This window comes from Neofelis nebulosa, chromosome 7 (assembly GCF_028018385.1).
Source record: "Neofelis nebulosa isolate mNeoNeb1 chromosome 7, mNeoNeb1.pri, whole genome shotgun sequence".
NCBI classification, from domain to species: Eukaryota; Metazoa; Chordata; class Mammalia; order Carnivora; family Felidae; genus Neofelis; species Neofelis nebulosa.
The window spans coordinates 79,502,081-79,646,259 of record NC_080788.1 but is presented as its reverse complement, the minus strand read 5'-3'; the positions used below and the strand labels follow the sequence as shown (position 1 = coordinate 79,646,259).

General features: G+C 38.0%; 1 protein-coding gene, 2 long non-coding RNA genes and 1 pseudogene across 3 annotated transcripts; 2 read left to right on the top strand and 2 right to left on the bottom strand.

The window, feature by feature from the left end:
- Positions 1-29,926: 29,926 nt before the first annotated feature.
- Positions 29,927-34,530, bottom strand: FOXG1 (forkhead box G1). The gene is made up of 2 exons (XM_058738709.1): positions 33,657-34,530; positions 29,927-32,510 (listed from the first exon to the last, which is right to left on the bottom strand). The coding sequence occupies exon 2, from the start codon at positions 32,341-32,343 to the stop codon at positions 30,871-30,873; it is 1,473 nt and encodes a 490-aa protein (XP_058594692.1). The 5' UTR covers positions 32,344-32,510; positions 33,657-34,530; the 3' UTR covers positions 29,927-30,870.
- LOC131517044 (uncharacterized) lies at positions 33,726-61,489 on the top strand. The gene is made up of 4 exons (XR_009264355.1): positions 33,726-33,847; positions 37,182-37,296; positions 49,463-49,587; positions 61,422-61,489. It is a non-coding gene; the product is annotated as an uncharacterized LOC131517044 (long non-coding RNA).
- An 11,691-nt stretch (positions 61,490-73,180) lies between these two features.
- Positions 73,181-77,248, bottom strand: LOC131517966 (peroxiredoxin-1-like; annotated as a pseudogene).
- An 85-nt stretch (positions 77,249-77,333) lies between these two features.
- On the top strand, positions 77,334-141,966 carry LOC131517042 (uncharacterized). Its single transcript, XR_009264354.1, has 3 exons — positions 77,334-77,396; positions 84,281-84,410; positions 141,821-141,966. It is a non-coding gene; the product is annotated as an uncharacterized LOC131517042 (long non-coding RNA).
- The last annotated feature ends 2,213 nt before the right edge of the window (positions 141,967-144,179 follow it).

Sequence of the window (144,179 nt, the reverse complement as noted above, 5' to 3'; positions counted from 1 at the left end):
GTATGGACAAGGCAAACAGGTGAGGCATTGTTTAGGTGGCTAAGGTAGATCAATATCTATTCTTGCAAGCCAGGAATCCTGCCTGCTTTCCTCTGGCGCTCTGCAGATCATCTTACGGCTTGCAGACAGACTGTCGCCTAAATCCAACTGACAGACAACCTATTTCACCCCTGTAAAAATCATACCCATCTTCTTTCTTTGTGGTTCACCGAGGAGAGAAAAAAACATAACTGCCAACATAAAATAGTACCAGATTGGTTTTACCACATGTTAACATCCCTTTTTGTTCATTGTAAAAGACTGGTTCCTAATTTCTCTTTCATATACAATTTTAATCCATTCAATAAAATTTAAATATATTGTGGGCATAACAATGTGTGTGTGTGTGTGTGTGTGTGTGTGTGTATGGAGAGATGACTAAATGTATCTAAATAGTAAACATATGTAAAGTGTCTTGTACATAATAATCACTCAATAAATATTGGTTAATATCAATATTCCTATCATAATAATTCTAAAAACCTAACAGAAGGATGTAGAGATTCAATTAGAAAATGAAGAAATGTCTGTTTATATTTACCTTGAATTCATAAAATAAAGAGACAATATTTCAGTAATTTTGAAAATGTAGTTAAAAAGTTCATGATAACTGAACTTTGAATAAAGAACAGAAAATCAGATTGTTTATGTTTTGTAACAGTACTATCAATTTTCCTTGTTCTGATGACCTACATATTCATTCATAACTATTAGCAATATTTTAGTTTTCCCATATGTTTTCATTTCAATGAGAAAATAAAAACCAGAAATATTTTCTCAAAAACAGTCATTATACTCTAGTTATACAAAAGATAACCAAAATATGAAACCTGTCCTCTAGTTCATAAGGCTTGACAAAATTATCCAAATTTCTTTGCAAATTAAGCATTATATAAAATTTTTACTTTGCATACATAATTTTTATTGACTTTTTTTCATTTCATAAGTTTAAAAGTTAGGAGGATGCCTTTTACTATAGTGAAAGCAATGGTAATTGCTATAACAACAAACATTCTAGGCAAAGGAGAAATTACAACAAAGGCTACTTAACAAAATATAAATTGTAAAAAATGTAAACAATTCTTCCCAGCCTGCTTTGGCAAATGGTAGACATTGTGAATGTTTTCACTTGAGATGGCATTGATTGAGGCTTCTCATTCTTCATATGTGTCCAATAATTCATGGATTTCATTTTATCCAGAGTTTCCCATCTAAATCCATCCGCTATTTTTTTGCCTTTTGAGTTGGCTAATAAAAGGAATGACAATTTTAATATAACATTTAAAATGTTAAAAGTATTTGAATAAATTTGTAATATTTTAAATAGTAAAAGCTGAGGTTTTGTTTTAATCTTGAAGTTTGGAAAAGCTCCTATTTTGTAGACTGCATATCATATCTCTGAGTAATAAGAATATGTCTTTTCATCACTGCTATGGTTTTCTGCTTACCTATTTATGGTGGAAGAAATGTAATTTACTTGTCAGATTGAAATGTTTGATAGAAGTCCTTATCCTATCTTTTGAACTAGCATTTCTGAAACACTACAGTGTAAACAAATGACATGTTTAATTAAACAACTACTTTACTACTACCTGAACAAGAGAGTATGATTATATTAATTCAAAATTGATCGGAATATAAACAAAATATTTTAATTTCCTGTCCTAGGAATATCAAAATAGGTCTTTTTAAGAGTTAAAATGAATATAATTTAGAACATATTAGCTTACATTAAAATTTCTTCTTGAACTTAATAATGTACATACAAAGCTAAATTTAAAAGTCAAGTAACAGCTTACTATGATGCTAAAAACTTATTTTAAATGTAAACAATCGTGATTTTCTGAGGGATTCATTTTCCTTTTGTGTGTGACTGATTTTTCACAGCCACAGGTTTGCAACTCTGAAATATATTAGCTCTATTCTAATAAGAGTGAAAGTATGGTGAGGTAAATTTAGCTGAATAATTAGGCATACTATAATGTACATGATTATATATGTGCGTATGCATGTGTTTATGTGTATAGGTATATAAATATGTATATTTAAGTATATTATATATATGTGTGTGTATATATATATATGATGGTTGAAAGCCAAGAATTAATTTTACTGTCAAATTTCAAAATATGGAATAATAGATTTGCTGTAATCCTTCAAAAGCACTCATTGTTGAAGGTCAATCCATTTTGACTCACATGTGGGAACAAAGAAAAATTTAAAAAATCACTGGGTTCTGACCTAATCAAAGCCATAAGTTGTTTTTCAAAACATGCTTTGTTAGGATCTTAATTATCTTATTTGTGTTTGTTTAGATAGATAAACAGATGAGACATTTCTGATCCAGATGTGACAATCTCAGCGCTGTCACTTACCTTTCAAGGATCATAGAATTTTTGCTTTTAACACATTCCCTCGAGTACCTACATGTTTTCATTATAAACCAGTAGTTGAGAAAACATGTCAGATGCTAAATTCAAAATCCGCCATCCAGGAAACAGGGGAAATGTAACAACTGTTTTGGAAAAAAATGTCTTGAAGTCCATGTACATAAAAATCTTAAATGGTTTGGCAATAAACTATAATTAGCATTTATGTTACCACTGCAAATGCTGAACAATTTTGCTTAACTACTATAGGACTAAAGTTATTTTTGTCAAATATGCATAAAACCTTAAGCTCAAATGTCTGTGGTCTACAATGTAAAAGTTTGGTGATGCAAATGTAGAATTTTTAAATAACAGTTCAAGTTTTGAAACAAAAGGAACAAAATAGTTTAAAGTCTAGAGCACTTAAACCTTTTCAATCCTTAATATATTATATGAAATCTCATAAAGAATATGCAGCATTCAAGGTGATAATTTCTTAATATTCAATAACTTCTATGTCCAAGTACACTGAAACTTAGAAACTTGTCTAGAGGTTCATATTTACTAGAGTAAATGAAATTAAAGTTTTAGAATGCTTGTATAAAGGTTAAAATAACTGAAATTATTTTCTCAGTAAATGCTTCCTCATCTTCAACAATCAGTATTTTAAAATATAAAGAAAATTATTTATATAATACAAGCAATATAATTAATAAAAGGCTGTATTCAATTATGCATAATGCAAGACAACTGAATTTATAATGCATAACATCTAAAATATTTAATCATAGTTCTTATAGAACTCCACACTTAATAACTCATTTCTACTGAATAAAATAAGAAAAATGTCATTTTCTTCTTTTTTAATGTATATCTTCAAACATTTTCTCTCACAGAATTGTTCAATTAAAAAATATGCTTTTCCAGAGAACTAATGTAGTTATGGGTATTAGTTTTTCTACATTTATTTCTTTAATAAAGGCTAAAGTTGCTTAGGCTATCATAGAAACAAAAATTATGATGTTATTTTCAATTCTACAACCTCTTAATTTGCCAACAGGTAATTATATGAAAAATTAAAGAATGCATTAAAAAAGCAATTCAAAAACAATAAATATTTCATGTAAGAATTACTAATTAATGTAATAACCATTAAAAACAGAAGTTTGTGCAAAAATATATAATCATCCAAAGAATGTCAGTCTTTGACGTTTGAGTCTTTGACATTATTAAACTCCACTTAATTACTAAAATGGCCATTTAAGGGCACCTGGCTAGCTCAGTCAGTTGAGCATGCCTCTCTTGATCTCAGGGTCTTGAATCTGAGTCCCACATTGGGCATGGAGCCTTCTTAAAAATAAATAAAATAAAATCTTTAAGGGGTGCCTAAGTGGCTCAGTCAGTTAAGCAGCTAACTTCAGCTCAGGTCATGGGCTCCTGGTTCTGAGTTTGAGTCCCACACCAGGCTCTCTGCTGTCAGCACAGAGCCCACTTCAGAGCCTCTGTTTCCCTCTCTCCCCGCCCCTCCTCTGCTCTCACTAGCTCTCAAAAATAAATACACTTAAAAAAATAGTTATTTAAAAAAAATGTTTAAAAAGATAAAAAGAAAGTTTTTTTTAAATAAAATGGCCACTTAAGAATGTACCTAAATGAGTGTCACAAAAAATATCTTTTGATTAAACAAGAATAATAAGGGATAGTTTGATTTCTTTTCTGTAAGTTTTTATTTTGATTTCTAATAAAATATCAAAAATATCAAAACATAAGACCAATTACATATTAATTATGAGAAAGTAATTAAAATATTTATACCTTCAAAATAATATTAATACTTAGTGGCAATGAAATCATTTAATATACACAGCCAGTCTCCAACAGATTATTAGTATTACTAAAATGTGAGTGTTGAGTGCTAGTTGCTGTCATTTGTGATTTGTTGGATAAAGTGTAAAATAAATAGGGAGTTTAGTTTGACTCTCGTTCTTTTGCCATGAAGAATCAGCACCATCAAGAAAACATTAAAAGTCTGTCTTTTGGAGAGTGCCTGGGAATCTGTGTGCTACATAGGTTTTAACATAAGGAGTTCTTTCATCAGTAAAGTGAAACTTTAGAAAAAGTCATATTTTGAAGTATCATAGCAAAGCTTGTACTATGTGTAAAGTTTACTGTCACAGCAACTCTTCATAGAAAAAAAAATTCTTAAATGTAAGGTTGTCAATCTGTACTTTTTGGAGTATTGTAGTCGCTTAGAATTAGCAGTTAACAATGAAAAAGAACTCTTAAAAGCATTGACTTTTACACTTCATTCTAACAAAACAATTTGCTATTTACTTATTTTACAGTTAATCTCCATGCTAAATCTGAAAGTATGCTCTCAATAACAACTATAATAAAAGAATGTTGAGATAATGACACAAGATGATAAAAGCAAGGAAAATGCTCATTTGAGGATATAATCTCTTTCACATATATGAGCTTTAAGTAGAAATGAAGTAGGAGGAATGTTCCACGAGGTTACCCAGAGAATTCCTATAGAACAAAAAACTTAGCAAAAGGTATAGAAAGCCTTCCGAGATTCCAATCCTTGTTGATAAAGCCTTTCTAATAGGAGATATTTTGCTCTATAAAATTATGTGCAAATAAACTTTGTAAGCAAAAGTTCCTTGCCATCTTTAATTAATGAAAAGTTAGAGAAGAATCATAAGACTTAGTTTTGTTGGTGGAAGTGTTTGGATGGTTGGTAAAGCAGAGATAATGCTGAATGTTTAGCAAACCCCTTTATATTCTTCCTTAATGCGCAACTAAATTACATTCCCAAACCTCCCTTTCAATTAGCTTGGGCCATGTGACTGACTTCGGGCCAGTGGATAAGGTATTATTGTTCAAAATCCTCAACAAGCTTTCTTCCTGCCCTATCTAGTACAGCGTGTCCAGTGGAGGACTCCAGGCCTCTGGAAGAAGACGGGAGAGCCACCACTGGGTCCCTGAGTGACTGGATGGAACAAAGACCTACCCCCACTATCTTTCTGACCCACACTAGAATGTGACATAAAGGAGTAATAATTTTTTTTTTTTTTTTAAGCGTGGAGCCCAACATGGAACTTGAACACATAACGCTGAAATCAAGACCCGAGCAGAGATCAACAGTCAGATGCTTAAATGACTGAGGCACCTAGGCGCCCCAAAGGAAAAATAAATCTTTATAGTATTAAGCCACTGCAACTTGGGAAAGGCTAGAAAGTTACTCATTAATTTATCTGTTTCTCATATATTATGAATAATAAGAATTACAGGGGACAAAATAAAATTTGGTACTTTGGAGGAGGGAAAAGATGGCAATTGTATTGGATGTAAATATTAGATTAGGAATAGTTTTTAGAAACTACAGTTCACCCTCGAACACAGATTTGAACTACACAGGTCCACTTATGTGTGTGTGGGTTTTTTTTTTTTTTGATAAATACAGTACAGTGCTATAAATGTATTTTCTCTTCCTTATGATTTTCTTAACATTTTCTTTTCTCTAGCTTACTTACTATAAGAATAGAGTATATATAATACTTATAACATATAAAACATGTGTTAATTGACTGTTTATGTTATCAGTAAGGCATCCACCCCGTCAACAGTAGGGTATTTAGTCAAGTTTTAGGGGAGTCAAAAGTTACACGCAGATTTTCGACTGCACTGGGGTTGGTGCCCGACCCCTGCATTGTTCAAGGGTCAATGTATATGATCTCAAGTACTCTGCAGTCGGTCCCTGCCAAACTCTTACTTCCCCAGTCATATGCTGAATTTATATCAGCTTATTATAATAATATTAGTGATAAATGCTTAAAGCATTAGCTGCCATTCATTTCACACCATACTGAACATAGTGCTTAGCATTTTATGTGAATTATCTCATTTAATTTCAAAGTAACCCTATGAAGGAATTTTGATAATATACTCATTTTATAGAGGCAACTGATGTCTGTGAAAGTTAAGATGATCTCATGGCTAACCACTGGTGAAGCCAGCATTCAAAAGGTCTTTTTGACTCCAGGGCTACCCTATTAACATACAATATTGCATTCAGGGTAATATTTGATTTCAAAAAAACTACTGTTTGAGCAATGATAATTTCCTTCAACTACTTTCCTACCCACAAACAGAATCATATAGTTGTATATTCATTTTGTACATTGCAGAAAAGGCCAAAAGAGTTGACTTTAGCCAAAATATTATAATCCTGGATCTGCCCCTCATAGTGAAAATTTTATACCCTGATTTTATCAACATGCTAAAAAAATCCATCTATTAAAGGTAGAGGCACAGTAATCATTACTGTTTTGACCCATAAATCAAATTATTCATTTATGATGAATAATTTAAATTAAAAAAAAAACTTCACTGAAGGCCTGGGATATAGTAATTACTCACCTAAAGTTAAACTGCCATTATAAATGATACATATGAAATTAATGTGATTAATATATATCCTTGGAGCAGAGATACTTTGGAAGCTAAATAATAATCGTAAGATTGCTTGAAAAACATGGATTCAAGAATGAAAATATTTTTGTGGATAGAATATTTAATAGCATCAAGTATAAATAGCCTGATATTCATTCACAGTATGAATGGCCTGGTCTTTGGGACTGAGGCTCAATGGAATTAAGCACCAGTCCCGCATCTCTGAACCATATTTGGGTAGGCTTTGCCCATATTGCTTCTGACTTCTCTGTTATCTGATTTCATGGCTAAAATTCTTCCTGTGGATATGTCAATACCTTCAATTAGTTTATGGCAAACCCTGCTGCACAGGAATTTATGTGTACTTTTAAGAGAATTTTGCACATCCTTGAACTGATCTATTTTGTGTTGATCTTGAAATGCAACCATCCAAAGGCAACCTCATCTTGCGTCCTTTATTTCAATTTTTTTTTTGCCAATACCTCTCTCATAATTGTCTATAATTTTTTTTTAATGACAAGAATTGAAAGAATTCATTCCAGGATGAGATAATGCACACTGAAAACTCCTTCCTGTTGATGAGAAATTATGAAGATAAGTAATAGCAGCTGTTCTTTTTTTTTTTTTTTTTTTTTTTCCACTTGGTGTAGAAGCAGTGTATCCACAGGATTCAGTTAATCATCTTAACACACATCTTGATTGCTGGGGTAAAGCTCTCCAAACTCCTCCTACAGGAGGCACCATGTTTCTCTTTATGATGGTACCAAACCCCATGCTAAGCTAGAACTGTTATTCTGGAAGGAAGTATGGCCCAGAATTCATCAAAGCTGCCATACAATGGCAGGGAATGGTGGTGCTATGCCAGTTGCTCCCCATCAGTGAAAAACTAAGCTTGTTCAGGCTTCATGCTGCCACCATGCCATGCACTTCAAGAGCAAAGTCTAATGCCACCATCCTGGAATTCTTTTTTCCAAAGAGGCAAATGCCAAGAAGAGCACTTTCCCACAAACAAGTATGTGGGAGATAGTAAAGGCAATAACAAAGTTGATTAACCCACCAGGGTGCTGCAAGACTAGAATGATTCAGTCACACAGAAACGAACAATTTTTATTCCTTTACTGTTGTTTCTTTTTTATCTGTGAGCCAGGGGGTGGGAAAGAGGATCAAGAATTCAGACATGGGAAAGAGCTAAATGGACTTAGGAACTATTCCATTACTTTAGAGTCTGGAGACTCCTGTAGAAAGAGGTATTCCAAAAACAAAAACCAAGAAAAATGCTGAAGCAGCTTTCTCTGGAGATGCCTGGATCCAGCTACTTTTCTTTGAGTTGGAGAACACATATTTGGAAACCTCGGATTGACAACAGCACACGGATGAGTAGATATGCTTTGATGTGTAGGGGGCTATCAGACTGTCAACCTCCATGGTACTGACCAATGAGAAACCTCTGAAAAAAACAACATGAAAAGGACAAGAAAATAAGTGATCAATACAGAAAAGGCAAAACTTCTTCATAATAAGAGATAGACAAATATAAAAATGAAGTTACAAAAGCAAAAACAACTTTAAACGATATTAATACCAGACTTCTAATTAGTATAAGTGTTGTGGAGGTATCGAATGTTGTTACATTTACCAAATTTTATTTTTACTAGAAATAATTGATAATTAAATGAGGGGAATTCCATTAAAGTAAGCATCGTCTGTGGTGTCATCGTAAAAGTTTGGTAAGATCTGAATACTCTAAACTATTTTGGTAAAGTAAAAAAAAAAAAAAGAACATACGAAAACTTGTTGTGTATAATTGAGCATATGCAAAATTACCCTCCCCAAAAATTATGAACAAAGAAATTTAAAGAATTTGAAAGAAAAAAATGCCAAGAATAATTTTTCAAAAAAATGTGGCAGATCCTAAAATTCCAATTATCTTACTCTAATTTTAGCAACTGTAAAAGATAAGACACAGCATAAAAAACTCACCAACTATCATGGTTTCACTTGATTCTTCTTAACAGTTTCCTATAGTCAACAACAAGCTGAACCATATCAGTGGACAGAAATCAGAACATAAAACTGTAAAAGAAAAAAAATATATATATATATACGTATATATGTATATATATGTATATAGATACGTATATATGTATATATATATGTATATAGATACGTATATATGTATATATATATGTATATAGATACGTATATATGTATATATATATGTATATAGATACGTATATAGATACGTATATATGTATATATATACACTCCAAAGAAAAAGCTGAAGAAAATAAAAATCTAATAAAACACCCAAAATAAGAGCTAATTACAGTCTGGCAGAACTAATGAATGAAAAAAAAATGAAAGCTTTATTACATCTCCATTACTACTGAATAGCAGCTTGAGGTACTTGTACAAAAGCTGGGTTTGGGGGAACAATGACTTTAGGTTTGTGTTTCTTTTTCAAATACTATGACTTAATAGTATATGCATAATAAACAATGGACCATGAAGCTTTTCCTAAGACTCTCCACAATTATCTTCAAGAAAGAATCTCAAACTCAATTATAACCATGGAGGAAACTTTCATTTTTTAGAATAATGTGTTAGTCCTATGTAGCTATACTCCAAGGGGCGGGATTTGACTCAAAAGTCATTATCAAGAGGCTCTACTTTAATCAAGTAACTGCAAATCTGATCCATGGTTTCCTTTTCTTTTTTTAAAGTGTATTTATGTATTTTGAATGAAAGAGAGACAGAGAATGCATGTGCTTACAAGTGGGGAGGGGCAGAGAGGGGAAAAGAGAGGATCCTAAGCAGACTCCAAGCATGAATTGTGAGATCATGACCTGGGCCAAGATCAAGGGTCAGACACTTAACCAACTGAACCACCCAGTTGTCTCTCAGGTTCCCTTTTCTAAAAAGGGGATATCAAAAAGAATAAAGAACCAGCCATACAATCTTTTCTTTAAATGTATGGGAAACATGGTACCCACATATATAGTTCACTATCTGATTGGGGCATTAGGTTTTTCTGGTCTACAACAATTAAATGGGGCAATACACAAAAATGAAAGCCCATTCAAACTTTTATATTTTCAATCAGCAAAAGAAGGTGCTCAGATCTCGTGAATTTACCTGTCCTGTTTCATAGGTGGCACCTGTATTGCTGTTACACATCTGTGGAAGCACAATATCAGCCAACTGTTAATCAAGGATCACTTCCCTTCAAAGTGACTGATGATCCACTGTTAAAACAGCTTATAAAAATAACTTCTCCTTCGAAAAGGTGCTTCAGGGTTTTCAGACACATCTCACCATTCCTGCTAGCTTAATGCATGTTTGAAAGTTAATTTCTCATTAATATTTAAAGAAGAAATGGCTTCAGAACAAATTTTAAATGATCTATTATATTTTAGAAATAAAATATTATTGGCATTATTTTCATCTCGATTACAAGGAATAATAATGTCCAAGATTGGCTTTTAAAACTGTTAATGAGCCCTGGCAATGTGAAAAAGATATGGATTAGGTAGATGTAATGAGATATGATTAAAGGGTGCAGGCACTGAAGGGTGTTGGAGAAATTCTTTTCTGAAAGAGTATAATTAGTGTCTGATAAAAGTACTTAGTAGATAAGATTTTTGAAGAAGAAAGGTTACGATAAACACATACTTTATGACAAACCTGCTTAATTTTTCCCCTTTGGTTCCCTTACATACTCAATATTATGTTGAAGTTTCATACATAAATAATGTTTGTCAAATACTTCACGCAATTCTACCAGACAATTAGAGTGTTTTAATTGCCAGACACGGAGAGCAGAAAATGTGTTGAAACATCTTATTCCATTTTCAGTGTACATTTCTTTGTTGATTTATGTAATGTAGCTAATAATATGCAACCTACCCTAGTTTTAAACAAACAAATGAACTTCTAAAAAGCAAGCTTTCCATAAGTTGCTAAGCAACTCCAAGGCACATTTTATCAATAAATAACATTTAGATGACAAATCCTTGAGAAAGATTTCTAACTCTGTTTTATAAAAAGTAAAAAACCCAAGCAGGTACCCTTCTGATTTTCCTATTTCTAAGGCTTCAGGGCTAGACAGAAGCACTGCCATTTTCAGAGGCACATTTGACTCACTAAACAAATAACATATTTTGTCATCTGAAATTGTTATGTAATAGAAGTTAGGTTCTGGGACTCATTGTGTAGCTTTCCAGAGTTAGAGCTCATGCTTCATTCCCATAACGGACGGTTTCTCAACATCAGCCCTACTGACACTTTGGACCAGATAATTCACTGCTGGGTGGGGGGAGGGGGGGTGTCTCCCATGCTTCGTAAGAGGTTTAGCAGTATCTATCCCTGGTTTCTAGTTACCCATGCCAGTAGTGGCCCCCTAGTTGTTAAAACTAAAAATGTCTTCAGACATTGCCAAATGTGCCGGGGGTGGGGTGGGGGGTGTCAAAATCACACCCAATTGAGACAGTCGAGAACCACCACAGATGAATAATGAGTAAATATGCTGTAAGAAAGATATCTTGAGCTTAATTGGTGATGAAGGCACCGTGATATTAGTTGCCATCAGTCAACACCTAATATCTCCTAGTGCCACCAACAATGAAGAATAAAGGGGTAAGAATGATTTCAGGGGTACTGTGGCTCTTGTTCCATTCAAAGCTCATTACTGACTTTGTCATTTCACTGTAATTTCCTTTGTATAAAAATTGGGGAGGATGGGCCTAGCCATAACTCTGTCTCTCTGGTAATATCCCATTCCAGAACTGCATTAAACTCTTTTCTCCTACTCGTTCTCCCTCAATTTTCCCTATACTGGGTTGCTGGCTAGAATCATCGTAAATATAACTCTCAACTTTAATAATGCCACTCTCTGCTCATAGGGCCACAATAGGTCTGTATCACTTCTGTTACCAAATACAAACTCCTCTGCATGGTCTTTAAGGTTTCCTACAAATTACCACCAAACTCCATCTCACCAAATATCTTTCTTATTCTCCATTTATGCCACCTTTACCCCCACAAACGCAAATGGCTTGCATACACCCATCTCCCTATGTGACACAAAAAGGACAAATTCATTTCCGCCATGACTGTTTTCCTAATTAATCCTTCCTTAATTTCTTATCAGTATCATTATCCCTGTTAGAAGAATGACATGACTGCAAGTTAATATGTGAGGCAACTGTTTACTGAATGTCTTCAATATGCCAGACACTGAATATTGCATAGTAGCTATTTCTACCAATTTATGCTCACATTACTTATGCTCAACTAGATTGTAAGTTCCCAGAGGATAAGAACAGGTCTTATTTGTATCCCTCTGAGGACTCTTAATAATGATGCTAATAAATACGCTTTAAATTTGATTAGCAGTTATAACCTTTCAAATTACTTTCATGGTTATTAACTTATTGATTATATATTTTCACTACTTTATAGTCAATGAAAGTGGGACATTACTCTAAGGACTAGTCTATGGGTTACACAACTGGTGCTCACTAGAACATGCATTTAATATATGCTGACTGACTACAGTCTCACAACTTCACAACTATAACATTTCTCTCCTGTTTCTAAAGCTCTTATGGCATTTAAAAACAAATGTTACTGTAAAGAACAACTGCAGTTCAATGATGCAGGAGACACGATGCAGGAGTGAATCAAGGGTTAAACTATGACATAGCAGGAAAGCAAAAGATAAATTACTTAGCTACTGCCTCAAATTGGGTGGAAGAGATTAACTTCAGGGGCACCTGGGAGGCTCAGTTCATGAAGCGACCCCACTCTTGGTTTCGGGCTCAGGTTAGGATCTCCTGGTTCATGAGTTCCGATCCCTCATCAGGCTCTGTGCTGACAGCACGGAGCCTGCTTGGGATTCTCTCTCTCCCCCTCTTTCTCTGCCCCTCCCCTGCTCACGCTCCCTCTCTTGCTCTGTCTCTCTCCAAAATAAATAAATCAACTTAGAAAATAAAGAGATTGACTGTATAAGACCTTGACCTCTCACCGCAGAAAGTAAAACTTTAAAAAGAAAGCAGAATGGAAAGGAAGAGCTGCAGAAGGGTTGAAAATCCCCCCAATTCTAAAAATCACAGCATTTTAACTTCGTACATATGCCTTAGTCCAAGAAAGCATTTTCAACAAGTCCCCATTGATTTCCTCCCTTCCAAAATGTCTGTAAAAACCATTTATCTATCAAGCTCTCAACTGACTTCAACAAAACATCACAAGTCAGAGGTCAGCTGATTTCTGAGGCTACCCACTAACTCTAAGCACCATGTGCCCAAAGAAACAGTGTATTTATTCAGGAATTCTTTCAACATTTATGGCAGGCCTACTAAGTACAAATACTGCCGTAGGCCCTGGCGTGGAAAAAAAAAAAAAAAAAAAGATGCTTAAGTCTTAGTTGCTGATGTGAATTTGTTCAGGGAACTCAGAAAGGGGTAGGTGATCTGAAAAGGCAAAAAACATGGTTAGCTTCAATGGGCCTTTCCTCTCAGCCTCTAGCCCTCCTCTACTGCACTCCCCACCTCCTGCTAGGTTTAAGGAAGCAATGCAATGAAAGGAAGTGCGGAATTTACAGAAACGACGGGAGCAAGTGAGGACCCCAGTAGCTACAGAAATATAGACAGGACAGCCCTCCAAAGATCCCTCAGCCACGTGACTGGGCGGAAGTGCCCGGGTTGCGGAGGTTCAGGGCCCCCAGAGGGGGACCGGAAGTGCAGGCTCTGGTGTGCGCGGGGGCAACTGCCTTGAGCAGGGTTTGACCGTAGAACCGAGGGCGTTCGAGAACGCTCCGGAGTTTCTCTGACCACAAGGTGCCATCCCATCATAGCAGCCTTTCTGCAAAATGGGGATTTTTTTTTTTTTTGAGCTTTTCCGAAGACGTTCCTAAAACGTGGCTGTAACCTTGGCGTGAGTTACGCAGGGAAGGGGCCGCGCTCCCCTCCCCGCGTTTTTCTGGCCGAATCTGCGCCCCGCACCCCCGTACGGGGAGGGGAACGGGCACTCGGCCTCGAGTCACGCGAGCGGCGTGGGGGATGCTGACCTGCCTGGCGCTTGCCGAGCGGCGCCCCCTTCCTGAGAGCGGAAGCCTGGAGTGGGAGGCGGGACGCGGTCCCGGCGGACGGGCGGTTGAAAAGCGGGCACTCTGGGGCACCGGGGCTCCGACGGGGGCCCTGAAGATGCGGGGGAGGGGGGAAGGGGAGGGGCTTCGTTCTCGCCGCCCTCCTTCTCCGAGGCCCGGGCCGGGAGCCGCGGGGCTGGAGGTGACCCGGCCCGAAGCGCTCCGGCTCCGCGGACGTCTGGGCTCGGGCGGCGCCGTGCGGGCGGCTGAGGGAGCCTGGGGCGGGGGGGAGTGGGGAGTGAGTGCCCCACGGGGCTCTTTTCAAATTAAATTGTTAAGAATGACGTTGGCTCCAGGAGTTTTATTCAGAGGGTAGAAAAGAAGGTGGAAATGAGTCTCAGTATGTCACCCCCCACCCACCCACCCGGTCCCCGAATGGATTCTGAAGCTCTCAGCGTGGCCTGCCACTGCGGGAGCCGGAGGAAAGACCGCACCTGTCGTTTCCTCTCTCTCTCTAGCTCTCCCTCTCCCTCTTTCTCTCCCCTTGGACCGAATCGCCCCCGCCCCTACCTGCACCCCACGCGGTTCGTTGAACCATCTCAGAAGTCCCTTATACATTCCACACAACGACCGCAGCGTTCCACTTGACTTCATCTCAGCATTAGGCGACTAACATCAGAATAGGCTGGCCAGGGAGTTTCTTGCTGGTCTTAATATAATTGGAATGCACCAGCACTGTTTGTTCCCAAAGGCCGGAGAGGGAAAATGTTTCGACTTGGCGCTGAAGGTCAACCGATCTTCACAACTTGATTTATAAGATCGCTTTTAAGCTCTCCTCAACCCAGTTTCACTGAGAATTCAGTCGTGAGAGGAAATAGCTTTTGAGATGAATTTTCATCACATTAAACGCACGACTCCTCACTCTCTACTGTCTTTGAACGTCCAAAGGTGGAATGGAAGCTCTTAAGTTAATTTCCAAAGGTCTAGGGGCCCAGGGAAGCCCTAACTCCCCCTCCCCTGCACTTCTTGCACCCTAACATCCTGGAATGGGGAGAAACTCTGGGATCTGTGGCTACAGAACCGAGAGGACCTTAACAAGTTATGGTTGTTGAAAGGGGGAGGAGGGATGGAGGAGAGAAATGGAAAGGAGAAAAAAAAATAACATTTGTGTTCATTTACACATTTCCTGTGCGGAACAAAAAAGTCCCACCATCAGCAAAAGAAGTCTCTTCCTCCAAAATAGCAGCCAAAGAGGGAAAATTAGAATATGCATAAATTCCTTCATTTTCATTCGCACAGAGCATGATTTCCGGCAGATTTGTATTTAAACTGCTCGATTAATCCCAATTTCTGAACAGCATTTTACTTAGCATCTTCCCAAAACTCACCTAAAGAGTACTGCTCTCCTCCCACCACCCCGTTTTGAATCCTCCCTCTTCCTTGTTCTGCAACTGTCAATGAGAATTTCATTGATAAGACTGTACCTTTATTTTTCCTGTCTGTTGTTTTCTTTTCAAAACTGGATTGATGCATTGGACTACACTTTAATACAAACTGGCTGCTGTCTGTGAGCCATAACTGCAGATGAGAACCTAGTGGAAAGGATATGTTTTTGAAGTGTGTACCCGAAAGAGACTAAACGTGATAGGACCAATAGACTTTTGCAGCTTCTCTTAGGGCATGGAATCCTTTCCTGTTCTACACAGGTCATATATCCTTTCACCATTAGCAATAGTCAGGATGCTTGAACGTGTCCTCCCCCAAACCTCCCTCTCTTGTTTCTCTCCATTTATAAGGAGCATGATAGACAATCACAACCCTCTTCAAAGGAATATTACTCTTCATAAATATTCAAAGTGTGTCAGTCCATTAAATCCCCCCACAGCCCATTTCTAAAATATTTGCTTTGCCACTGGTGCAACAGATCTGGCTGTATCTGCCTTGAAAAGTTCTTTGTTGGGAAAAAAAAAACAAAAACCAAAACCTGTTAGCATCATTTGAAACCATTCCTTTCAAAATATCATCAGTTGACTTGGGCTTACCTCTCCTATCTTCGAAACTGTATATATTTCTTTTAATAGTAGGATGTTAATGTTTAAAGGAGGAAATGACTACATCTTGGTTTATTGAAACCCTATATAGATCGTAATTCCATTCATCCCTAAATTCCTTATTCTTGTACACTCCTAGACAGAAAGAAACCTTTATTTGCTTCTTAATACAGTCTAAGCAGAATGCAGTGGTTCTGGCTTTCCTTCATTGTTTACAGATCATAAAAACCCAACTATTGGTGGTCAAGAAGTTATAAATGCTAATAGTTGTTTAGCTCTTAGTTTTTATAAAAAATGAACATACATATTTGAACTACACGCAACATGGTATATATAACGTATATATATAAATGTATATGCATTTAAATATATGGTTTATGTTGGTTAAAGAGTTTTCAAGATATTGGAATATGGAAGCCTATTAATTTTGTTAAGTAAGTGCATAAAGTGAGTGCATGCAAATGTCTGCATGACTTTTACCACTCTGTAAAATAACTGCTTTTATTGTATTTTTACTTTCAGATATTCCCATTTTAAAAGTATTAACTTAGTTTCTTTTAGTTAGGCATGTCTCCAATGACTCAGAGGCTCTCAGTTATATACAAGGAAAACCAGAGTGTTTGAAAATAAATTCTTAAAAGCCATACTTTGGGGATGTATACAACAGGATTGAGGGCCTTTTCCCTGAAATATTGATTTCTTTTAATTTTCTTACTGAAGCAAATAACACTTGTCTCTGAATCACAGGAAAAATTTAAATAAAAATCCCAGTAACTGAGACTATTTTCCTTAAAATATGACTTGAATTAGAATTGGATTTTCTATGGAAAACTCCAGTTTGATTTCCAGTTGCAGAGCTGTACTTCCGGAAGAGTTGGAGTGAACTTAGCAGTTATTGGTTCTGATTAGTGCACGGAGAAAGCCTGGGGTACCACTGAAGAGCAGAGCGATACACAGCCAAAGTCGCCTTACTCCCGTTGCAGAGTAAGCATCACCCCAGTGAATTTATCCCTAGAAATGAAAGCCCCTCCTTCATTGCCGATTTTTAGTGACACGGTATTCTCGTGACCCGGAATATTTTCATACTTTTTAAAATGACAAGACCAGACAGACACGGAAAGGGATTGTTCAGCCTCCCTGCTGTGAAGGGTGAGGAGATAGATGCACAGGGTACTCCCAGCAGGGAAGCCGGCCCTTCTTTGCTGTCCCCTCACTTTCTTCAACTACCGTTCGGTTTAGTTATGAACTGTGCATATACGTCAGGTTGAAGACAGTAACTAAAGAAAAAAAGTTTTCTAGAGGACAAAACTGGCGATTGACAGTTATGCTTTTCTTTTGTAATGTTTTTTTTTTTTTTTTTAACAAGGCATGCAGATCTTGTTCTCTCATACATTTTCAGGGCTACGTTAATTTGCAGGGAAACAGAACAAAGCAAAAACATTGAACCACCACCCCTCCTTGCTCCCAAACTGTTCTTCTGTAACTGAGATCTGTTTCCATTTGGCCTTAGCTGCTGGGCTGCTAAGGAATTTCTCTCTCAGTCTCTGCTTTCCTGTCCTATAACCCACCCTTCATCTCCTAACCAGCTTTCTTTCCCCTCCACGAATGAAGGCAATTATCAAACAACCTGCTTTAACCCCAACATCTGCCTGACAAACACTAAGTCTCATTCCCTCCACACCCGATTTTTTTTTTCCTTTCATTTCCTTTTTCTTGAGGCTGGGGGAGCAACTGGGACTTAGGAGACAGGGAGAACATTTGGCTGAGAGGAGAGTTAGATTCCTGAAGGTACAAACTCACTGGCAGATTCTTTACAGCCTAGACTCGGGAACTGGTGGTAGCTGTTCTTGCCCGTTGAACGGTGAACCTTGGCAGGTTTACAGTTGGCAAAAGCACCTGTACCTACCTCCTCCGTGGGAGACAGGCTTAGTTTGCTAGCCCGATAACCACTGGTTACTAACATCTTCAACCTGGTCTCCTTTCACTTCTACCCCCCTCACTTTATTGTCCCCTTTCTGTCCCTTCAGCCCCAAGGAGTCAAAAGAGTTCATCAGGGGGGACCTAATTCCTAATTTTTGTGTCTTGCCCTTTGGGCTGAGTTCCTCAGGGCCAGTGTTCTCCTTAGACTCACTTTGTCCTTCTCAAACTCCTCAGCTCTGTAAACATGATTCCCCAATATGACAACTTGCCCATTTCTCAGCTTAACTCCAGCCAGGAGGCACCAGGTCTTTCTACCCAAGAATCCCTTCACATGTCTGCCTCTGTTCCCAGTCTCCATCCCCGACTGATTTGCTTGGGAATGGTGTCCAAGGGAGACCTGCCTATAGGAACGAGGAGGAATGGGTACGAAAGTACTTAGAGCTATTAAAAAGACCTACCATATTAGACCAAGGGAGTCTTTATTAGAATACTTGAGTTGGGCCGGAATGGATCGTCCATCTAACCAGTGAAACAAGAAATCAGAGGAATGCCCGACTGCAGCCATGAAACACATTTCAGACTGAAATGGATTCCATCTTCATGCTGTCGACCAGAGAGATTATTTTAAAATTGTTTCTGCTATTATCGTTTGCCTTATTATTATTAACATTTTATTTCTGTCATTATTGCTGCAGTGTATGTTATTTTATTTTTGTTGTTGTTGCAGCTATTATACTATTCAACAGAAGTTTAGAAAGATTAGTCAGATTAATTAGTTTATTGGTAATTTAAAGCTGAAAACTGGTAATTAAGCCAAAAAACTAAAAATGATCAGGGATGATTCATAGCAATGTAGGATTTGGGAGGAAGAGAAGCTAAATTTTGGATATAAAATTTGGCAGCTGTGAAATAAACAGGACTTGGGGATCAGAAATATGATAATTGAAATATTCTTAGTCACTCAACCTCTCCCCCCTCCTCCAAATCCAGCTCAGATCATTCTGTGATTTGCTTGATAGAGGAAAAATACTATATTTGCTTTTGTTGACAGAGAACAAAGACCCCATGCTTATTCTTCATGTGATTTGCATTTGCACGTGGATTTCCTTGCTGAGGACCATCCAAATGCCTAAGCTCACTCCCCTCCAAGTTTGCCTCTCTTTGCTCTTGTTATGCACCTCACTGAAGAGGGTGCATCATATAAGACAGGTATACAATTTCAGCCCTCTCCACAGACAGATTCCATGGAATATAAATTCAATAATGCAATTCTCTCCACAACAAGCTCTCTGCTCTCTTTCAAATATAATTAATGTTTTGATAGTGTAGTTCTTTAACTACATATATACACACAAAAACAGACGCACCCTCTAGCTTCACTGTTTGTGCATTTAAAACAGAAATGGATGTGGCTCTTTCAGTGACTCCTAAAATTCCTCAACTCAGTCAGCCCACAGAGAAGAAATCTGTTTAGGTAATAACTGCACAGTCTGTTGTGTGCCCAGAAATATTTAAAACAATAAAAAATGCAAGCCCCTAGTTTTTGATAGTCATTTTTTGTCAAATTTCCTAGAAAATAAAGGACATTCTGAATTGATTTTTCGGAAACAGACATTCACTAGATAACGGTCAAAATCAACAAAAACACTGTCCTAAACTACTGGCTGTCTTTTCCAAGTTTTGATGATGGAAATACCTTCTATTTTATCCAACTGGTGTGAAATTAACACAGGTATATAAAAACTAGCAACTATAATGGACAAAACTACAATAACTTCTATAGAAATTGCTTACTCCATCCAACACCTCAGGCACATGTTTTAGGTGGATTCTTTCATTTAATTGCCGTCAGTTGTATATTAACATATTCACATGTGAAGTAGGTGGTCAGAAAGAAAGGTATGTAGATGACAACATGACTAGCGGGAGTTAAGTGAGCGGGTGCTGCTGAATTTCCATCCTCAAGCGTACCATATCCCTAATATTTCATTTCTACAAGCCGATTACAATTCTGAGGACACATAACCTTTCAGACTGTAGGACATGATATATTTTCAGTCTTTAATAAGGAAGAATACATACGCTATAATACTTAATCCAATGAAAATACAAACCTTAATCTTCCTATATTGTTACCGAGTTAAAGAAGCTGGTTATTTGGAACTAATACACTGATCTCCAAGCATCTTGGCCATTTTGTTTGACTTCTGGATGTATACCAGGGGCTGTCAGGGGAAGCATTTTACACATTTCTCTTCACAAAATTTTTAGAGAGGATATGTAAAAGGGATTTCTTTCACATCTTTTGTACTCTTCACGTAGTATTGGGGGTTTGGAATTGTGAAAGAAGATAAAAGAATGAACAAGGAAAGGAGAACGTGTGGCTGATTCCAAGTAGTTCTTTTAACTGGATGGGAAAGAAACAAAAATATTTCCCCAGTGCAGTGGTGCAAAGAAAGGGAAGAGTGTGTGATCCCTCAAGAGCTCACTTGTGCTTTTTGTTATTGTTTTAGATGGTGGCCCATCAGGGTTCCTTTCCCATTACTTTCCTCCAAACTGTTTTCCTTGAGAGCATAAATGTGGAAACTACTTATCCCTTCATTCTCTCACAGGCCAATATATAAACAGCAAATATTTTAGTTAAATATTCAATAGAAAAAGTTTTCACAGGTTCAGAGATGCAGTCTTAGTACAGAACCAAATTACCAATCCCACTTGGTTAGATAACAGTTAATTTGAAATATGCCTGTAGTGAGCTATAAAGTTTTTTATATATGTAAGGTTTTTTACAGTATTGATCAGCAATGACATGTGAGCTATCAAAAAGAAATCCTCCCTCAGACTTTTTCTATTTGTTCTGATTTCTTCTTCCTTTCCCCTTTTGGTTTGTTTCTGAAGCAATGACAGGACTGCTTCTCTGACTCTCAAATGAGGTTTCCTTTGGCTCAGATTAATATTAAAGAAGATCACATACACGGTTGGAAAATATTGTTATTTGTCTTTAATGGGGAAAATTGGACTCCCGCGTGTCAGATCTGTGGTTTTCCGAAGGGCAGTGGAAATGGTACTGACATCACTTTGCACTTTAACAATCGGATTTGGTCAGGGTACAAGTTGTTTGTTTAACCCGACAGCTCGGTGCACTCCGTCGCACGCTTTGCACACTCATTAAAACGATTATTCACGACCTGTCGAGTGTTTTCGGGTTCATTCACAGGAAAGGCTTGGAGCAAGCGAGAGCAATTCAAGTCAACACTGTCCACTACCCCGTGCACGTGAGGACGAGCTGGTGCGTGCGTAAAAAGACGGAGGGAGGGGTGGGTGAGCACGCCTTAGCTATAAGTCCTGTTCATCCGATGCTCTGGAATCTCAATCTCGAAAGAATGCCAAGAGTGCTTGGTCTTAAAAAGGCTATGTCGCCGTGTTAACTTCAAGGGCTTGGCACAGGACAGAAACATAAAATAAACCAAATAAACAAACTCAAATCTCTCTTTCCACTCCTCCTTTCAACCTTCTGCAAAGCTTGAGGTCCCCAGGCTCGCCCACCTTCTGCCTGCAGCCGCTGGACTGCCAGGCTCCACCTCTCACATCGCGGAAGCTACAGAAAAGTAGTTTCAGGAAAATTCGCCAGGGTGAAGAGATTAAATCCCTTTCCATCTCCCAAGGCCCTTTCGTTCTCAAGAAAGAACTCGGTTACTTTTACTCTTTATATTCCTCTCAAATACTGGAGGGGGTGGCAGGAGTTGGGGGGGGGCAAGAAACGAATAATATGACTGTTAACCATATTTGGTAGGTGTATTCCAAATTACCAGAAGAAGATTGGTTGTCCAAATTGCAAGCAAAATCCTATAAAGTGAGGAGTAAATAGCCCTGGATAAATAAGGCTACTCCCCCCCCCCCCAATTTCCAAGTCATCTTTCAACATTTTGTGTTGATGAGAATAAGAACAAACACGAATGCATCTCAATCTCCCACAATTGTCTTGTACCTACAAAACACACACCCCACCCGTGATCTTTAGTTGTTGCATTTGCTCAAATGAGACGTGATATATAACAATCACATGTGAGCTATTAGTTCAAGAGAAATGCCTATATTCCTAAGGTATAATCACACATATACACTAAATGATAGAACATATGAGTGTATATATGCATTTAATATATACCGAAGAACTCTGGAATATCATGAGTAAGCCCCTCCAATAACTTAAAGTTAATAGATATTTTTAAACAATACCATTTCTTTATTCAAATCCCGCTGCTCCTTGATTTTTCATCTACATCCTTAGTAAACCCAGCGGCCACCTTATTGTTATGAGAAAAACCGAGTCGTGCCAACAGAAGAAAGACGAGGCTCATTCATCGGTTTCACTCTATCATATCTGACATCATAAAATCATCTGTTTTTCCATTTTACTGAAAGATATCAATACAATATGTGAAGAGGGGAGGAGAATGGACGTGTTCTGGTAGCGTGAGGTTTTAATCAGAAACAGGTTTCTCATCGCTAAAAAGCAAGTACGCATAAGAAATTTTGTAAACTCTTTGGGTTGCCATAATTCACTATGAAGTTTGCTTAAAATCGATCTGTCAAATGTGTTTCCTAGGTAAGCTGTTTCATTAAAACCAACCTGCAAAAGTAATCAAGAGGCAGATGCTGAAATATGTAGGTAAATAACTGAAAATCTCTGCATAAATAAACACAAATCAATGCAGTCATAGACAACACTATCGATGTAGGAATGATCGATTTTAGCCTTCCAACCTGCAACCAGAGCTTGCAACGTATAATTAAAAGTAAAATTCTCAACTCTACTACTCTTACTATTGCTACTACTATTACTACTCCTGGAAAAAAATAAATAAATAAATAAACAAGTCCTGCTGCCAGTTCTATCAGATTCTACTTTATTCCATCTAGAGTACGAGTATTTCTGAAGGTGTGGAAGAAGTACTCCACTTTCTCTAAGAAGGCTCGGTCACACTTTAAAACTACATTATTAATGATAAAAGTATCGAATAATAAAATTACTTCCTTGTTCTTGCTCTGCATTTTTCAACCTTTATAATAGCCTCTTGTTATTCATTCAGCACATTTTAATAGGCAAAACATAGTAGTGCTTATTATTTTAAAAGTGCTTATTTTTCTAACTACTGTGATACTTTTGGGTTTAAAGATTCTTTGGGCCTTTTGTTAAGACAAATAAGAAAAATTTAATTTCCTCAATATACTCTGAGGCTCTCACACCTATGCCTGTATATATAAGCAATCTGAAACAAGAAAGGGGAAAAAGCATCTGCGTTATTCCAAAATTGTTTTATACAATGATTGCAAAACAGTGTCTGACTCAAAGAAATAAATATGCCTTGGATTTCTAGAAATTCACATCTAGAATGGCTCAGATTTTGCTTAACGCTAAATTTCCTTTTTGAGACTATTTATCCTTGGAGGGCAGAATTCATTTAGATTAGCAAGAACCAGTGTATGATGATTTTGAGTATTTAGGTTCTATAGAGTAATGAAAATACGGCGTTCATATTTTTCTCTTAATCAACAAAGATGCTTATTTACATTCATTCTTGAATTAGTGTTGCCCTTCTAGAGCACAGGCCTTTAAAAGAATTTCTTAGTTATGAAATTCAGCTTCTTTGAAAGTGATTTTTCTTACATAATAGCACCAAAATATGGGTGTTGATTATATTACTATGTGATCAAGGATTCTCTGACTCCTCTCCTTCCCATCCAGGGGCAACCAGACCCAAAAGGAAAATATCATCAGTTATTGTTTAGGGCTAATTTAACAGATAATTTAACTTCAAACAACAATGATCAGGTCATTAAATTTCAGAGCAGTGAGAAAATGAAAGGGCTGAGAAACAACTCTCTCTAACTCCACTACAGTTTTTGGTCCTTCTGCCCAATCAATGAAATCAACAACGTCTTGCCATACGGACTGACGGACTGACCGGACGTGGAGTAAGATAGGTTTGCACCTTAAACCTATTCTGATTCAAAGAATGAGACACTACGGGGAGCAGAACGGGGGGCGGGGGCGGGGGGGGGGCGGGAGGAAATAAAACTGAAGAAGACAACCCCAATTCAGGGAGTGCTAGCCGTGTAGGAAAATTCAACCTAAGGCGAAAATGAATACCCAAACACGTCTGGCAACGGAACACTTTCTTTCATTCGGATACAAATCTCCAAATCTCGCACTGTGCAAAGTGCTTTCCTCCCGTGCAGCTTTTCTGCGAGGCCAAAGACCGGGGAGAGGACTGTAGGTGTTAAGCAGCAGACCCCCCAAAGGTCGTGGGACGTTTTAGCTCCCCTCCCACCCCCACAGCCATAATTTTGAGAGTTATTTGATATTATTTTAAATGCCTTTTCTGATCACAATAGTTTCGAGATTTCTGCCTACCTCAAGTTTTGACAGAGGGCCAGGTGAGGATGGCGTTAAAGCACCGAAATTGAGTCTTCTTACGGGTTTGGGGGGCAGTCGCAAGTGAACGAGCTCTATTCTGCCTGTCCTTTTCTTCCCGTCCTCTTTCCAAGGCTGAAGATCACTGCCAGAGAATCTTCCGCACACTTGGGATGCCCTCTGTCCACCCAAACGGCTGCCTCCCTCTCTCCAACCCAGGACCACCCTTAGTGTTACGGGAACTCCTATCCCCAGGCTAGCTCTTTTCCTTTAAGAACCCTTCACCTTGGACCGCAGGCTTGGACAGAAGGGAAAATGGGGTAGAAAGCGAAATAGAAGAGGAGTAGGGAGTGGAGAAGAGAAAAGATGTCTATTACAAAGAAAACAGTTTTATCAACTAGCAGATACGTGCTGAGATCTGAAACCGCACCAGGTAAACAAAAAGAAACAACTTTGAGGGGGAAAGGGGGTGGGGAGGGAGGGACAAGAATAAAGAGAGAAAAGGTGGGGAAGCGCGCCAGCCAAGGCTGTGGAGTCGATTTCCCTGGCACCAGCCTGTGTGAGCTACCAGACTCCCAGCTCTCCTTGTCCTGGGCAAGAGCGCCCTCACCTTGTTGCTCCCCGCTCAGCGTCGGGCTTCCCCTCCGCCGGAATCGCGGCCGCCGCCACTCCCCGAAGCGCCTCTCCTCCCCGGCTACCGACCGCCAGCGCCGCCCGGACTCAGCAGCCTAGAGCGCTTTGCTTCTCGATTCCAAAGCCCGAGACGACCACACCGCTGGGTCCCTGCCGCGACTGCTTGTACTCCCGCCACCGCGCCCTTCTCCGACTTCAGCCGGGGGTCCCGGAGGCGCGGGGAAGACAAGTAGGAAGCCGCGGCCAGGGCCCCGGATTCGCGGCGAAGGAAGCCAACCTGTGTCTGGCGCGCTCGCAGGCACTCTCGGGACAGCCGGGCTCTCGAGCTTACGCGGCCGTCTCCTAAGTGTGCATTAAGAATCAATTATTTGCCTGAGATTCCCAAAGCCGGGAACTGGGATATTCCCAGCAGGGACCAAGTCAAGCCCAGAACGGTGCTCTTTTCCTTCGTCCTTCGAACGGGCGGAGGGGAAGCCTCCCACCCCCGGCCCGCCGCTCAGTACCTGAAGCAGCTCCGCTAAATCCCGCGGGGACCCTCGCCTGACCCAGGCCAAGGAGCTGGGGGCGGAGGGCCAGATCTGGGAGAGCTTGGCAAAGTTAGTGTGAAAATAGGGGGAGGAGGGGCGATCTACCAAAAAAAAAAAAAAAACAAGGGGAAGGGGGTGGAGAAGAAGAAGAAGAAAAGAAAAAAGAACTTTAGAATTAGGCAAGTCCTTGGCTTTGGAGCAAAGAGCTTTGTCTCAAATAGGGAGAACAAATAACCTAGGAGTTTGAACGTTAAGAAAGGTCCGTTAGGGTATTCTCGAAGCTGCGGCAAGACTCAGAAATCCTATCTCCACGATTTGAACTACTCTGCACTTTGGGACAGATTTCAGGCTCCCACTACCCCTCCCCTCCCTATAAATTCGTCTCGTTTTCTCTTCATCCCTCTTTGCCACGTCTTCATCCTCGTTACTTAGGGATCCTTGGTGACTTTCTGCCGACGTGGAAAAACCATGCATTCTCTCAGCTACTTCCGTTGATAGCGCGCCCGCTAAGGAAATTTTTTCCAAGAAAAGAGGAGGAGCACTTTAGCCCCCGACCTCAAAGTCGCGGTTTAAGCGTTAGTCAAAAGCAATCTGGCATAGCTCTCCTCCCTCCGAAAAGCACTTGCACTTACCAGTCTTGGGGTAAGAGCGTCCCAGTCCTTAAATCTTTTTCTTCAGCATCCTTCGGCCAACACCAGGCAGTCTTAGGTTAAGGGGGAAAAAAAAAATAGAAATCGGAAGGGAGAAAAGAGACTCAAACATAGCAATACAACATATATTCCCCGGAGCCACCTTGGCCTACATCCTCAGGACAAGGTCTGGGCGAACTGACCGCTGGAGTGGGGAAAAGGTCGGTTTGGGGGCCAAAAACTAAGAGGTGGATTATTTCAACTGCTGGTGGTTGGGGGGAGGGGAGGCCCTAGAGGGAGGGAAGGGAAAGGGGGATGATTGGAATGAGAACACGCAAAAGAAAAACACGGAACAGAAAATCTAGAATGAAAGCGCCTTTGAACTCTTACAGGTAGGTAGTTCTTAGGAAGAGTGCAGACGTGTGTACGCGCGAAAGGAAAATCTAGATGACCCCTATTCTTTTCATATCTCCAGGATCTGGCCTCAGTTGGCTTCAAGTAGGGGGGAAAAAAAAAAAAGAGGGGAAAATCTTAATTCAAGTTTCACCTACCCTGCTTGGTGGAATGGCTGCGCAGTTTTTCACGCCGGAGAGTTCCATCTGTCTGGCAGAAGCTGCAGTGGTGTTGGGGGCAGGTTATCTGGTGAAGTAGGAATGTACAGGAACCCCGCCCTCCAGGCACAGTTATACAACCCCAGCAACCCGTCTCAGCCAGCTCTAAAACCTCTAATGATCTTCACCTTCACCCTTTGTTAGCCTATTTCTCCAACAGGCATTTACTTCCAAACACAACTAGCCACTTCAGCTCTTTATAAAATTAGTTTCTCAAAAGCAAAATTATTTCAACACAAATTCCTCAACAATGTTGGAGGAAACACAGTTTTTAAAAACCACATTTATATATTTAGAGCTCTAAATATATTTGATATATCCACCTATTTGGGTGAAATATCCACCAACTTAAATATATACAACTATACCAATATGCTACATGACTCATTTTCTTTTTGTCTCTCTACACTTGATTTTATGCAAGTCATATAAACCACACGAAATCTTCCATGGCCATAAAGATACTTGTGCTCAATCTTGCTAGTTCTGGACTTCATGTTCACTTGATTCCCAATTTTGTAACAAGCTGAAGAAACATATTTGGAAGAATTCTCTCCCTGCTCTAGTTTAAATCCTTTTCTCAATGCTTTATATATTAATGATTTGTATTAACTCTATACCAGACAAATTCAAGCAAAATATCTGAAACTTGGAGATAAACTGCAATTTGGGGTTTCGAGTTTTAAGTTATGATCATTTTCAGTTCCAAAATCTCAAAAGGAGCAACCTTCATCTCATTAAAAATAATTATAAGTCTGAAAGAAGAAAATCTTCAAAAAGTTTTGAAGTGTTTTTCTGGCATAAGCCAATTTTAACTGGCAAAGGTTGGTGACAACAAATATCAACACAATATTACAACCAACTTTTTGCAAAAAAAATCTATTAAATGACATGCTAGAATACCGTATGCTTTTGAAAAAGATAAATTGAGAGATGATAGGACAGACGGAGATAAATGAAATGTTCATACTGGGCTTCAGGAGGCCTTCACAAATTTCTCTCTCTGTATATCCCCCTCCCTATCTTGTAAGCGTATTCAACAAGCTATTCTTCTAGTCACATCCATTATATATGTAACTTGGAGATGTATCCGAATAGAACTTCCACTCCAGTCCTTAGCTCCTATGAGTTCAAAGAAGTCAATTTTATGCTTGACCTCAAAATGAAAAGTTTGCCATTGAAATTCTATTTCTCAATCATGCAAATGAACATTTATTTATCACAAAAAAGTATACTTATTTAATATGGCCAGAAAAAAAAAAAAACTCATGGAGGAACTTTTCTATGTCTATGTCCCTTTGCCTCAATAGAAGAATTCAACTTTCTTTTTAACTTTTGATAGGCCAAAGACTATTTCTTCTGTGCCAGTACATTCTCACTTCCACAAATAAAATCCATGGTAAAAGCAAACAATACATCATCACCTTTTTCAGTCTAAACACATGCTTTTCTTCGAGCTGTTTTGGTTCACAAATATGTAAGGGGGATTTCCCTTGCCTAACCTCATTCACTTGGACTCTACTATTTTTAATATCAGCCACAAATTTGGTTTCTAAAACAATTTATTTGTGGAATTTTCTTTCATGCTTCATTCTGAAGAAGTGTTACATTTCAAGAAAGTTGGACCTCTGGTGAAACTGCTCTCATGACTAAGAAAATAAAATCATGTCCAGTCTGCTTTAAGGAGATAATTAAACTAGCTGTCTTGGTCTATTTTAGTCGATTTCCCATTTGTGTATATTTGGTTCCAGCTCTTTTAATTTTCCTGGACTTTAACTTTCTTTCTTAAATAGCATTTCTCTCTTTCTCCTTTCTTTTTGGTAGTGGGAGATGCTCCCGCCCCCACTAAAGATCCTCTTTCCCTTTCTTCTTTTTCTCTTCCTCTGTCTCTCCCTTCCACAACCCACCCATCCCTATACCCTAATATTAACTATTCTGCATTCCTATTTCAATCTATTTGAGTCAGCTTGCTTCTCTCCTAGGCTTTTTTTTTTTTTTTCCTTCTTCTTCTTTTTCCCTGAGCAACTCTCTAAGTGTTTGCCGATAACATCTTGGGGACAGATTATTTTTCATTGGGCCCATTGTAAGAAGTAGCCAGCTTATTGCATTACTGCAGAACACATTTCAGACTATACAATTGTAACAAATGAACAACTTGTCCTCCACAGACTCTCCACAGGATCCAATTAGTTACTAAATCTTTTACTTAGGTTTTCTAATTATTTTCTGGAGTCATAGCAATTGGGATACTGAAACAATTCAAAAAATGTTTTCATTTTTGTTTCAGATTGATATATATGCATATATGCATGCATATGTATATTGTAACTTAAAACAAAATTATGACTGTAAGCAAGAGGAACAAATCTCTAGATTAAATTATACAGACATATTTAAAAGGGAATCAAATAAATACCTCTATGTTGTAAAAATGAAAGAAAAGGAGAGAGAGGCATTTTACGTCTTCTGAACATCTAGAATTTTAAGTTGTTATAATTAAAAATAAAATATAAACATTGATCTGCAAGTCATTACAACAGGTGATCACTTCAGCAAATCTATATTGCAACTTCAGCACATCTTTATTAGAACTCTTTCATTGTGGGTAAACAGCCACAAAAATAAATGCTGACTTAGAAAGTATAAATACAAATATTTAAACAAAAATATTTGCAGCATTCATAGCGCAAATTGTACCTGAACTGAAGGGCTCTGTGTGTCTATATATATATTACATATGTGTGCATTATATTTACTTCTATCTAGCCATATACATATATTTATTTATAATTTGCCAAACGCTATAAACAAGATACCTGAAACAAAATATATAAAAAGTAAGCATTCTATCAACTGATTTGAAAATAAACACAAGGTAAATAGCTATGCACATAAAAGTAAATTATTGGTTGTTTTTTTCTTTTTTTGCTGTATATCTACAGAAACTTGAAGATTATCAGCTGCAAAGCCTATACTTTCTTTAAAGCTAGTGTTTATTAAATAGGCCTGCTCCTTGTAAAATTTGATTCCACAATGGAAAAAAATACTATTTTCATTTTTAAAGTCTCGGTTCAAATGAAAGGAGCAGTTAAATTTTAGTTGGCTGAAAAAGCCTTTTGAATTCCCTAGAACTTTAATGGTCTTTTAAAAATTAGCTCTACTTAATAAAAGAGACAAAAGTATCAAGATATATATGAATTTAGCCTATTTTTTATTTCTGTGTGTTCATAGTAAACATTTTTGTAAGTGACAAACACGGGCATATGACCACAGTATCACAATCAAGAAATTTTAAGACAACATTAACAATCACTCAAATTGATGCGGCATTTGCGCAACACAGGTTACATATTTGCAAGGTTTTACCTATAAGTACAATAGGTATTAACATTTCACTACATTTAGAAAAAATAAAAGTGACCTGTTAGTGACCACATACATCAAAATATACACAACACAAACTGAAGGCAATCATTAATTTTGTCCCCTTCCGATTCATTTGAATGGGCAGTGCTGCCAACTGAAACAACTTTCCTTTTTTTTTGTTTTTTTTGTTTTTTTTTTGTTTTGTTTTTTAATACTTAGCATACCAAGTGCATTTTAGAACCCAATCTTTGGTCTAAAAGTAAACAAAAGAAAAAAAACAGTTTTTTAAAGAAAAGGACAAAACAATAAATGGCCAAAATAATTTCTTGGGCACCTTTACTACGAATGCTTCTTAAATACAAATTACAGTTTAACATTTTAAAACTCTCCCCATAATTTAGGTTGTTCTCAAGGTCTGCGTCCACCATAAAGATCCATGATAACTTATAATACTGCACACATGGAAATCTGGCGGCTCTTAGAGATAGACTTGTCAGGTTTGAATGAAATGGCAAAGCAGTCACTATTTAGATACACATTCTACTATAATTTTGACTTCCAAACCTTATATTCTACAATGTATTCTCCCCACATTGCACCTCGCTGACACTCCACACCTTGTTAGAATAATAAACAATCCTAAAGACTGAACAAACGTACAGAAATGGGGGGGGGGGCTTAATAAAAAATACCTGGACTTATTTTTTAATTATCATTTACAATGCAAATGTGTGTAAAACGTTCACTTACAGTCTGGTCCCAGGGATGTTAATGTATTAAAGGGTTGGAAGAAGACCCCTGATTTTGATGTGTGAAATAATCAGACAGTCCCCCGGACAGTCCCGTCGTGAAACTTGGCAAAGAGGGTCTTAAAGACTCACAGGGCAGGGTCGAGGGGGCCTGCGGAGATGTGGAGGACGACGCGGCCCGGGCGCTCATGGACGTGCTGCTCTGCGAAGTCATTGACGGGTGCGGGACGTGGGGGAAAAAGTAACTGGTCTGGCCCGCGAGCAGGTTGACGGAGCAAGGGTTGAGGGAGTAGGTCCCGGAGCAGGGCACCGACAGGCCGCAGGGCACCGAGGCAGCGAGGGCGGCGGCCGTGAGGTGGTGCGTGGCGTACGGGATCTCCCCGTTGACCAGCCGGTCCACGCTCAGGCCGTTGGCCGTGGAGAACGAGTGGTTGTTGCCCAGCGAGTTCTGAGTCAACACGGAGCTGTAGGGCATGGGGTGGCTGGGGTAGGCCGACGTGGTGCCATTGTAACTCAAAGTGCTGCTGGCGCGGGGGTGGTGCAGGGACAGGAAGGGCGACATGGGCCAGTAGAGGGAGCCGGCGCGGTCCATGAAGGTGAGGCCAGTGGAGGTGAGGCGCGCCCCGCGCTTGAAGGCCAGCTTGGCCCGCGACGTGGTGGAGCGGCGCCGCAGCTTGCCCGTGGTGCCGCCGATGAACACGTCGTCGCTCGACGGGTCCAGCATCCAGTAGTTGCCCTTGCCCGGGTCGTCGTAGTGGCGGGGCACCTTCACGAAGCACTTGTTGAGGGACAGGTTGTGGCGGATGGAGTTCTGCCAGCCCTGTTTGTTCTCGCGGTAGTAGGGGAAGTTCTTCATGATGAACTCGTAGATGCCGTTGAGCGTGAGCCGCTTCTCCGGGCTCTGCCGGATGGCCATCATGATGAGCGCGTTGTAGCTGAACGGCGGCTTCTCGTACTTGCCGTTCTTCTTCTCGCCCTCCTTGCCCCCCTCCCCGTCCTTGCCGCCCTCGCCCGCCCCCTTCTTCTCCTCCCCCCCGGCGCCGGCGCCCTTCTCCTTCTCGTCCGGCCCGACGGGCGCCAGCTCCCCGGGCCCGCCGCCCGGCTCGCCCTTGCCGCCCAGCCCGTCCGCTTTGGCCCCGTCCAGGGCGGCGGCCGGCGGCGGCGGCGGCGGCGGCGGCGGGAGCAGCAGCTGCTGGGGGCCCTTGTCGTCGTCGGCTGCCGGGGCGCCCCGCGCCTGGGGGGGCTGCGGTGCCTGGGGCGGCGGCGGCGGCGGCGGCTGCTGCTGCTGCGGCGGCGGCGGTTGCGGGGCGGGCGGCGGCGGGTGGTGGTGGTGATGGTGGTGATGGTGGTGGTGCTGGGGGTGGTGGCTGTTGTGGTGGCCGTGGCTCGCGTGGTGGTTGTCGTTCTGGACCGCCTCTGGCACCAGGCTGTTGATGCTGAACGAGGACTTGGGGATCATTTTCACCTCTTTCCTATCTCCCATGTCCAGCATCACCCAGTCGTCGGGGGGGAAACGGCGGCGGCGGCGGCGCGGGAGCGGGACAGCGGCGCGGCGGGCGGCTGCGACCGGTGGGTGCCGAGCGGGGCGCGGGCGGCGCGGGCGGCGGCGGTGGCACTGAGCGCTTCGGCAGCAGCGCAGTTGGACCGCAGGCTCCGGCGCTGGCAAGTCATGTAGCAAAAGCAGCAACCACCCCTCAGGAATTAGAAGAAAAAAAAAAAAAAAAAAAAAGGAAAAGAAAAAAAGAAAGAAAGAGGAAAAAAAAAAAAAAAAAAAGAAACAACCACCGCCCCGGGGGTGAAGCTCCCTCGCTCCCAACTCTACTTCTTGGTCTCCCCCCCACCCCCCGCTCCCCCCCCCTTCTGCTGCTTCCTCCTCCTCCTCCTCTCGCAGCAGCAGTCACAGCAGCAGCAGCAGCAGCCCAAAGGGGGGGAGAGCCGGGCGGCGGGCGGGCGCGTCCCGGAGCGGCCGCGGCGAGGCTGGGGAGACAGCGATCGAGGCGGCTATAGCCACAATTAATTTTCCGAGCTACAGGCGCACACTAGGGCTGTAAAAAAATTTTTGGTTTAACCTTTCCTACCGCTGGGCCAATCAGAGCCGGCGGCGTGCGGGAGCGTCTCTCCTGCCGTCGACCAATCGGCGGACCCGGGCCCACCCACCCCCGCCCCGCCCGCAGGCTCCCGCCCCCTCGGCGCTCGCCTCCCCCTCGCCGCGGGCCTGGGCCTCGCGGCCGCGCGAAGCCGCGTAGGGATACGCCGCCGGGAGCACGCTGCGCCGCGGCCCTTGGCGGCGCCCCCTCCACCCGCTCCACCCCGCGGGTCGGCTCAGCCGAAATCCCCCCCGTCTTAGGGCAAATAGCTCCCGTTTCCGGCTGCCTTCTCACTGTATTGGGTCGTTTTCGTTTGAGCGTCAATATGGGTCGTTATTGATTAAAGTTTGTATTCAATGTTATTTTTAAAAGCGGGGGGCGGCGGCGGCAGCGGTGGTGGAGGGAAGAGTGGGAGTGCAGGGAGAGGATGCAGGGAGAGGGCAGGAAATGGAGGAGGAGGAGGAGGCGAGGCGCCACTTTCCCGAGTCGGCCCTGCAGGCCCGGCTCCGGCATTTCTGAGTCCGTAGGAAAACTGTGCCCCTTGTAGGTAACACTGCAGCGAGGCTTGGGATGGCTGGGGAGGGAAGGCCCACCCCTGGCGTGGGGAGGGGGGGTGCCCTACACCTTGGGGGAGGAGGGTCTGGAGGAGGTTTGGGAACGGAGGGCTGAGCAGGAGGAAGTGCGCTGGCGAGCGCGGGGCCAAATAGGGGTTACTTACTCGGTTCCTGCGGCCGGGCGGCGGCGAGCTCGGAGCTCGGGCGCCGCCGGGAAGCCGGGCCTGGGGCTCCTGGCGCTGCGGCGGCGGCGGCGGCGGGCGGGGGCGGCTCAGTGGTGGGCGCCTATGATAGCCTTCCGAAATGAGGGGTGCTCAGAGAGAAAACAATACCAAACAATCTCGAAATAAACCAGGTAACACATGCTATGTCTATGTGCCTCTTCCTTCCCCTTCTCTCCTGCTCCAGATCGTCGCTCACACGCTGGGTGACTCGGTGTCGTTTTCTCCTTGCCGCCGCTCCAGCGTCTCCTCAGCTTCTAATCCGAATTGGAAGCGAGTAGCCGCGAGCGATCACCCTGGAAATGTTTCATTTTGCTTGTTGACATTGGAGGGAAAATAAGGGTGGGCGGCTATTTCTTTCCGTTGTTTCTTTTTTTTTTTTTAAGCCTTCCTGTTTTCACTCCCCTCTTTTCTTTTTTTCTTTCCGTTTCTCAAATGCTTTTGATTTGTGCGGGCCTTAATGCTGAAATAACCGCATGCTGAAGCCAGCCCTTTCCCACCCTGAATGCAGATGGAAGGCAACTAGAAGCCTTGGGTGCGTGGGTCCCACACTCCCAGCTTCTTGGGCTTTAGAACTGGGAAGGTTCGGTTGAGGGCTGAAGTGAGTGGGGAGATTGTGATTCGGGGGCTTTAAAAGGATCCCGTGGCCAGGGGCAGGGCTAAGGCCCAGCATTTCCCAGGGATTGGAATTTGGTGCGGAGCACACTGATCAAAGGCTGTTTCATCCCACATGGGTACGAAACATACCACATTTTACGGAGGATGTAGCCCTACAGAAGAGGGAGGTGGAGGAGAAGCATAAATGAGACGCACTTTTCCCCCTCCTCTGTAAAATAAGTAATCATAAAATATAAACATTTACTCACTTTGATAAACTCTCAAACTGGCAGATTTAGTATTTAAGAAAAGGAAGGAAGAAAAAACGATGCCTACGTGTGTTGTTAAAGTTCAGTTCTAAAACGAAGAATGCAAATGATGAAAACAAGAATGCTCAGGTTAATGTGGAGTTATTCCACTCTCCCCACCCCACTCCCTACCTTGAAATCCCGAGGAAGAGAGAGAGAATAAACTCTGAAGAGAAGAACAGACCATGACAAATAGCTAGTGGTTTTTTAAATATCTATTACGAATACCAAAAAGAAACCTGGAACATTGGATTAACCTCATCTACCCTTCTATATGTATCCCACCCCTATTTCTACATATTTCCTTACTTAAGCTCTATTTACATGTGGGAAAGTTCAAGGGTCCCAGCTATCAACGTTGGTAGTGGCATGGCCCCAAACATTGACTTCTAAGCTCCAATTTCTTAGAGCCGGGTGAGCTAATGGGCTTTGTGGACCGTTTGGAGAGCTCTGTGAGCCTTACTCCTTCTGCCTGCTTTTCTCCTTTCACTCCCCTCCTCAGGCCTGTTATTCCTACTTTTCCTCAACTCACTTTCCTCCCTCCTCCCCTCTTCCTCCCTCCTGCTGCTCGCACCCCCCCTCCTCCATCTATTCCTCTCCCTCACTCCATTCCTCCACCTACTCCTCCCCGTTTCTCCCCCCACAACCCCCCTTCGCATCACCACTTATAATGGCACACAAGGGCTCCCTCTGAGGTGGACGGCCCGGTACGTTTTCGTAGTCGGTCTAGCGTGAAATGATTCGGTGTAACCGGATTCTTGGGAAAGGACAGGTTACGTAAACATTTACTGATGTGGAGTAACTATACTATTTGTACTCTGATATGCAGGAAGGAAAGTGTTGATTAACACAGAAGAAAAAAAAGCGAAATTAGCTGATTGCATGCTCATAAGTGCAAGCTGTCATTGAACTGCTTTTAAAATAGACACAGCTGGGTGTTTGTGTTGAAAAATTTCTTGTGTTTTTGCTAATACTGAAATAAGCATGATTTTGTATACCAAACATTTTCAGATCATTAAAATTTGTAATCTGTGCTGGTTTTAAACACAAAGAAAAGAAACAGAATCATTTCGATGTAAAATTTGCTGATATTATATTAACTCAATCAGGTCTGTACAAATTGTGCATTGTGCCTCCTAAAATCTGTTTGATCAATTTAATACACAAAGTGCCAAACGTGGGTATTGTTTGTTAACATTGGACATTTTATTCAAATCTGAGCTCAGCAGCAAACTGGAGGGGCATTCCTTGAATACAACACCAGCACTGACTGATGAATTTTTAATGTTTTAAGGTGTTTCTTAGGTCAAAGCTGAGTGTGCATTGTTTTGTAATCTTGCATAAAAATTTAGCAGGTGAAAATAAGTTTTTCTTTTGTTTACTTTCAAAAAGCAAAAACTGGGGTCTGCTAATGAGAGCTGTAGTAATCTGGTCTTATGTGCCATGAGCTGATATTGACTGGGAAAATATTGTGCATGCAAATTAAGAATGTGTTATATTATTTTAAGGGTTGCATGGATGCAAGTTTCAAAATAGGATATTTGTGTAGGAATAGATTACAGTTTAATATAATCACTCTAAAGATCTAGTCTCCCTAATGACAGAGGTCATTTGCAATTTGGGGGGAAGTGATTTTATGATTCTTTTAATAATTTTAATTGGACTTTATGGTGAGATAGAGTACTGTATAATATATAGGTGTGGGGGTAGGCTTGTTCAACAAAACATGCAGTATTTACTCAGCAGCCCACATTTGTCTCAGCAATGGCTTCTTTTTAGAAATGCTACTAGATGAAATGGAGGGGGAGGGGGTTCTTGGGCAGAGCATTGTGCAAGTTGAAAGTCCCTGGATGGAGCTTTGTAAATCCTACTGGTCAATTTGGGTGCAAATTGGATTTGAAGGGCTGCCCAAGTCCACCTCGGGACCTCGGTCCTAAACACATGAAGCCCCAATTCTGTATTTCCACCTCAGTCTCTGTGATTACTTTCAGAAGACAGAGGGCATCCAGTGGTCTGAGATCTAAAACAAATTCTGTATCATTCTACTAGTTTCTCATCATTAGCTTAATCTTGATCTCTCACACACAAACATCTATAAATGTGCACTGTTGATGAATCAAAGAGAAGTCAGAGCAAATGTAATTTTCTGGTATATACAGGGGTAAATATCTTTCTTTCTCTGTCTGCAGTCCCTACCCCACCACGTCCCCCGAAAAGAGGACAGGCCTCATAAAGAGTGAGCAGTCCCAACAGAAGACTTGCTTGGGGTATGAACTAGATGATTTCATCTCTACTTTTAATTAATAACCAAGGCACCACAGCCTATTGTATCTGAGTAGGGAGCAGCACATTTAGTTTTTCCATTTGGCGGTGTTACATTAAGTCTTCTTTAAGGGCTTCCCCCCCGCTTTCTGTCGGTTTTTTCACTTCTTTTTTTCCCCTTAGTATCTGCTGGCTAAAGGAGGGAGGGCCATTTTTACCTAAAATCCACTTTGCTTTTGGCTCCCTGGACAGAGTGTCCTTGGAGTGGCACCAAGCTCTGGCTAAAGCTCTCTTCCTGCAGATGCATAGGGAGTCCCTGACCCCGTGACGTTTGGGAACAAGTGGAACTCGTGCAGAGGCATCCAGGTATTTCCAGAGACTGACGAGCGAGGTCTGCAATCGCTTCCTAACAGCAGGTAATGGTGCTAACATTTAGTGATTATAAGTTACTCTTTAGCGTCTTGTATCCTTGTTCTGTGGGTTTTGGTTACAGGTTACACGATTAGGTTTGCGAGAACAGTAGTGAACTAAACTTCTCAGTAAGAGGTCTTCACACCAGGGAAGTGTTACTTTTCTGCAGCAGCCCTGCCTCGTCACTCATTAGGGAGCTGCAGGTTGTCAAGCGGCTGCTGTCAGCACGCACGCGCGCACCCCCAATACCTCCGGGGGCGCGCACATGTGTGCGAGCCTGTGTGTGTGCGTGCGCGCGCACACACATGCGCGCGCACACACACTGCACTAAAACTAAATTAAGAAGCCGATGATTAAGACAAGCGTCTACTAGGCCTGTCATTTCAGCATCCTTCCATCATAACATTGTGGCACAGGCAATTTTGCTTGAGAACCTCGAGAAAAAAAAAAAAAAACTATGGGAGAGCCTCATATTTGAGAGTCGAAATGTTAAACTGGCATAAGCTATCGAAGCTTTGGAAGTGAGAAAGTCCAAGGTAAAGGAAGAAAAAGAAGGCCTGAACAGAGACCCCTGGGACTCCCCAGGCAGGTTTTGTTTTTGTTTTTGTTTTTGTTTTGACTCGTCAGAGGTTTCAGGCTCTCTGAAGGCAAGTGCATATTCATCCAAAGGAACTGCAGGAGATCTGCGACAAAATACACTTCGGGAGTAGCTTCTTCCTAATATTACCCTGTGGAGAGCGAGACACAGAGATCGACAATGCAATAGTCTCACCCTAGGGTCGAAGGACTTTTGGAAAGTCTCTCTGAACCTTTCAAATATTCTACACATTTTTCATAAATATGAAATGCCCACTACCCCTTACTTGTTTCCCATTATTTGCCAGCCTGGTCAAGACCTTCGAGGGTAGACACTTTTCAGGAGTTGAGTCCCTGGTAGTGTGAGGTGAGGGCAAGCATGTTCCATTTCTTGACCTGATCCAATTGGGAGAAATGATCCCACACCTTTTGGGCAAACCCGCTGAGAGGTCCCTTTTCTCCTCTAGTTGCCCTAGGAAATGGCACAGCTCATCCTTCAAAGGGGTCAGGAAATGCTAAAGAGAAAGACAAAGAGTTGGAGGGGGGATGGTAAACGAGTATGATGGAGGTCTTTAGCTTTCACTCTGGAGTCTATCTGAAAAGGGAGGAATTGAGATTGGGCAAAAGTCAGCACACAAGATAATGGATTTTCCATCAATGGGACACCAAAAGAGGGAGAAAAACAAAGATTTCATAAATATATATCAGGCTGAAAGAAGAACTTACAGGCCTCAAAATGCTGAGTTCCTAACTATCCTGTCACTGTTCTCCTTAATTAGTTGGAGCTTCAGTTTGATTTCCCGTAGAAGCCTGAATAATCTACTTTGGGAAGTATTGTAGAGTCTTCCGAGAATGTGGTGCATCCACTCTGCTCTATTTTGAAGCACCCTTCTAAAGGCCCTCCATACTCCAGTCGTTGTGAGGGAAGACGGATGGGTGTTACTCAGTCTCGGGTTTTAGATGGGCAACTCTCAAAGGTACAGGAAGAGCACTGAACAGCCCAAAGTCCGTATTGGAGAGTGAGGAGTGTGTTTGAGAAAACACACTCGTACCTACTAGTAGTCTGTGAAGGAATGAGGGAAGAGGAAAAACTTCAAGCGCTGGGGTGGGCAGGCCAGGAGGCACGCAGAGAGCCCTCCCATCACAAAGTCCCTCTTCTCCTAGGGAAAGTCAAACGGGAGAAAGCAAACTATTTGCTAATCCAATACATCACCTCCCTTTCTAAAACCCCAAATGGACAAACCAATGAGCCCATTTTGACTTCCTGCCTACCTCATACCCACCTGCCTCCTCGCTCTCGAACTGCGGTTCCCGAAGATCTTCCTCCTCCCCCCTCCTAACAGCGGTGGAGAATCTATTGGAGCTGCGTTTCCCAAAAGGTCCGGATCTTCCTCCTCCCCCGCTCACGCCCCTAGAGGCTGTACTACCCTGGCAGTTCCCGGAGAGGATGGTCGCCGAGTCCTGGCTCCCGGGCCCGCGCACCGCACCGCTCCTCCCAGCGCACACCCGCGCGCCTGCCCCGCGCTCCTTTGTCGCTGGAGCCTGCCGAGCGCAGTCAAGCTTAGAGGACCTGCTTTTAGGTTTCATTTCCGGATTTTCCCCCCTTACAGTTACCTTTCCAGACGAGATGTCTCGTGTTTGCACATCATACCGGAAGCACACCCAGAGATCAGTATTTTTGGGCTAAGAGGTCATCTGCTACGGTGAACGCGGAAAAAAAAAAGAGCGAGAGACCAGTTGATGGTTTTAAGCCTATTATTTGTATAAAGCACAGATCCGAGTTAAAAGACTAGGGTTCGTGTAGGCGAAGTTAATTCGCATATTCAGTTACGTGTACGGGATGTTGAACCCAGTCGGGGAGGGCAGTTGTACCCCTATTTGTCTCCTGCCCTTTGGAAGAAGCCGCGCGTAGGGAGGAAAGGAGCGGCCAGGGTAAGCTAGACGCAGAATGGCGTCAGGAGCAAGTTCCCGTTAGCAGGGGGAACAAACGCACCAGACCCCCCGTTTCAGAATCTACAACAAAAGTAGTGCGGGGGGGGGGGGGGCGGTCACTTTTCTTTTAAAAACAATCCTAGATTCTTGTTTACCAATTTCAGTATCTTCCTCCTGGGTTTGTCCTAAGGCACGAAGGAGATCAAGTACTGTTCATGAAAAAAGCCCAGCCGGCAAGTTTGCCTCGTGAGCGTGTGAACTATGAATCGCCACGGCGAAGAGGTTTCTTTCTTTCTTTTCCTTTTTCTTTCTTTTTTTTCCTCTCACTCTTTTCTTTTCTCCTTGGGGCACGAACTTGTTCGATAAGACAGAGGAGGCCACGAAGCAGCGGAAACGCTGCAAAAGCCCCAGCTCCTTTGGAGAGCAGCCTGTGAAGCTTGCAGGCGGCGGCTGCGCGCTGTCTAGGAGCTGAGCGACGCCGCACTCGCCCCGAAGCTGTCCCAACTCCTGCCGCGGTGGCCGCCGGCGACACCCAACGCTGCGCTGGGATCGCTGCCCAAGCGGCCTACCCTTTGGCCTTGGAGTAAACAGCCCAGGAGATGAGAGAAACGGCCCCTAATTGGGCTGAGCGTCTGCTCTCCAGCTCGGAACACTAAACTGGGCCCGCGGGTTTTCCCGGAGGAAGTTGCAAGCCCGACCACAGAGCAAAGGATGGGAGACACTAGATTTTAAACAAGTCCGGAGTCACACACGAAACATTATTTTTCTCATTAATTAGAAGTAGTTCCCTTTGCCTGTTTATATGCACGCGCACGCAATTGATCACACACCGCGATTTACTCGAAGAATGCTTAGGTATCTTTAGCACACACTCTCCATTCTTTGTCTCCTTGAACATTTTCAGCTGATAGTGTGGCTGGTTGGGATCAATTAGCACTGGATTTTGCCCCAAGATTGCTCCCCAGTGCGGACAAATGGAGCCAACTCATCTCCCGCGATGTTTTTCGCCCACGTGCGTATCCACGCCAGGGCTTTAGAAGCAGTTCAAAATCCCCAGCCTTGGTTTCACTTGATTTTGTTGTTGTTGTTGTTATTGATAAATATTGGGTCATACACAAGGCACTTGTCAGAGCCTTTGGCTCATTCTCGCAGCTGCAGCTCCTAGCGGGGCGTTTGAGTCGTGTCCTAGGAACTGGAGGGATTTATTGGGAGAAGAACTGCACATTCTCTGCTCCTTCACTTGCAGAGATGGTCTCTTAAAATCCTATGTCCTGTCTGCCTGCTGTCACGTTTGTTTCTTGGTTTGTTCAGATATGTCAACACTGGGTGGATGCTTGTGTCTTTTAAATGTATTTTTTTTAATTGAAATTGTCTTTAAAAAAAGGAGGAAGAAACTATCGATCCCAGTTCTCTAGGTGTATCTGAAACGAAGGAGAACGTAGGCCAGTAGACAGATAATTGCAATTACGGCTGGGTCGGGGTTGCGGGGGGGGGGGGGGGTGGTTGGGTAGATTGGACATTTGGGGGTTGTGTAATTGGAGTAATGTATACAGTTTATCTTTTGGCTGTGCTGTGCCTCCTCTTTCCCTTGATACATATTCCACATAAACTGAACCCATGGTCGGCTTGTCTTGGCATGTTTAAAGCTCCAGACACCCAACAGTATCATTACAGGAAAGAGACAAAACCCCAAAGACTCCAGGCAGGGAGACGGCTGCCTTTGGGGTGAATGGGGAATTTGCCTTGGCGTTGGACTTTTCGGGTAAGCGAACCCACTGGCTCAGACTGCCTGGCAGCCAGAGTTCAGGTCTTCCCCGCGCTGAAGTGCAGGGAGGGGGTGGGGATAGGGGTGGGGAAAGAAACAGCTGATTTTTGACATTTCAAAGGGACTCTTTCTATTTATCAGTGTTACCGAAGTGTACGTTACTGGAGAAACAACAAAACAAGCATAGAGCTGCAATTTTCAAGAAAATAGGATCCCCAAATATAAAAATAAAAAAGTAGCAGATAAGATGTATAATTCAATCAAATTACACAAAATTGCTTGAAAATCTAGAACAGTAGCGATCCATTATGCCTCTGTTTTATTAGTGACAAGTACAATTACTCTAAAATAAAGAACACTGGTGAATATATAATTGGCTGTAATCATGTTAGTGTTTGAATAAAAATGACGGGAACATTTAACACTTTGACAACAAAATGTTCAGAAATAACTTATTTATTCAAACAGTTTTTATTTTCCACCAAGTGAAGGAGAAACACAGTTTGCCTAGGAAAATCAATGACTTTTCCCTACAATAAATAAATACCCAAAAGGGGGAAAAACAGCCCCACACCTCTATATTATTACTATTATTATTTTTTAAAGCCAGCAAGAAGCTTAATCCTGTGTTTGGAGTCAGCACCCGCCTGTGGTTGCGTACCAACATCCGCCACCTAGAGGAAGAGGTCTGCAGCTCACCCAACGCCAACCCGTTTTCCCGTGGTGACCTCGGGAATCAAACTTAATATTCCTTTGCAAATCGCTCTCCAAACTACCTCCCCCTCCCACACCCCCTCACATCCCCTTCCGCCCTACAACATCGTCACAATATTTTCTTAGTAATTGCTCCGTGCAATTGACAGAAGCGCCAAGTCTCCGGCGGCGCGGTGCTCTCCCAGCAAAGCGCCAGAGCGCGTTGGGAAACAGGTCAGGGAATATTTGGGTCTGGAGCGATAATCCATTTTTTATCCAAAATTCGTCTAGAGCAGCCTGAATTCGGGGCTCCTAAAGCAACGCCTGATGCCGGCACCACCACATGCCAATGCTTTTTTAGGGCTTTCTCGGAGAGACCAGCCCGGATTCCTCTCTCGGCCAGTTGCTTACCGCGGGGTTTTTCCCGACTTTTCCTCAGTCCACGCTCCCCTGCACCCCCAAACACGAAGATCTGAGATCCTGGTTCTCTTTAATCAGTTCTTCGAGCCCAACGGGTCCTTTGATTTTCCAAACGGGTTGCTTGAGGTGCTGAGGTAAAGGCATTAGAGGGGAGACTAGGTTTGGATGGGTGACCCCTGTGGCCTGGGGGGAGCAGCCCGGGAGAAACCCCAGGCCTTGACACCGAGTCCCGGAGTTTCGAGAAACTTCCACAGTGTACGGGGAAATTTGAGGCTGGGCCCGCAGGGACTAGGGGCCTTTCCGCATTTTAGTCTCGGTGGATCCTATCGGCTTCTTGCGCAGAAAAAGCCAACCTCACTCCCGGTCTTTGCCTGGCTGCTTCCGACTCCTGTCTTGGAGAAAGGAGATGCTAAGGGAGGGCGAAGGGGTTAGGGAAAGAAAAGTAACGAGGGTGATCCGTGAGTTCCACGGCTGGTTGATTGAGCAAGCAAACTGTGGACATCCGCGCGCCGGCTTGCAGGCATTTCTAACCCCCAACCCGTCCAAAGTTTTGTTTTGCTTTGTTTTAAGGTATCCAGAACACTGTTCAAGCTGAAAGTTTGCTAGAAAGGCGGGGAAGGAACAAGCAAGGTTAATTCGTTTGGGGGGAGAAAGAAAACTCATAAATAATTGGAATTCAATTGGGTTTAATTTCATCTGTTTCCCCTTCCCTCCTTTTCTTCTCCTTTTTTTTTTCTTCCTCGATTTCTCTCACCTTTGCCTTCCGCCTTCTCCCCGCCCCCCACCCCATCCCTTCTCCCTATCCCTATTCCTGTCGTTATCCCTATCCCGGTCTCTCTGGGTGTCAGAGAAAAGAGGCGGCTCGAAAGGGGTGGAGGTGACCATTTTTATTCAGAGTTTCAGAACCGCCTCGTCTGTTCTCAGTCCCAACGCTGGAGCTTAAAGGAGACATCCCAGGGATGACTCTTCCTTTCCCCTCTTCCAGAGGCGACCTCAGAACCTCGGACTAAGACGCTTTATCATCATTGTTATTATTTTTTAAAGATAGTTGAAATAAGTGTGTGCGTGTGTACACTATATAAAACAACCAGCCTCTAAAACTGGTCACCCAGTACATGCCTGGCCCCAGGGAACGAGGCTCGCCCTAAAACTCACTCCACCCAATCCCCAAGAACTGAAACCTTCAGAAATGTTTCTTTTGGTTTTTGGTGAAAAGTGGCGCTTCCACTCTCAAATGCCAGGTCTAGCGTTGCTCTCCCGCATCATATTAACAGGCGATGTTAGCCTTCCCCTACGTGTTTAGGCTGCTAATGCGGGCCACTTAACGCACAAAAATGCTCATCTGTGGAGATTTTCCCAAGGCTGGTCGCGATGCTGGCTCCTTTTTCTTTTCTTTTCAGGGCACGTCCATTCCTCCCTCCCCCTCTGGGGGCTCAACAAGGGGGTCCAACAAGTTTCAGCGAGAGTGTGAGAGCCCTCTCCTCTATCTCCTGCCTGTCAACCCACCCAAGGGGTTGTACATTTTTGGTTTTCCCTCAGGAACAGGAATAAATGGATGCTTCAGCCACGGCACTGGGTTGCCTCCATCAGTTAACTTGCCTTCATCTTTCCGTTCTGCCTCCTCACTTCAGTCTGTGAAAGCAGCTCAGGACTGCATTCACAGCTGCCTCTGTATCCTTCTTAGCCCTAGCCTTCTGAAGAATACTGGTTTTCTTTTCTGATGGCTGGAAAGCTGGGTTGGAGATGCTCTCTGTATAGGATTGTTTATGTGTCACGGACGTTTGTCTAGTTTTAATAACTTTAGGGAGGAGACTGTCTGAAGGAAGGAATCACCTGAACCTAGATGATGGCTTTTGTCATATTCTCTTACTCTTTTAAAGTCTGGCCTGGGAAAATCATGTGTTCTCATGATTCACATGTATCAAGTTTCCAAGGAGAAGGCCATCGGGGAGAAAATAAAACAAAACTAACTTTATATGTAGTAAGTATTACTCATTGGGTTTTGGTTTAAAAAGATTATTGTCTTCATGGCTCCCATCGGGAACATTTTTGCTTTTTAAAAACCTATATAGACATGAGAGCAGAGTTTTACACCTTAGGCAAGTTACTTCAGCTTTCCGGTTCTTTCTCTCTTCATCTAAGACATAAGTGATCTGCATTCATTAATATATAAAATAGCATCCACTTACCAAAATATCAACAACAATAAAAACAATTCCCAAAACCATAAGATTTTTTTTTTTTCTGGAAAGCTGGAAGAAAATCTGATTCAAACGACAGCAGCGACATCTAGTGACCATAACGCTCAATAGTAGTGATGAAGGTGTGGGATAGTTTACTGAGGAATGGATTTTCACAGGAGAGAGACCTGTGGTTTTTCTGATTAATCTTGATTGTCTGGAAAACACTACTCTCTTGATATCAAAGGATGTTTTACTGAGTTTATATTATGGTAGTAATATATAGAGAGGAAAAGACGTTTACCTCGGGTGTCTGCACACAGGGCAATTGCAAGAAGATTCTTCAAAATGTTTTAAATTCCATGTCAGGAGACGTTCTAAAAAATACTTTTGGGCAGTGTACTTTATTTAACCAATTTTCCAAATTATAATCAAATGTATTAATACATAAATACTTAGTAAAATTGGAAAAGCAAGAAATTCTTGAGATTTCCTTTGGTCTGGACCAACCATTTAGTTGATTCGAGATTGCTGTTTAGTCAATATCAGGAAACATATTAAAGATAACCCCTCCTTTAAGTTACCACATATATTCTCTGCCTATATCATATTTGCTAAAGATGTTTTGAAGTTCGAAGAAATGGGATTCCCATTCCCAGATGGACGCCATCTCCTTAAACGGAATATCTGGGCACTGGTGAGGTCTTAACAATGGCAGAGACTTAGCAATGGCCCAGGACTTTTCAGAATAACAATTTTAGCATTTTCTTGGCATTTAACAATTTAAACAGAGGTAACAGAAGAATTCATCTCATTCCCTATGACTTTATAAATTGGCCATGTGTGTGGGTGTACTTTGTGCACGTACTCACTGAAGCATAAGTGTGTTTAATTTCATATTAGCAAAGCAGCTAATGACTACTGGAATATAGAGATCCATGTTTTGTAACTTTAACGGGGGCCAATTTTTTAATTCCATTTTATTTTTGAACAACAATTTCTGTGCCTTTACTATGGGGTTTGGTCATCGAGTGGCATGCTAGCTATTTAGCTATGTAGTATTTTAAACTAATAAGATAACTGGACTTGTTGTTAATACTTTGGAGAATCTGAACTGGTCACCCAACTTAGTTTCCTCCTATAGAAATGAGTAGGTTGAACTCTCCATTGTCCCTTATAGCTGCAAAGAGCTATAAGTCAATAAACCAGGAACCCTCATTCGGGAAGACTTTCTGTTTTTGCCCCTGTTGTCATTTGTGACCTTTCAGTGTCAGTTCTGAATTTTCCAGTTAGGCATCTCATCAGAAGTAAGAATTAAAAGAACTGATGAAATCTTCTTTGTCATGTCCCTCCCATCTTCTCCATTGTTTGATTTAAAAGTATGACACAAATTGGGGCACCTGGGTGGGTCAGTCGGTTAAGCGTCCGACTCTTGGCTTCAGCTCAGGGCATGATCTCATGGTTCGTGAGTTCGAGCCTCTCAGCAGGCTCTGTGCTGACGGCACGGATCCTGCTTGGGATTCTCTCTCTCCCTCTCTGTGTTCCTCCCCTGCTCTCTCTCTCTCTCTCTCTCTCTCTCTCTTTCCAAATAAATAAACTTAAAAAAATTAAAATAAACGACAAAACTCATAGATTTTCCAGTTAATGTTCATTCAGGCGTTGGTATGCACTCAGCTCTCTCTTGCTGTCCATCCAGAAACATCACAGCATAGGAATGGGACTAAACTAACACAAAGCTGAGGCAGCTGTATTTGAGTTTCTCTAACACGTTCCCATATCCTTAATGATTATTATTGCTATTAATTTTGGGGGGAAGGGGGACCAGAGCCAAAGTATTCTGGCGGCAAACAGCCCACATTTCCTCCCGGCTTCTGTGACCCTATGAATAAATTCCTTCAGGAGGCGGCAGTAAAATATCTCCCACTTGTATCTGGCTTGGAACATCATTATACACATTTAACAAGGAGAAGACTGTGAACAGGAGGAAAATATTACTCCATAATGCAAATACACTCATCATTTAACATGAGTTCCAGTGAGGAGGAACTCTCCTGACCTGGATTAATAGAAAGAACAAGGTTCATTACAAAGAAAATTCTGAATCTGCCAAAGGTTTAGTTTTTAGATGCTTTTCTGTTGTTCTCTAGGTTATCTTCCTGCTTTTCCTACTACTCAGACTGACGATAAAAATACTGCATATTTGTATAAAATTAACAAGGCTTGCTTTCTTCTGTGAATTCCTTTAGACCCAACAGAGATAGATATTCTTTTTTATTTTAGAGGTGAGGAAACTGGGGCTCCTGGGTGGCTCAGTCGGTTAAGCGGCCAACTCTTGGTTTCAGGTCAGGTCATGATCCCAGGGTCGAGGATTGAGCTCCATGTCAGGCTCCTGCTAAGCATGGAGCCTGTTTTAGATTCTCTCTCTCTCTCTCTCTCTCTCTCTCTCTCTCTCTTCCCTTGCCTCTCTTCCCCCCCTCGTTTGCGTGTTCTCTCTCTCTCTCAAACTAAAAAACAAATAAAATAGAAGTGAGGAGGGGCGCCTGGGTGGCGCAGTCGGTTAAGCGTCCGACTTCAGCCAGGTCACGATCTCGCGGTCCGTGAGTTCGAGCCCCGCGTCAGGCTCTGGGCTGATGGCTCGGAGCCTGGAGCCTGTTTCCAATTCTGTGTGTCTCCCTCTCTCTCTGCCCCTTCCCCGTTCATGCTCTGTCTCTCTCTGTCCCAAAAATAAATAAAAAACGTTGAAAAAAAAATTAAAAAAAAAAAAAAAAAAGAAGTGAGGAAACTGACCTAGAGAGGTTACCTAGGTGACCTAAACTCACATCACTAGGAATACACAGAAAAGGAGCATGAATCCTGGCCTTGGAGGGGGTGCATGTTACTCCTGGTTGTCCTTAGGGTGGGGGCCCTCATGGTGAGATCCGGGTAACTGATTGAACCTGCTACTGTTTGTTAGGCCTCACAAAGTTTCCGCCACACATATGTGAGAAGTTTCAACTTTTGGAGGATTCTAGGGACCGCTTGTAACAAGAGAGACTCTGTGCTTGCTAATCTTCCTTCACGTATGATCTTATCCTCTTAATGCTAACAATGTTATATTCTTAATATATTATTTCTATTTCCTACAGGAGAGGTCTTCTTTGCAAAAATATTGTACTTAAAAGATGCTTGTTAACGATCTTGGGGATGTAAGATTTTGGAGTCGGAATGAATGCGAGACATCATCTGTTTCAGCAGCTCTGGAGAGAGATTGCTATCTGAATCAATGGCTCCAATGAGTTGTGCTTAGCTGGAGTCCAGATTATCCTCAGTATCCTGGCGTTGTTTCCTGCCCATCTCCTTTGCTTCTTGGCTTCATATGTTAACGTATTTGGGAACTCCATTTTTGCTGGCTACCCTGTGGTCGGGTTTTCCAAGCGGGCTGCCTGGTCAATAGTGCGGTGTAGATCTGGCCAAGGACCTTGTTCTCAGCTGGGAGCTGTTAAATCTTCCTCTTGAAGGTATTTTCACTCAAGTAGCTCTCTGCTGCCCTCCACTGGCACTCAGCCACAAGAGCTAGCTAGCCTTCTGCGTCGGTGCTCAGTGCATCCCATCCCTGGCTTCAAAGGAGGTATGGGAACTTTATTAACCACCCTATAGACGGCTTTTGTAGCCCTGGGAAATAGAACCCGAGACCCTCCGTGTCTACTTATAGTCCATGCCCTCACATCCTACGAGTTTGCTGATGGGCTGTGAAGGAGTATATCTGACTTTAAGTATTTGTGCTGGCATATTTGGAAGGGCTTCTTGAAAGTATAAACCTTCTCTTTAATTATCAAGCTGAAATACCCTTCAGCTGGCAGAAGACTAGGCCGTAAATTTCTGAACTTGCTGTATTACTCAGTCTTATGGAAAATGAAATATTTGTTTTAATGTTTTCATGATACGATTAATTTTATGAAGCTCCCAAATAATATGTACCCTTTTCATTTATTCCACAAACATCTATCAGCCACTATGTATATTATGATATATGCCAGGCATTATTGTTGGTGCTGAGAATACAGCATTGAAAAAAGGAGACAAAAAAACCTCTGAAAAATCACAAAACAATGCTCTGCCTTTCTTGAACTCACTTCTTAGTTGGGAAAGTTAAACATTAAAAAAAATTAATAAGCAAAATGCTCTTTAAGGAAATATAGTATTACCATATCTCTTTCCTACCATAAACACACTGTAATGATCTCATGTATTTAAGAATGCTGGCATTAAGATTAAGAGAGGCATAATCAGAGGTTGGATAGGGTCTGTGTAGGCTACAAATATTCAGTGTTTTTCTTTCACTTATTCATTCATAAATTTACTATGAGTATAGTATGGGCCTATAAAAATAATTGATGCAGATGACTGTTTGGATCTCTCAGCTGCAAAGATGTTTCATCTTTTGATTCCATTACAGTCTTCTCTCCTGTTAAAATGTCTGGTGATTGCCACCTTGTCACCCCCTGTAATAGCTCTCACGGAAGTCCCTGCTACTGCTGGCCTTGATGATGGGCTCTGTTACAGTCTTTCTTTTTCCCTTTGTTTTTATTACGTTTTCTTTCTATGTATTTTACTTTTTTCCCACAGATTAGCTCTAATAGATACAACTGGCCAAATGGAATACGTTTGTCCTTTCCTATAGGGCAGAACTATCAATCACAATGAAGCAAGTACAATCCCCTGGTCTTCTCTTCTCTACCGGTCTGTTTGAAGTAAGTGTTTGTCCCAGGTGAAACACAGTTTGTTTGGAACCAAAACAAAACAAAAACAAAATAAAAAAGTAGGATTGACATTAATTACACATAGAATTTTTTAAATATTTATCTTTGAGACAGAGAGAGAGCACAAGTAGGGGAGGGGCAGAGAGACAGGGGACAGAAGATCTGAAGTGGGCTCCATTCTGACAGCAGAGGTCCTGAGGCAGGGCTTGAACTTGCGAACTGCGAGGTCATGACCTGATCCAAAGTTGGACACTGAACCAACTGAGCCACCCAGGCACCCCTAATTACAAATATAATTTTTAAGAAAGCTGTGTTGGTTGAAGAGTGCTTCTGAGTGTGTTATCAGGAACCCAGGGTTACAAGTTGCCTGTCCTTCCTCAGGAATAATGCCATAGCCCTCATCCGGGTTCTGAGCCGTCTGCCAGAGATGTATAAACTCGTTGTCAGGAAAGCACCTTGTAGCTCTCTTAATTGAATATGAAGTTTAGTTGGTTTCATACTCTTATATTTCTTATGGAGCTTAGCTGTTCATTTGCAGTCTAAGCCAGAGCTGGCCCTGACACATGCAAAATATTTTGGCCATAGGCATCAATAGCCTTTCTATATCATTCATGGCCAACTTGTAAAGGTCAAGTAACATGTCTATATAGCTGCATAGGTACTTTCCTTGCCCAGACTCTATGAAACAACACACTGGTATGTGTCCTTCTTGTTCTTTGCACTAGAAACCGATTCTTTTTGGTCAAGTTAAGTAGTTTATTATCTTTGTGAGAAGAGCTCTGAACTTAGAAGATGTTCTTAAATTTTAGACAGTTTGGTGTTTAGATAATCAGGGCTTTACATTATTAATTTGAAGTGATTGAATGGAAGAAGTGAAGGGTTAGTTTGTTTAATTGAATTGAATACATTGTCCATTGTAATGTGCACCATTGTTTCATAGATCATAAAGACAGAAAAACAAGTGCTGCAAATTATCTGTGACATGCCATAAATTGTGAGATGCATTCATACTTCATTGATATTAAAATGTTTACATCTCGGGGCGCCTGGGTGGCTCAGTCGGTTGAGCGGCCGACTTCGGCTCAGGTCATGATCTCGTGGTCCGTGAGTTCGAGCCCCGTGTCAGGCTCTGTGCTGACAGCTCAGAGCCTGGAGCCGTTTCAGATTCTGTGTCTCCCTCTCTCTGACCCTCCCCCGTTCATACTCTGTCTCTCTCTGTCTCAAAAATAAATAAACGTAAAAAAAAATGTTTACATCTCATAATTGCATGCAGTGTGGTACTCCTTTATCTGCTTTGAGATGGATTCAGGTATAGTGACGGTATAGCTTCTTGGGAAGGTACATCTAGTAAAAATGCATACTGACTACAGCATTGTAAAGAACCAAAAACTATGATATCAAAAAATCTTTGTAATATGACGATTATAAATTTCAGCATGTTCTCAGACATCTAAAAAATAATTGCTGGAAAATCTTGAATTCTTCTTTTTTAAAAACTTATTTATTTTGAGAGAGGGAAAGAGTGAGCATGAGCTGGGTGAGGGGTAGAGAGAGAGGGAGAGAGAATCCCAAGCTGTGAGCACAGAGCTTGACGGGGGCCGATCCCACAAGCTGTAAGATCATGACCTGAGTCGAAATCAAGATTCGGGCGCTTAACCCACTGAGCCACCCGGGTGCCCCCAAAATCTTTAATTCTTAATAGGAATTGTAAGAAATCTCAGGGTTTCTAAGTAATATGTTTGTATGAAAAGAAAAAAAAATATCCATGTTTTGGAAAAAAGCTTCATAATATAAAACTGATTCTGGGTTGTTGTGCAAGAAGTTTTATCCTTCCCTTGGAGGATCTTTCTGAGTTGAACTTTCTAGTCTTGTTATTATGGTGTAGTCTTATGGTATGGTCTTCTACTAGGCAGACATGCCATTATCTGCAACTTGTGGACTAGGGCAGCTTATAAGAATCTAAAGTCTCTTCTGTCCTTGTATGTGAGTTAGAAATGTATATTTTAAAATAAATTATTTTATAAAATTTACAAGTTTTGCTTCCTTCTGATTTTAGCTTAACACAGACTCGCTATACAAAATTTCCCAGTGTATTATAAAGAAGAAAATCAGTATAAATTACCTATGGAAACAAACCCAGTGGTGACTTCAGTTATCATTTTACATAATTTTTTTTAATGTTTATTTATTTTTGAGACAGAGAGAGACAGAGCATGAACGGGGGAGGGTCAGAGAGAGAGGGAGACACAGAATCCAAAACAGGCTCCAGGCTCTGAGCAGTCAGCTCAAAGCCTGACGCGGGGCCTGAACTCATGGACTGCGAGATCATGACCTTAGCCGAAGTCGGACGCTCACCCAACTGAGCCACCCAGGCGCCCCTCATTTTACATAATTTTTAAAAACCAGGACTTTTCCTGTGTATAAAGGTACAATACTATATGGTATAATTTAAATAATTTGGAACATCCTGTGAAGATACTTTGTGTTCTGACTTTTTTCATTCAGTGTTTTACCATGGGCATTTCCTCATCACTATTTGATTTTTGAAAACCACTATTAACTTATAGACTAACATGTTTATATAATTTATGGTTTGACAATGAATAGTATAACCATTGATTCACATTTAGGTTGTTTCTAATTTTTCATCATTAAAGTGACTTGAGATGTCTCTACAACTCTGATTATTTCCTTTTAATAGAGTTTTTTTAGGGGATAAATTTTTTTGGATCCCACAGTATGAGTTTTTTTAAAAATATAATTTATTGTCACATTTATGTATGGTTTCCATGCAACACCCAGTGCTCATCCGAACAAGTGCCCTCCTCAATGCCCGTCATCCACTTTCCCCTCTCCCTCACCCTCCATCAACCCTCACAGTATGAGTTTTTAAAAGACAGTGCCACATATTATTCAATTATACTTCATTAGGGTTCCACTAATGTATCTCACACTGGCAATCTATGAAAGTATCTATCTTATTGAACCATTTTTAAATGTGAACTTTTGCCAGTTTAAGAGGAAAAAGAATAATATTTAAAACTTGTTTTCATGTGTTTTTTTAAATCTCCCATCAAGGTTGAATAAATTTTTTCAAGTATTATTCACATTTTTTTTTGCTTCTTCTATGGGTTGTCTTTATGTCTTTTGTCTGTTTTTATGCTGTTTTGTCTTTTTTATTGCAATATAGTGCCTTTGTTATTAACTTATAAGGCTTTTCTATGAAAGTCTATTAACCCTTTGTCATCTGGCTCAAATATGTTTTGCAATTTTTAATTGGTCTTTTCAATTTATTTATGCTTTTGGCCACAGAAAAATATAAATGTTATGTATATTCAGATGCTCAAAACGTAATGAGGTTTAAACCTCAAAGTTTAAATGCATGGTGGCTGAAAAACTCAAGCTCTAAAGTTACACTGCCATACTTTGAGTCTCATTCCATCACTTTCTAGGTGTGTGACCTTGAATGAATGATTAAACCTTTCTGTGCTTTAGTTTAACTAAGTGTAAAATGAGAATAATAATGGTAACTATCTCATGATGTTTTTATGAGGATAAAATATTTTAAATTCATAGAGAAGATACTTATACAAGTAACAGGGAAATAGTAAGCCCAAAATAAACATTTGCCATTTGCATTATTGCTTTTAGTAGTTAACTTTATGAATTTAAAGATTTTTTCATTGTTCTTAATAATAAGAAATAACATACACATCCAGAGGGAAGTTGAATACTAACATGTTGTATTAACTAAACTTCAAATTTAGCTAAAGTTTGGGATACATAGTCTCATAAATTAAATGAATGATTAATTTGATTATTCTGGGGGAAATACTGTTATGTCTTTTTGTTCATGTATCTAACAATTTTATTCATTTTTTCAATACATGTCTTCTACTATATGCCAGGAACTGTAGTTGAACAAATGGTGAATAAGACAGTTAAACAACTTTGCTTTTATGGAGCTTACATTCCACTTGGAGAGACAATAAACAAAATAAATCGGTGTCACGAAAAATGTAATGGAGAATAGAGGGCATAAGGAATGTTAAAGAGAGTGGTTAGAATTTTCAGTAGATTAGCCAGGAGAAACCACTGATTGTGTTAGATTGCTATTGCTGTCAAAAATTACCACAAACTTAGTGGCTTAAAATTTCACAAGTTTATTACTTTGTATTTTCTGTGGGTCAGGTCAAGAGTTCAGGCACAAGCTACCTGGGTCCTTGGCTCATAGCCTCACAAGGTTGAAATCAATGTTTTGACTGTGTTCTCATTCTCATGGTCCTCATCTACAACTCAGGTCTTCTTCCGAAGTTATTCAGGTTGTTGGAAGAATTCAGTTCCTGGTGGTTGTAGGACTGAAGTTCCTGTTTTCTTGCTAGCTTGTGACTGAATTCACTCTCAACTCCTTGAAGCCACCTGCATTTTATAGGCATGTGACCTTGATGGGCAATTATTCACAACACAGTGGTTTGTGTCTTCCTTGAGGCCAGCTAGACTGTCTATTTGACACTTCAATTTCTTTAAAAGACTTGTTAGGACAGGCCCACATATCATAATCTGAATAACAACTCTTGATTAACTGACAGTCAACTGCTTAAAAACTTAATCATGAGTGATATTCCTTTATATTCACAAATCCACCCACACTCAAGGGAAGTGAGTTATATAGTGTGTATATTCCAGGGGGCAGAAGTCTTGGGGACTTCTTAGGATCTTGCCTATCATATAAAAAGTGATGTTTGGACAAACATCAAGGGATCTAGAGAGTGAGCCATGTGGGTAACTGGGAAAAGTATATTCCAGGCAGAAAGAATACCCCTTGCAAGACCATGAAATTAAAGCATGTGGTATGTTTAAATAACAGCAAGATTGGAGGGAGGGTCTGTGTAGCTGAAAAGAAACACTGAATGGATGGGAGACAATGGAAGTCATGGTATTATGTAGACTGTTGTAGGTTATTGTAAGGACTTCAACTTTAATATGAGTAAAATTGATGCATGGCTAGACCATGGTGGAGGGTTTTCAGCAGATGAATAATATAGTCTAACACTTTAAAGTAATTCCTCCTGCTACCCTACTGAGAATAAACTATGGAGGGTCAGTGTGGTAAACAGTAGACAAGTTAGAAGATATTGAAAAAATTCAGGTGAGAGTCATGGGGTTTTTGGACTAAGTCAGTAGCAGTGAAGGTGATAAAAAAAAGATTGAATTTTGTAGATATTTTGCAGGTAGAGCCTATAGATTTGCCTGATGGGATAAACGTGAGATGTGAAAGAAAGGCACCAACATCGATTAGAAAACTTTTGGCTTGAACAATGGGAAAGCTAGAGTTTCTGTTTACTGAGAATGGGGAAGCTTTGGGACGTCAGGTTTGGACATGACATCAGATTTTTGCTTTTGGTTATGTTAAGTTTAAGATGTGTAATTGACATCCAAATGGAAATATCAAATGAAAGTTGAATATGTGAGTCTTCAGAATTAGTGTTCAGAATTAGGTCTGGAATGGAGATACAAATTGTGAGTTTGTAGCATGAATAGGAGATATTTGAAGCCAGTAAGGCTGGATGAGAGACACTTTTCTAAAGAAGACATTCAGATGGCCAACAGACACATGAAAAGATGCTTAATGTCACTCCTCATCAGGGAAATACAAATCAAAACCACACTGAGATATCATCTCATGCCGGTCAGATTGGCTAAAATGAACAAATCAGGAGACTAGATGCTGGAAAGGATGTGAAGAAACGGGAACCCTCTTGCACTGTTGGTGGGAATGCAAACTGGTGCAGCCACTCTGGAAAACAGTGTGGAGGCTCCTCAAAAAATTAAAAATAGTTCTACCCTATGACCCAGCAATAGCACTGCTATGAATTTACCCAAAGGATGCAGGAGTGCTGATGCATAGGGGAACCTGTACCCCAATGTTTATAGCAGCACTTTCAACAATAGCCAAATTATGGAAAGAGCCTAAATGTCCATCAACTGACAAATGGATAAAGAAGATGTGGTTTATATATATAATGGAATACTACTTGGCAATGAGAAAGAATGAAATCTGGCCATTTGTAGCAACATGGATAGAACTGGAGGGTATTATGCTAAGTGAAAGAAGCCATACAAAGAAAGACAGATACCATATGTTTTCACTCTTATGTGGATCCTGAGAAACTTAACAGAAGACCATGGGTTAGGGGAAGGGGGGAATAAAGTCACAGAGAGGGAGGGAAGCAAACCATAAGAGACTCTTAAATACTGAGAACAAGCTGAGGGTTGATGGGGGGTGTGGGAGAGGGGAAAGTGGGTGATGGGCATTGAGGAGGGCACCTGTTGGGATGAGCACTGGGTGTTTTATGGAAACCAATTTGACAAATTATATTTAATATAAAAAATTAGTATATAGAGAAGACCAAGGACTGAGTTCAGCAGACTCTAATATTAAGAGGTTGGGAAGAAGAAAAGGAATGAACAAGAGAGTGAGAAAAGGCAGTAGCTGAGGTTAGACAAAAATCAAGAGTACATAGTGACTTGAAAGCCAAGGAAAGGAGTGTGTGTGGTCAACTGTATTAACACTGCTGGTGGGCCCAGTAAGATGAAGACAGAAAATTAGTTTGACTTAGCAAAATGGAGGTCATTGGTGGCCATGAGGGGAACAGATTCATTACAATGGTAGAGATGAAAGTCTCTTGAGTGATGATTAAAAATAAATGAAGGGATGCCTGGGTGTTTCAGTTGCTTAAACCTCTGACTCTTGATTTTGGCTCAGGTCATCATGATCTTGTGGTTTGTGACTTTGAGCCCTGCATTGGGCTCTGCACTGACATTGTGGGGCCTGCTTGGGATTTTCTGTCTTCTCTCTCTCTCTCTCTCTCTCTCTCTCTCTCTCTCTGTCATCCCCCTTCTTGCTCTTTCTCTCTCTCTCAAAAATAAATAAACATTAAAAATATGAATGGAAAGAGAAGAATTTGAGAGACTGTATACAATTTATTGAACAGTTTTGCTAAAAGAGAAACAGAAGAGGCATTAGTTAGGAGAACATGGATCCAAGAGAGAGTTTTTGGTTTGTTTGTTTTTCTAAAGGGAGAAAAAGTATGTTTAATTGTTTATAGAAGTGGTCCAGTAGAGAGAGAGAATTTGATGATACAGGAGAAAAAGGAAAGGCTTTGCTCAAGCCATGGTTTTGAATGGGGAAATGAGATGGGACCAAGAGCCCAAGATGGGAGGGGTCGCATGGGTACAGAAAGTTGTGGATGTTCTCCTTTGATTGCTTCAGTTCTCTCAATGAACTAAGAAGCAAGGTCAGCTAAGACTGAGGACGATAATGGAAGTGCGTGAAGTGTGAGGAGGAAGGATAAGGTATGAAATCCTTCTGCATGTGAGCCGGAGAGCAAACTGACTAGGCACATGTAACGTGATTGTTAGGCAGCACTATGAACCTACTTGAGATTCATGTTCATGACTTAATATAATAAGACTAATTTATATTCTGTGTGCTTTTTTCCAGTCATGTTAGTTGCAGAGGTTCCAGAAAAGTGTATATAGAATAAAGAAAAAGTGATTGTAATGATGGGTCATGGAATTTAAGCTGGTAAGAAGGGAAAAGAGTATATGATGGAGGAGAGAAAAGTGAAAAGCACACATTGATGATCTGCTATGTACTGTGGTAAATTCTTAGAATAGATTAGTAGATGACTAGTCTTTCTTTAAAACCGGCTTGGCGATGATCTCAATGTTGTATCATATAAAGTGTTAGGGGGAGGTCAAGTGGTCATAATCTCTGGCTGCTGGTGGGCCAAAGGTAACTCATCACAGTGATTTATTTTGATTTCAGAGTATATCCGTAGTTGCTGTATCTACTGGCACACCAATGAGGGAGGAAAGGGCAAGAATTAATATCTTTGCTTTATATCTAGATGTACACAGGTAGGCATGGAGAAAGGATCCCTGGACAAAGTTGTAAAACAAAGTTGAAATTTATTATTCACTCCAGTCAGTATTTCTCTTTGGGACCATTGGCTTCCTCAATTCAGCTCAGCACCCCCTGCTGCCATATGGTTGTTCCATGTTGCCCAATCAGTCTCCCTCCCAATTTCACGGGGAACACCTATGCTTCATAATTTCCTCTTCTCTCAGGTTTCCTTTGTTAAAAACTGCACGTGAAGGGTTCATTCCTACTGAGTCATACATTAACCACTTTGGTTAAATAATTCCAGTTTGGTTAAGTTTTTAATATTATTCTCTCTCTTAGAAAGAATGCTATTCCCATAGTAAGAACCACATATATACTACAACCTGGAAAAAATGTATAAATGCCTGGAAACATATAACTTATCAGTTTTGGAAGAAATAGAAGATTTAAATGGACTGATTACCAGCAATGAAATAGAATCAGTGATCAAAAAACTCCCCAATAAAGAAAAGGACTAGATGGCTTCACAGATGAATTATACCGAATACTTAAGGAAAGATTAATTCCTATTCTCAAACTTTTCCAAAAAAAAAATAGAAGAGGAAGGAAAACTTCCAAATTCATTCTATGAGGCCAGTATAGTAAAAAACACAGTTTACATCATGAACCCGATCACAAATACATGTATCTACATAAACACACCTATGCAGCTGAAAAGATTTATGAACTCATGCCCCTACTACTTGTGATGCGCTCTGATGCTTTCTGTTATTGTGTTCAATTTAAAAACTTACTGGTTGGCACCCTCTAAGTGATGTACCAACCACCAATGGGTTGATAGACTGCAGTTTGACAGTAAGAGGAATTTTGATACTTATAATGCAGGCCAGTTATAATCATGGAGGAGATTTAAGGCAGGTTCCAGCAGAGCACAGTTTGAAAATGAAAGACCTATTGGTTTGTCTTAAATTATTTATAGTAATTCAAAAAATAAAAAATAAAAAAGAGGTCAGGGTGTCTGGCTGGGTCCACTGGAAGAACATGCAATTCTTGATCTCAAGGTTGTGAGTTCAGGCCCCATGCTGAGTGTAGAGATTGCTTAAATTACTTACTTATTTAATTTTTTTAAAAAAAGATTTTATGTTATATGCTAGTGACATATACTGGTATACTTAGGAGAAATAGATTATGGTCTTAGTTCTACCAGAAATAATGGCAAGGATACTAAAAATAAATAAATCACACTGTGTCGAATCTTTAAAAATAAATTCATGGAGTATGCTAAATAAGGATAACAACTAAGAACATACTCATTAATTTTGATCACCAATTTCTCTTCTTGAAGGCATTGATATGCTTTACTTATTTGTTCAAGACAATAAATGCCAGTCACTATTCTAAAAGACCGATTTACTCTACCCCCATGATAATTCCATTTTGTTGTTATTGTTGTTGTTGTTTTATAGTTCTTAGTCTACAGATGAGGAAACAGGCACAGAGATTAAGGAATTTGCCATAGGTTCCCTGGTAAGTAAGAGTGTCAGGCAGTTTGGTTCCTAAGTCCATGCTCTCCACCACTACCATATGGCTACGACCACTACTTAGGGGTGGCTAAGTCAATGTTTTGTCTGCTTTGGGTTTCTTGTATCATATTTCTCATTATGCTACAAGGGACCCAATGATTTCTGGCTATATTAATAATGCTAATAGCTGCCTTTGTGCTGTTATCTCTTTTTAAACTTATGGCACCCATAAAGTAAATGTTTTTATTATTCCTTTGATTATTTTTCACCTTAGACTACAGGTGAGAAAACTGAGGCTGTGTAACTAATTTGAGAGCATGCATGGGTGGTGGAGATAGGTGTTAAACCCAGGTCTCTGTACTGTAGGACTGGGATAAGATTTGATTACTATTAAATCTTGATGCTCACTCTATTCCCCCCACTTCTCTGTGAACTCCATATTTACAATGTAGTTTTTTTTATTTTCTTTGTGTTGATTTTCTTTGTGTGCGGGCTGCCTTTCCATCACATTTGCTCTCCTGCTCTGCTTCCTCCTCTAAACCTTGAGCAACCACTGACTTTCCATAGTTGCTTCTCTTCCACCGTGGAACTCATGCTGTCACTGACACTGTACTGTCTGTACTGACTACTGAGGGAGTCATGTTGTCTGCTTTTTAATTATTACATAGCTTGTTCTTTTGAAACTGTCTTCTGACATGAATGAAGGGGCTATTTATTTCCAATAGGAAATTTCATTGTTTGGGGTCAGAAGTCTTTTTTTTTTTTTTTAAATCAAATTGCTACCTTTACTCTGGGAAACAAGAACACTCTTTCCCTGTACTGGTTCCTATTTTTCTATTATCAACCATTCTCCGAATGCAGAAGAGCGTCTGGTGTTACTGTTCACCATATGAGGGTTACGTGTTTATGATTTTGGAATGCCTTGATGGATGTGAGGTATTAATATTAAAGTCCACAGTGGTGAGAAAACATAGTTTGCCTGCTTGGTGGCATGGGTTATGTGGATCTTAAGGTACCTAAATGGCTTGAATCAAAGATGCTAGATAGCTTACAGTTAGTTCAAAATACTAATTTTGTTTTCTAATATTCCTAGAATGTAGTTAGAAAAAATGTTCTAGGTAAAAGTAAAATATATTATTTCAAGGGGATATAAGTGTAACCAAGTCAAGTAAATACAACCAAAAGATACACACACATACACACACTTGCTAAATTTTAAAATAACACACAGAGTTTCATTTGTGCTTCTTCAAGTTGATCAAAAAGATCATTTTAAACATAAAGATATTGTAGGTAGCCTTCTAAATAAAGCTTATAAAAATGTGTTTCTTAAACTCCTTTCATAACCTATTAGAACTCACCATCCCTCCTGTTTTATTGGGCAGGTGTAGATTATTGCCGTAGGTGTTATATGAGGCTTCTATTTCTCCCATTTATTCACAGCCATTTCTTGGGCTAGGGGAGTGGGAGAGGCTTTAAAAATTACTTAGGGCAGCTCTTTCTGCCCACTGGTCCTCTCCCTGTGCTTTAATAAAATCACGTTTTTACACACACACACACACAAATAAATAAATAAATTACTTAGGTTGAAAATGGCTCATCACAGGTTTCAGTATTTTCCAAAATGGCTCTTAATTGAGTCCTGATAGGATACGTATGTTTTAGTAGCGAACAAGGACTGGAAACCAGCATTTAGTGGAAAGACCATTGAATACCAGAAGATTCAAATCCTAGCATCCATTCTGTTACTTAATAATTGTGTGAGGTAGGGCTTCTCACTCTAATCTCTTTCATGTTCCTTTTATCTGAAATGGAGTTCAAAACACCTGCTGGGTCTAACTCAGAAATTTATTCCCCAGAGCAAGGGAGATGTAAGTGATGGAAGTATATGAAGAGCAAATTCAGTGCTCTGATTTTATTTCTGGATTTGATTTATGTTAAGTCACACAAACCCCCCAAAAGATAAGAATATTCATTGTTATCAACTACTTACCTCTGATTGATCTAAAGTCCTCATATATTCTACAAGTATGCTGAATTAATTGTTTGGGTATTATACTGCTCCTTAAGTTTTCAAAATAAATATCACCAGAAAATCCTGACAACTTAAAATAGATTACATGCTTTATATGGTGTCTAAAACTTTTCACGCATTGTAGTAAAAAATTAGTCATATGTTTTATATGAAGTTCTGATATAAATCCACACATCAACTTGGAGTTTTCTTCATAGCTTATTTGTAATACATTAGTCATTGTTGGGTCTATTAGTCAGAAGTTTCAAATCTATAATGTGGTTGTCATTTTTAGTAATTATTTTTAAAATGCTACCATACAATTTAGTTTGTTGAAATTCAGCTTTATTCACAGATTTCTCCTTCTGTCCTTTTGCAGATCAATGTGGATAATCTCAAAATAACAGTGCCTCTCTTACTGTAAGCATTTTAGATGTGTCATCATATTAATCTTTTGCCCTTTACTATTTCCGTTAATTAATTTTGCCCTTTAACTTTTGCTGATCAATGTGGACTAAATTGTAATTGCAACATTTCTATGAAATAATACAAAATTAAGGCTGATAGTAGCATGCTGTGAGTTAGTGAGAGATATTAACATTTTTGAACTTGGTAAGTTGATTTAAAACCAGTTAGACTTAGAATCAACTTTTGATTTGTTTTAAATTGTAGGTGTGAGAATTTTGAATATTATATTGTGATTAAAGTTTTCTTGCCGTGTCTGATAAATACTGATGGTTTGGAAACATGTGGCTTTACATCTCTATTACATTCATTGTCATTACAAAGTTAAAATATGCAGTGAGGTAAGGAAAGGATTAAATATCTCATGAGTGTCTATATTAATTCCCATAAATGAATTGAAATATTGACTTTAATATAGATTACCCAATATGGGGCACCTAGCTGGCTCAGTCAGTAGAGCATGGGAGTCTTGAACTTGGGTTCGTGTGTTCAAGTCCCATGTTGGGTATAGAGCCTCCTTAAAAAAATTGATTACCCAACACAGTTGATAGTTTATTCACTGAGTGAACATATAATTATGACTTACCGTGTACCAGATAATGTATGAGGTGATGAGGGTAGAGTGATGAATAAAATTTAATTCCGCCTCCAAAAGAACTCAGATTCTAGTGGAAAAGATGAACACATAGTCATAGGTGTATGTTAACATTAGTGCCACATTGGAGGTATGTGTTGGGTACTATGAAAACACACAGGAAAGCCACTTGGATCTTCAGACTGAGGGAAGGCTTTCTGGAAAGCCTAATGCCACCTAAGCTCTCTCTTCAAAACATTTAGAAAAAAATTATAAGTGGAACACAAGAACATGTAACAATAATAAAATGATTTAGAAGATCTTGTAATCAAAGAAACAGAACCATTTCTATTCAGTGGCTAATTGGTTTCCTAGGGGTAAGCTCTTTTAAATATTTTTGCTTGCATTTCTTTTGGTGATTTCTCCGTATCACTAAATTATATGATTAGACCTCCTTGGTGTCTTTTAGAGTTACTTATCATTTTATTACTTCTACAGGTTACTTTTGTGTTCATAAATAATGACCCAACACATTGTTAAGAGATGATATTATCACTTCTGCTGTTTCCTCCATCTTTTTACCTTTGTCATTCTCCACCACTTATCAGCTACCCTATTATTTTTGTTTTGTTAAGATTGTTATCATTGTGACTTGATAGGAAACAGCAAACAAATTTTTCACTTTTTCTGCATTAATTGTGTACATTTATGTTTTTATGACTATGCTGGGTCATGTACTGTGCTATGATGAAATGGATTCTCTTTTCTTAACTATCACTTACTTAAAATCATGCCAAAGATGTATATTTTCCACATTGGAATCATGACTTTTTACACAACTTTACTTCCCTCTGCCCTACTGTACTTTTGGTTAGAAATGGACTTTTCTTTCTTGTTTTATTTTATTTATTTTTTTTTTTTAAATTTTTTTTTTCAACGTTTTTTATTTATTTTTGGGACAGAGAGAGACAGAGCACGAACGGGGAAGGGGCAGAGAGAGAGGGAGACACAGAATCGGAAACAGGCTCCAGGCTCTGAGCCATCAACCCAGAGCCTGACGCGGGGCTCGAACTCACGGACCGCGAGATCGTGACCTGGTTGAAGTCGGACGCTTAACCGACTGCGCCACCCAGGCGCCCCATCTTTCTTGTTTTAAAAAAAGGTAAGCCTCCTATGCTTTCAGTTAGCAATTGACTTTTCTGTTTTAAAGACTTTGTTTTCTAGGCCTTACCTTTTAACTGCACTCAGTTAAATTTCTATTCTGCACTTTCCAGCCTCTAGCAATTTGTTGCTCTCTCTCATTTGCTCATAGTTCTCTTACCTTCTTCTTGGTTACATATTAATTCTATTTTTATGGATTTTTGTTTTTATTTTAGAAGAGTCTCAGGGGAGTTGAAAAATAGAGCTGTATCACTGAGACCTAGTATGAGTTTATAGGAAACTACAAACAGTCACAGGTTGTTTAAGGTTGAAGTGTTAAACAGCAGGACACATGACTGAAATATTGCTAGGCATCATATCATGAGGACCTTATAGATACATTTACTGAGGACTTTAGACATTATCTTATGGGAACTGAGTGTTTTAATTGTGAAAGTAGTATGAGTATGTGAGGGAGGTATATTTAAAGACTAGAGGCAGGGAGCAAATTTCGAAAGCGGTTGAATGAGTCCGTATTGATAATGAAGATCTGATCTAAAGGGAAATGATCAGAGTGAAGATGGGAAGGAAGTAATAAAGAGACGGTGCAGCAGAAATTTCCAACATTGATTAAAATATCAAAGCAAGAAATGCTAAGAGTCCAAATAGGATAAATGCAAAACCAAACAAAACTGGCAAATGAGGATAAAACTTCTGAACACTACAGATAAAAAGAAAAAGCAGCTAGAAAAAAAAAAGATGTATTACTTTGCAAGGAGCTAATGAAGGCAAGATAAGGGTATTAGCTATTCTTTTTCTAAAAAAATACAGTGGACGCCAGAGGATAATGGAGTGATAATCTTTAAAATGCTAAAATAAAATAAGATGAGTCATAGGTTATAATTAAAGTCTAGTATATTTCTACTTTTGTTTGATTTGTTATGTGGTAAGGAACGCCACTGTTCATTAAGACAATATTTTTCTGGAAAAAAACACTGACTTAAATTCAGGAGATTTGGAGATCACCATAAAAAAGCGTAATTTAAATAATTAATTTTGGAAGATAATGGGCTAGGTAGAACCACTAAGAGATTTAAACACTCACCATTTAATATGTTCTGAATGGTTACAAGTCCTACACAATCTAGAAGCAAGACAGCTTTTAAAAAATTCCCTTCAGGGGCACCTGGGTGGCTCAGTTGGTTAAGCATCTGACTCTTGGTTTTGGCTCAGGTCATGATCTCATGGTTTGTGGGTTTAAACCCTACATTGGGCTCTGTGCTGAAAGCATGGAGCCTGCTTTCCATGAAGGGATTCTCCCTCTCCCTCTCTCTGCCCCTCTCCCACCCGTTCTCTCTGTCTCTCTCTCAAAATAAATAAATTTTAAAAAACTTAAAAAAATAAAATTTCCCTTGGGCTCTAATGTTTAATACTTTCTAAATCTCTTTTTCATTATACTTAAAAGAAACTTGACTCAGATTAACTATGGCAATATTTGTAAAACATATTAAGGTCAATAATATAAATGAAATGAAAATTATAAGAAGGCCATGTACAATAGAGCGTTTATAAAGAGACAGGTCAGAGTGGGTATTTTCAAGAACAGTTAGACAGTAAATATGAAAATAAGACTATGTGATGTTATGTCCAGGCAGGTATTATGAAAACAAAAGTGAGAGGCAGTACAACATAGTGATTAAAGGTATGGGCTTGAGAACTCAATTTCCCAAGTGAAAATGCCATCTTTTCAAATTATTAGCTGTGTAACCTTCAGAAGTTTCCTAACCCATCTGAATTTTAGTTTCTGCATCTATAAAACCTTTTGAAGATTGTGGCATAAAATCATAAGCATTCTTCACATGTTAACTGTTATTATAATGAAAAGTTGGCAAAGTAAGGTTAGTACATTCATAGTAATTGTGTAATATTTTTTGCCGGATTCTGGTATTTGGCTTAGGCAAAGGAAGTACCTGAGGAACTTCACATTTTATATAATAATGAAAGAGTGAAAACAGAAAACAAAAAATTATTGAATTCCCGCTGAATGGTACGAATTGTGTTGGCACTCCACAGATATAATTTTCTTTAACCTTAAAATGAGTCTATAACATAGTATTATTTTGTTATTTTACAGATGAGGAAGCTGGCTTAGAGATGTGAAGGATCGTAGATCACTGTCAATTTAACAAAATGATTTCTTTTATCAGTGAGAAAGTGGGGTGAATTTCAGGGAGGAGACTGATTTCCTTATATGAATCATAGAAAAAAACACAATAGGTGGTTAACTGCTAACACATAAAACTGATTCATACCTGTGGATATAGCACATCTCCTGTTAACAATGCTGTGTCCCTGCCATCTATGGATGATTATTTGGTCCATCTGTTGATTTCTTTTCTTTTTACTATCACTTTATTTGCAGTAGAGTCAATCAATTCTAGGTGGAACTGAAAAGTAGATGATTTATATCTTTTCACCTGAAGACATACCTCTTTCCTTTCTACTTTTCATGTACCCTATCTTTCAATAAAAACTATTTTTCTTTTTTTTCTTTTTCTTTTCAATTTTTTTTTTAAGATTTTATTTTGAAGTAATCTCTACACCCAAGATGGGGCTTGAACTTACAAGCCTGAGATCAAGAGTCATTCATTTTACCAAACAAGCCAGCAGACACCTCAATAAAAACTATTTTTAGAAGAACGTCTGAAGTCAATCATTTATACCTGGATGTAAATTCAATTTGTTTTATCTTCTCCTCAGAAGATTATCTCAAATCTTATCTTCCCTTTATTAGACATTTCACTCTATTAAAGGAAATCTGGGCATTTTTGAGTAAGCAAGACATACTTTGGGAAGTTGGGAAGTGATCTTTTCAGGATTTCCTGAAATATAATAAATTAAGTTGGAAATAATTTACCTGTATATCAAATAAACCCTAAAATAAAACAGAAGCCTAAACTGGTTATTAACTTTTCAAGCAGTTGTTGAAAATTATTTAAATGATAAAAAAAAAATCAAACATCACTTTGTTATATGTCTTTTCTTTATTGGTCTCCAGACTGTGCCCTAAAGTAATGCAGAAATTCCAAGTTTTTATATAAAGTCAAATCATGAAACATGGTTATACATAGCTGAATTTAGGTATTATTACTATATTTGGATTATATTGGTGGGGTTGCCTTTTTGCTTGTATTTAGATATATGAATGCCTTGCCACTCTCAATTAGTCAGGCTTATATTGATCAAGAATAATTGGAGGGCACGTGGGTGGCTCAGTTGGTTAAATGTCTGACTTTGGCTTAGGTCATGATCTCACAGTTTGTGAATTCGAGCCCCGTGTCGGGCTCTGTGCTGACAGCTCAGAGCCTTGGAACTTGCTTGGATTCTGTGTCTCCTTCTCTCTCTCTCTGCCCCTCCCCATCTTGTGCTCTCTCTCTCTCTCTCTCTCTCTCTCTCTTTCTCTCTCTCTCAAAAATAAATAAATATTTAAAAGAAAAAAGAAGAAGATCTTGAGGTCATGAGTTTGAGCCCCAATTTGGGTGTTGAGATTACTTTAAAAAAATAACGAGGAAAAGTACTCATGCTGGTAATTCTTGAATAGCTTCTGTGGATAGGAAATATTGGTCTCTATTAGTTAGAGTTAGAGTAGGGTGCTATAGTAAAGAGAACAATGTTTCAGTAAGTTAAATGAGATGAGATGATTTCTCCTTTACATAAAAGTTCAAACTGAGTGGTTCAACTCTGCTCTATGAGGTTATTCAGAGATACAGGTTCTTTCCCCACTGGTTGCCCTGTCATCCCCTAGAGCTGTCATCCTCTGCATGGCAGAGACCAAGTCTCTGTAAATCCCAGCTGATAATAAGGAGAAAGACAACATGGTGGGTGTATAGTCATGGTCCCAAGACTCAGGTCCATAACAGGCATATATCACATTATATTCTATGGAGAAAAACAGTCACATGACTTCATTATAAAAAGGAGGCTAGAAAATTCCATTTAGTTTTGTGTCTAGGAATAAAGGGAAAATACATTTGGTAGACAAACTAACAGACTGCCTTATGGTGTGTGCTATTTCTATTGATCATGGTAAGGCTTCCTGATTATATACAGTTTTTTTTTTTCTGAAAAGGGTAAGAATTGGTATAATTTCTGTATGGGCCCTTAAACTGGAGAAATAATAATGACTTTTATTTTTCTGCAGACTGTGTGCAGTATTACACTGTGACTATAATGGTGAGAAATTATAATCTTTCTTGGAATAAGATCCTCCCTACTCTTTTTAAAAAACTGATTTGATCTCAGAAGGATAGGAAGCAATATTAAAAATTAGGGGCGCCTGGGTGGCGCAGTCGGTTAAGCGTCCGACTTCAGCCAGGTCACGATCTCACGGTCCGTGAGTTCGAGCCCCGCGTCAGGCTCTGGGCTGATGGCTCGGAGCCTGGAGCCTGTTTCCGATTCTGTGTCTCCCTCTCTCTCTGCCCCTCCCCCGTTCATGCTCTGTCTCTCTCTGTCCCAAAAAAAAAAAAAAAAAAAAAAAAAAAAATTGTGATTTGCCTATGTCTTGTGAATTTGTTCCCAGTTCCTTTTATTGAGAGGGGAAAAAACCAGCTTCTACTACCAATGCTGCAATGAAAAACATAGTTCTTAGCAGATCAAAACGTTTTAATCTCCTTTCTTCCTGAATCAGTGCTTAATTTAAGCATTGCTTAGTAGATATTTTCTTTTTTTTTTTCTTTTTTTTTTTTTTAATTTTTTTTTTCAACGTTTTTAATTTATTTTTGGGACAGAGAGAGACAGAGCATGAACGGGGGAGGGGCAGAGAGAGAGGGAGACACAGAATCGGAAACAGGCCCCAGGCTCTGAGCCATCAGCCCAGAGCCTGACGCGGGGCTCGAACTCACGGACCGCGAGATCGTGACCTGGCTGAAGTCGGACGCTTAACCGACTGCGCCACCCAGGCGCCCCAGTAGATATTTTCTAATGTGTCCTCTTTTAAGATGATCTAGAGTACAGGTAACCTTTAAGGGGAGGTTTACTGTAAAGGCTTTCTTTATGGTTAATAACTCATTCTTCAACTGGGATTGAATATTAGATACCTTACAGTTAGAAAGAAAAGAGAATGGTGTCCATTTGTGTAGGGTAGTAATTATTCTCTAGTTTTATATTCTGACCGAATATATTGTTGATGTAACATGATTTCTGTGTGTGTAACAAGACCCAAGAAGTTCCTTATCACATTTTATCATCCCTACTTACTAGCATATGCCTCAATTTCTCAATTACAGATTATTGGTTTTGGTGTAAGGGTTTGCCTTTCTGAAACTCAACTACCTCTTGGAAACTGACTCTTTAAACTTTATAATCATTATATTCTATTTGGCTGAATTTGTTCTTGAGTTTCTTGAGGTTTCATTTTGATAGGAGCAAGCAGGTTGCTTGAAGCAGCGGTGAGTAGGTCCACTGATGAGGGAAATGGACACAAAAATATTTTTTTGCTTGAAAGATGAGGTTGATTTGTGGAACTGTTCTTCGTGGAGGGTCGCTTTCAATTCTAACTGATTTAAAGAGGATAAATTAGAGTTGATCGTGTCCACTGAAAGAATTTTTTTATGTGCAAAAGGTATGCAACATTCCCTGAATTTTTGGTATTCATTTTTAAGTTAGAAAATTACCATTGGTGATTTAATGAAAAAAGAATTAAAAAAAGCCTAATTTGCAAAATCATAGTTAATTGAAAACACCAATATTTCATTTTCATTAATCATGCTAAAAGTTTTGATGAAGAGATTTTTAAATTTATATAGTACCTTAATGATAAAATATATTGGTGATAAATCCAAAGGATTGGTGAAATAGGATTTAAGTAACATACTTTTGTTAATAAAGGTATTGATCTATTGCCGATATTATAAAGATATTAGTACAATGTTAGCATTTATTTTCAGCTCCGAGCTTTAAAAAAAATTGCAGATAACATGGCTTGGTGATGAGGAAGAGCTTTTCCCCTAACTGGACAAAAAATATGTACTGTCCGTTTTAATATTATCTTAATGTTTAGGCCTTTGTAAATTGTAAAAAAATAAAAGTTTAAAATTTGTGTTAGGCAAATCTCTCAGTTTAAATTGAATTCAAGACATTGTTGTGGTTGCCAATAACTGTACTCGTGTGAATCCTTGAACTCTAAGTTTTAGATTTAGATTTAACAGATAACTACATTGTCAACTCTTGTAAGTGCATTGGCCCTGTTTCCTTCTTACAATTCTTTTTTTTAATTTCAAGTTATTATTTAAATTCTAGTTAGCATATATGGTAAAATTGGTGTCAGGTGAAGAATTTAGTGATTCATCACTTACATATAACACCCAGTGCTCATCACAACAAGTGCCCTCCTTAATGCTCATAACCCATTTAGCCCATGCCCCACCCACTTCCCTCTATCAACCCTGTTTGTTTTCTATAGTTAGGAGTCTCTTATGGTTTGCCTCCCCCCTGTCTTTCTCTCTCTCTCTCTTTTTTTTACCCCTCTCCTATGTTCATCTGTTTTGTTTAATTCCACATATGAATGAAATCATATGGTATTTGTCTTTCTCGGACTGACTTATTTTGCTTAGCATAATACACTCTAGCTCAATCCATGTGACTGCAAACATGGATTTCATTTTTTGATGGTTGAGTAATATTCCATTATGTGTGTGTGTGTGTGTGTGTGTGTGTGTACCACTTCTTTATCCATTCATCAGTTGATGGACATTTGGGCTCTTTCCACAATTAGGCTATTATTGATAATGCTGCCATAAATATTGGGTTGCATGTACCCCTTTCAATCTGTATGTTTATATCCTTCAGTAAATGCCCAGTAGTGCAATTGTTGGGTAATTGGGTAATTCTATTTTTAACTTTTTGAAGAACCTCCATACTGTTTTCCAAAGTGACCGTACCAGTTTGCATTCCCACCAATAGTGCAAAAGAGTTCCCCTTTCTCTGCATCCTCGGCATTGGCCATGTTTTAGTAACCTTTCTGTACCTAGTTTCTGGCATACACTAAACATCTGCAAATATTAAATGGCTATTCAATACACCCTTACTAGATTTACATTTAACATAATTTACAAGTAATTATTGATTCATTTTTAAAATTCAGTGTACTAAAGAAGGGACAAAGATGAGTAGAACAAATGGTCTGGTTAACAGAGGAGAGCCTAGACAAGTGCAAACATAACTAATATAAAGTAGGGTGAGCTGAGTATCCTGAGATAAATGTAAACAATGTATAATAGAGGTTCAAAGGGCAGAGAGCTTGCACAGAGTTTGAAGATTGAGGATTGTCTTCAGGAGGATGTGACATTCAAATTTGAACTTAAAGGTGGTCATGCACAGCGGATTGGAAGGACAGTCATGGCAGAGAGCATATTCTATATAAAGAATCAGTGCAAATCAGCCTATTTGCTACCTCTGAATGGCTATAACTATTCTACAGGGATCACTTCACAATATGTAGTAACAACTTTGTCCCAAGGTTGTTATCCTCATTCTCTCCACTAAAACGTAAACTTTTTATGGGTTATAGGTTGGTACATTTTGTATCCTCTGCTACATCTATGAACGCTCTGTATGTAAAAATATTTTAAAAATTTACTTGGCACCTTTCAGATTACCAAAGATTTTACAGTGTTACTATTTATGTTAGATCTACTGATTGACAGCCAAAATAGCTCCTCAAATGTGATACATAATCAACCATTTCTAGAACAGCAGCTAAGGGCTAAGGCACTGGAGTTAGGACTGCCATGTTTTAATTACTGGCTTAACTACTTACCAACAATGGGATCCTGGCAATTTATCAACCATAGAGGACTCAGTTTTGTCATCTATGAAAGGGAATGATAATCATATTTATCGTATAGAGCTCTGTGATAGATTAAAGATGTCTATAAATACTTTGCTACCCTTCTTTTTGAGGGTGATGTTCAATTTTCATCTCTTTGAGTCTAAGTTGGCCTTTGTGATGCCCTTAATGAATCGATTGCAATGGGAGTGAGATTCTGGGACTTTTGGAGTGAGATCTGAAGCTCTGCAGTGTTTGCTCATCCCTTTTTGAATTCTTGCTCTTGAAAAACTGCCTCTCAGAGTCCTTAGCCAATCATATAAGAAATTTGACTACCCTTAGACAACCATGCTGGAGACACCACATGTAGGTGCTTGGGTTACCAATGCTAGCTGAACTCAGCTTTCCAGCCATTCCAGCCAAGGCACCTGACATGTGTGTTAAACCTCTGGGACTCTTCTGAACAGCCCATCCACCAGCTGAATTAACATATAGTGACATCAGCTGACTCATTGTGGAGTAACAGTATCACCAATTCTAACCGTATGTGATTTTTTAAACAGATTTCATTCATCATGAAATATAATAAATGGCTGTTTTAAAACACCAAGTTTTGGTTTAGTTTATTAATGGCAACAAATAACTAGAACAGGCTATTATGAAGATTAGGTGATTTAATGTATTTAAAACACTTAGCACAGTGTCTGGCACAGAGTAAATATTTCATAAACATTTTCTCTATTATGGTATTATTGCACCATAACCACAATTATGAAATCTGCATTTGTGTGTGTGTGTGTGTGTGTGTGTGTGTGTGTTTGATTTGCAAGTACTGAGAAAATAAACTCAAGATGAAAGGCAACAATGTGATGCACTTTCATATAAAATAGTCTTTGTTAAATTGTCATTCTATAAGGAATTCTTGTTTTTGTCTGGCTAAGCATTAAATAATGAATTTTTAAAAAAATTATTTTAAGGTTTATTTATTTTTGAGAGAGAGAGAAAGAAAGAGAGAGCACAAGTAGAGAGCACAAGAGAGAGAAAGAGAGAGAGGGAGACTCAGAATCCAAAGCAGGTTCCAGGCTCCCAGCTCAGTACAGAGCCTGCCACAGGGCTGGAACTCACAAGCCATGAGATCATGACCTGAGCTGAGGTCGGACACTCAAGCAACTAAGCCATTCAGGCGCCCCGTGAGTTTTTTTTCTTTAAGGTGTTTTTTCCCCTTAGATGTTTTCTCATATTACTATATATTGTCCATCTGAATGATCTTCACTACTTTGTTGGCTTCAGTTTCTATTATTTGTTAATCCCAAATCTTTACCTTTAGTTCAACTTATTTTTGAACATCAGACGTGAAAGTTCAGTTGCTTACTGAAAATCTTCACCTAAATGTACCATGTGGCAAAACTGAACTCATCAGCTCCTCATCCTTTCTCCTCAAATTTCCATTGTTCATCACCCACTCAGGTGTTTACATCAAAATCTGGGTTTTAAGGAAAAAATCTGGCCTAAGACCACAATTCACATTGGTTATATATGTTTATTAAAATAGGATCCTGTCTATAGGTGGTAATTGCAAAGTTTGAAGCTTTTATAATGTAGTTCATGTACTATGATATAGGAATTTCTATGTTGTATGAAGCAGCAATGTATATAAATAGTAAAGAACACTGTCCAAAGTATCTGATATTTTGGATATGCTAAGGAAGCTACAAAGATACTTGGGATGTAGACCTTTTCTATTGTTTCTTTTTCATGCTCAAGCCTACAGAAGCTTGTGACTATATACATTCATCCAAATTTTAATCTGAAGGATGTCAAATAGCCATATAGAATTCATTTGTCTATATATTTCTTTTTTCCCCTCAGTTCAAGTTTAATAGAAACAACAAATAACCTAAAGTGATGCCCCACTACTATACACATCAGTTGTCCTGCCCCATAGCACAGCTCGGGCCACTCTCTCTAGAGGAAGAAAGGGCAGCCTTCCCAACCCCTGCAGGAAAGGCCTGTTCTGTTCCACACCACGTCCGCACTGAGCCTAAAGTCTTATGTTTTAAGCATGACAATTGTACAAATGAAATCTTGTCTTCATGGTTACCCACTGCAGCCTGGCCCTAAAATGGCCCAGCACTCACTTCTGCTTGGTGAAATATTCTTTGCTCTTCTGGATATCAGGCTTGATGATATCGCTGCCAGTCTTGCAGCCTTGGGCACAATTCCCCATGCGTGTCAGTAAACTTGAAGGCCTGAATTAGTCTCAGAATCTTATCCATAGAATGTTCCATAAGGAAGTCATTCACAGTGATCTGCCAAAGGATGCCTTTATCATCAATGATAGAGAGGCCCTGAACAAGTTACATTCATCAGCTTTAACATTCCATAGTCCTAAAGGCCATATACAAAACACCCACAGCCAGTATCACCCTCAGTGGGGAAAAACAGAACTTTGCCTCTAGGGTCAGGAACAAGATAGGAATGTCCAGTCTCACATTGTTATATAACATAGTACTGGAAGTCCTAGCCTCAGCAATAAGACAACAAAAAAGAAATAAAAGACATCCAAGTCAGCGAGGAAGAAGTCAAACTTTCACTATTTGCAGATGACATGATACTGTAGGTTGAAAACTCAAAAGTCTCTACCACAAAACTGCTAGAACTAATACATGAATTCAGCAAAGTCACAGGATATAAAATCAATGTAAAGAAATCTGTTGCATTTCTATACACCAATAATGAAGCAACAGAAAAAGAAGTCAAGGAATCAATCCCATTTACAATTGGATCACAAATAATAAGATACCTAAAAATAAACCTTACCAAAGAGGTAAAAGATGTGTACTCTGAAAACTATAGAACACTTATGAAAGAAACTGAAGAGAACACAAAGAAATGGAAAAACATTCCGTGCTCATGGATTGGATGGAAAAATATTGTTAAAATGTCTATACTACCCAAAGCAGCCTACACATTTAATGCATTCCCTATAAAAATACCACCAGCAGTTTTCAAAGAGCCACACATCCTAAAATTTGTATGGAGCCACAAATGACCCTGAATAGCCAAAGCAATCCTGAAAAAGCAAGGCAAAGCTGGAGGCATCATGATTCTGGACTTCAATTATATTACAAAGTTATAGTCATCAAGACAGTATGGTACTGGCACAAAAATAGACACACAGATCAATAGAACAGAATAGAAAAGCCAGAAATGGACTCACAACTATATGGTCAACTAATCTTCAACAAAGCAGGAAAGAATATCCAGTAGAAAAAAAAGATAGTCTCTTCAACAAATGGTGTCGGGAAAACTGGGTGACAACATACAGAAGAATGAAAGTCGACCACTTTCTTACACCATACACAAAAATAAATTCAAAGTAAATGAGAGACCTAATTATGAGACAGGAAACCATCAAAATCCTAGGAAAGAACACAGGAAGCAACCTCTTTGACCTTAAGTGCAGTAACTTCTTACTAGACACATGGAGGCAAGGGAAACAGAAGCAAAATGAACTGTTGGGACTTCATCAAGATAAAAAGCTTCTGCACAGAAGAAATGGACAGAAGACATGAACAGACATTTTTCCAAAGAAGACATACAAATGGCCAACAGACAGATGCAAAGGAACTAAGCATCATCTGATATCTGATGAATATCAGAGAAATGCAAAACAAAAGCACAATGAGATATCACCTCATACTTGTCAGAATGGCTATTAATAAAAAGATAATGGCAGGTTTTGGCAAGGATGTGGAAAAAAGAGAACCCTTGTGCACTGTTGGTAGGAATGTAAATTCATGTAGCTACTATGACAACAGTATGGAAGTTTCTCGAAAAATTGAAAATAGAAATTCCATACCATCCAGCAATTACCCTTCTGGTATGTGTCCAAAGAAAATGAAACACTAATTCAAAAAGATATATGCACCCTTCTGTTCTTTGCAGCATTATTTATGAGTGCCAAGACATAGAATCAACCTAAATATTCACTGATGGATAAATGGATAAAGAAAATGTAGCACAGGTAAGGAAACAACAAAACCAAAAAGCAGCCTACAGAATGGAGAAGGTATTTGCAAATGACATATCTGAAAAAGGGTTAGTATTCAAGTCTATAAAGGACTTATCAAACCCAACAGGCAACAGCCAAACAATCCAGTTAAGAAATGGGCAGAAGACATGAATAGACGTTTTTCAAAAGAAGACATTCAGATGGCCAACAGACACAGGAAAAGATGCTCAATATTACTCATCATCAGGGAAAAACAAATAAAAAATGCAATGAGATTCCACCTCACACCTGTCAGAATGGCTAAAATTAACAACAAACAAAATGAGATGTTGACAAGGATGTGGCAAAAGAGGAACCCTCTTATGATTTGGTGGGAATGCAAACTGTGCAGCCATTCTGAAAAACAGTATGGAGGTTCCTCAAAACATTAAAAATAGAGTTGCCCTACAAACCAGCAATTGCATTACTAGGTATTTACCTAAAGGATACAAATTACAGATTTGAAGGGGCATATGCACCCCAGGGTTTATAGCAGGATTATCAAGAATAGCCAAACTACAGAAAGATCCCAAATGTTCATTGAGCAATGAATGGATGAAGAAGAGGGGATATATATGTATGTATATGTAAATGTATATGTACATGTGTGTATATGTATATGTATATGTGTATATATACACATACACACAATGGAATATTACTAAGTCATTAAAAATGAAACTTTGGCATTTGCAATGATGTGGATGGAGCTAGAATGTATTATGCTAAGTGAAATAAGAGTCATAGAAAGACAAATACCATATGATTTCACTCATATGTGGAATTTAACAAACAAAACAGATGAACATAAGGGAAGGGGAAAAAAAGAGAGGGAAGCAAACCATAAAGACTCTTAACTATAGAGAACAAGTACTGGCAGGGGATGGGCTAAATGGAAGGCACTTGTGATGATCACTGGGTGTTGTATGTAAGTAATGATCCACTAAATTCTTCACCTGAAACCACTTTTACTAAATTAAACTAGATTCTTCACCTTAAACCAATCTTACCTTGTATGCTAACAAACTAGAATCTAAATAAAAACATGAAAAGAAAAGCAAAAAAAAAAAAAAAAAAAGATTCCATTGTCCTGGACACTGGCATGCTTGGCTTCTGATACCAAGGGAATGTTCCTGGGTCCCAGTTCTCTTTGTTTCTTGGGTGTGATGATCCACGCCAGGCAATAGAAATGAGAACCACAGATGCACCAATCATTTAGCAGCTGAGTTTCTTAAATTCTCCTGCCCTGTAACTGAAAGCAATGATCTCTGCAGGACACACAAAGGTGAAGCCAAGAGTGTAAAAGAACACAACGTATTTTCCTTTGTAGTCAGATAGGTTGATGTCTTTTTCTAAGTTTATTTATTTTGAGAGAGAAAGTGTGAGAAGGGAGGGAGCTGGGAGAGAGACAGAGAGAAAATCCCAAGCAGCCTCTGTGCTGTCAGCGGTACTCGATCTCTGGAACCTGGAACGGTGAGATCATGACCTGAGCCGAAATCAGGAACCAGATGCTTAACTGACTGAACCACTGAGGTGCCTCCCCTGATGTCTTTAAACTGGCCATCTGGCATAACAGCCATGGCTTTGAAGTTGGAGGCAGGATGACCGATTTTGGCCTTTCCTGAAGATATCTTGTCATCAGCAGCTGAGACAGAATGCACCAAGGCCAGTCAGGAAGAAGACATTATCCATACATTTTTTAATGCTTTAAATTTTTAATGCTTTAGCATTAGTAAAGCTAATTGTTGGTTTTGTTTTTTTTTTTTTTTTTTGGTTGGCACACCAACCAGAACTTTGCTAATGTCATTTTTAATATAATTTTTATTTGTATCTTAGTACAACTTTTTGATAATTTATGGTGCTCTAATCTTTAATCCCAGAAAAACTTTCAGCAAAAATTTCTGTGACTTAAATTTGGAAAAAACCCTTTCTGTTGAAGATTTACCATATATTCTAAAATACTTATATTCTGAGGAGTAAAGGCTTGCAGGAAAATTATACTTGTTTAGCTTGTTTAATCCAGTGGTTGCCCTGCAAGTTAAAAAAAGTTCACATTTATCATGCTATTTATTCTTTAGTTTGAAAGACTTAGAACTTTAAAATTGATATTCACTTTAGTTAATTTCATGAATGCCTTTTCTACTGCATTGACTCAGTGAGAGAGGGAATCTTTTATGGGTATACTTTCCACTTGGGTAGACTACATAAGCGTCTTTTTTCTCTTTCTTAAACAGCTTCCCTAATTGTTCACTATTACTTCAGATGACTTCTGAAAGTCCTTGACAATCAGTGTTAGGTGAGTTGATTCTGAAGGTGAGACTTTCTCCTTTCACTGCCCGCATTCATACATTGCCAAATCTGTCGTATTTCTTTTGACTCTTTGCCTTTTTCCTTACCTTTTTTTTTACAATGCAGTCTTTGTCTTGCCAAGGCTCTTTCAGCTTTACAGAATATTATTTTTGTGTCCCACAATGACTTTAGAAGAAAATTTATCCATTGAGGATAGCTGTATAGCTCAGAATACTTTATTTAACAAATTATTTTGCATAGGCTTCCTTTAGCCTGAAATCTTCTCTGCACCTCAGACAGGTACCAAATATCCTTGACTTTTCAGAAATGCATCAGTTGTATAAAATGAAGCATATCTATAATATGCTTACAAGCATGTGCTAATGTAATAGCACTAAAGGAAAAATAGTGTTTTGGCAGAGAAAATTTTAATTAGCTGTTTTAGTAAAAATAGCTACAACTCTCCATCTTCTACTCAGCACAGAAAATGCATTTCAGTCTTTAGGTCAGCTCATGTAAGACAATTAACTGGCAGGAGAGGCCGCACTCTTCACTACGTGGATCCAACAATATCAGGGAAGTGTTAGAATAACTTAAACTTCCCTAATGAGCTTCAGGGCTTTAATGAGAATATTTTCTATTCTTGTATGATTAATATTGCTCTTTGATAGAAAGAGGACTCATGTGTGTGAAGGAAATGTAGAACGAAAGAGCTCAAGATAAACCGTTAAGAGGAAGTTAAGAAGTGGTTAATCCCTTAGAGCCCAGAGGGGATTAATTATCGATAACTAGTAACTGCCACCAGCTTGAGTAGTTTCTCCAAATAATTATAATAGCCTACAATAAAATAGCAAACAACTATTTTTAAACTACCAGCATTTTAACCATTTATTTTCTGAATTTAGTCAACTAAGCGATCTGTCCTGTCTGGCTATATAATTATGTAAAATGGTGAACCTATATCATGTATTTAAAGACACTATTATTATTTATAATAGTCTTATTTTTTTGTGGATAAAAATAGTCGTTGTAAATCACTAAGTCAGAGTGGATGAACCAGTTCTGTGTGTTTGTGTATGTATGTGTTTGTGTGCATGTATGTTTGTGTAGGTACACAGCTCTGTGTGCGTGGGTACGTTTGGAAAGTTAGAAAATTAGAACAGGATGAAGAAGAAAGAATAAGAAAAAGAGACAATCCGAAAGAGTCACTGATATTAAGTAAAACATTACTAGAATATGGGGACATACATAATCAATGGAATTTTTGCACAAACGCAAGTACAGGTTTCCCTTGCTTTCCTAGAGTTCGTGTCTATGAAAGACCTACATTAATATCTGCTTTCACTAACCCAAAAGAAAGCCAGAGAGAATTTTCACTTTTACGCAATGGTGATTGCTTCTTCGTTTTATGCCATTTCAGCTTATGACAGGTTTCATAGGAGCACTCTACTTTCAGAGAGTGGGGGAAACTTGTAGTTTTTGGTTATTGTTTTTCACTATCCACTTATCCACTGAAGCAGACTGTAAGATGTCAAGAAGTAATGAGAATTTAGTGAGAGGAAGTGACTAGAAGTAGTGAGAAGTAGAAGTAATGAGAAGTGAGGATGTTAAGGATGATGAGAAAAGTAAGATACAGGTAGATGGTCATCACAGTATATTTATATTTATTTTTTTAAAGCTAATCAGTGTTTTATTTATTTTTTATCATTATTACTTATTTTGAGCGATAGGGAGCTCAAGTGAGCGAGGGGCAGAGAGAAAGGGAGAGAGAGAGAATCCCATGAGGGGCAGAGAGAGAGAGAGAGAGGGAAAGAGAGAGAGAGCGGGGCCTACCTGAAGTGGGGGCTCAAGCTCACCCAATGAAGGGCTTGAGCTCAGTGGTCATCACATTGTAATAGAGTTTAGCCATGTACGTTGAACAAACCCTGGATAGAAGGTTGAAGAAGCGTAGGAGACTAGGATGGCTTTTTTTTTTTTTTTTTTTAATTTTTTTTCAACATTTTTTATTTATTTTTGGGACAGAGAGAGACAGAGCATGAACGGGGGAGGGGCAGAGAGAGAGGGAGACACAGAATCGGAAACAGGCTCCAGGCTCCGAGCCATCAGCCCAGAGCCTGATGCGGGGCTCGAACTCACGGACCGCGAGATCGTGACCTGGCTGAAGTCGGACGCTTAACCGACTGCGCCACCCAGGCGCCCCTAGGATGGCTTTTTAAATTGTAACTGGGGAAACCGTGGTGATAGAGAAAAAGGAGTAAGAGCAAATACAGAAGATGGAGGAGGGAACCATTTTGTTGTTGGTGTTGTTAGCTGTCTCTGAATGTGTGTTCAGAAGGTTTTATTTAAAAAGCACTTAAATTGATGATGTCATGATCTAGCTATACTTGTTGAAACTTGTTAAGAAAGACAGTCTCTTGCATGCAGTCTTTCAGTCCCAGCTTGGCCCCTGGGGGGCCTCTGGCCTGGAGTACATCCCTTACCAAGAGAAAGGGAACCCACACTACGTTGCTGGGCTTATTACTTTGTGTGGGAATATCTTTCCCTGTGTCAAACTCAGTGCACTCCTTTGTTCTGCCGAAAGACACGCTTCAATGGCCCTCAGGCACACCTCGAATTTTCTGTATTTCATATCCTCTAGGGGAAAGATTGGGGTTCTTATACTGCAGCAAAAATTGGGATGCGTGCAGTCACGCTGCCTGTGATAGCTATGGAATAGATTTGTTGGCCGAGGGGAGCTAGTGCATTGCAAAGGATTGGAATTTGTGTACACTTTTTTCCTTTTCTTGCTACAAATAAATACGGTACCACTGGGACTGGTGTGTGTATTATCTGTTCTCAGCAACCTTTAATATTGCACTAGTGTCTTCCCTGGGTGTCACTTATTTGCCTTTTAAGCTTGGCTGCACTTGTGTTATACTCTATCAAGCACAGCCTGTCCACCCAGTGGATGGTGAAACAAAGGTTTTCCATCTCAAGCTTCAATAAGGATTGTGCTATGGTTTGGAGGTAGGAAGGGAATTACAATTATTATTCATCCATTAGTACTGATTACCATTAAGAATGGGTAGTCTGGCAAATAGCTGGTCTATCAGCTATTTGCTACTTCTATGTTTTGCTTAGGTCACAGAACATTGGTCAATCTAGCATCAGTTCAGTTGACTGATTTGTGCCTTTGGCACAAACTTTTTAGATGGACCACGTAGCCATTCCTCTCTTGGGTCTCATACTCTCCCTCTCAAGATTTTTTTCCAGGGTTGACAGGTGAGTCTCCTCCCTGCTCTGGATCCCCAGACTTCTCCTGTTTCACATTTAGAGGAATCTCCAATCCACTTCCTCGCTTACGCTCTACTTTCCCTATCTTTTTTCATATTTGACATTGATTACCATTAAAACTAGAATCTGAATCATTACCAACAACTGTATTACCTATTTTTCCTTGAACCAAAGGCATGATGTTTAAAACATTCCATGAAGAAAGGGGCAGTATGTCTAGTATGGCAAAGAAGGAGGAGAGTAACAAAAGAGCTGTGCATATTAAAATTATTTAAACATTCTTATTCTGCCAAATTTGTATATAAGTGTGCATATTACTTTCAATAATTACAGAGATATAAATGGGTCTTAAAAATAGCAAAAAACCATTTTGTCAAGTTGGAGTCAAGGAAGTATGGAAATTCTCCCCATTTTAAGTGTTCTTTAATTATTGGCCTTTCTGTGGTTGAATTTATATTAACAAAGATAATTGGATATTAAGGCAATTAATCAGAAGGCTCAGCTTAAAAATAGCAGTTGAAAAATAAGTGAAATTTCCAACTGAATTCTACAGTTTGGTCTTTATACAGAAAAGATTGATTAGGTAGATGCTGAACCCTTTTCTTTACTCTTCAGAAAAGATTGTTCTCTAATTGTCACTGTATGTGAAGTAAAATGAAGATAGATAATACAAATATCCTGATTGACCAAAAGATTAAAATTGTGAGTCTTCCAAGAAATACATGAGGATTCAAGAATATCTTATTGCAGTTTATTTTTTTCTGACTGTTTTTTTTTCAGCCACCATCTTCTAATAATGCACAACTACATCTTTTCTTGTTAGAACATGTTATCCAGCACTTTTTGATTACATGTTCTCAGATAATAGCTGGGGCAGATTGACCAAAGGAGAGCAATTTCTTTAATCAGGATAACATAATGATTCTATCACAAACTTTAGATAGGACTATGGATATTACCAATTTTTTTTTTCTGGTCTATTAATAGCATTGTATCTTTAGTAGAATTGAAGACAGGACCTTCTGTAGGTCTCAGTACAACTTTATAAAAGGCCATAACAATGCCTTTCGAATCAAATCCATTTGCTGTTCTACAGAAAAGCAAGTTTTTTAGTAACTTGGCCATAACCTGAGGACAGGGACCCTGCAAATATTAAACAGTGGAATGTAGTGAACAGGAATCTGAAATTTCTGCCTGGCCAAAGCCAGTGGCCTTTGGCTTCTCTCTGTTCTTGAGTCATTTTATGGGAATGAGTTTCTTCATCAGTGAAAAGAGGGTGCTGTCCAACATATTCTGAGGTCCTTTCAGTTCTAAAGTTCTTTGGCTAATTACCTGGAGTCCAAGTGATGCCCTCAATCTGGCTGGTATGTAATAAATATTTGATGTTTATGAACAATGTTTGACTTATGTATGTGGAGAAACACATGCTATATGGAAATACCATGGTGTCTTCAATACATATTATTTTGGGAGCAATGCGATTAAAATGTATGAATTCTTTGTTTACTTAGGTCAAAGAGAAATAGTTGTTTTTTTAAAATAATGTAAACTAAGGGAAAATAAAATACTCAGTATACTAGTTTAAAATATTTTTCAACTAGTGGTTGGAATATGTTAAATGTAAATATGTTAAATAACATTATTTATTTTTATCTTTGATAAGGTGCCAAATAAGTGGTTGGAGTATGTTAAATGTAATGAATATATTTAAAAGAAAATGTTTAAGATATCTGAGGTGTTTATACTTTGTGAATACAACCAGTATATTCATTATTTAACAATATATACTGGACGAAATCAATATTTACATAAGAAAACAGACTGCAGGTTTAAATTTTTCTGTAAGACTATCTAATAGAATCACGTGTCATGTATTTGTATGACCACTAAAATTTGAAATAGAAAAACAGAAAAGTATGCTTTTAGTTAACATGTCTTACATGTATAGAATGAATTGACAACTTTCATGTGTATGAATTACTAATAATAGTTTACATTTTTAATACATGTACTGCTCTAAATAATTATCTATATTTGCTCTTTAGTCCTTTTAACAACCCTATAAGGTCTTTACAATTATTATCATTATCCCCATCTTGCAGGTGAGGAAATTGAGGATCAGAGATGTTCATTAATTTGTCTAAAGGCACACAATCAGTAAGTGGTAGGGCCAAGATTTAAACCCCAGTATTCTGGTTTTATGCTCTTAACCAACTGTAATATTGGTTTTTTGTCATGATCATTTCTGAAAGAATTACTAAATCATGTGAAATGAATTACATCATTTATTTACAAGTTTACTAAGGATAAAATTGACCTTTCCATGTGTTCAAAAAAGTGCATTGTTTTCTCCTTTATCCACATTTACAATTTCTGTTTTTTTATCCTTTGTAAAACTAAGAAGCTGTACTATCAACTTTTTCTTTTGTTTTAATATGAGACCATCATTCGGTTATGTGATTTGCTAGCATATATAGGATGCTAGGATATATCAATGCTTTTTCTTTTTATCTCTTGCCTTTAATAGGTAGGGAACCAATTTCTGATGAATTGCTGAACCGAGAACTATGTTCTCTGTGAAGTTATAAGTAGCCCATATATGTCTCTTTTTATTCTTTAGGAGGCCTTACTTAGTTATGTTAACATCATCTCAGCCCAGAGAGTGTTCCCTCTAGAAATCATCGATCATCTGTTTTAGTCAAGCAGCCCACATTCAATCAATCACATGTCAATATTACTTCACTTCTTATTCAGAGGTCTCAAACATCTATCTCTTTCAGTCTCTTTCAAAACCTTAAATGGGACTGACAATTATAATGATGTATCTTGTGATACAAAGCATAAATTGTAAATAAGTCACGGATAGTAGTCACAGAAAAGAAAGAAGGCTGAGAAAAAAACCCCAGTCAGATAGTGTGCAATAGTTCCTTCCTTTAGTCAGGGAAATAAATGCTTGTTTGCAATAGAATCTAACTATTATAAGACCCTTTAAGAACAATTCCTGTTGCAAAGTGAGAACACTTGTAATTCCGTTTAAATAATGTAGCACTTCCAGCCTGTGAAAATAGATAAGCTTCCAGGATTCTTTTTGTGGAAAGATAAGTCACATGAAAAAACAAAAACAAAAACCAAAAAACGCCTTAAAAAAGTACATTGGTAGACATATCTTTGCAGGAAAACAATTTTTTGGTGCCTGACAAATAGGCATGTGTGTTTGATTTAACGGCTGTGTTTCTGTACTCAACTGAATTTCACAGGGTCACAATGATACATGGTTAGATGAGAAATTATACAGATTCTAGTGTATTCTTATTAAAATCAAATACTGAAAAATTGCAATATTTTGATTTGATCATCTAAAACTTAAGTTGTATCATTTTAGTCTTATCCAAATTCACTCAGAATGTAGATGAAACTGTTCCATGGAAGTTTGACAATTTTTGGTTAAAATTTTGTCTTTCTGAATTGTGTTTATTCTAGAAATCATATTGCTCAGTGCTTTTGCAAGTAGTGAAGAGCATTGTTTAGGAATATAAATCAGTTAGGATGCGTTGTGGAGCGAGTGATTGAAAAATTGGCTTAAGCTGGTTTAAAATAAGAACATTTATTTTTTGTCAGGGATGGCATCAAGGTGGATTGCTTCAACGGCTCAGTCTTCTCATCAAGGATCCAAGTTCGTTGAGCTTCTCCACTCTGCTGCCTACAACATCAGCTTTACACACAGGTTGATTTTCTTTATGATTGTGAGGTAACTGCTATGTGTTTTGTTCTTGTCACGTGTGTGTGTATGTGACACACACACACAGAGGATTTCTCTGTGAATACGTGAATTAAACTGGGATAATTGAGGAAAGAGGAGAAAGGAAGAAAGGATGCTGGGTGATCATCCGTGTCCAACACAGGAAAGCAATGTAACATAATGATAAATATTTTTGGGTAGCACATTTTAATAAAGTCTGACTCCACTAGATTAATATTACTTCGAGCAAGATTGAAAACCGTGTTGGAAGAAATTCCTGTTTCCTAATTCTTGCTTCCTTTTTGAAATTCAGTTATGATCACTTAACATGGAGACTCTAGATTCTGAATTATACAGCTGCAAACTGGAATATTTATTTATTTATTTATTTAGTACATAAGCATGTGTGAAAGTGGGGAAGGGGCAGAGAGAGGGACAGAGAATCTTAAATAGGCTCCATGCTCAGCATAAAGCCATTGTGGGCCTTGATCCCATGACCCTGGGATCAATCATGACCTGAGCTGAAATCAAGAGTTCGATGCTTAACTGAGCCACCTAGGCACCCCTAGAATTCTTTTTTAAAATATTTATTTATTTATTTATTTATTTATTTATTTATTTAGAGAATGAGAGAGAGAGAGAGAGAGAGCCGTCAGGGTAAGGACAGTGACAGAGGGAGAGAGAGAATCCCAAGCAGGCTCTGTGCTCAGCTCAGAGTCTGACATGGGGCTTGATCTCACAACCATGAGATCACTACCTGAGTGGATATTAAGAGTTGTACACTTTACTAACTGAGCCACCCAGGCACACCACCCCCCCCAGAAGTTTTAAATGTAAACTAATTTTATGAATTTGTGAGCTTTTATTGTATTCACCTCTTATGGCAGAGATTGCTGCTTCTTCTCTCAAGTTTTCGATGGGCCAGAGTTGCTTAGAATAAACACTGCTTAACAGACTCCTTTGCAGCTAGATATAGTCATTGATAAAGGTCTTTGACTTGGATGTGAGTGGAAGTCATGTGTGCAACTTCCAGTTTACACTTTAAAGGGAAAGTATAATATTTGATGGGTGGTAAACACAAGAAAGAAGGAACCTAGACAGCTGGACACTTTAAAGAGAAGATCTTAATGTATCAGCCTAGATACTTAAGTCTGCCTTGTAAACTAGTTTTAATCTAGGCTGAACTTACATATTAATACAATAGATAGCCAATATTAACATACTATCTAGAAATAAGGGGTGTTTCCTTGTAACTAGAAGCTGGATTACAATCTTCCTGAGTACAAAATAAAATGTACTTCTTATTTTTGAATATTATTAGGAAAAAGTAGTGTTGTATGGAGCTCCTGATATTTTTATTTTGATCTTGTAGTTTTTTTTAATGCACACACAGATTTAACTGTTTTGAATGAATTTACTCATTTTAAGGTATCAACATCCAATCACTTCACTTAAAATAATCAAACCGTTTGTGTATACACACACACACACACACACACACACACACACAGCATACATCTCCACTGTTTACTGTCTCAAAGCATTTTAACAAGGTATTGCGCTGGCAGAATTAATTAGATCTGAAAACTGGTATAATAAAAGCAATGAAAGCTATAAGAATGCATTAAAATGGAATACCAAAATAATAGAATGTGAGGTTTCTAAAGTTGTATTTGACTAGTCAAATGTTTCTTAATAACTGGATGCATGAGAATACATTGTTCGTTATAATATTAAAGGAATGTAATGAAATGGAAATTGAGGCAATAGAGAATTCAGTATGCACAATTATTTTAAATTTAAAATCTTCCCCATAATGAACATAGCTAAAAACATAGAAGACAAATGATAGAGAAATTAGAAGCAATTATCAAAGGAATTCTCAGCAGAAATTTCTGATTTAAATTAAAGCCTATGATTAAAAATCTGCCTCTTTGTCCTTCTCCACTCTTCCCACAATCCACTACTACAGCACCTTGTAACTTAATTTCTTTTCCTCAAAGGCACTCATGCTCTGATCCATAACAAGAATGAACATATCAAATTTATGTCTTTCTGGCTTCTGCTTCTATATGGGCTAATACTTAATTTTAAAAAGAACAAAGATGGAAATATTATTGAACAGTGGCCATGAAAAACAGAATTATTTTTCGCCTACATAACTCCATTAATTTTGTGAATGAAAAGGAGAAACTTTTCAAATTCTTTTTGATTGATATTTGAAATATAGCATGGTGTATTTTGGTAACTGGAGCTGACTTAAAACTATTTAGGTCTCCCAAACATTAAAAAGATTATAGTGCATCATCTCCAGATACAATTCATTTATTCATTCAAAACTGATTTTGAACATCTGCTCAGTTATTGTTCTAGGTGCTGGAGACAAACAGTAAAATAATATTACTTGTTCTTATTATGTTTGTATTCTGGTGATTAAAATCAATACTATATCATAAAACAAGTATGGGGCAATTCAACATAGTTGTATTTTTTGATGAAACCTATTATGATTCTTTGGGAAATATAAAGTTCCTTATAAATGGTGTTTTTTGTGCATATAATAAATTTCATATTGCCTATTATACACTGTTACCATTATTTGCTGACTGTTTTGTCATTTTTCAGAAATCATTGATAATTAGTTATTTTTAAAGTAGTTATTAAAAACTCTTCATCTAATCTTTTTGTCTTTCCCTTTGGATGGAATTGAATTTTATAAAAGATCCAAAATGACCATATAAAAAACTAGAGAAACTTGAAGTGATTTTAAAAGTCGAAATAATCAGTTGTGGGTTTTTTGTTTTGTTTTGTTTTGTTTTTCTATTTATACCCAAGTTACTTAGCATATAGTACAATAATGATTTCAGGAATAGAATTCAGTGATTTATCTCCTACATATAACACCCACGGCTCAACTCATCCCAAGTGTTTTCCTTAATGCACCTTGCCCATGTGGTCCATGCCCCCACCCACAACCCCTCTACCAACCTTCATTTTGTTCTCTATTTTTAAGAGTCTCTTATGTTTGTGACCCTACCTGTTTTTATATTATTTTTGCTTCCCTTCCCTTATGTTCATCTGTTTTGTATCTTAAATTCCACATATGAGTGAAGTCATATGATATTTTTCTCTCTCTGACTAATTTCATTTAGTGTGATACCCTCTAGTTCCATCCACATAGTTGTAAGTGGCAAGATTTCATTTGCTGAGTTTTGATTGCTGAGTAATACTCCATTGTGTGTGTGTGTGTGTGTGTGTGTGTGTGTAGTGTCCTTATCCATTCATCTGTCAACGGACATTTGGGCTCTTTCCATACTTTGGCTATTGTCAGCAGCACTGCTATTGTCAGTAATGCATGTGCCCTTTTGAAACGTCACTCTTGTAACCCTTGGGTAAATACCTACTAGTGCAATTGCTGGGTAGTAGGGTAGTTATATTTTTATTTTTGAGGAACCTCCATATTGTTTTCCAGAGTGGATGCACCAGTGTGCATTCCCACTAGCAGTGCAAAAGGGTTCCTCTTTCCCCACATCCTCGCCAACGTCCGTTGTTGCCTGAGTTGTTAATTTTAGCCATTCTGTCAGGTGTGAGGTGGTATCTCATTGTCGTTTTGATTTGTTCCCCGAGGATGAGTGATGTAGAACATTTTTTCATGAGTCTGTTGGCCATCTGAATGTCTTCTTTGGAAAAGTGTCCATTCATGTCTTTCACCCATTTCTTCACTGGATTAATTGTTTCCTGGGTGTTGAATTTGATAAGTTCTTTATAGATTTTAGATACGAACCCTTTATCTGATATGTCGCTTGAAAATATCTTCTCCCATTCCATCAGTTGCCTTTTAGTTTTGATGAGGTCCTAATAGTTCTCTCCAGAGACATGTTGAGTAAGAAGTTGCTGCAGCTGAGGTCAAAGAGGTTTTTGCCTGCTTTGTCTTCTAGGATTTTGATAGCCTCCTGTCTTACATTTAGGCCTTTCATCCATTTTGAGTTTATTTTTGTGTATGGTGGAGGAAAGTGGTCCGATTCATTCTTCTGCACGTCGCTGTCCAATTTTCCCAATACCATTTGCTGAAAAAGACTGTCTTTGTTCCATTGGATATTCTTTCCTGCTTTGTCAAATATTAGTCCGCCATACGTTTGTGGTCTATTTCTGGGTGATCTATTCTGTTCCATTGATCTAAGTGTCTGTTTTCGTGCCAGTACCATACTGTCTTGATGATTACAGCTTTGTAATACATCTTGGAGTCTGGAATTGTGATGCCTCCAGCTTTGGTTTTCTTTTTCAGGATTGCTTTGGCTATTTGGGGTCTTTTGTGGTTCCATACAAATTTTAGGATTGTATGTTCTAGCTCTGTGAAGAATGCTGGTGCTATTTTGATAAGGATTGCATTGAATATGTAGATTTGGGTAGTACAGACATTTTAACAATATTTGTTTCTCCAATCCATGAGCATGGAACATTTTTCCATTTTTTTGCATCTTCTTCAATTTCTTTCATAAGCTTTCTATAATTTTCAGTGCATAGATTTTTTACCTCTTATTCCTAGGTATTTTAGGGGTTTGGTACAAGTGTAAATGGCATTGATTCCTTGAATTCTCTTTCTGCTGCTTCATCATTGGTGTATAGAAATGCAACAAATTTCTGTGCATTGATTTTATATCCTGTGACTTTGCTTAACTCATGAATCAGTTCTATCAGTTTTTTGGTGGAATCTTTTGGATTTTCCACATAGAGTATCATGTCATCTGCAAAGAGTCAAAGTTTGACTTCCTCCTTGCCAGTTTGGTTACATTTTATTTCTTTGTGTTGTCTGATTGCTGAGGCTGGCACTTCCAACATTATGTTGAATAACAGTGGTGAGAGTGGACATCCTTGTCGTGTTCCTGACCTTAGGGGGAAAGTTCTTAGTTTTTCCCCACTGAGGATGATATTAGCGGTGGGTCCTTTGTATATGGCTTTTATGATCTTGAGGTATGATCCTTCTATCCCTATTTTAATGAGGGTTTTTATCAAGAATGGATGCTGTATTTTGTCAATTTCTATCTCTGTATCTATTGAGAGGATCATGTGGTTCCTATTCTTTCTTTTATTAATGTGTTGTATCACATTGATTGATTTGTGAATATTGAACCAGCCCTGCATCCCAGGAATAAGTCCCTCTTGATCGTGGTGAATAATTCCTTTAATGTATTGTTGGATCTGTTTGGCTGATTTTTGCATCCATGTACATTAGGGAAATTGGTCTGTAGTTCTCCTTTTTAGTGGGGTCTTTGTCTGGTTTTGGAATGAAGATAATGGTGGCCTCATGAATGAGTTTGGAAGCTTTCCTTCCATTTCTACTCTCTGGAACAGTTTCAAAAGAATAGGTGTTAACTCTTCTTTAAATGTTTGGTAGAATTCCCCCAGAAAGCCATCAGGCCCTGGACTCTTGTTTTTTGGGAGATTTTTGATTACTAATTCAATTTCTTTACTGGTTATGGGTCTGTTAAAATTTTCTATTTCATTCTGTTTCAATTTTGGTAGTTTATATATTTCTGGGAATTTATTTATTTCTTCCAGATTGCCCAATTTATTGGCATATAATTGCTCATAATATTCTCTGATTATTGTTTGTATTCCTGCAGTGTTGGTTGTGATCTCTTTTCTTTCATTCTTGATTTTATTTATTTGGATCCTTTCCTTTTTCTTTTTCTTTTCTTCTTTTAATATAATTTATTGTCAAGTTAGCTAAAATACAGTGTATAAAGTATGCTCTTGGCTTCTTGAGTAGTTTCCCATCATTCATCACTTATATACAATACCCAGTGCTCATCCCAACAAGTGCCATCCTCAATGCCCAATGCCTATTTTCCCCTCCCCACACCCCCCATCAACACTTAGTTTGTTTTCTGTATTTAAGAGTCTCTTATGGTTTGCCTCCCTGTTTGAAACTATTTTTTCCCCTTCCCTTCCCCTATGATCTTCTGTTAAGTTTCTCAAATTCCACATATGAGTGAAAACATATGTTATCTGTCTTTCTCTGACTGACTTATTTCACTTAGCATAATACCCTCCAGTTCCATCCACGTTGTTGCAAATGGCAAGATTTCATTCTTTCTCATTCGTGATTTTATTTATTTGGGTCCTTTCCTTTTCCTTTTTGCTCAGATTGGCTAGGGGTTTATCAATTTTGTTAATTCTTTCAAAGAACAAGCTCCTGGTTTCATTGGTCTGTTCTACTGTGTTGTTTTGTTTTTTATTTCGACAGCATTGATTACTGCACTAATCTCTATTATTTCCTATCTTCTGCTAGTTTTATTTGCTGTTCTTTTCCTAGCTCTTTAAGGTGTAATGTTAGCTGGTATATCTGAGACCTTTCTTCCTTCTTTAGGAAGGTCTAGCTTGCTATCTACTTCTCTCTTATGGCCGCCTTTGCTGCATCCCAGAAGTTTTGGGCTATGGTGTTATCATTTCCATTGGCTTCCATGTACTTTTTAATTTCCTCTTTAACTTTTGGTTAACCAATTCATTCTTTGGTAAGATGTTCATTAATCTCCAAGTATTCATTGTCTTTCTAAATTTTTTCTTGTGGTTGATTTTGATTTTCATAGCATTATGTTCTAAAAATATGCACGGTATGATCTCAGTCTTTTTGTGCTTGTTGAGGGCTGATTTGTGTCCCAGTATATGATCTATTCTGGAGAATGTTCCATGTGCATTTGAGAAGAATGTGTATTCTGCTGCTTTAGAATGAAGTGTTCTGAATAGATCTGTTAAGTCCATCTGGTCCAGTGTGTCATTCAAAGTCATTGTTTCCTTGTTGATTTTCTGCTTAGGTGATCTGTCCATTGCTTTAAGTGGGGTGTTAAAGTCCCCTACTATTATGGTATTATTATCAATGAGTGTCTTTATGTTTGTGATTAACAGATTAATATATTTGGATGTATACATGTTGGGGGCATAAATGTTTACAATTGTTGGATCTTGGTGGATAGACCCCTTAATTATAATATCATGCCCTTCTTCATCTCTTGTTATATTTATTTTAAAATCTAGATTGTCTGATATAAGTATGGCTACTCTGGCTTACTTTGGCAACCTTTAGCATGACAGATGGCTCTCCATCCCCTTACTTTCATTCTGAAGGTGACTTTAGGTCTGAAATGAGTTTCTTGTAAATAGCACATAGGTGGATCTTATTCTCTTAACCATTCTGTTATTCTCTGTATTTTGATTGGAGCATTGAGTCCACTGACATTTAGAGTGAGTTCTGAAAGATCTGAGTTTAGTGCTATTGTGTTGTCTGTACAGTTGGAGTTTCTGGTGGTGCTCTCTGGTCCTTTCTAGTATTTGTTTTTGGTCTTTTTTGTTTTGTTTCATGTTTTCTGCCCTCAGAGAGTCCCCCTTAAAATTTCTTGCAGGGCTGGTTTAGTGGTCACAAACTCTTTTAGTTTTTGTTTTTCTGGGAAACTCTTTATCTCTCCTTCTATTTTGAGTAACAACCTTGCTGGATAAAGAATTCTTGACTGCATATTTTTCCAATTCAGCACGTTGAATATATCCTGCCACTCCTTTCTGGCCTGCCAAGTTTCTGTGGATAGGTGTGCTGTGAACCTAATCTGTATTCTCCTGTAGGTTAAGGACTTTTTTTCTCTTGCTGCTTTCATAATTCTTTTCTTGTCTGGGTATTTTGTGAATTTGACTATGATATGCCTTGTTGATGGTTGTTTTTGTTGAATCTAATGGGAGTTCTCTGTGCTTCCTGGATTTTGATGTCTGTGTCTTTACCCACGTTAGGAAGTTTTCCACTATGATTTGCTCACTTAAAACTTCTACCCATTTTCTGTCTCTTCATCTTCTTGGACTTCCATAATTTGGATGTCATCCCTTTTTAATGAGTCACTGAGTTCTCTAATTCTTATATTGTGATCTTTTACCTTAGTTTCCCTCTTTTGTTCTGCTATATTGTTCTCCATAAATTTTTCTTCTATATCGCTGTTTTGCTGCTCTGCTTCATCTATTCTTGCCCCCATGGGATCCATTCGAGATTGCATCTCAATTATAGCATTTTTAATTTCATCCTGACTAGATTTTACTTCTTTTATCTCTGCAGAAAGGGATACTATGCTTTCTTCTCATTATTATAATAAAATATTTATTATATATTAAGGAAGTAAAATTTGGAGGAAGAAAAAAATTAATAAAATTATAAATAAAGTTAAAAAATTTAAAACAACACAAAAATCAAATAAAGGAGGCTCAATCTTAGGCGTGTTTTGGTCTGGTTGTTGAAATAAGCTTGGTAGAATAGAGAAAAAATGGAAAGAAAAGAACAGAAAAAAAAGAAAAAAGTAAGAAAACATTTAAAAGTTAAAAATATATATAAGAAAATAGAATAAAATGAAATGAAGAAAGTAAAATATAATAAAAAATTTAAAAAAATTATAGTAATAAAAATTTTTAAATTTTTATAAAAACAGAAAATAAAAATAAATGTTTTCTCTTTCTGTATCCAAGAATAAGAAAAGAAAAGAAAAGAAAAGAAAAAAAAAAGAAAAGAAAATAGATGGACCAGTGAACAGAATGAAATCTGAATGAAATTACATCCAGTTTCCCCTAGAAGTCATACTATGAAGCACTTCCTAGTCTGTACACTAAGCAAGCGGGGAGTGCTTGGTTGGTGCAGTTGGAAGGGGCTTGGTGTAATGGCTCTGTGCTCCACTAGTTAGCGCTGCTTAGCTTACTGGGGCTGATAGGTGTGGTTCACGTGTGCAAGCATGTGCATGCGTGGGAGAGGTGAAAATGACCTCACCTAGCTTCCCAGTCTCTAGCACCAGAGTTCTGCGCTCTCACCGACTGGCAATCAAGCACCCCTCCTTTGTCTCTGGCTTCTGTCCAGTCCCTGCTTCTACACTGTCTGTGTCCAAGCCGTCAGCCTTCCAGGCAGCACCTCCCTCCCAAATTTTATCTCAGATGGTGTTTCCAAGCCCCTTACTTTTGAGGGCTCTGCAGCTTGGATCCAGTCTGACCCTCTGGGGGAGGGTCTTGCAGGTGCTGGCTTGCATCTGGGAACATTCAGGCAATTGCCCTGCTGTTGAGGCTCAGAGATTGTGGCCGGGTGCCTGCTTGCCCCAGAAAAAGTTTGCGTGATCACACAGCAGCAGCAGTTCAGGATTATAGTAAATCACAACACACAACTGGTACCAGGTTTCACTGCACCCTAGTGTCTTTGTTCCAACACCAGCAAACGTGGCTGTTCTCTGGGGTCCGCTGGGACCTTTGCCTATGGGGTGGCCATAAGGCCTCTACCAAATGACCTCCTAGCAGGGAAACTGCTTCTCCTCCGGTGGAGCACAGATCCCTCGGACCTCACTGTCTGCTCCTGGGAATTCGCCTTTCCCACTAGAGCACTGCCAGGTATTAAATTCCAGAATTTCTGACTCTGTGCTCTCCTGTTTATAGAGTCCTAATGGTATTGAAACCCTCTCCTTTATCCTTTCTCCCTTTCTTGTTCAGTCACTTGTGGATGTTTCCACTCTTTCTCTTTCTCTCCAGCTATTTTTTGGGGGAGTGCTTTTCCTGTATTCTCCCCCATTTCTCTGTCCTCTCTCTGCAAAGACAGCTCCTTTCCCTCCACGGCTTCTCTCTTCCCCAGTTCACCTCTCTGCGTTGTGTACCTGCTGAGTTCTGTGCCTCAGATTATGCAGATTGTTGTGTTAATCCTCAGATCAATTTTCTAGGTGTGCAAAATGGTTTGGTGCTGATCTAGCTGTATTTCAAAGGTGAGAGAGGCAGAGAATTTCCATGCTGCTCTGCCATCTTGGCCCCTCCCTCAGCAATTGTGTTTTTTGGGAAGATTCTGTTAATCAATTTTGTTGGGGATTCTGCATTTTTATATTTACATAATTCAGTGTATACTTTAGGGGGAGATATCAGAGAATTTTTCAATGTGATATTTTGTACATACAAAATAATCTATGTAATATAAAGCCACATTATTAAGCATAACAATAAAAAATAGCAAGAATGTAACATTTTATTTAAAAGCTAGACTATTGTTAATATTATTTTATATGAATAATTTACAGGAAAAATACTTGTTTTTGGAGTTTTTTTTTCAGTTCATGTCCCCCTTATATTTTAACTGCCATCTGTACAATATTGTCAGCATTAACTTGAGAAATATTTAGCTATTTTCTCCTTTTTAAATGCCGAAGTTACATTTTATTTTGTGACAATTCCAAATGTATGAATATATGGCAAGAACAATATAAATAACTTTTTTAAAGGAAGTATAATTGGAATACAGTATCACATAAGTTTCATGTGTAGTACACAGTGATTTGAAGGTTATATATAATATGAAATGATTACCATAATAAATCTAGTTACTGGTTGTCACCATACAAAGTTAGCACAATATTGTTGACTATATTCTCCATGATGTACACTACACCCCCAAGATTTATTTGTTTTATAATTGGGGGTTTTTACCTTTTCACCCATTTCTCCCCCCTTCCCCCCCCAGCCTCTTCTCCTCTGGCAACCATTAGTCTGTTCTCTGTATCTATGAGTCTGGCTTTGTTTTGTTTATTTTGTTTATTAGATGAGTGAAATTATATTTGTTTTTCTCTGAGTTATTTCCCCTAGTATAAAACCCTCAAGATCCATCCATATTACTGCAAATGGCAAGATTTCATTCTTTTTTTTATGTCTGGCTAATATTTCATTGTACATACATACCACATCTTCTTTATCCATTCGTCTATCGCTGGCTACTTAGGGTGCTTCCATATCTTAGCTATTGTAAATAATACTTCAATGAACATAGGGGTGCATATATTTTTTGAGTTAGTGTTTTCATTTTCTTGAGATGAATACCCATGAGTGGATTTACTGGATCATGTGGTAGTTCCATTTTTAATTTTTGAGGAATCTTCATGTTGTTTTCCATAGTGGCTGTACCAATTTACATTCCCACCAACAGTGCATAACTGTTCTTTTTTCTCCAATTTCTTGGTAACATTTACTTTTTATCTTTTTTATTTTAGCTATTCTCACAGGTGTGAGGTGATGTTTCGTTGAGATTTTGTTTTGTATTTCCCTGAGGATTAGTGATGTCGAGCATCTTTTCATGTGTCTTTTGGCCATCTCTATGTCTTCTTTGGAAAAATATCTTTTCAGATATCCTGCCTATTTTTTAATTAGACTCTTTTTCTTTCCTTTTGCTATTGAGTTGTATGAGTTCTTTATATATTTTGGATATTAGATCTTTATCAGATATAGCATGTGAAAATATTTTCTCCCATTCAGTAGGTTGCCTTTTCATTTTGTTGATGGCTTCCTTTGCTATGCAAAAGCCTTTTAGTCCCAATAGTTTAGTTCATTTTTGCTTTTTTCACACTTGCTGATGGAGTCAGGTTCAAAAAATAAAAGTCACTAAGACCAATAATAAGTTGCTTATCACCTATGTTTTCTTCTAGAAATTTTACAGTTTAGATCTTCCATTCAAGTCTTTAATCCATTTTGACTTAAATTTGTACAGAGTGTAAGATAGTGGTCCAGTTTCATTGTTCTGTATGTGGCTGTCCAGTTTTCCCAATGCTATTTAAAAGACTGTATTTCCTGTTGTGTATTCTTGCTTCCTTTTCTGTAGATTAATGTATCATATATGTGTGCGGTTATTTCTGGACTCTATTTGTTCAATGTACCTGCTTTTGTCCCAGTACCAGACTGTTTTGAACTACAGTTTTGTAGTTTGAAATCTGGGAGCACGATATCTCCAGCTTTGTTCTTTCAAGATTGCTTTGGTTTTCAGGGTTGAAGCTTATGCTTATTTGTTCTAGTTGTGTGAAAAATGCCATTGGTATTGTGATAGAGATTTCATTGAATCTGTAGATTTCTTTGGGTAGTAAGGACATTTTAACAACATTAATTGTTCCATTTGTGATCATGGGCTATCTTTTCATTTATTTGCATTTTCTTCAGTTTCTTTTCTTAAAATTTTGCAGTTTTTATTATACAGATCTTTTACTTTCAGCTAAGTTTATTCCTAAGCATTTTATTGTTTTGATATCATTGTGAATGGCATAGTTAAAATTTTTTCAGATGTTTTATCTTTAGTATATAGAAACACAACTGATTTCTGTATGTTGATTTTGTATCCTGCAACGAATGCCATTTTATTAATTGTTTGACGGCTTTTTTGCTGTCCCTTGTTCCTTTCTTCCTCTTGCTGCCATCCTTTGTGAAATGATTTTCTGTAGTGGTATGCCTTAATGCTGTTTGCTTTATTTTTTGTGACTCTAATGTAGGCTTTTCCTGTTTAGTTACCATGAGGCTCATATTAGACACTACATAACAGTCCATTTTATGCTGCTAGCAAATTAACGTCAGTACATATATAACTCTACCCCTTTACTCCCCCTTTTATGTTCTTAATGTCACAATTTAACTATTTTTATGTTGTTTATTCATTAACAAATTATTGTAGCCATAGTTATTTTCAATACTTTCACATTTAAACTTTATACTCAAGTGGTGAATATGCCACCATGTTATACCAGAGCACAGTATTGAGGTATTATAAATTTGATTATCTACTTACCACTATCAAAGTGTTGTATATTCTCATATGTTTTCATGTTACTTGGTAACATCCTTTCATTACAGCTTGAGGAACTCTTTTAAAGACACCCTGGTAAAGTATTCATGGTTGGCAGGTTTTTTTTCTTTCTTTCTTTTTCTTTTTTCCTTTTAGTACTTTGAGTATATCATACTTTTTTCCAGCCTGTAAGATTTCTACTGAAAAATCTGCTAATAGCCTTATGGAGGTTCCCTTGTAAGTTATAAACTTTTTTCTCCTGTTGCTTTTAAGATTCTTTGTCTTTGTTCACATTTGATTGTAATGTGTCTTTGACAAGGTCTCTTTTAGTTGATTTTGTTTGATCGTGTACAAGCTTCATGAACTTGGATATCCAAGTTCTCCCCCGATTTGGGAAGTTCTCAGCCATTATTTCTTAAAATAAGTTTTCTTTCTCCCTTTTTTGTCTTTTCTCCTTCTGGTACTCTAATAATTCCTAAATTTGTCCTTCTTATAAGTTTCATAGATCAAGTAGGCTTTCTTCTCTCCTTTTCATTCTTTTTTCATTGTTTTCCTCTGAGTGGATAATTTCAAAGTCTGGTCTTCAATCTCATAGATTGTTTCCTCTGCTAAATGAAGTCTGATGGTCACCATCAACAATATCCAAAGTGTAGAAAGAGCTCAAATGTCCATAAACTGATTAATGGATAAAGAAGATGCGCACACACACACACATACACACATATACATATATATACATACACATACAATGTAATACTACTTGGCGATCAAAAAGAATGAAATCTTGCCATTTGCAACAATGTGGGGGGAACTAGACTGTATTATGCTAAGCAAAATAAATCAGTCAGAGAAAGGCAAATATCATATGATTTCATTTATGTGGAATTTGGGAAACACAATTGATGGTACTGCTTTACTACTGCATTTTTCATTTCATTCATTGTGTTCTTAAGCTCCAAAATTTGTTTGATTCTTTTTTATGATTTCTTTGATCTCTATGTTAAACTTCCCATTTTTCCTCCTGTATTGTTTTCTTGATGTCATTGGATTGTCTGCCTGTGTCTTTTTGTAGCTCATGGAGCTTCCTCAAAATAGCTATTTTGAAATCTTTGGTAAGTTGCAGAAGTCTCTAGTCAGTGACCAGACGATTGTGATTCTTTGGTAGTATTCCTTGATTTTTTGTGTTCTTTGAGGTTTTGCATTGTTTTCTTCACATTTGAAGTAGCAGTTACCTTCTCTAGTTTTTACTAACTGTCTCTAGAAAGAGATACATTCTGTTAACCCTGCTGAGATTCTGAGGTTATCTAGAAATTCTGTGGGTACACCTGCTTCATGCTTCTTGCTTCACCTTGTGGCAGAATTCTTAAGCTTATATGCCTTCTCTGGAACAGCAATATACAAGGCTCAGTGCTGACCACCCTTTTTGTTTCCCCAAAGGTGTGGTTAAGGCTCAAGTCTGTGGTTTCTTCTGGCCTGCAGATTCAGCTGACTTACTGTGCTTGCTCACTAGTTTGACAAAGCTCACTCACACTGCTGTTGGAAGTATACACAGGGAGCTGGCTGCAGGATGGGGGTATGTGTGATACTGTGGAGCACTGTGGGTACCTGTGGGCCATTTGGGGGATCTGAGATATTCCCAGCAGCTCATAGAAGCCCTTCCTGATGGAATGAGTGATCCAGTTAGCATCCAGATCCCTTTGATATTCTCTGAGTGTTCTGTCACTTTCCCTACCTCATATAAGTTGTGATTTGCTACTCTTGATGGCTAGAGAGTGAAATGAGCCTCTTTGGCAGTGTACCACACATCTGGGGAAGCTGGGTGCTCACTCACACACTCTCCCTTTTCCCCTGGGAAAAATCATGGGCCCAGGAAAAACTTCCTTGGCCCTAAGCTATGCCATCTTAGGGCAAGAGTAATATAAAGTCAAATTCTTCCTCTTCCTCTTACCCACCCCAGGGTATCCAAACTCATATATATATATATATATATATATATATATATATATATATATATATATAATTTTTGTTTTTGTTGTTCCATTGGAGTGCTATAACTTCTCTGGAAACTGGACTTCCACAGAGGCTCTCTCATCCATGAGCGATTATCTAAGTCATTGTTCTCTAGGGGCTCCTGACCGTGGCTGACTATGAGATATACTAAAGGTAGTTATTTATTTTCTCTTATAAATGACTATTTTAATTTCTAGCTTGATTCTGGAATTTTTGGTAGAGACTCTAAAAAAATCCACAAATAACGATTATTGTGAAACTTTTTCCCTATGCTATAAAAATATTTTTTATTTTGCTTTATTTTTACATCACCTAAGTCCTCAAGAAAACTGTTCAGTATATTGATGATAGAGGCTATTGATACTGATGTTGATACTGACTTTAGACAGAAATCCTTGTGTGTTTTATTAAGACAAATGTTTATTCTTTATTTTTATATACTTAAAAATATTAAGGAATTTTCATTCTATCCTAATTTATTAAAGACATTTAAAAATTAAGACTACCTGTTCGAGTTTATAAAATATATTTGTAGCATCGATATCCATAACTAACTGTATAGCTTTTCTCCCCTTATCTCTTCATGTAATGCATTTCTTTAAAAAATTTTTTTTAACGTTTATTATTTATTTTTGAGAGAGAAAGGGACAAAGTGCTAGTAGGGGAGAGGCAGAGAGAGAGGGAGACACAGAATCCAAAGCAGGCTCCAGGCTCTGAGCTGTCAGCACAGAGCCTGATGCGGGACTTGAACCCACGAACTGTGAGGTCATGACCCACGCTGAGGTCAGATGCTTAACCGACTGAACCACCCAGGCGCCCCATGCATTTCTTTTTTTGATGAACTCATGCAATTCACTTGTAAAACTACCTGAAACTGGTTGATTTTAGGGACTATATATTTTACAAATTCTTCAATTACTTTTATGTAATTTTCTCTTCTGATACTTTAGTCACTTATTTTCTTAAAAACATCTATTTTCAAGTATTGGTATACCATATCATATAAGATTTATTTCATAGTAGCAGTGAGGTAATGTCAGCTTTACTGCCACAGAGAATAGGAACAATATCTTAATTATTTCTAATTCCTTTAGAGACTTAGAATAGTGCCTTGCATATTGTGGGCGCTTAATGACTGTGTTATATTTGAGGTATAGTGTGAAAAAAGAATTATAGTGAAAATTTACCACTTTTGAACCTCTACACTTGCATAAATCTTAGAATAGGAAAATGAATTTCTGATGACAAAGTTTTAATACTTAACGTATTTAGGGTATATAAAATATGTTAGAGAATATACATTTATTATAGCAAATGAAGTATAAAGATACTGGTCTTACTTAAAGGTAATTATGTGAAAAAAGTAGCATTCAAAAGGTATAAAAAAACTGTTCCATATTTTCAGTATATAATTAACCATCTTTATATTTATTCAGAAAAGAAAGTAATAAACCACTTGTAAATAATGGTAGTCTTGCATTCTATATACTTACATGTCAATAATCTGAACATTAATTTTCTCCAGTTCTTAGTTACGCAAGTTTTTTTTGAGATGGTGCGGAGACAGGTATCATTACCATAGCTGCAGTTCCATTTTCTAAGGATGTAAATGTACTAATGTAAAACATGGAGGAAAAATGAAGTTCCACTACTATTGAAAACTATAGTGCATGGAAATTAAATCAATATGTGGCTTTTCAAAACAACATGGTGACAGCTGAGAAGTGACATCTGAGTGCATTCCAGGAAAGACACAAAAGTAGTAGGTGTCTATTAAAATATCAATCACAGGTAGAGGAATAAGAACATATCCTTTCCACATTTTGATTGCCTGATGTTCTGTCCTTTGGTTTCTTGGGATTAATAACACCAGTAAAGAGGAGGCTTTTGTAAAAATGAGTAAATAGGACAGACTTTAAGAAAATATAGAGTGCTTTTCCTCTATTACTTGAAATTGACTTAGCTTTACTTTGTAAACTTTTGAGCAACTGTAGTGATATGTTCACATGTCATCTAGGTTAATTTACTACTCAATAATGAGTGCCAGTGATAACAACTTCCTTATGAGGACAATTAAGGTATTTAATGATGCCATAGATAAACCATGAAAGAAAACATATATCTAGGTATTAAATAGGAAGAAGTAAACTCGGCCCTCAATTTTGAGGAGCTTAGATGATGTCAGTAGGTATCTTACCAACAAATGCCCATTGTCCTTTCAAAGGCTGTAGTGCATGATAAAAGAGTGAGGAAAAAAGGGTCAGAGAACAATTCAGTTACTATAAGAGAAAGGATAATAGTAAAAACTAACAGCAGAGTACAATTTGTCCAAAACAGCTTCTAACTGAATTGTATCCTTAACAGGACTGATTTTTTTTTTTTTTTTTTTTTTTTTTGTTTTAAATGTTGTTTATTCTTGGGAGAGAGAGAGAAAGAGAGAGAGAGAGAGATTGCAAGCAGGGGAGGGGCAGAGAGAGGGAGACACAGAATCCTAAGTGGGCTTCAGGCTCTGAGCAGTCAGAGGAAATCCCAAGGCAGGGCTTGAACCCACAAACCTTGAGATTATGACCTGAGCTGAAGTCAGACCCTTAACTGACTGAGCCACCCAGGCATCTCTTAACAGTACTGACTTAAGAGGAATGTCAATAAAAAAAATCTAGGATCCTTGTAATAAAAGATTTAGTCAAATGTTATGCACAATTGGCATACTTTTAAGGCATCCTAGGGTATTTAGTAAGTTTGTATCAAGATGTATGCACACTAAGGTATAAGATAGTTCCTAAATGACACTTGGTTATATTCTGAAAATTTGATGTAAAATGGTTATTTGAAACTTACAATATATTTTTCAAATCAACAATAATTGACCTTTTGTCTTCCACCTAATTCAGAAAATAATTTAGTCCATAATCTAGCTTAAATCTTGTCAAATAGAAAATAGATGAAAACAATTCAGTTATAGAAGTATGAATTAAAACTGAAAACTAAGCTTAAGTAAATAATCATTTCTTATTTACTTTGCATTTTAAATGTGCTCAAGGAGAATGAACTTGTTTATAGATTAATTGGAGAAATCTGTAAAGTTTTTGAAAGGAACTTCTGGACATTTTTATAGATTTTACATGTTTTTTATTATTTATTTTTTAAATTTATTTATTTTTGAGAGAGAGAGAGAGAGAGAGACCGACCAGGGAAGGGGAACAGAGAGACGGAGACAGAATACCAAGCAGGCTCCATAAGTGTCAGCGCAGAGCCCGATGCGGACCTTGAACTCACGAACTGTGAGATCATAACCTGAGCTGAAACCAAGGGTCAATGGCTTAACCGACTGAGCTACGCAGGTTTCCCTAGACACCTCATTTTAAAGAGCCTCATTTTAACTCAATAACCTCTTTAAAGGCCCTACTTACAAATATAATCACATCCAAGGTAGTGGGTTTAGGGCTTCAACATATGAATTTGGGAGGTTGTGGGGGGACACAATTCAACCCATTGTATAGCCGTAATATGATTATGGCTAATTTGGATTGGAGGAATTCTTTTAGTCCTAATCAAATCACTGTTAAAGAATGGAGAATAAGCAATTGAGAAAAAAAATGGAGGTGGGAGAGCCATGAGGAGAATATTTTTTAAGTTAGTTGGTAAGAATGGAAAAATATTGGGAAATAAGATGTGTGCATGTGCAAAATTAACTGAGTCTAGGGAAGTCTTTACCAGGGAATTAAGTGATGTTAGAGGGATCTGTGAATCAGTGTCCTTTCGTAGGTAGGTTGCTGTGTGAAGGGAACAAAAATGAAATGAGCTGAAAACACTCGGTAGGGGTATGGAGGGGAAAGCAGTGTGTGACCTACTGTTTACATTCACAAGTAATTCACAGGTTGAACATTCATTATCTTGGAGTTGTAAATTACCTAACATTAAGATATCATCCATTTATATTTATATTGTTTTTAATTATTATGTTATTGACATATAATTGACATACAGCATTATGTTAATTTTAGATATCAACATAATGATTTGATATTTGTATATGATTACAAAATAATTAACACAATAGTCCAATTAACATGTCACCCTATATAATTATAAAAATTTGTTTTCTTATGATGAGAACTTTCAAGATCCGCTCTCTTAGCTACTCTCAATTTTGTAATACAGTATTATTAACTTTAGTCACCACTCAGGCGCATACCCAGAATTGGAATTGCTGGATGGTATGGTATTTCTATTTTTAATATTTTGAGAAACCTCCATAAAGTTTGTCATAGTGGCAGCACTAATTTACATTCCCACCAATAGTCACAAGGGTTCTTTCTCCTTTTTCCACATCCTAGCCAACTCTTGTTATTTCTTGTCTTTTTAGTAATAGCGTTCTGACAAGTGTGAGGCGATATCTCATTGTGGTTTTGTTTTGCATTTCTTTGATGAGTAATGATGCTGAACACCTTTTCATGGGTGTTGGACATCTTTATGTCTCCTTTGGTAAAATGCCTATTCAGATCCTCTGTCCATTTAAATTCGATTATTTTTGAAATGGGTTGTATGAGTTTCTTTTATATTTTTGGATATTAACCTCTTGTCAGATATAAGATATATATATCTTGCATTTTTTTCCCTCCCATTTGGTAGGTTGCCTTTTCATTCTGTTGATACTTTTGCTTTGCTGTTCAGAATCTTTTCAGTTTGATGCAGTCCCACTGTTTATTTTTGCTTTTGTTGCCTTTGTTTTTGGTACTAGATCCAAAAAAAAAAATCATTGCCCAGACATATCAGGGAGCGTGCTGGCTATATTTTCTTCTAGGAGTATTATAGTGTCAAGTCTTAAGTTTAAGTATTTAATCTATCTTGTTTTAATTTTTATATATGTTACAAGATAGTGGTCCAGTTTCATTCTTTTGCCTGAATACCCTTTATTGGAAAGACTGTCCACTGTCCTTCTCTAATTGTTTATTGGTTCCTTTGGTGTAAATTAATTGACCATGCGTGTCTATTCTGTTCCGTTGGTCTATGTGTCTATTTTTACGTCAATACCATAATGTTTTGATTACAGTAACATTGCAACGTAGTTTGAAATCAGGGCGTCTGATGCCTCCAGCTTTGTTCTTCTTTCTCAGGGTTGCTTTGGCTATTTAAGGTCTTTTGTGGTTCTATATTTATTTTAGGGTTATTTGTTCTATTATTGTGAAAAATAGCATTGTAATTTTGATAGGGACTGCATTGAACCTATAGATTGCATTGGGTCATATGGACTTTTTAACAATATTAATTCTTTCAATCCATGAAGACAGAATATCTTTCCATTTGTTTGTGTCTTTTTTTAAAATGTTTATTTATTTTTGAGACAGAGAGAGACAGAGCATGAATGGGGGAGGGTCAGAGAGAGAGGGAGACACAGAATCTGAAGCAGGCTCCAGCCTCCAGGCTCCGAGCTGTCAGCACAGAGCCTGACGCCAGGGCTTGAACTCACAGACTGTGAGATCATGACCTGAGCTTAAGTCGGACGCACAACCGACTGAGCCACCTAGGCGCCCCATGTTTGTATCTTTTTAAATTTCTTTTCTTAATGTCTTAAAGTTTTTGATATATAGATCTTTCATTTCCTTGGTTAAATCTATTCCTAGATATTTTGTTTTAATGCAATTTTAAATGAGATTGTTTTCTTAATTTCTCTGATAGTTCCTTATTAGTTTACAGAAATGCAGCAGATATTTGTATATTGATTTTGTAGCCTGCAACTTTACTGAATTTGTTTATTAGTTCTAACGATTTCTTGGTAGAATCTTTATGGTTTGCTCAATAACTCTAAATATCATTTCATCTGCAAATAGTGAAGTTTTACTTGTTCTTTTCCAGTTTGGATGCCTTTTATTTCTTTTTCTTGCCTAATTTTTTCTAACTAGCTCTTCCAATACTATGTTGAATAAAAGTGGCAACAGTGGGTTTCTTTGTGTTCCTGAGCTTAGAGGAAAAGGTTTTAGGTCTTTATCACTGAGCATGATGTTAGCTGTTGGCTTGTCTTATGGTCTTTATTAAGACATCTCCCATTTAATAAAAGAGCAAATCTTGTGGGATTGAGATTTGGGGGGCAGATGTACCTGTGTATGAAACTTGATTTTGTAGCCTACTATTGGGTAAGCTTGGGTAAGTTATTTTATCCTTCTGAATCTGTTCTCCACTCTGTAAATTGTGGATAATATTATATACATTTTATGTTAGTTTGGGGGATTGGTGGAATAAAGTATGATATAGAATATCTTCATTCTATTGATTCTATATAAATGGTAGCTATAATAATAATAATGAAGGTATTTATAATAACTAAACTTTTTATTAGTTTCCTAGGGCTGTTGTATCAAATTATTACAAACTTGGTGGCTTAGAACAATATAATTGTATTCTTGCACAATTTTGGAGCCTTGAAGTTTAAAGCCAAAATGTTGGTAGGATTGATTCTTCACATTCTGAAGGAAAATCCCTCTGTGCCTCTCTCTGTCTGGCTGCTGGAAATCCTTGGTGTTTCTCAGCTTGTAGATTTATGACTAAAATCTCTACCTCTGTTTTCATACCTGCATATACTCTCCCTTTTCTTTTAAGGACACTTGTCATTGAATTTAGGACCTACCCTAATCCAGATAATCTCAAAGCCTTCAATTTAATTAATTCTGGGAGATGTTTTTTCCAAATGAGGTCACATTCATAGATTTCAGGTGATCTATCTTTTTTGAAATTACCAATCAACCAGTACAACGGAGAAATACTATAACTTAATGAAATTTTAAGGATAATTTAGATAATAAAATCATGCATTTGAGAAATACTTTATAAATCACTTTCTTAGCTCTTTTAAGGTTTGATATTTAAAATAAAGCCTAAAATGAAATTTACAAGAATAAATTTTTGGCTTATTCAAACTGAGTAAATCAGGGGAATTAGATATTTATTTCAATATAAACTATAATATGTGAAATTTGGATAATAATAACTACTGATAATTAATGAAAACTAGTGTTTAGTGTTTATTATATGTTTAATGCACATTTCTTTGTGATGGCATGTACTACCTCATGCCATCCTCACAAAAATCACAGGACACACAATAGCAATCCCAAAATAGTTACATATGTCTTCCATATTTGGAAAATTATAATAGCATTGGCAAATAGACCAAATTTGAGATAATTCATAAATATCTTATATTTGAAATTTTATTGAATACATAATGAAGGCATAGTAAAGACTTGCTTATAACTATGGCGGGCCACCTGACCGCATGGAGTTTTTTTGAAGGAAGTTTGGGTTAGACCTAGTTGCTTGAACATGAAGACAAGATGCAAGTTTGTTCTTCCATCATTTAACAAGAGAGCTTTTGGAAAAGTGGGATTGGAGATTGCTTCTGGGTACTGTTGTTGAGAAAAGCATGGCACGTGACAGAATAGTGGCTCACAAATTATTCTTTGTCCAGTACACCATGACTATGATGAAACCTCATTATCTAAGGGGCATACGACTCTGAAAGGATAAGCTATTATTGTTGGTGCCAAATAAAGAGGTTGTAATAACCGTTCTACTTAAGAAGAAATATCTTTGAGAAATCAGAGGAATTGTGGCACTAGTGTGGTGGGGCGGGGGGGGGGGGGGAGGGGGGCAGCCATATTGGAACAGGGCCCTGAAAAGAGCAGTAGAATTAGGAAGTGGCTCAGCATCACTAGAGCCTGCTGGGATGGTAGGAGTTGGTGAGGTAGCAGAGTACTAGTTAATAGCAGCAGTATTGACAGCCAAACTAGGGAAGGATGTTAATTAGACAAATTATGATTTTGCACTGCTTTCTTTAAATAAGGAGAAAATTGTCACTTGCAGATTGTAGAATTGATCTTGTCAGAAAACTCGATGTCTGTTGGAGGCAAAAATCTTTTGATGTTATATACTTTTGAAAATGGACTAGTAGAAATGAAGTCTTTAGAAGTTTTTTTTGTTTGTTTTTTTAAATCATGAAAAAAATGCCTTTTCCCTAAACACTTGAAATTTCAATGCCCCAAATGTTCATCAAATTAAATATCAAATTAACAAATAACATCAAATAACATCAAATTAAATAAAATACATTAAAAGTCATCCTGTAGGGGCACCTGGGTGGCTCAGTTGGTTAAGCATCTGACTTTGGCTCAGGTCATGATCTCATGGTTAGTGAGTTTGAGCCTCGCATTAGGTTCTGTGCTGACAGCTTGGAGCCTGGGGCCTGCTTTGGATTCCGTGTCTTCCCTTTTCTCTGCCCCTCCCCTGCTCTCTCTCTCTCAAAAATAAAAAAATAAACATTAAAAACTTAAAGTCACCATGTAGAATGGCCAAAATCGGTAGAAAACATCATCTTGATTGACCTACATACAACTTATTTGTAAATTTATAGAATTTACATCATTTGATTGACCTACATACAACTTATTTGTAAATTTATAGAACATTGCTTTTATCATAATATAGAGCCTCTTAGTAAATGACAGTGATAGGTGTTTGGGAACTTACCCTCTCTGTTTTTTTTTCTTCCTTTCCAAACTATATTAAATTTGCAAATTAAAAAAAAACAATATCACTGTGATTCTACTTGGAAAATTTTGATCTGAGTGAAAAATGATATGTAACAGAAAGATCATAACAGATATCCTTCGGCAAATCTAAAGGAAAGCGTTACTTGTTCTTACACATTTGATACATCGTGAAAAAATTCATCACTAGGACTTAAAACAGAAAACTGTTATAAAGGATAATTGTTAAAAAGCTATTTTAGGATAGAATAATTGATTGCTGACCCCAACACACACTTGCTTTTAATCTGGTGCTGAAATTCTCTGTAGGAAACATTAAAACACCTACAAATCCTTTTGTAGTTTGGTGGGAAAAACAATAAGTAAGAAAAACTCATAGTTATGTAATCTAATTTGTTTTCTTCCATTTATTTTCCTCACTTACCTCTAAATCACATTTATACCACTGATTGCCAATCCAAGTGTAAATGTGGAAGAGGGGTATATGGGAAAGTGTATTTCTTGAAGTAAATTTTGAAATCTTTAAATTTTCATCTGGAGATCTTAGAAAGAAGATTGATATTTAGAAGAATAGATATCTTCATTACAAATACGAGATATTTCTGGGGCACCTGGGTGGCTCAGTCAGTTAAGCATCCGGCTTTGGCTCAGGTCATGAGCTCACAGCTCGTGGGTTCGAGCCCCGCATTGGGCTCTGTGATGACAGCTCAGAGCCTGGAGCCTGCTTCAGATTCTGTCTCCGTCTCTCTCTCTCTCTCTGCCCCTCCCCTGCTTGTGCTCTCTCTCTCTCTCTCTCTCAAATATAAATAAACATTAAAAAAAAACAAATACAAGATATTTTTTATATTTACATTTTATATAAATTTGTGCAGGGAAACAGGATTTATGTGAAGTGAGTGGTCATTACCTTGGGATAAATATTTTCTTTCTGAAATTGCCAATTTCTCCTTCTCTTTTTCCTTAGCATTGTGCTACTATAATCTTTTTTTTTTTTTTAATTTTTTTAACGTTTTTATTCATTTTTGAGACAGAGAGACAGAGCATGAACAGGGGAGGGGCAGAGAGAGAGGGAGACACAGAATCTGAAACAGAATCTGAAACAGAATCTGAGCGGTCAGCACAGAGCCCGACGCGGGTCTCGAACTCATGGACCGTGAGACCTGAGCCGAAGCCGGACACTTAACCGACCAAGCCACCCAGGTGCCCCTGTGCTACTATAATCTTAACATGACCAAATATTTTATTTAAAGAACACTACTTGTTCGTGACATCCATGTACCTGTGAACTTGTTATATGACAGTTGCCAGTAGCTCATGGAGATGGGCAACTTACAGCACTTCCAAGTGATTATGTTCTGCTAAGAAAACAAGCTGATATTTTTGTGTCTTAACATATACAAGTTAATTTCTCTCTCACATAAAGTCAGCAGTTATATGCTCCCTTCTAAGGGTAGACTTAGAAATCTAGGCTGTTTTAACCTTATGGCTTTCTCAGCTCAATAAGTGGATTCCTCTGTTGCCACAGAAGGTAAAGGGAGAGCAAAAGGTTTATATGTTGGCTTAAACATGCTTCAGTCTGGAATGGATACACAGTATTTCTGTGCACAGTCTGTTGGTCAGAACTAGGTCTATGACACAAGGCCAGACTGTAGGAGGGTTCTGAAATATGGGTGAGCACATGGATAGACAGTGTGTAGGAAATGCCTCTGTCACATAACTAAATGAGTCTAAAGGAAACAATTATTGATACAGATTATAATCAGCCTACACTGTAAAGTATGGGAGTGGATTATAGTACTTTGCTACTTGTGTTGAACGATTCTGCCTCCTGCATTTGGTCAGATTGGGTTTTCTTACAAGAATAAGAATGTCATCCCTTCATCTGGCTGTGATTTGAGAGGAAAGAAGAAAGATTATTTGTGAATTTGGGAAAGGAATTTGCTCTTATATAAGAGGTAACGGGAGAAGGGTTCTAGTAATGGAAGTGGAATAAGTGGTTAAGGAATATAAAACTAATTACTTAAGTTGAATGTCAGTTTTATAAATCTCTGTGTATTTACTTATAACTTTAGATACTTTCCTCTGTTAGAAACATACTATAATTTCATACTCAATGCATTTGTATATTTTTGTCTTGCATATTTCTTCCACAGAGAAATTGAGGTATTGTAATTATAATTGCTATCTTAAATATCTTGTTCCTCAGATGTGTATCATTGATCTACATAAAAAGATAGACAGTTTAAAGTAGTTAGATGAATTTGTTGAAAGATAGTGAATGTTTCTCATGACTTTTATTAAAACTAGGTTTTTGGGTTATTAAAACTATTACTGACACTAATAAAAATAGTCATGATGATAATGATGGCAAACACTTACCTCAGCATATGTTACAAACCAGACACTGTTCCAAGTATACTATATGTGTGTGTGTGTGTGTGTGTGTATACATATATATGTACACATACATATATATGTATATACATGTATACATACATATACTATGTATATATAGTATACTTGGAACAGTATATATAAAAATCTATATATAATATATATAATATATAAATATATAAGTATTTATATATTAAATATTTGCATAAATATAAATATATATATAATATTATATATATAATCTTTTTAAACTTTATCCTAATCCTTCTTGGTAGGCTAGTTAGTATTTTAAAGGTAAGGAACTTGAAAGTGCAGCCATGTTAAGTGACTTGCTCAACTAAGTTGATGCAAATATTGTATATTGGGAAGGGAATTAAAGTTACTAGTCTGCCTCACACCCCTATTTGCTCCCTAGTTGATAAGGTCCAGATTTGTTCAGATTTCCAAAACAGAAATCCAGAGCTATGACATAGGTCTCCTGACTTCCAGATCAGGTGAAAAGAATCATGCTTTAGAGCAAAACAGTTATTATTTAATATGTCAAAATGTTTAAATTGCCTTCTCAATTCTTTGGACACAAAAAATTTTGTTTTGGGGATTATAGTCCTGCTATGAAACAGGGAGTAGGTAGGGCAATGCAGTAGGATTTCATGAGGCGTAAGCACTAGAGGCAAATTGTATTGTCAGCCAGAAGGATGGTGGCTGTGGTACAGCTTTTCATTTTGAAATATTAGAGGAGTAAGAGAAATCTATAATTCATCTAGACTCTTGTTAAGACATATTTTTTTAAAGATGAAATCATATGTCAACTTTTACTTTGATTGGATTCTCTCTGAAAATGCTTTTGTACCATGTTGAGTACCCCCAAATAATTACGTGCTGAATGTAAATAATGCATTACTATAAGTGCTTGGGTGGCTCAGTCAGTTAAGTGTCTGACTTCAGCTCAGGTCATGATCTTGCAGTTCGTGAGTTCTAGCCCTGCATCCGGCTCTGTGCTGACATCTCAGAACCTGGAACCCTCTCTCTCTGCCCTTCCCCCACTCATGCTCTGTCTCTGTGTCTCTCTCTTTCTCTCAATAAATAAACATTAAAAAATACTTTTTTAAATAAGTGCTATAGAGGAGTTGGTAAAGATGAACTTATTGAATATTCCATAACTCACCCATATTCCTCAAAGCAATGCTTTGGAAACATATTAGTTGTTACTATTAGCTGGTAATTTAGATGGGTACAACAAATAGTTATGTGTGATAGCGCCATTTATTCTTGATATTATCTTACCATATATGTTTTTTAAAGCTACATATATTAAAAGCTAGAAATACAGAGAAAAATATTAGTTACACCATGCACTATTAGTGATGATTAATAGGGCAAAATTTTCGTATCTTTTTAAAACTCAGAAATCTTTACTGGGAGCTATGAAGTCTCTTTTCTCCTCCTTCCCTGTACCATATACTCCTCATGGTCTCCCCAGAATCACCCTACACTATGAATTTGTAATAAGTTCCTCTGCTTTATCATATTAAAATTAACTTCCTATACATAAACAAATACACTAACAAAATAAAAGTATCATATTAAATATCTTTCTACAACTTGTTTATTTCTAATTGTTATATTTTAAACCTGTTTTGATACATTTAGATATAGTGCATTTATTTTAATTGACTTTTCTTGTTTATATCTCCCTGGAAGAAATGGAATTACTGGGTTGTATAATTGTGCTTTTAAAGACTTTATTAGGTAACATGGAATTGTTCTCCAAAGTGGCTGTAGTAATTTATTCTCCCACCAGCATGGGGAGAGTTCCCATGAGTTTCTACACCTTTGGCAATATGTGGTAGTAATAGATTGTAAAAATTTCTTTCCCTCCAACTTTTAATTATTGTCAATTTTTATTTATTTTTTTTAATTTTTTTTTCAACGTTTTTTTAAATTTATTTTTGGGACAGAGAGAGACAGAGCATGAACGGGGGAGGGGCAGAGAGAGAGGGAGACACAGAATCGGAAACAGGCTCCAGGCTCCGAGCCATCAGCCCAGAGCCTGACGCGGGGCTCGAACTCACGGACCGCGAGATCGTGACCTGGCTGAAGTCGGACGCTTAACCGACTGCGCCGTCCAGGCGCCCCTATTGTCAATTTTTAAAACTGAATTATTGTATATCTTTAATTTTCTTGACAAGTATGTAATTCGGTTTGCTTTTTACCAGGCAGCATTTTTATTATGTTAAATGGATGTCAGATAGATTTAAAAAAAAAAAACTTTTCTTAAACATGTTATACTCTTAAGTAAAAGGATTAAACTTGATAACTATTCCATGAATATCCATTTAGATTAGCTTATTCAAATGAATTCAATGACCTGCATTCTGTCCAAACTATAGTCTAAATAAATTATATGACTGTATATTGTAAATGTGGATATAAAATCAGTTAATCTATGTGTAATTTATAATGAGCAACAAAGGCAGGTCCCACCTCCAGAGTATCTATTTTGTCTTGCTTGTATATTTTGCCTCCCACTGCTGCCCTTCAAATCATTGCAGTTTGCCCTGAAGATAAATTCACAGCTTGAACTTTTCATTTAGCTAATTGGTACTTGTTTTTGCCACTGAGTTGTTCTCATTCAATTGGGTAATGAAAGCGAAAATTGCTTCCTCTCAGTATCTCCATTTAAATGTAGAAAAACCATAAACATAGCAGTACTTTGCTTAAAAGTAATACGGAGATAAGAGAGCTTTTGACCTTAGAGCAAAAAGTCATGCCTGAGGTGAAACTTTTGGTATGGCAAGATAAAGAGGTCAGAAAATTCTCAAAAAAGCAACTATAAAACAGACATACTGTCAAAAACAGTGAAATAAATCATTCAGAGAAAGAGCGATACCATAGGTTTTCACTCTTACCTGGATCCTGAGAAACTTAACAGAAGACCATGGGGGAGGGGAAGGGAGAAAAAAAGTTACAGAGAGGGAAGCAGGCAAACCGTAAGAGACTCTTAAAAACTGTGAACAAACTGAGGGTTCATGGGGGGTGGGAGGGAAGGGAGGGAGGGTGAGGGGTATCGAGGAGGGCACCTGTTGGGATGAGCACTGGGTGTTGTATGGAAACCGATTTGACAATACATTTCATATTAAAAAAAAAAAACCAGCCATTTTAGAGTTCTGGAAATCTATCAAAGCCATGCAACAAAGTCAGAAGTGTTAATTCATAAAAATTTACTGAACTTCAGATGAGATCAGTGGGAATCTGTGGCATTCTTGCCTAGGGCTATTCCCCCTGGCCTCATAGTTTGGATGCCGCATTTTATTCTGCATGGGGAAGGAAGACTAGACACACGGCACCGGCACCGGAAACTTTACTTTTGGAGGAGTCTCTCTTGATTTGGAGTGGAAGGTGAAAACCCCTGCTCAGCAGCGTTGTCAATAAAAGCAGTGATCTCGAGGGCAAGTCACCAGGAAAGGCCAATAGCTCAGCTAGTCTGAGGTTGTCATTCTGGCTACAGCAAGCAGCAGACAATGACCGAGACAAAAATTTAACAAGGACGTCCAGGAAATGAGGTAACCAGAGGAGGGCTTGATTAGCTTTTTACACATCCCTGGGTAACCGGAAGTCCATGTAAATGTTCATGGGAGATTGACAACAGACTTTTCACAAATCACAGGTGGTCTGGGAGAGTGTGTTCATGCACAGATCCTACATAAGAGAGCCTGATGGAAAGTGAAACCTGGAGCATACGTAAACAATGCTGAACTTTTAATGTCGTCCCCGAACGGTACCCAGATCCTTGGGCAGAGGGTGGAAACCTTTCTTGGATGAAGGTGTTTGTGTGCAACCTATGGCCATAATCTATGCAGGTATAGAACCAGTCCCTAGGAAGCCAATCTTAAAAATTAACATGAGAATTAAAAAAGCTCCCTGAGTATAGACATCAGCAGTGACGTCCTGCAAGTGAGATATATTCCACAGATTTAATCCAGGCAGATTACTAAATAATCAAACAGACTGTAGAAAGCAAGATGGAGTCACTCAATTCAAGCAGTGACTTATGTCAAGCAGTGATACAAGCAGCCCAGGGCATTGCAGCCAAGACCAGATATTGCTGAAACCAGCACAGCCCTGACAACCGAAGTGATAACCAACAGAACCAGAGAAGAGCTGCAAAGTCCCAAGATTGACTAAATTCCTATTAAAAAGGGAGGATTTTTGTGGCAAACTGTTAGCCTTTCCAGACGCTGACCCTTTCATGTCTGACCACATCAGAATGTCAACTGCCACCAAAGGATCTGCCCAGTTGATCTCTGACATAGCAGAGATTCTCCACTGCTTGAGCATAATAAGCAGCGTGAGAACTGACCTTGAGGGCACCTAGGCCTCATCTCATTTGCAGGCTTGCAGACTGACTTCACATTTGGTTCATTAACTTCCTACCCCTTGTATCCTGTTGTGTGACCTTGTACTGTGCTATTGTGCTTTGTGCCATGTGTAAGGAGCCAAGTTAAACACGTAGTGAAATATCATTGCGTTTGGAGCCCTGAAACTGCTTTATAGTTATTTTATATTAACCTTACTTTATGATAGAATAAAGCTGACATTGTGGAGCGACACAATTCATGTGTGTGCCTTCATAGCATGTTTGTGACACAAGCAAATGAACAGCAACAACTACAACCCCTAGGAAGGAAATATCAGAATCTGGACTGTTTACAATATATAAAACAGTATCTAAAATGCTATTTTAAATAAAAGTTTATGAGAAAGGAAAAGAAACAAGAAAGTGTAACCCTAATCAGGAAAAAGAAGCAACTAGAGATTGTCTGTGAGTTAGCCCAGATGTTGTAATGTAGAAAATAAAGATTTCTAAGGAGCTATGATAATTACGTTCAAAGAATTAAGGGAAACAAGTTTAAAGATTTAAAAAGCAGCATGATGACACTTGCTGGGTAAATAGAGATCTTGATAAAGAGATTAAAAACTATAAAAAGAGAAACCACGTGGAAATTCTGGATTTGAAGAATATAATAACTAAAAATTTTCCTGGGGTGCCTGGGTGGCTCAGTCGGTTGAGCGTCCGATTTTGGATCAGGTCACCATCTCACAGCTCGTGAGTTCGAGCCCCGCATCAGGCTCTGTGCTGACAGCTCAGAGCCTGGAGCCTGCTTCAGATTCTGCGTCTCCCTCTCTCTCTGCCCCTAACCCACTCAACATTCTGTCTCTGTCTCTCTGAAAAATAAATAAACATTAAAAAGAAGTTAAAAAAATTTTTCCTAAAGGGGCTCTTATCAAAAGGCAGAGCTTGTCAGATTGGATAAATAAATCAAGATCCAACTATCTGCTCTCTATAAGAGACAGTTTAGATTCAAGACAAAAATAGGTAGAAAATAAAAGGATGGAAAAAAATACTGCATAAAAGTAACCATAAGAGACCTAGAGTAGTTATTTTCATGTCAGACAAAATAGACATTAAGCCAAGAATATTACATGTGACAGAGGGATTTTACCTAATATAAGAAGATTAATACATTATAAATATATAGTAATTATAAATGTGTACACAGTTAACATAGATATAAAATAAGTAGAGCAAAACCAGAAAAAAAATTGAAAGGAGAAATAGACAATTCACCAACTCATTGGAGAAGTTAATTCTTATATCTGAAAAATTAATAGAACAATTGAGCAGAAAATTGGAAGGGATATAGTAGATCTGACCAAGTCTATGAATGAAATTTACCTAACTCAAATTCAAATAATCATTCCACATTGTGACAGGAGAATAAACATTCATTTAAAATACATATGGGACATTTTAAAAAATAGGCCCCATATTAGACCTTAAAAAATTTCAACAAATTAAAAAGCATTAACTCAAATGAGCATATTTTAGTTAAAATATAAATCAACAAAAGAAAAAATTGGAGAAATTGCCAAATATTTCAAAATTACACACATTTGTAAGAACTTAGATGTCAACGATTTAATCACCAGATAAATTGCCAATATTTTTATCTGAACAAAAGTGAAATACAACATAATAAAATTTTGTGGGTGCATTTAAGTCAATGTTTAGAGGAAAATTTATAGCTTGAGACACCTATATTAAAAAAGAAAAAAATTCTAAAATCAACAATCTAAACTTGTATCTTAACAAACTAGTTATAAAGATCAACTTAACCCAAAGCAGGCAGAAGGAATGAAATAGTACGGACTAATATGTAATAGAACAATTAAGTAGAACACCGAAAAACAATAGAGATAATCAATAAAGTCAAAATTGGTAATGCAAATAAAAACAAAACTAGGAAACTTTAACTAGAGTGGCCAAGAAAATAAATGGGTAAACACATGAACTGACAAAATCAAGAATCCAAGAGGAGGCATTGTAAAACCTTCAGAAGGAAAGGAAAATGTGTTGTCAGCCATTTGTTGTGTGTGTGTGCATGTGTGTATGTGTGTGTGGCAGTTTTAAAGCTTTTAAAATCAGTACTTATTGATGGAAACAACTTGACCAAAAATCTGTCACAGAATTTGGTGACTCACTAAAACATTATAAAAAATAGAAATTAGTAAAACTAAATCAAGAAGAAATAAAAAATGTGAATAGACACATAAGAAGTAGAAATTGACTTAGTAGTTAAAAATGTTCCTACAAATAAAAATCCCAGGCCCAGATAGCTTCACTAGTGTATAATATCAAATATACAAATAAAAAACACCAGTTTTACACAAACTTTAGATTATAATTCATTCAACTTATTAATAGAATAAAGGTGAAAAATTATATTGTCATCTCATGAGACACAGAAAAAGTGTTTGACAAAACCCAGCTACCATCAACGTAAAAACTCTCAGCAAACTTTCAGTGAAAGGGAGTGAAGTTTTTTTTGTTTTTTTGTTTTTTTTTTTGTATCTCACTTGTTCCCTTTTGTTGATAGCTGCTTTCTGGATACAACAGAGTTGAGTAGTTGTGATAGAGAATGTGTGCCTGGCTAAACCTAAAATATTTACTACCTGCCTCTTTGTAGAAAATGTTGGCTGACTCACAAGACAAAAAACATTGGGCGGCAGGTGGCTAATGGCATTTATGTTGGAAAGGAAGAAATGAAACTGTCTTTATTGTCAGATATGTTGCTATATATGGAAAATCCCAAAAATACAACAAAATAACATGTTTAGCAAGGTCTCAGGATGCAAGATCAATGTTAAAAATGAAGTGCTTTATATTCATAGCAATAAACGGAGATTTTTGAGAACATTATTTTGCCATCCTTTGGAGTCAGCCCCCCAGCCTTCAATGGCAGTTCCCTTGACCCTTGTTGCTCAAGCTCTTATAGTGGTTGTACAAAATCCCTAATTCCTAAATTCAACCCTCACAGGAGGAATTCATAGACTGAATTCCTGTTCTTATAACCAAAGCCTAATAGATACAGTAATAAATTTGGATTTAGAATACTAAGTACAATGGGGACACACTGAAGACATGAATAATCTGGTTCATGTTTTTGTAATACTACTCTTTTTATATCCAATCAAGATCCCCTGATTCTTTTTTAAATTATTATTTTAGAGAGAGAGAGAGCACATGAGGTGGGGAGAGGGAGAGAGAGAGAGAGAGAGAGGGAGAGAAAATCTTAAACGGGTTCCATTCTCAGCATGGAAACTGGTGTGGGGCTTGATCCCACAATTCTGGGATCATAACCTGAGCCGAAATCAAGGGTGGGTTGGTCACCTGACTGAGCCACCCAAGTGCCTCAAGATCCCTTGATTCTAAAGCTTTGCTGGTATGCAAACTTTGTTTCTGACTGGGTATTTGCTCAGACTTTATTGTTGGACAGATTCTGAGTCAATGATTTTGGGATCTTGATTGTTCTATCTTGGATAGAGACCTGAATTCCAAACTCATTCCATCAGTCAACACTGTATTTGATTTTAATTTCTCATCTGAACATCACACAGTTTACTTTTTTCTGGCCTAGCTCCTCAATGGGTTCTGCCTACCACTGCTTGTGATCACATGCTAATATGCACAGTGTTATGAAATAGCAATATAATTTTTTTAGAAGGCTTAGTTCCACTGGACCTGGTTAAAACAGAACAAAACAAAACTTGTTGCTGGAAACTAAATTATTTCTTAGAAGCAATGATTTTTATGACAGTATACTATTTCACCTTTGGTATTACTACATGTAAGACCATACTTGTCAATAGTCAATATTCATGCCATAATAATGATGCTTCTAAAATATGATTACTTTTCAAGTAATTTTGATGAGTCAAAGAATCATTGAATCATGATAAACCTTGAGATGACCTGATATTTTTTTAGAAAAAAAAATGAATTCTTATCAGAATTAGTGGGAAGAATGATAGTGCTTTGCCTGATAGACCACTCAGATGATGCTTGGCTTTTATTCCATTTCAGAAGGAAGCCATAAATTTCTATAAAAAACAAAGTGGTAATATGATAGAGATCTGGAGGATCATTACCACTGCCTTTATCTACAGATAGTATTTAATAGACTAGTATAGTAGTCAAATTAGATTTGTTCTGTTCTGCATCTGTCTACAGTACTGTTTGTCATAAGCAGTTATACCAACAATCTGCAAAATTGATTAGAAGGCCATGGGCTGGCAAATAAACGTGCATACTTTAGCCTAGTATTACACTACATGGATAAAATAATGCATTGCTCAGTTTGGGTCTATATTACAAATGTGGAAATTACTATATACGACCATCTGAAAATAAACAGATAATTGAAAAAAAAAAAAAAAACAGACCTGAAACCATAAAACTTCTAAAAGAAAACATAGGTAGTAATCTCTTTGACATAGGCCTTTGCAACTTTTCTAGCTATGTCTCCTCAGTCAAGGGAAACAAAAACAAAATAAATTTTTAGTACTACACCAAAATAAAAAGGTTTGTACAGTGAAGGGAAGCATCAACAAAACAAAAAGGCAATTTACTAATGGGAGAAGATATTTGCAAACTATATACAGTAAAAACTTGGTTTGTGAGCATAATTTGTTCTGGAAACATGCTTGTCATCCAAAGCATTTGTATATCAAAGTGAATTTCAAGAACCATTGACTCAGTTGTGATCATGTGACATTCAGCATCATGTACTACTCGTATTGCAAGACATCGCTCATTTATCAAGTAAAAATTTATTAGAAATGTTTGCTTGTTTTACGGAACGCTCACAACTTACTCGCAATCCAAGGTTTTACAGTAATCCAAAAGTAGTGTATAGTCCAAAATATATTAAAAAAACTCAAATAACTCAATACCAAACACAATCTGATTAAAAATGGGCAGAGAACCTAAATAGACATTTTTCCAAAGAAGACATACAGATGGCCACCAGACACATGAAAAGATGCACAACATCAGTAATCAACATGGAATGCAAAACAAAACCACAGTAAGATATCACCTCACACTTGTCAGAATGGCTAGTATCAAAAAGACAAGAAATAAGTGTCGGCAAAGAGGTGAAGAAAAGGGAAACTTTGTGCACTGTTGGTAGACATGTAAATTAGTACAGCCACTGTGGAAAACAGTATGGCGTGTGCTCAAAAGTTAAAAGTAGACTCGCCATACAATTCAGTAATTGCACTACTGGGTATTTACCCAAAGGAAATAAAAACACTAATTCACCCCTATGTTTATCGCAGTATTATTTACAATAGCAAAGATATGGAAGCAACCTAAGTGTCCATTGATAGATTAATGGATAAAGAAAATGTACACACACACACACACACACACACAAAAGGAACATGAACTTAGCAGCAAAAAAATGAGATCTTGCTATTTGTGACAACATGGATGACCCTAGCAGGTATTACGCTAAGTGAAATAAGTCAGGGGTCGCTTGGGGGGCTTAGTTGGTTAAGTGTCCAACTCTTGATTTCAGTTCAGGTCATGATCTCACAGTTCATGGGATGGAGCCCCACACTGAGCTGTGCACTGACAGCACGGAAGCTGCTTGGTATTCTCTCTCTTCCCCCCCCCCCCCGCCGCTTCCCCTCTCTCTCTCTCTCTGCCCCTCCCCTACTGGCACATGTGCTCTCTGTCTCTCAAAATAAATAAATAAAAGCTTAAAAAAAAGAAAGAAGTCAGAGAAAGACAAATACTATATAATGTCTCTTGTATGAGAAATCTAAAAAACAAAACAAATAAATGCACAAACAAAATTCAGAAACAGAATTATAAATAGAGAACCAACTGGTGGTTGCCACATGGAAAGCGTTTGCGGGGGATGGGTGAAATAAGTGAAGACGATTAAGAGGTACAGACTTCCAGTTGTAAAATAAATAAGTCACATGGATGAAAAGTACAGCTGAGGAAATATAGTCAATAATATTGTAATAATCTTGTAATAATGTTGTCTGGTGACAGATTTTAACTACACTTACGGTGAGCACAGCATAATGTATAGAATTGTTGAATCACTATGTTATATACCTAAAATTAATGTTGCATGTTAACTATACTTCAATAAAAAGTAAACAAGAAGCAAACAGAATAAATAAGAATAAAACAAATAGAAATTCTGATGTACAAAAGTTGTAAGGTGTATCTGTATTAACAGGTGCTGTAAAGAGAATATTGTGTCTCCCAAAATTCATATGTTAAACCCTAACACCCAATATGATGGTATTTTCAGGTGGGACCCTTCATCAGGGCGGAGCCCTCATGAATGGGATTAATGCCTACATAAAAAAGACCTGCTAGAGCTCCCTTGCCCCTTCCACCATGTACAAATAAAGCAAGAAAACAGCTGTCTATGAGCCAGGTGGAGGGTCTCTCCAGATACCAAATCTGTCTTGATTTTGGACATCCCATCCTCTAGTACCGTGAGAAATAAGTATCATACATAAGCTGTCCAGTCTCTTGTATTCTTTTATAGCAGTCTGAATGGACTAAGATACAGGATACATAAGGGAATTTGAAGACTGCTATTTGGATCATTTGATATAAATCCTTGGATGCAGAAGATATAGTAAAATTTCATTTTATATAACACTGTTTGTGATAGGCAGAAGTCTAGGGTGGTCCCCTTAAGATTCTGGCCCCAGGTGCACACACATCTTTTCCCACTTATTTAATCAAACCGTAATCTAGGCACTGCTGTTAAGAGGTTTACAGATGCGGTTAAGGTCCCAAATCAGTTGACCCTGGGATCTGGAGATTATCCAGGTGGGACACATGTAATCTAACGCGCTCTTTAAAAGCCAGGTCACGGGCCGGTCACGGAAGTCGGAGATGCAAAGTTTGAGAAAGATTTAGCATGTTATTTCCAAGCTGAGGATGAAGAAGGGTGCGTGGCAAGAAATGTGGCGGTCTTCAGAAGCTAAGCGTGATCATTCTGGCTGATAGCAAGCAAGGAAACAAGAGCTCAGGCCTGCCTTAGCGAGAAGGTGGACTCTACTTATTCTGAGCATGGAATTGGCTTTTTCCCAGTTCCTCCAGACAACAGCTCAGTTCTGCTTGTACCTTGAATTCAGTGTTGTGATATTGTGAGCAGAGAACCTAGACATGATATGCTGGACTTCTGATCTACAGAACTGTAAGTTAATAAATGGGGGCTGTCCTAAATCTCTTAAGTTTGTGATGATTTGTTAGGTGCCAATTAATTCCTAACGGATCATTTACCTGGAAATAATTATCGTTTAATTTCTCTTTTTCAAGGCCATGCATGAAATAATTTCATGATATTTATGGGCCTTCATGAAATACTAAATTAAAATGTTCTACGTTATAGCTCACTAATGAAGGACAAATAAGGAAATATCAACACATTTTGTATCTCAACATTTTCTTCAGGGCAGTACATTGGCATTTTGTTTCCTGGGAAATCTATTTTAATGAAATAAACTTGGTACCGATTCTGACAAGTATATTTCAGTCAAACCTTAATGTATCAACTCAAAATATTTGGTTGTTTATTAGAGAAAGATTATAGCTATCAGAACAGGAACTGCTCTCCCTATCTGCTCTAAAAATAATTGTGAGAACTTCACTATTTTCATGGATATGACAACATCAATCTCATTAACTACTGTAACTTACCTCACTAGGGTGAATAACACTGATTATTCAGCCAGGGTCTATGATGGTGACATTGACAGGTGTTATTCATGATGAATTCTATGAGTTATAAACTTATGACTGATGAAGAACACTGCCAGAAAGTTTCTTCGTGGATCCCCAAAGCCTGTAGTTATTGCCAAACACATTTTTTATTTAAATTTGGAGGCGATTCATTTGAATTAGTGCAGAACTACCAGTGACTCTCAGAGAAAAGAACACTAGCTCGGAAAACTACAGGCCTGTCTATAATCTAATTTAGTCTCAATCAAAGCAAAAATTCAAGTTGTAGTCTCAATCCAGGCAAGCTCCAATAATTAGAACTTATTTCCAGGCCCATGTAGCTTTGGTTTCCTGGGCTGATTTTTACAGCAAATTTCTTGTGACCTTGAACAAGTATTTAAGCCTCTTTTCTCCTAAAATAATAACGAAATTGGAATATCTGAAACTCTCTCCTGATGATTTCTGGGAATTAACTTTTTAAGACAGCATTGAGAGACTCAGAGGGATGGCAGAGAAATTGAAATCCTCACAAATAACAAGATTAATAGCTCACCAAATACTTTCTAGTTACAGTGTGAAATCAGGGCTAAAAAAGAAAATTCTTAGCAATAAATGATGAAATCATTTCTCCCAGTGACTAAGGGAGTAGCTGGTAAGAATTTCATAGTCCATTTAAATATTTAAAAACTTTTGTTACGGGGTGTCTGGGTGGCTCAGTGGGTTAAGCATCCAACTCTTGATTTTGGCTCAGGCCACGGATTTTGGCTCGAGTTCCGCGTCGGGTTCCAAGCTGACAGCAGAGACTACGTGGGATTCTGTCTCTCTCTCTCTCTGCCCTTTCCCCACTTGCACTCTCTCTCTCTCTCTCTCTCTCTGCAAATAAATAAACTTAAAAGATACTTTTTTTATAGGAATCTACTCCTGAAATCGTTGCACTATATGCTAACTTGGATGTAAATTAAAAAAATAAATTAAAAGATATTTATAAAAAAAGTGAAGCATAAAATTTTCAAGTAGAGGGATAATATAATGAGCTTCAAGCATCCATAAACCAGCTTCAATAGTTATGAACACATTTCAGATCTTACTGGGATTATGTTATCATTCCATGTTATTTTGAAGAAAATATCTACATCATACTACTTTATCTGAGTCCAAGTTTTCATTCAGGTAAAATACAGTGAATTCTAATGTATTTCCAAATGGGGTTGAAACTAAAACAAAAAAAAAAGTTGCGTTTATTAATTATTAGTCACTTGAACGCATAAAAAACAATTAAAAAATTTAAAAAATTGGTTAAATAAAAAACAGTATTGAACCAGGAGTTTCATTTGAAATGAAGGAAATAAGTAGGCAGTACTGAAGTTTCATCATATTACAATGTGGAATTGTTTAAGGGACACTAGTAAAGAAACAACAAACTCTTTGAGGGCAAAAAATACCTTTTCCAACTATTGATGGAAAAAAATGCACTACCTTTGGTAAATATTAACTAAGGAGACTTTGAATTGTGTTTAGTCTTTATTTTAGCATCTACTTTTGGATCATACACCTATCTGCTCATAAACATGTATTATCTAATTTTAGCAAGACTCTAACTTAGAGGATTTTTACATTTATAGTCTTAAATGCATCCTATGTATGTAGACTGTAGGAACTGCCCACTTTATATAATGCATTGACCATGTTCTCATAAGACATTTATGGGTGACTTCTATTCTTAATAGAACCTATTTGAGATTGTTTTTAACCTGAGAAGTTCCTGAAGTCTTAAGTGCTTAAATATGCTTTTTGTATCTTGAAGTCAGTTTAAGTATTCCTTGCAAATGGAAGGACCTTATTGAGATTTCTGAAATGGGAACTCAAAGTGATAGGCAATAGCTAGGATTTTTATGGAAAGACTAGTGTAGGGGAGCCTACTGTCTTATGAAATAAATGGTAAAGTAGCATTTAAACTAGAAGACAGATCATGGTCAAAATTGAACCATGTTAGTTCAATAGAGCACATGAAGGAGGAACCAGTGACACATAGGTTCAGCAATATAACATTGTTTACTCTTCATTTACTCTTGGAGAGCATTTCCACTTACTGCATGGAGAGTTAGAGCAGCCGACCTGCAATCCTACATGGGTGTGGAGAGGGAGATCTTGTGGGGAAGGGAAAAGAATCAGGTGACCCAGTCTATTCTCAAATAGACTTCTGAATAAATACACTAATACATTTTTATCTCTGCAATCCCTTCGGGGAATGTCCCTAGGTAAGGATTAGCTAGAGTAAGTAGAACCCAGAGGCTAAGGCTTGGCTTCCTGGAGAACTTCACAAAGGCTTTTCACCACTCTGGAGTGTAAAATGGACATGTTTTATAATCTAAACACTTTTTTGCTGTGTGAAAAACTCCCTGAATCTCCTTCATTTTGTTCTAGATGGGAAGGAAAGACCTGGGGAGCTGCCTCTGATGATTCAGACTTCTGTTTGCTTTACCTGAATATCCTGATTTCATGTATACTTGTAATTACTTAGTAAAGCATGCTACTGGGTATGATCTGTGATTAGTGTGTCTGATTTGACAACTCAGTGTATGTGTTAGTTCCTTTCTCTCTGGAGTGGGGCAAAATATGTGAATGTGAAAGAAGTCAATTTATCCATTTAAGTCAATTAGTGGCTTCAAATGCAGTTCCTTTCAGGTGAACTCGATTTTGTTTTCAGTAAGTAGCCTTTTTGGGTATCTCTGTCCTCTCAGTTCTTCCCAGAGCACATCTCTCTCCTGCTCTCTGGTTCTTCTAGTCTCCAATAAGTCATATGTCCTACTCTTGGTAGAAAAGCCTGTGCTCCCCTCTCTGCAATTAGTTTCTCAACTTCTGCTCTCCTTTCATGGTCAACAAATGGTGATTTTTCCCTTAGTCTTTTCCACGTATAGAAACTTCGTTTACAACAAAGTAAGAACAATTTTCAAGCTGTTGTATATGACATGTATCAATGACATGTTGCTTCCTATGCAGAAGATTCAGTTCTTAAAAATAAAACAAGCAATGCATGTGTCCCACCGGGTAATAGACTATAGAGATCATGGTCAAACTCTTGGCATATGCTGGGTAAGGAAGGGACAGAACAATCCTGATCCTTTTCATACATGAAAGGAAGAGATAAACATTTAACATGTGCATTTCATGTTGCCATCCTCTCTCAGAAGGCCAATCAGATAGTCACTCCACTCTTGTCACTCTTTTCTCTCTAAAGCCTAGAGACTCAATCATGTATATGCAATGCTGTTCTGTAGGTTGATGAGGATAGAGCTGAACACAAAGTTCAAGTGAAAAGATATTTGGAGCATAGCCAGATTTAGACATTTCTCCTTTATTATTATGTTTTTAATGTATTTTTGAGAGAAAGTGTGTGTGCAAGTGGGGGAGGGACAGACACACATACACACACACACACACACACACACACACAGAATCTATTTTCACCTATCTTCCTTTATACTATTTTTCACAGTGGCTGCACCAACGTACATTCCCACCAACAGTATACAAGGGTTATTTTTACTCCAAATTCTCTCCAACACTTAGTATTTCTTAGTATTTCTTAGAATGGTTAGTATACCAACCATTCTGACAGGTGTGAGGTGGTATCTCACTGCGATTTTGATTTGCATTTCTCTGAATATTAGTAATTTTGAATTTCATGTGCCTGTTGGCCATCTGTATGTCTTCTTTGAAAAAACGTGTATTCAGGTCCTCTGCCCATTTTTAAGATTATTTGGTTTTTTCATGTTGAGTTGTAGGAGTTCTTTATGTATTTAGGACATTAAGTCCTCATCAGATAGATCATTTGCAAGTATCTTCTCCTATTTAATAGGTTGCCTTTTCATTGGATGATTTTATTTTGACTTTGCAAAAACATTTTTGTTTGATGTAGTCTCAATTTTAATTTTTACTTTGGTTTCCCTTGCCCGGGGAGACCTATTCAGAAATATGTTGCTAAGGTCCATATCCAAGGGTTTACTGCCTGTTTTTTTTCAGGGGTTTTAGGTCTTACATTTAGGTCATTAATTTATTTTTAGTTTGTGTTGTGTATGTTATAAAATAGAGTTCATTTCATTCTTTTGCATTTGGCTGTCTGATTTTCCTAACACAATTTACTGAAGATAATCTTTCCCCCAGTGTATATTCTTGCCTTCTCTTTGGTACCTGAAATGACTGTATTTATTGAACTATGTGTCTATTTTGGTGCCAGTATCTGTTTTAATTACTATAACCAGGTGGTATATCTTGAAGTTCAAGATTGTAATACCTCCTCCTCCTCCAGCTTTGCTCTTTATCAGAAAGAACTACTGGAGCTATTCGGTGTCTTTTGTATTTCCATGAAAATTTTAGGATTTGTTTGAGTTGTGTGAAAACTGCTGTTGGTATTTTGGTAGGGATTATATTAAACCTGCGGATTCCTTTGGGTAGTATAGACCTATTAATAATATTTGTTCTACCAATCCATGAGCGTGGAGTATCTTTGCATTTATTTGTGCCATCTTCAATTTCTTTCATCAACATCTTAGAGTTTTTGGACAGGTCTTTAACCTCCTTGGTTAAATTTATTCCTAGATACTTTATTCTTGCAATACACAATTGTAAATGGGATTATTTGCTTATTTTCTCTTTTGGCTAGTCTGTTGTTACTATATGGGAACAGAACGGATTGCTGTATATTGGTTTTGTATCCTGCAACTTGACTGAATTCATCTATTACTTCTAATAGTTTTTTGGTTACGTTATTAGGGTTTTCTATATATGGTATTATGTCTTCTGCAAATAGTGACAATTATACTTGTTCTTTACCAATTTGGATGCCTCTTATTTCTTCTTCTTGGCTGATTGCTGTGGTTAGGACTTCCAACACTAAGCTGAATAAAAGTAGTGAGCGTATGGGGCATCCGGATGGCTCAGTCAGTTAGCATCTGACTCTTCAGCTCATGATCTCACAGTTTGTGGGTTCAAGCCCTGTGTCAGCCTGTTTGGGACTGACAAACAGTCAGTCCTCTCTCTCTCTATCTCCCTCTCTCTCCCTATCTCCCTCTCTCTCCGTCTCTTTCTGCCTCTCCCCTGCTCTATCAAAATAAACAAACATGAAGAAAAAGCAGTGAGAGTAGACATCTTGCCTTGATCCTAATCTTAGAGGAAAAGCTTTTAGCTTTTCATTGTTGAGTATGTTAGCTGAGGGTTTGTTATATACAGCCTTTATTATGTTGAGATATGTTCCCTCTATATTTATGTTAATTTTGAGATCAAGTGTTTTAAATATATAAGAAAAATTTGTATTAAGGTTTGTATACTTTCCAAATAGATACAAATACACAATGAATGTGTGCTATGCAGTTTGCTTAGTGCAGTGAATGGCACTGTCATGTGTAGTTAAACCAGCCAGAAGAAACTGATTTTCATTGTAAACATCAAGTCCATCAACAAATCCTTTAACAAAAGAAAAAGGTTATTTATTTAATTTTATTTTTTTAAATATATTGAATTCTTTTTGTTTTTTAGAGACAAAGCATGAGTGGGGAAGGGGTGGGGGGGGGAGAGAGAGAGAGAGAGAGAGAGAGAGAGAGAGAGAGAGAATATGAATCTCAAGCAGTTTCCACGCTGTGTATGGGGCTTGATTCCCATGACCCTGGGATCATGACCTGAGCCAAAGTCAAGAGTCGGATGCTCAACTGCCTGAGCCACCCAGGAACCCCTATGTATTTATTTTGAGAGAGAGAAAGTGAGGAGGGGTGGGGGGGGGGTGAGGAAAAGGGAGGGAATTTTAAGCAGTCTCTGATGCTTGGACCGGAGAAGCCTGACTCAGGGCTTGAATCCAAAAACCGTGAGATCATGACCTGAGCTGAACTCAAGAGTTGGATGCCCAGCTAACTGAGACACCCAGGTGCCCCCATCAAAAAAACCCTTTGGAGGGCACACGTGGGGGGCTCAATCAGTTGAATGTCTGACTTCGGCTCAGGTCAAGATCTCATGGTTCATGGGTTTGAGGCCATGTCAGGCTTTGTGCTGACCTAACTGAGGCTTCTTCAGATTCTGTCTCCCTCTCTATCTGCCCCCCCCCCTCACACTTGGACTCCTCTCTCTCTCAAAAATATACATTAAAAAAACCGTTTTGATTTTATCTTCTTAATATCTTAAAAATCTTCCTACTTCTTTCATCAAAATCACTATAAGTCCATCATTTTCATCTGACCTACTGACATAGTCATTAATTTTATTTCCTGGCATACTCTTTATATCTGTTCCAGTAAGTTCTTTGTAGTACAGTTACTGAACTTTTCTAAAGGCAAACCTTCTGTCAACTCCTTGCAGAAAACCAGTCAGTGGCTTCTATTGCTTTTAGAATAAAGACAAAATTCTTTCACATGTTCTATAAGGGCCAATAGAATATGATCTCTATCCAATTTATTGAGCTACTTATAACTCCAAACTCTATTAAAGCAGGCCTGATTTGCTTCATTATCTTTGAGACGGATAACCAATTGCCTAAATGTCTAAAACTGATTACCTGTTCTCGATCGATTTTCAAAGTTTGGTTATTTGTTTCAAGATATTTGGCCATTTTGTTGAGGCTGCCACTCTTTTGGGCATAAAGTTTCTTATAATATGTCTCTATTGTTCTTTTAATATATCTAAGTTTCATATCTTATAACAGTCATTCTCACAAATGACTTATTCACACCTTTCAGGAATGTTTATGGTGAAAATCTGTAATGTCAGGCAGTAATCTCATCGCAGAAATGATAGACTACAAAATATCATGAGTAGTTACCTGTAGATAGTTGGATAACAAGTAATTTTTATTTTTTTCTCTTCATATACCTACATTTTTTAAATTGACTAGAATAAACATGCTCTATTTCTGTAAACATGAAACAAAACAACTCTTTAAATACTCTTTGGAGTATTGGCAATAGAATTAACTGTTAACACATTTTGGAGGTAGCAGTTGTAAAATCTGTACAAAAAATCGTAAAAGCCCTGGAAAACATTTTAAATCAGATAAAAATTGGAGAAGATTTTACTGTTGAAAAATTGTAACTCTATAGGGTAAAAAATCAGGAGTTTGCAGTTAATTTTTCTGTATGTTCTTCTCAACCACTATGTCAGTGGCAACAGAAAACTATACATTTACAGGTTGAGGTGACAACAAAACAAAATGAAGCAAAACGACATAAAAAAGCAGTTGAGGGCTAGAAAGGATTGCTGTAAATTGAAGAGGGGAATCCTATGAAAGTTACAGAATGCGTGACTCGAAATCCAGTGAAGACTGCCTGTATCTCTGGTACTAAACTACACATGTGCAGGGAGGAAGCTACAGGGACAGTCCCCAAGCAAGCAGAGATGGGAGAGGAAACTAAGCCTTGAAAGACAGAGCTGCACTGGATGAGATTAGTGTTTGCTGTGATTTTAACGGAGTAAATTTCTCAAACTATACACGGCTTGGTGGCAGGCAGCTGAAGCATTAGAGGCTGGAAGCATCAGAGGACAGAAACTAAAACTGGAAGAGTGGCTGACACTTGAGGGAATCACTTCACCCATGTGATCCTACAGACTGTCAGTCCTCAAATCCGTTTCTATACTCTGCTCAGACACTTGGCTTGCCTAACTGCGCAACTGGCAGATGCAGGAGACAACCTCAGGGTTCCAGGCTGAAAAAATGTAGCTTCGGGAATTTGTGAAAATCAAGCAGAGATGTCACTTACTGCAAAATGCAGTGTAGAGTTTACACTTTGAATCTGGAATAGATAGTTGTATATTAGAACAACAATAAACTACAGAAAACAAAGGACGCAACAGCCGAAAACAATCCTCAGAAGAAGACAACAGATTGCAATATCTAAAATGTTGTTTTCTAATTTTTTTAATGTTTATTTATTTTTGAGAGAGAGAAACAGAGTGTGAGCAGGTGAGGGGCCGAGAAAGAGGGAGACCTAGCATCTGAAGCAGGCTCCAGGCTCTGAGCTGTCAGCACAGGGCCCGATGCAGAGCTCACACGAATGGTGAGATCATGACCTGAGCTGAAGTCGGACGCTTAACTGACTGAGACACCCAGGCACCCCTAAAATGTTGTTTTTAACAAAAAATCACTAGACCTGCCAAAAACCCAGGAAAGTGTGACCTACACTTTGGGGTGGAAAAAAAGCAATCAGTAGAAGTTGACTTTGAGTGGGTCCAGAAACTGGATTTAGCAAATGAAGATATCAAAACAGCTTTTATAAATGTGCTCAAAAAATTAATGGCAAATATACTCAAATAATAAAGGAAAAATTGGTACTCTGAGTAGTTAGGGAAGTTAACAGAGAGACAGAAACAATTATAAAAAGATACTCGAGATGTATAAAGCACAATAATTAAGAAAAGTTGATGGATATGTTCAACATTTGTAGGTGGTAGGAAAAATATTAGTTAATTTGAAATTATATTAATTAAAAATTACCTACTGTGAGTAACAGAGGGAAGTTTACTTTAAAAAAAAATAAGCAGAGTTTTAGAGAGCTATGGAACAAAATCCAACAGTCCAACATACGTGCAATTTATGTCCTAGGAGGGAAGGAGGGAGAGAGGCTCAGGACAAATATTTGAAATTATAAGGGCCAAAATCTTCCCAAGTTTGGTGGGGGAAAGTGTAAACATGAAGATTGAAGAATTATTAATAAAACTCAAGATGACAACAGAAAATCCCACCTACTCATATTTTAGTCCAATCACTCAAAGTCAATGATGGAGAAAAATATTGAAAGCAGCCAGAAAAGTTTAACAAATTACATGCAAGACAACAGTACGATTCACGATTGACTTCCTATCAGTAACAAGAGTCCATATCGTATTGGAAAGACATGTTCACATTGCCAAAATTGTCTGTTAAGAATTTTATATCCATTGAATCTAGCATACCTGCTTTAAAATTTCTAAAGGAAGGGCTTTAGACTGAAGAGAAGGGACACAGATGGTAAGTTTAGATTTATAAGAAGTGAAATACCCAAGAAATAATATGTTGGTAAGTATCAAAGGTTACATTTTTCTTTTGCTATCTCAAGTGTTTTAAAAGGCATATGGTGGCTCAGAGTTGAAGTTACAACTGAATATAGGGTTTATATATAGATATATATGATAATAACAATTGGGGGATAACTTGGAAATATTATTCCAAGTTTCCAGTATTTATTTTAAATAATTAAACATTAGCTGTCAGAAGCTTGTGCTAAATTAAAGATGGGTGTTGTTATGCCTGGCAAACACTAAAATGAAATGCAAAGAGTTAAAGCTAGTAGGCCAAGAGAGAAAATGGAACACTCAAAATAATGTAACATGAAATATGGCAGAAAAGGAATAAAGAGCAGATAAAAATAATAGATATTAAATTAAAAAAAGAACAAAATGCCAGACCTAAGTACAACCATATTGATAACTCCTTCAGGTAAAATGGGCAAAACACTCCAGTCAAAAGACTGTTGTTCATCTACAATGGAGTATGACTCAGCCAGATCTCCCCATTTGGGACAACATGGATGGACCTAGAGGGGATTGTGCTAAGTGAAATAAATCAGAGAAAGACAACTACGATAGGATTTTACTTATATGTGGAACCTAAAAACAAAACAACAAAAAAGCAGACACAGACCTATAAATACAGAGAACAAACTGATGGTTATGGGGTATGGGGAAAAGACTTTTTCAGAGTGTGCAAGAAAACAAGAACCAGAAGCAGCTGGGAGGCTTGCTGCAAGAGATACAGTTGGGCACAAAGACACAGTAGGGTGAATCTACAAGGTAGACAAAATATGTACTATGCAAATAGTTAAGACTAGGAAAGCTTGAATGGCTATATTAATGTAACAAAAAGGGGCACAGGGGGCATTGCAATCACTGAAGTCACTGACTCTTGATCTCCATTCAGGTCATGCTCTCCCAGTTTGTGAGTTGGAACCCTGCATGGAGCTCTGTGATAAAGGCTTGGAGTCTGCTTGGGATTCTGTCTCTCCTTCTCTCTGCCCCTCCCCTGTTTGTGCTCTCTCTCTCTCCCTCTGTCTCTAAATAAATAAAATTTTAAAATGAAGAAAAAAAAAAAAAAAGACCTCGGGAAGTCTGGGTGGCTCAGTGAAGCATCTGACTCAATTTGGGCCTAGGTCCGATCTTACCAGCATGAGACTGAGTCCCGTGTTGGGCTCTGCCCTGGGTATGGAGCCTGCTTAGGATTCTCTCTCTCCGTCTGCCCCTCCTTCACTTGTGTGCATGCTCTCTCTCAGACAAAAAAAAAAAAAAAAAAAAAAAGACAAGAAGGGTTACAAGAGACAAAAAGGCTTTTTTCCTAATGATAATAAATTTAGGCCAAAAACACCACTGACAGACTTAATTGAGAAATAGACAAAGACAAAATTATTGGTGGTTTTTAAATTTTTTAAAAGTTTATTTTTGAGAGTGAGAGCGAGAGACAGTGAGAGAGAGAGAGCAAGTGGGGGAGAGGCAGAGAGAGAGAAACATAATCTGAAGCAGGCACCAGGCTCAGAGCTGTCAGCACAGAGCCCAAGGTGGGGCTTGAACCCATGAGATCATGACCTGAACCAAAGTCGACACAACTGACTGAGCTACCCAGGTGCCCCCTTGTGATTTTTAGAAACACGTCGGTCTCAGGTATCAAGAGTACCATTTCACAACAAAGAATCAGCAAGGATGTAGATTATTTAACAATTGATTATATCAGGTACCATAAATTTTTATGGTTTTGGGTTTTTAATTTAGGTCTTTGGTCCATTTGGGGTAAATTTTTTTGTGTTGAATATGAGGTCTGAAGAGAAATTCAATCTTTTGCATATGCTGGAACCACACGTTAAACAAAATCTTTCCTGTATTGAATTTACTTTGCATCTTTCTGGAAATTGCCTGTATATGGGTGGGTTTATTACTGGACTTTTTAATGTACTCCCTTGATGTCCTTCCCCACGCCCCTCAAACCACACACCACATTTTATGGTAAGAATGGAAATCAGGTTGTGTAAGTACTCCAAATTTGTTCTTTTTCAGAATGTTTTTGCCGACTGTAGTTCCTTTGCTTTCGTATAAAGACTTTAGAAACAGCCTGTCAATTAAAAAAAATGTTGAAATTTTGATTGAAATTATATTGTACATGAGTTTGGGGAGAATGGACATATTAACGCTATTGAGTCTTTTAAAAAAATTTTTTAACATTTATTCATTTTCGAGAGACAGAGTATGAGTGGGGAGGGGCAGAGAGGGAGAGACAGAATCCGAAGCAGGCTCCAGGCTCTGAGCTGTCAGCACAGAGCCTGATGCAGGGCTCAAACCCACGTATTGTGAGACCATGACCTGAGCTGAAGTCAGACGCTTAACCGACTGAGCCACCCAGGTGCCCCTGCTATTGAGTCTTTAAATCCAGGAGTATGATATTGCTCTACCAGTTTAGGTTTTGATTTCTGTAATTAGTGCTTTATAATTTTAGCATAAGGATTTGCATATACTCTGTAAGATTTATACCTATGTTATAAACTATTTGGTGCCACTTTAAATTTTAATTTGTCTCAATTTCCAATCGTTCATTGCCACTATATAGAACAAAATTGTTCTCTTCATGTTGTCCTCATAAGGCTCAACCTTGATAAACTTGCTTTTTAAAAAAGTGCTAGTTACTTTTTTTTAAGATTCTTGGGAGTTTTCTAGGTAGAGAGTCTCATTTTCTAAGAATAGCGACGATTGTATTTATTTTTTTTTAATCTGTGTGTCTTTTTTTGTCTTACTTTATTGTGCTGAGTAGGATAGCCAATGCAATGCTTACTAGGAGTGGTAAAAACAGAAATCTCTGTGTTGTGCCCAGAGGGAAAGGAAGCATTTAGTCTTTGACTATTAAGGATCATTTTAGCTGTAATTTTTTTGGTGGGTGCCCTTGGTCAACTTTGAGAACGTTCCTTTCTATTACCGGTTTACTGAAGGTTTTATCATGAAGGGGTGTTGAATTTGTCAAAAGCTTTTTCTGCATCTATTGAGATAATAACAGGGTTTTTCTTCTTGTTCTGTGGATATGGTGAATTATAGTCAGTCCTCATTATTTGTAGATTCCATGTTTGTGAATTTGCCTACTTGCTAAAATTTATCTCTAACCCCCAAATCAAAATTTGTGGTGCTTTTGCAACATTTTCAGACATGCACAGAACAGCAAAAAATTTAGCTCAGCCAGTGTGCACGGTCCCAGCTGAGGTCAAATGAGGTGATGTTTCGCCTTCCTCTTCAGGCTCTCAAATTATAAACAAGCATCATTTTCATGGTCTGTTTATTTTCATGTTATTCACATTTTTGTACTTTTTATTGGTGATTTTACTGTTTAAAATGTCCCTTAAGCATACTGCTGAAATACTGTCTTGTGTTCCTGAGTGATAGGACTTACAGAAGAAACAGATGTGAAACATCAAGCTTTGTTCAGGGTAGAAGGATACTGCTTTTGGTCAGTGGGTCCAGTGTTAATGGATGAACAATATATGTTAAACAAGGTGTCATAACATTTTTCCAAAGAAGACATACAGATAGCTAACAGGAAGATGAAAAGATGCTCAATATCACTCATCATCAAGGAGATACAAATCAAACCACGATGAGATACTACTCCACAACTGTCAGAATGGCTAAAATTAACACAGGAAACAACAGATGTTGGTGAGGATATAGAAAAAGGGGAACCCTCTTACACTGTTGGTGGGAATGAAAATTGGTGCAGCCACTCTGGAGAACACTATGGAGTTTGCCCAAAAAGTTAAAAATAGAACTACCCTATGATCCAGCAAGTGTACTACTAGGCATTTAACCGAAGAATGCAAAAATACAGATTCAAAGGGGTACATGCAGCCTAATGTTTATAGAAGCATTATCAAAGATAGACAAACTATGGAAAGAGTCTGAATGTCCATCAACTGATGAATGGATAAAGCACATATGTATGTGATGGAATATTACTCAGCCATCAAAGAGAATGAAATCTTGCCATTTACAATGACATGGATGGAGCTAGAGAGTATTAAGCTAAACTAAGCAAGTCAAGCAGAGAAAGACAAATACCATGCAATTTCACTCATTTCTGGAATTTAAGAAACAAAACAGATGAACATATAGGAAGAGAAAAAAAGAGGGAAACAAACCACAAGAGACTTTTTTTTTTTTTTTTTTTTTTTTGTCAAGTTAACATACAGCAGAGTCTTGGCTTGAGGAGTAGATTCCCGTGATTCATCACTTAGATACAATACCCAATGCCCATTCCAATGAGTGCCCTCCTCAATGCCCGTCACAGACGTTCTCCACTCCCTTAACCCCCACTGCCATCAACCCTCAGATTGTTCTATTTAAAAGTCTTTTATGGTTTGCCTCCCTCTCTGTTTGAAAGACCCCATATCTTCAGTTAAGTTTCTCAAATTCCACATATGAGGGAAATCCTATGATCTTTCTCTGACTGACTGACTTTGCTTAGAATAATACCCTCCAGTTTCGTTCACATTGTTGCAAATGGCATGATTTCATTCTTTTTCATCCCTGAGTAGTATTCCCTTGTGTGTATATACCACATCTTCTTTACCCACTCATCTGTTGATGGACATTTGGGTTCTTTACATACTTGGGCTATTGTTGATAGTGTTGCTGTAAACATTGGGGTGCATGTGCCCCTTTGAAACAGCATACCTGTATCCCTTGGATAAATACCTAGTAGTGCAATTGCCGGGTCATAGGGTAGTCTTATTTTTAATTTTTTGAGGAACCTCCATACTTTTTTCCAGAGTGGCTACACCAGTTTGCATTCCCACCAGCAGTGCAAAAGAGACCCTCTTTTTCTGGATCCTCACCAACATCTGTCGTTTCCTGAGTTGTTTATTTTAGCCGCTCTGATGGGTGTGAGGTGGTATCTCAATGTGGTTTTGATTGTATTTCCATGATGATGATCAATGTTGAGCATCTTTTCATGTGTCTGTTGGCCATCTGGATGTCTTCTTTGGAAAAATGTCTATTCATGTCTTCTGCCCATTCACTGGATTATTCGTTTTTTGGGTGTTGAGTTTGGTAAATTCTTTATAGACTTTTGATATTAACCCTTTAACTGATAGGCCATTTGCAAATATCTTCTCCCATTCTGTCAGTTGTCTTTTAGCTTTGATTGTTTCCTTCTGCTGTGAAGAAGCTTTTTATCATGATGAGGTCCTAATAGTTTATTTTTGCTTTTGTTTCCCTTCCCTCCGGAGACATGTTGAGTAAGAAATTGCTGCGACCGAGGTCAAAGAGGTTATTGCCTGCTTTCTCTTTGAGGATTTTGATAACTTCTGTCTTACATTGAGGTCTTTCATCCATTTTCAATTTATTTTGGTGTATGGTGTAAGAAAGTGGTCCAGGTTCATTCTTCTGCATGTTGTTGTCCAGTTTTCCCAGCACTATTTGCTTAAGCGATTGTTTTTTTTCAAATGAATATTATTTACTGCTTTATTGAAGATTAGTTGGCCATATCTTTGTGGGTCTATTTCTGGGTTCTCTTTTCTACTGGTCTGTGTGTCTGTTTTTGTGCCAATACCATACTGTCGTGATGGTTACAGTTTTATAATACAGGCTAACATCTGGCATTATGATGCTTTCAGCTTTGGTTTTCTTTTACAACATTACTTTGGCTATGCGGGGTTCCATACCTGTTTTAGTATTGTTTGTTCAAGCTCTGTGAAGAATGCTGGTGCTATTTTAATTGTGATTGCGCTGAATGAAACCACAAGAGACTCTTAAAGATAGAGAACAAACTGAGGGTTGGTGGAAGGAAGTAGATGGGGGATGGGGTAGATGGATAATGGGTATTAAGGAGGGCACTTGTTATGATGAACACTGGGTGTTGGATGTAGGTGATGAATCACTGAATTCTACTCATGAAACCAGTATTGCACTATGTGTTAACTAACTGGAATTTAAATAAAAAAGAAAATAAAACTCCTATAAAGAGATGGTGAATCAAGAAGAGGAAAAAAAAAGTAAATGAGGTATCATAAAACAGAAACACACTAAAACAAGGTTCTATATGGATCAGTTGATGAAAATTCATCAACAAAACCATCTGCCTGCAGCTTGGTTTGTTGGATAGTTTTAAAGTATAATTTCAGTTTCTTTAATAGATTTAGAAATAATCAATTCATCTAACTCTTGAGTGAGATTTTGGAGTTTGGATCTTTTAATGACTTTAATACTTCATCTAAGTGGTTGATTTTATGGGTGTCGAGTTGTTTGTAGTGTTCTTATTAACCTGTCATGATATTGTCTCTGGCATTTCTGACATTTTAATGTGTATGTTTTCTTTCTCTTTCTCTCTGTCTTTCTGTCTCTTTTGGTTTGCCTGGCTAGAGGCTTATCAGTTTTACTGATCGTCCCCCCTCCCGACACTCCGTCCCACCACAGAACAAGTATTTTGTGTGTTTTTTTCTATTGTTATCATTTTCATTGATTTCAGCTTGTACTTAATTTCTTTCTTCTATTTGCTTGAGACAATTTTCTCTTTTATTCTTAAGTTTCTTACAGTGGAAACTATGGAATATTGATTTAAGATATTTTTAGCTCACCTAAGATAAGCATTTGATGTATACATTTTCCCCAAGCACTGCTTTAGCTTCCAGCATCACCTACCACATTCTTACTTTCATTCAGTGCAAAATATATTTAACTCTGTTAGATAATTTTTGACCCTCATGACCCATTAGAATTGTTCATTTTCAAATATTGGAGGGATTTTCCAGATTTTTTTTTTTTTTTTTGCTGTTCCTAATTTTATTTTTTAAATGTTTGTTTGTTTATTTTGAGACACAGACCAAGCACACACATGTGCTAGGTGGGGGGGAGGGGTGGAGAGTGAGGGTGAGAGAAAATCCCAAACATGCTCTGCACTGATGGTACAGTGCATGTGGGGCTGAATCTCACAAACCCTGAGATCACGATGTGAGTCGAAATCAAGAGTCGGACGCCTAACCGATTGAGCCACCCAGGCTCCCTGATTCCTCATTGTAATCTATGATTGTTAGAAAACATCATTGTGTAAGTCAGTTCTTTTAATTTTGTTGAGGTTTGGTTTTATTTGGTGTTTTGGAAAGTGTTTCACATACCTTTGAAAATAATGTATATTCTGCTATTACTTAGTGGAATGTTCTCTAAATGGCAAATACGTCAAGACGATTAATGGCATTGTTCAGATCTCCTCTGTAGTTACTGAACTTCTACTTTTTCTCTCGGTCACGAGAGAGAAGTGTCAAAATCTCCAACTGTTAACCGTGGGTTTTCTCTTTGTCTTTTCAGTTCTATAAGTTTTGCCTCATGGGTTGTGAAGCTCTGTAGTTCTATACACATTTAAGATGATGAATTCTTCTTGGATATTGACTTTACAAATACAACTATATAGCTATAAAATATAACTGTATAACTTTATAAATATAACTATTTCATCTTTATTTTGATTAGTTTTTAAAAAAATTTTTTTTTTAACGTTCATTTATTTTTGAGACAGAGAGAGACAGAGCATGAATGGGGGAGGGTCAGAGAGAGGGAGACACAGAATCGGAAGCAGGCTCCAGGCTCTGGGCCATCAGCCCAGAGCCTGACGCGGGGCTCGAACTCACGGACCGCGAGATCGTGACCTGGCTGAAGTCGGACGCTTAACCGACCGAGCCACCCAGGCGCCCCTATTTTGATGAGTTTTTACATGACCTATCTTTTCCAATATTTTTGCCTCAATGTGTACTGATGTGGTTGGGATTAAAATCTACCATCCTCCTACCAGTTTTGTTTTAGTGTCATCTGATAATTACACTTTTTTCTCTCTTATAGCTTCTTTTGGATTGAGTAATTTTTATAACTCCCCTTTATTCTGTTACTGTCTTATTCATATCTCTTACCTTTTTTTTCCCCCTCAGGGGTTGCGTTAGAATTTACAATACATATCTTTAATTGGTCAGCATCTATCTTCAAATAATATTAAACCACTCCGTAGGTAGTTTAAGGACCACAAAGGGGGATAGGCTAAATTTTTTCCTCTCTTCTTTTGCACTATTAATTTAGAAATTTAAGCTTGCACCTATGCTATGGATGTACAATAAAGAATTCCTGTTTTTGTTTGGTTAGTAATTCATCTTTTAAGACAATTAGAAACAAGACAAATGAGTTTTACCTTTACTTTCATTTGTGCCAGTGAGTTTTCTTTATTTCTTGATGTAGATTTAAGGTTTTCTCTGGTATCATTTCTTCTGCCTGGAACATTTCCTTTAACACTTGTCATAATATAGATCAGCTGGCAATGGATTTTCCAAGTTTTTCTTTCTCAGATAAAGTTTTTATTTTCACTTTTATTTTTGGAATATATTTTAAGAGTATAGAATTTGTAGTTAAGTTTCTTTTTTTTTTCTTTCAGCACTTGAAAGGTGTCACTATATTTTTACGTGGCTTGTATTGTTTCTGGTGATGTTTGCTGTAATTCTCACCTTTGTGCCTTATCTATGTTATGTACCTTTAATCTTTGGCTTTTTAAAAGATATTCTCTTTGCTTTTGAGGGGTTTGAATATGATGTGTGTGTGTGTGTGTGTGTGTGTGTGTGTGTGTTGTATTTATCCTAATTTATGCTCGATGTTCATTGAGATTGTTGGATAAGTGTTTTGGAAAATTGTCAGCCATTATTTCTTCAAATGGTTACTTTTCTTAGTTTCCTTTCTATCTCCTTTTATCATTCCAATAGCCTACACATCAGTCTGTTGATACTGTCTCAGAGCTCTAATTTTTTTCTTTTCTACTCTTTCCTGTTAATGTTTCCGTTTGAGTTATCTCTGTTGATCTGTTTTCAAGTTCACTAATTGTTTCCAGTGCTGACTTGAGTCTACTGATACACCTGTCAGACCTTCTTTGTGTATGTTTCTATGCAAGCATGTCGAGTTATTTTACATTTTCTGTGTTACAATTCTCATATTTAAGACGTCTTGTTGATTGTCTTATCTCTTGAAAGGAAAATTTTTTTTATTCCTTTTATGCTTTTAATTTTTTGTTGACAACTGGTATTTTATGTAGGCTAATGGAAACTAAGATGAGTAGGTGAAAAGAAATATGGGTCCATATCTTCTTTTGCTAGGCCTCTCGGTGGAGGGTTGGACCAATTTGTCAGAAATTGAATCGAAGTTGGTCTCTTTTGTTGCTATGGTCAACCTCTGTGGACTGCCTGCTTCAAATTCCTTTAGCATTACCTTGTGTTTAAGGTGGGGGCTGGTTTGCCAGAGGGTTTTTCTCAATATTTGCTTTCTCATCAGCTTTAGGTCTTTGAACTTGTGTACCAGAGAGGGTCTTTATCTTCTTGAATCTTTCTTAGCAGTAGAGTACTTCTGTTACTTGATGTTCTGGTAGTTTGGCGGTAGGGGCAGGAAGAGGAAGACTTTCTCCTTTCTTCTGCTTCGGCATTGATATTAGGTTGGCACTATACCCCTAGATTCTTTTGGGGATGAGGGGACTTTTTCAGTGATCTTTCACTCTTCAGCTCAGAATTTATTTTTCTCCTCCCACATGGGTAGAGGGATTATTGTTTCCTTCCTTCAGATATACCAATGTCATAAGGAGACATTTTTAATAGTACTTTAAAGAGCAAAAGGGTTTGCTGCCCTTCTCCCAGCAGTTTATGACTTTTATTCTATAAGGGTAATCAGTGGGGCAGAATCTGGATGGTGCATCATGCTTTCTCTTTTTCTCCAAGTACTTGTCTTCAACTTTGTATTTGTCTTGTTTTACTCATCGGTATGTTTGAAAAACTTCCATGTTGTTTTAGATATAGTTTGTTCATTCTTATTGCTGAAGAGAATATTATTTATCTATACATTGCTATTAATTCTACTGCTATTGAATATTTGGGATGTTTCTGGTTTGGCTCTAATGTGAATAGAGCTATATATTCTTGTACATGAGTTTGGTGAACATATATATTTTGCTTCTATTGAGTATATTTACATCTATGAGATTAATTGTTGAATCAAAAACTATGCATATAATTAGTTTTAGGAAACCCTGTCTAACAATTTTCAGAGTCATTACACCAATACACATTCCTTCTAGTATTGTAAGCAAGTTTTAGTTTCTCCTTATTGTTTCTATCACTTGGAGTTTTCTTTCCTTTTTCATGTAGCCACTCTAGAGAATACTGTTTTAATTTTTATTCCCCTCATGACTAATGACGTTTGCCACCTTTTTCATGTTGGCTGTTTGGTTAGCCTCTTTTTTAGTTGCCTAATCAAGTCTTTTGCTCATATTTCTACAGTGGGTATTTTGTTTATATTTCATTGGTGCAGAGCACAAAGATCAGATATGGACTATGTATATATGTCAACTGATGGACGAATCTGCACTGTACTAGTGGGGGTGGTTTTTTTAAAATGTGGGCGGTAGAATTGTTGATCACTTTATTTTAATTCCTATGTTTTTTTAATTAATGTGTGGGTGTGACTGGGTGGCTTAGTTGGTTAAGCCTCGGACTCTTGGTTTTGGTTCAGGTCATGATCTCACATTGGTGGGTTCAAGTCCCATGTCAGGCTTTGTGCTGACAGCGTGGAGCCTGTTTGGGATTCTCTATCCCTCTCTCTCTGCCCCTCCCTGACTTGGGCTATAGTGCTCTTGCTCTCTCTCTCTCTCTCTCTCTCTCTCTCTCAAAAGAAATAAACTTAAAAAATAAAGTGAATTGTAGACTTTTCATTTATTTTTTTATTTTTATTTTTTCAGAAAGAGTGAAAGCATGAGAAGAGGAGGGGCAGAGGTGGAGGGAGAGACAGAATCTTAAGCAGACTCCAGGCCCATTGTGGAGCCCCATGGGGGTTTGATCTCAGGACCATGCAGTTGTGACCTGAGCCAAAATCAAAAGTTGGATGCTGAGCCACCCAGGTACACCCCCATCTTTATCAAATTTTTTTCCTAAATGTTCTATAGTAAATATCTATATATGTACAACTTTAATCAATCAAAAGGTTGGAAACTAAAAATTAAGTCTTATCATGACATAAGCATTTCTGATGATTACAACATAACTTTAATTTATAAATTGACCCAATTGGCAAAATGGTAAAATCTAGCCAGAGATTTAGAACTTTCAGTATTCTTTCTGCAGTTTTAGTGAGAATATGAATAAATCAATGAATGGGTGAATCAGTAAATGACCCAGAGAAATCTCCTTTTGTGTGATTAATAATTTCCATATTTACTACCTATAAATGCTATTAAAATTTCATTTTTGATGTGCTGCTAAATCACTAGCCTCAAAACTCTGTTGGTCCAATTTTAAAGGCTAATATATAGGTTATTTTGAGGGCATTACCTGAAATTATAGTTGTCTTCTTGGAAAGAAATAATACTCTTAGTGAGTTTTTCCATATATTATGTTAAGTAGTATAACATTTTGAATAGAGAAAGATTGACTTGTAATTGCTAACTGGTGGCTCATTGTTTTTATTATCTTTGTTCATCTCACTATATCTCTTATAGATGTGTTTTTGTCTCGTCTGGAATAGAATTTACAAGGATTCATGCTAGATGTTATGTAGAGTTTAAATATAGTAAATTTTGAATGTCAGTCATACAAAATATGAACCTCCTTTACATTATTATCATTAAGGACAGGATTCAAATCTTTATGTAGACTATTATAGGAATATCACACAATTTTTAAGCAAATAGTTGATATATAATAGGCAATACGTTTACTATAATGCTCTACACCAGGTCAGATAAAAAAAAAAAAAGCTGTTTTTATATCAGAATATGAAAGGCCATGAGAAAAGTGGTTGGATTTATTACTTATAAGTTATCCACATAGAACACATATATAGTATCCTACCAAGACAATTTCTTCTAATTTTAGTGGCTTGGCATAGCTTAAAATAGAATTCACTAAATAATATGTCTTCAAACTCATCGATTGTAGACATTGTAGTATGAAAAATGTAAAGCTAACAGTAACTAATGCTCTTCAAAAGTATGGTAGCCTTTGCAAATTGTTTGGAATTAATTTGTTTTGAGTAAACGGAAATTAGTCTGTTAAATGAAGCTTTTAAGACAGGGATTACAAAGGGGTAAGAGACCATCTCACCAGGATAGCTTAAAACCCACACATTTGTACGTGTCAGGAGAAGTACTGTCCTTTAAAAATGATCTTATTCTTTCCAATTGTCTGAGATTGGTGCCTCCTGATGTGATCTGGAGATCTGGCAAAGTAGAAACATATTTTGATTCTTACTCATTAGAATACTGAACTCATCCATCAGCAGGATTGACAAGGTCTTAGACAAAGCATTTTGCCTGGCACACAACCTGTACTGAGATTTTCCTGTGGCTATAATGTAGCACACCTGACAGATGTTTGAGTCATTTAACACAGCAGGCGGTACTCATAAACACCACAGACTGGCATTCAACATGATAGGGATTATTTTTCTTTTGTCTGCCTGAAGTTATATGGCCTATAATCAACAAAGGATTTAGGCATAACTAGCTAAAATGTAGGGTGTGATATCATTTACAGGCGATATTTCTCATGCTTATAAAGCTTACAAAATATCCCGGAAGCTGAGATACTTTTTGACACAGGTGAAAAACATTTTACATATGTTTCCTTTTTCATGATTAGAACTGGTATAGGAAAGAAAGGCATCATGGGTATTATTCACAGAGTAAAGCTTCTGTATCACTATTTATTTTCTTGATACTTCCTTAATGATGTAATGGGCTTTACTAAGCCCATACTAATTTTTAAATTCAACATGGTGGCGATGAAGTAAACAGTAGCAAGTTCACTAGTTAAAAATTCCCGTTAACAGTGTGTCTACATCAGAACAAGAAAGGCAGAAATAAATACATACCATCTGTAGTTGTAAAACTTTCATGTCCTAAGGGATAGAGATAGATTCTATTAATTTAAATGTCATGTTTGCATTGATTGAAGCACAGCAATTTTTTTTTATTTTAATTTTTTTAGCACAGCGATTTTAGATTTGACTTTATTAAAGTTCTTTTTTTAGGTTAAGTTTCTCACTTGGTAAGTGGCAATTGGAGGACATGCTCATTGATAAAAATTATTTAGGTCCTTTGG

Coding starts and splice junctions, on each gene's coding strand:
- FOXG1 (XM_058738709.1), bottom strand. CDS start 32,343: ATGCTGGACATGGGAGATAGGAAAGAGGTGAAAATGATCCCCAAGTCC.